Raw genomic sequence first — 140,570 nt, 5'->3', positions numbered from 1 at the left:
GGACCGGGCTCTGTCTGGAAACCACAGCTGGGTGTAATAAAACAGCGTGGGCAGCATCAGCAAAACCAGCGTTATCTTGCTTCATGCTTTGAAATGTGGAGGCTCTTGAAGTCCTTCTGTGCGCAGCACAGAAGAGCTCCAGGCTCACAGGCCAGAGGAGAAATACTTGTTGTCTTTAGCTGATGCTTACGGTTGAGGTTCGGGGTTTAATTTTTCTATAGGACGTGACTGTTACAAAATGCAGTAACGCAGCAAAAGGTAACTAGGTCTCCAAGCAACACGGGGAAGCCCTTTGAAATTAAACATCCGATTTGGCCAGAGGCTTGGCTGTAGGACTGAGGAGCCATGCGAGCAAGCTGGGGCTTTTGAGGAGAAGCTAATTTTTTCTAGTTATTATTATTTATTTATTGCAAATGGCTTCTTGTGTGGGGAATGACGGCACCCTGGCCCAGACATCCGAACCCCACAGCAATGACCGAGCATCCAGCGCGGGTGGGCAGAGCCCGGGGGCTGTGAGCGCTGGTGGCTGGACGGGGAAGCTGTGGGGCTGGGGGCAGACCTCGCTGCCTTTGGGCTTGGACGGGTGCTTTGATCCGCGTGCGGTCCCGCTGGGGACGCAGGCTTTTTTTCGGCTTTCCCCTTTGCAAATACTGACTCAGGCGTTGGGGTCGTCAGCGGGGCTGGCTAGGACTTCTCCTGGTAAAGCCAAAGCAATGGCCTAAAGTGGGTTGCAACAAGGTAGAAACCTTGTTCTTAACTAGATATAGGAAGAGCAGATGAAAAGGGGTGTGAAATTTGCTGCTCTCAGGGCCATTCCCTCTTCTCCCAAGGAATGTGCAAGACACCCTGGTGCAATCTCCCTGGCGTGGCACCGTCCCTGTGAAACAGCGGCGGGTCTGGCCCGGAGCCTGGGTGGGAAACTGCAGCGCTGCAGAAGCGAGCGGAGCTTTCACCTTCTCAGTGACTTTTCCTTTCACTTGGCCAGGAGCCTCCTGACTCTGCTGTGAATCAAAGGGCTGGTTTGGCACCCAGCTTACCCTTCGTCCCGGCTGGCGTCTCCTACCCAGGAGGTGGCCGTTTTCAGTAGCCGATAAGATCTCCTCTTGTGTCTGGAAGCTGGTGACAATTTATCAGCACGTGCCAAATGCTTTGGCTTGGGAGATGGCTGGGGGAAGCGTTGCTGTTTGCCCTACAAGAGGACACACGCTTCCCAGGGGAGCTGCAGGCAATGGTGGTCTCCAAAACATCACCCTCGTGCTCGAATGGTGTCTGGCATGCTTTGCTCTGCCGGCATCATCCCCAGCTCCTGCCGCTGCTCCCTTGCCACCTTGTCACCCTGGGCTGACGGTCCCCTTGCCTCCCCGTGCGCAGGTACCCCCTTCGAGAACACCCAGTGCCGCGCCTGCCCCCGCGGCTTCTTCTCTTCCTCCAACTCCAGCACCAAGCCGTGCCAGCCGCACCAGGACTGCGAGCAGCAGGGGAAGGTGACCAACGTGCAGGGCAACCAGTACCACGACACCCTCTGCACCTCCTGCGGACTGGTGAGAAGCAACGGCACGGAGGCATCAGGTGAGCGGCGGCTCTGCGGGCAGAGGAGGGGGATGCCGGGACCACAATGCTGCCAGGGCGAGAGCAAAGTTTCTGGCGACTTTTTTCTACTTCGATGCAAAATGAGGTGAAAGAGCTTGTAAAAGTAAGGCGTGATCCATAATTAATAGTAATTATGGATAAAATATAGACTGTCTGCCTTCTTCCCTCTCCAGGGTCGGTCCTGTAGGGCAAGGGCAGGGTGCAGGGCTTAAGCAACGGCCACAGCTCAGCCAGAGCCCGTGCAGGCTCCTGGCTCAGCGAGAACAAAGAGCTGGCAGTGAAATCCCGCCAGTTCTTACTAGGGACTGGGATAACTGGGGATGCTGCGACATAAGGACAGTTTTGGCAGCCGTTCGGCTGTAACAGGTAGCTCGCAGTGATAACCGATGGCTGGCGGTCATGTAAACAGAGGCGGTGTGAAGGGCTGAGCCAGCCAGCTCGGCTCCTGGCGTGCCTCCTGCGCTCGCTTCTGCCAGGCTTTCAGCCTCTTTTCCAGGAAGCTTTTATTGTGGCCGCAGCCTTCTCTCGTGCAGGTTGAATGGAGCAGAGTCCAAGGTTCACCGGAGCTGAGCGTAGGGGGGATTTTGACCTGTTAGGTGAAAAAGTAGAGACGTGGTGTCAGCTGTGTCACCGTGATAGCGCAAAGGTAGCGCCGAGCCTCGGTGGAGGCTGAAGGTTGGGCAGGAGCCGCCAGCGGGCACAGATCGTAGAATCGTGGAATACCAGGTTGGAAGGGACCTCAAGGATCATTTGGTCCAACCTTTCTTGGCAAAAGCACGGGGCAAAGGAGCAGGGGAGAGCGATGGGCTGGCTCCGGGGGTGCTTTGTGACATGCACCCCAACACGTCAGGGGATGAGAAAGGGACTGAAAACCATCTTAAGGGCCTGACGTCAGTTGAGGTGAGGCAGGTGGCTGTTTCGAACCACCCGCTCTACCCTGAGCATCCAGCCAAGATACACGGGAGACAAATTCAACGTGAGTGATCTGGGTGGCAGTGAACCTGCACCCTTGAAATTCCCCCCAAAAAATCAATCACAGAGCCATAGAACAGCCCAGGCTGGAAGGGACTTTGCAAGTTCACCTGGTCCAACCTTTCATGGGAAAGGGAACCTGGATGAGATTATCCAGCACCATGTCCTGAAAACCTCCAGCGATGGGAACTCCACCGCATCCCTAGGGAGGTTGTTCCAGTATTAAAAAAAAAAAAAAAAAAAGTCTTTCTTTCAAATAGATGAAGCTTGATAGAAGAGCTTCGATAAAAGCTTCTCCCCTGTGGTGACGGAGCAAGGAGGCTGTTCCCCCCAGCAGCGTGCGAGAGCAGCTCTTGCCTTCCCATCCTCTCCTGGCACCGCCAACGCGGGGCATTTCTCCTTACGAAGCCTGACTCACGCCACGAGCTCCTTGCCAGGAGCGTGATCCCGCCGGAGAGAGGAGATGGAGAGCTCTGTCATCAGCGGGCCGCGGTCCCGGGGAGGGGAGGGGCGGTCAGGTGAGAGCAGCGTCAGCAGCACGGGCGCTGCCGCTCGTTAGGCAACGGCACCCGCGGCCAGACCGGCCTTTCAGCTATTTATAGAGCGAGAGGAGGCCCGTGAGCAATGGGAGCCGAGGGGTATTTTTAACTCCGGTTCATCATGATTTCACTCGGGAGGCACGCGGGCACCTGCCTTCCTCCCTGCTGCAACGGCGATCGCCGGAGCAATTCAATATAAACCCCGAGTTTGCAGGAGAGGCAGAGTCCGGGCAAGCGAGCCCACCCCAGTATAACCAGTGAAACCGTTCCCAGTTTACAATGGCATAAAACTAGGCTAATCTCTCCTTGACTGAGTAATCGTTTGGCCTTGGTCTCTTGAAAATTCTTTGTGATTTCATTCTTTACGCTGGATGCACTCCAGTGATGCTGTAGCCAGCTGGGACCGGGCCTGTCCAAAAGCCCCGATCCGGGCTGTGCGTAGGGCTGGTCCTGCCCTGAGATGTAAAAATCTGCATGGGAAAATAGAAGCTTTCAGGAAAAATAACATGTGTAAATACTTACTGCAATTACTTCAGATTTTTCTGGAGTTTCCCTTTTCCACTGTTCCATGGCAAGGAGGAGCACAGAAAAGGTATATTTACTTTTTTCAAAATAACAGGAACATTTACATGTTGTTTTCTAACTGCCCCATACAGGACGGGCTGCTACTGGGCAATCCTGCCTGCGGCGCGGGCTGGACCCAACCTTCCAGGGCAGTTAGCTGGCAGAGATGGGCCTCGGCCAGTTAACGATGTCATATTCGGTGCTTTTCTCCTCCTTATTCCTTCTAACCTCATTTTTTTCCACTTGCAAAATGCTTATTCTGACCTGCTTGTTGCACCGCACACCCGCCGGCAGCACGAGCCGGCCGCCTCCCCTCTTCCCCCTCGACTTAGGCAAAAGGACGAGCCCGCTGCAAGCCAGATGCTGCCGCGTCCTCGGTGCAGGGACTCGCGCTCTGCCTGGGCACCTGCACGCGTGGGCAGAGCTGGGCAGGGGGTCCCCAGCTCGTGTCCGTGGATGGACGTGGTCATGTGAGCTAAAATACCCTCCGGGATCTGGAAGATGGGTTGTGAGAGGCAGGTTTCCTGGCAGGGCTCACTGGGCTGGGACCCCTGGTCCAAGCCACGGCTGGAAAGGACGATGCCGTAGAACGGTTTGGGTTGGAAGGGACCTTTCAAGGTCATGTAGTCCAACCCCCCTGCAATGAGCAGGGACATCTTCAGCTAGATCAGGTTGCTCACAGCCCCGTCCAACCTGACTTTGAATGTTTCCAGGGATGGGGCATCTCCCACCTCTCTGGGCAGATGTCCCACGGAGAGGCTTGGTGGGGCTGTGACCTGCTCTCCCGGTGTCCCGCGGTCACCTTCCCCCTCACCTCCAGGTTGTTTTCTCCCACCAGCTCTAGGAGACGACGACTGTGAGCAAGCCATGATAGACTTTGTGGTGTACCAGAACATCCCCGTCAGAAAGCTGAAGCGCCTGCAGCAAATCCTGGAGCGCTCGCCTAGGAAGCAGTCGCTGGAGACCAGGGCGGCCATCCAGGAGAAGTTCAGGGCTTTCCTCATCCACCTCAAAGAGGGGCACTACGAGGTCACCAAGGAGCTGCTGGACGCGCTGCGAGCTACCAAGCTGCACTCCATCGAGGAGAAGGTCCGCGAGCGCTTCCTCCTGTACTGAGAACACGAACACCTTTTTGGGTGGTTTTTGTTTTGATTTTTCTTCTGTGGCTTCGTTAATTTATTGATCTTTCCAAACCTAACTTGAAATGCAGCTTTAGAGATGAGCGATGGGTCAGTGACACTGCCCTGTGGCAGCTGCGGTGGGTCCCGCTCGGCGCGCGGCTGCAACGCTGCCTCCAGGATGGGACGCTGCGAGCAGCAGCAGCAGCAGCAGCAGCAGCAGCAGCAGCAGCCCCGCGCCCGCGGCCGGTGCAGCTCCTGGGAGCTCCCCGGGTGCTGGCCGCTGATTTTCCAGCACTCAGCAAGGGTCAATATTTTATCAGAAGAGAAACATGCAGCCAGGGTCATTTTTTCTGGGGAAGAACCCAGCTCCTCCTTTTTAGAAAACTGTCTGGCTTTGTTTTAAACTGTGTAGTTTTGGTTTTGTTGAGGGGTTTTTTAGTTATTTAATAGTATTTCCCACTGAGGATTCACTTGCATTTGTTTGTCATGCTTTGTTTTGAGAAAGGAGTTTACTGCTGAGACACACATTGGGTGTAGGATGCCCCTGAAGTACAGCCAGCTTTAAATTTATTTCTAAAATACCTGTTTTTATACCATGTGTGAGAGATGTTTTCTAAAGAAAGAAACAAAAGAACTTATTTTATTATACGATTCTCTGTCACCGGAGTCCTTTCCTAGTCTCATTTGGAGGAGAGAGGTGGCGTTGCGAGTCCCAGACCATCATCTTCTGACTCCGCTTACCCTTGCCCGCTTTTTGCACGCGCTTCACCCCATCAGCACACAACGTCAGCCATCCGCACGACACAACAGCCCACCGAAACCAGCCTCCGTGAGCCACGGCAAGGCTGCACGTGAGCGGGACGTAGCCTGTCTGTGTTGGGATTTGCCGCCGGTGCGGCCAAGGTGAAGCTCATGTCTCTTGGGTCAACCCAACCGTGTCACCCTGAGCCCCAGGTCTGTCCCCAGACCCGACCGGACGCTGTGGCGTGCGAAGAGGCGCTCAGTGAGCCAAGAGCCGTGCCTTGGGGCGCTTGTGCTGACTGCAGGCGGGGTTTTTTTACGCCTTGCAGATGTCACTTAGGGAAGTCAACAAGGGTGACCCGCTCAGGCATTTTCCAGCCTGTAGCAATGATGACACAGAGCCTACATCTTCTGCCTTGAATGAGTTTGATTTTTTTACAGCTCTTCTTTAGCTGAGTAGTTGCCAGGAATAGTTTGTGGTTCAAAAGAGGAATATTTTCCCCCAGCTAGAAGCTGTTAGAAGCACCCTGAAACATGTGCTATGTGGAAGTGCCCCCACACTTCCCCCGCGTGAGGAAGGCTGACATAACCGAGTGCAAGAGGGGATTTTAGCCTCCCCTTGCTGCCCACAGACACATCCCGGGCTCTTCCTGCTGCAATGACAGCACGGCAGGCTGGATGAGGGGGCTGATCCTGGGGCCAGTGCTTGCCTTTTCACGGCTCCTCGCGGCTCCGGAGCTCCGGAGTCCCTGGATGTCTGCTCACATCTGCCTGGCGCTGCAGACTTGCAGCTGGGGATCCCAGACTTGCAACTGGGGATCCCAGACTTGCAACCGGCTCAGCCTGGTTTTGGGCTCTGGGGATGAAGCGGTTCAGTGACCCTGACATTGCCCTGGGTCAGTTCAGCCAGGGACAAAGAGAAGCAAATGGCTGAAAAGCAGCAGAGGGGACCCCTCGCTCGCACCTCTGCATTGAGCTAGGACTAATCCTGGCAATCCCCTCGCAGCTTTGTCAAGCCTGGCCTTGCAGTCCTACAAAGGAGGCTGCACAAGGGACCGTAACTCCCCTTTCCAATGCGCAGTTATCACCACGTCTAATCTCTGCCCTGCTGAGCTGCTTTATTCCAGCGGGCTGCAGCTCAGTCCCCAAGCGTGACTTACTCCGAGTCCCTCGGCAGTAGCGAAGTGCCGATGGCATGGTCCAAGAGCAGCTAAGGGTGGGAGACGAGGAGGGTTTCCATCAGAGTACTGTGAGAAACAAAGTACTGCTGCAGCGCGGTGCTTTTCCCCGAGGCAGAGGGCAAGGCAGGACACCCCGCGCTGATGGGTCGAAGGCTGGAGCAGCCGGAGCCTCAGGTGCTGGCCACGGCTCCTCGAGGGATTCCCGTCCTGCTGCGCTGCAGTTAGCCCTGACTCAGCGCTAAGGATTCGGTGTGCTTGGTCTAAAGGAGAAGAGGAACGGAGGGTTGTTAGTGTAGGAACCGCCTCACGTTCTTTGTCCACGCCACCCTGGTTTCTTCAAATATGTATTTACCACGAGAGCTGGGGGGGCGAGGGAGGGAAAATGAGAATATTATTGGCAGGAAGCTGGTAATCGTTATCTTGGATGCAGGTTTAGTTGGGTGGTTTTCCCAGAGAAAGAGGTGCCTTTTCTGCGTATTTTTTTGTGATAGAAGACCTCAGTCCTGGGATGGAAGTGCCCGCGGGGCACTGTGGCTGAGCTCGGGGTCTTGGGACACCTCGTGTTGTCCTTGGAGCTTGTTGCCCTTCTCACCAGCAAGGCAAAATCTGGGCTGCGGGCTGGAGGCCTCCATCAGCTGCGCAGCGAGCCAGAAGGCAGCCAGCTCTGGTCCCCGGGCTCCCGGCGGAGCTGTGGCAGCTCACCGGCGGCTTCTCATGGCTGCGACGTGGCTGGGGGCTTCCATGGGAGTCCTGGTCCGACCAGGCACTAGCAGAAGTTAAAGCAGAGCGGCTGCGGTACAGCCGTGCTCAGTCCCGTGCTCGTCTCCCCATGTCAACACGCTGAGCGATGCCAGAGCCCAGCGGCTGATAAACACAGACCGGGCAGCGACCCCCCGCTCGCCCAGCACACGTCCTCCCAGCCGGGCTTGCCCTGGCCTGGAGAAGAACCCGGGAAACATCTTTCCTGCTGAATGCCAGCGCAGAGGAGGGGGGTTTGGGTGGGGTTTTTTTTTTTGGTTGTTGTTTTGGGGGTTTTATTTGACATCGTGAGTGCTCTGGCCCATCTAGACGTCAGTCTGCACAGATCCTTTGTCCCTTCAGACAGAGCAAACGCAGCACATGCTTGCTCCCACCCAGGGGTCTGCAAGAGTTTATGTCCCACCGCTGTGACTCTGAGGGCTCAAACGCCCCCGACGTGCAGGTGGTGCAGGAGCGAGGAGAGCCGCCCGGCTCCTTCCCGTCCTCCTGAGAAGCGTTGCCTTGCTGAGCCCCCCCGGCCCTCTCCGCACTGAGCGTGGGTCGACCGTGTCTGAACCCCCCCGCCCCGGGAGGGGAGCCGATGGGCGCCTGTCACCCGTGTGCCATGCCAGATTGCAGTGGGGGCCGCAGACCTCAGCTCGCCGCAGCAGGAGGGGATGGTTGAGCAACTGGGGATCGCCCAGCCTGTGTCAGGTGAGCTCTGCGCTGCCAGGCTCCCCCAGCCATCGGCCAGTGCAACCAGGACCGAGGGTCTGGGGAAGGCAAGTGATGCCCCGCGCCATCCGGCAGCTCCCCAGCTCGGCGCTACCGGCGTGACTTGCTCTTCCAGGTAGTCTCGTGAGCACCCACGGGTTGTTATCTTGCTCTGCCGAGATGGTTTTGACCTGGCGGCGGCTCGGTGTGCGTTTGGGTGTTGGTGTGTTACGAGCCAGCGCAGGCAGGTTGGAGCGTGCCTTTGGGAGCTTTCCAGGCAGGCGACGTTTTGGGCACCGGTGCCGTTTGCAGGCTGTTCGTCGGCGGTGCTAGACCTCTCCCCAGGTCTCCCTGCTGCCGCCCCGTAGTCCGCAGGTTCCCCCCGACCCGAGTCCCCTCATGCTGAGTTAGGCGGAATTTCTGCACAGCGAAGTTTCTCCTTGTGCGGGCTCGCAGACAATGTGACAGCAGGGGATCTTTCTGGTAAATATTGACCTTTGTGACAGCATCAAAGCACCCCAGCACGTGAGTCCTGCTTGGCTTCCAGGAAATGGGCTTTGCTGGAAAAGCCTGCATGAGCACCGTGCGGTGCCAAGCCCAGCTCTCCCCGCCAGCCTCCCCGGCTCTGCTCCCACCGCCTCGCACCCAGACCGCGGCAGGCGGTCACAGACCAACCTCGGATAGATCATCAGTTTAATTAGTTTAAAAGGTGAAATAAGAGGATAAAACCCCCTTTTGGTTTTCACTGAAGTTTCCAAAGCCTGGAGAGAGAAGAGGAAGAGTTGGCAGCGTGAGCTTCTTCCTGATAATTTAAATGACTCCTTTCCTTATAAGCTGTGGCTAAGGACGAGTACATGGTAAAATTTCAGTGTGGATGTATCTCTCTCCTGGGGATGACTCAGATGTTTAGTACACAGAAGATCATTTTCCCAAATGCTACGAGCACTACACAAAAAAACCCAAGCCCACGCTGTTCTCTGAGTCGGGCTTCCCTATCACCCTGCGCTGTTAAATACTTAAAACAGGGAGGAAAACACAAAACCACTAGTTTATTTAAACTGCTGAGGCACGGCCGCGTGTTACGTCGGTGCCGCGGGCTGACTCGGCCGCCTCTCGCTGCAGCCAGGTGTGGCAATGACTCCTCAAACCCACGAAACCGCCGCCGGCAGGAGCCGACTTGCTTGCCGCGAGAGCGGTTCGGACACGTTACACTTTAACGCAACGAGAATACCGCATGTGCTGGCCCAGCGCCGGAGGGTTTGAAACGGGGTTAGGTAAGTGATCAATGTTAATTTAAGGAGTCAGTGGGAGTTTTTCTAGTGAGGTCATACGTAGCTGGCTCACACCTCGGTGTTACAAGGGCGGAGAGCCAGGATTGCTAGAGGAAACCAAGGGGGGATTTTTCAGGGTATGCAGAGGGGATACGACCAGTGCAGACTCGTAATCCTGCTTGTCGAAACAGACTCCAGCCACCCTTGGCGCTGGGGTTGCAAGCTAGTCACAAGACAGGTCAATTCACTCTTCTGCCTGCAGATTTCCCCGTGTTTTTGTTTTGCTAGCGGCGGTTCTTCACCCCCCGCTCTCCCGTGTTGCTCAGCCGTTGACGCTGGGCTGAGCCCTCCAGACACTGTGGGAGAGGACTCGGGGAGTGCTAACATGCACTGAACTTGTTTGAATTCACCCATCACTCTTCCAAAGAGGCGCCGATTTTATCTTCTTTTGAAGCGTGCATCTTTTTTTCCTTCTGATTGTAGGGTTTTTTCTTTTGATTGTAATCCCCTGTGTTGCATGCCCAGGCTTTCCCTGCTAAGACTCGTCCCTCGCTGCTGCACGTGCTGTTTCTGCAGTGACCCGACAACGGGACCGAGCTCCTCCGGTGCCAGTGCTGCAGGTGGAGAGTGCCGGCCATGCCGGGGAAGGAGAGGTGAGACTGAGGAAGTCAATCGTGTCTAAGAGCAGGAGCAGGGAGATAGCTGAAGCACACAGGGCAAACCAGCCTGTGCTCAGCTCAGGGGTACCTGAACTGGGGTGCCAGAGAATGTGACCGGAGAGAGGACCCCTGACTCAGGCAGGGAAACGGGTGCCGTGATGCTCAGGACAAAGCCATTGCCACAGCCCCCACCTGGTATCGCAGCACTGGTGATGCTGCCGGGCTGGACCTCAACCTGCCGCGATGCAGCACCAGCTTTCGCTCACCCTGCTATTATTTTCCAGTCCTCCTTTGCCGCAGGAGGTCTTTGTACTCCTTCGTCTGTCTGAGCCTCCCATGGCTTTCAGGGGGTGAAGTCTCAAAACAAGCAGGACAAGCAGAAGTTGCATCCCTCTTTTTACAGAAAACAGTTACTGAGGTGCGCTGACCCGCTCCATGTCACCAGCGAGCGTGCTGGCTGCACCGCGGCGTTGAGCTTGGCCGCTCCGCCCGCGGCAGCTCTCCTCTCGCAGCACCACGGCCGGGCTCCGGTGCCACCAGCCTCGGCCATGCATGTGGGACCAGGGAGGGGTTTTTCTCCCACGGGGTCTCACCTCATTCCCCTGCCCTCGTTTCTTCCCCTCCTCAGTTTATAATTTCTGTTCCTTTCTGTGTTCAAGGAGCTTCCTGAGAGTGGGATGTCACAGCAGATGTGACCGGTTCCCAGCCTGGGCCGGTCGGACGCAGGGGAACCGAGAGGTCAGGACCAGGCAGCCCCGCGGCGGGTTGGTGTCGGTTCGGCACGTCAGGTAAGGAGCTGGACCGAGCGCTCTTTGGCTGAGCATGGCTCATAACCATGGGTGAAACTCTGCCTCCTAATCACTTGTCCTCAAATTTCTTTTAATGAAATGAGAATTTTTGCCTTGTGTCGACCAAAACCAGAATCCGACTGATAAATCCTTTTAATGAAAATGTGAAAACCTCAGTGAAAAACATTAATGAAAAGGAAACAGTTTGGTTGGTCAATATTATTCCTATTAAAGAAACTGAAACACTTTGGCAGCCTGATGACCCTACAAGTGTTGCCGAAGGGTCCCCGCTTCAGAGCCGCGCCTGGCCCCGGGGCGCAGTGCGGGCTGGGGGGTCGCTCCCCGCCACCCCTTCCCTCACTGCCCCGCTGCCTGCGTTGGTCCCCAAAGGGCCCCTCTTTCCCCCTCGTAAAATGCGATGAGCTTTCTAGGTTCCACGTTTCAAAGGTGTTCGGAGGTCTTTGCAGTAAAGCATGTTCCAAAAAAGCAAATTATTGCTGCCTGCCGCTGAGTAAGGCGAGGACAGGTGACAGTACCTTCCATCCACGAGCTCCCTAGGTAGATTCAGTTACTTGGGAGTATTTAGTACCCAGCAGACTTGTTCAGACAGTGCTGTAGCACCGAGGTAATAGTTAAAAAGGGAGCTAAAGAAATACTAGCATGAAATTGTCTTTTTTAACAAAACCTTGGATCCGGTTTCGTGTGGCAGTTACAGAGCCCAACACCGTAGTTTTCACTTATTTCCCGCGTTTGCTTCCAAGCAAGTGCTGGGAGGACAGTTGTCCTTTACAGAAAAGCTTGCTTTTGCCCTGAGAGGCTTAAAAGGTCACTTACAGGAATTCATCCGGCAAACGTGGTCGCATCTGAAGCCCTTTTCTTCTATTTGTTCAGCCATTGTTTGGCTACCCTGAATTTACTCCCAAGGTACTTAGCCTATAATACTCAGGTCTGGGCACTGCCTCCTCTTAGCCTGAATAAAAATAGAATATATTAGTAAACCTTCTGATGGCCTTTTGCTTACATCAGTTTTCTGGGAAATGTGGTCAGGAAGCTTGCAATGACTACAGCTATAATATCCTTACACAACACCCTCACTGTTTAGAACTGCAAGCACTTTATATATTATTATCTGGGTCAGCATGAAATAGGAGTCTTCCGAAAGCAACTGTTTGCTTACCCTTTAAAAACAATGGCATTTTCCATCTTACACAATGTTTAAGGAGAGGGCTAGAACAGCCTGCTGTGCCGAAATGACTAAGCAGTATTGGAATCAGAGACCTCGTGTTGCCATACACACGTGGGAGAGAATCAAGGCCCTGGTTGTTGCGTGTGCTGTCCCTTATCAGCGCTCCGCCGGGAAGAGCATCACGCATCCAACGCACGAGGTGCCGGCAGTGTCCCGGGCTCGGTTTGGGGCTTTTCCAGCTGCTCTGAACGCAGCAGAGCGCCAGCTGTGTCCTGACTTAGCTGTAACACAGGGGAGGGGAGCCGGGAGCCTTGGTCATTTTTCTATGGAAGTGCAGGGAACGACGCCTTCCCAGCTATTGCTATGAGGACATGAGCTCAGCGAGGCTGTGCGTTGGGCGGTTCTGGGTGCTGCTGCTGAGTCTTAGGCGTGTGGACATAAGGGCATTTTCGACTCTGAAGCGTAAGGGACCAGATAAAGGTTTGGGGAGTTCAGATCGGCTTCAGGGACACGCTCCGATGTGCTTGTTCAGCCTCAGTCAGACCATACAGATTCCCCGATGCTGGTTTCTATTTCTGTCTCTGTACTTCCTTCTGTGAACACTGGAGCTTGGTAGGTGATTTATTTGGACTTCTCTCGGTTTTCCCAGAAGCTAAAAGACAAGGACTCTTTAGTTGGGAAACTTGGAAGATGATAAGAATAGGAGGGTACGTTTCCCCACTTCGTGACACCGAACCTGAAAGAACAAACCAGCTCTGGCAAGATCAAAACCAAGTTCTTCTTTCACCCAGTTTCGTGTGTCGTGCACTGACATGACGTCATGCAGGAACAACCTAGCCCGTGATTCAGCACCTCTTGTTTACAGAGATCCCCTGCCCTTTGATACAACAGTTGTACTCGTGAGGCATTTACTAGGTCTTTCACAGCCTGTGGCGTAGACTATCCTGTGATCCTGCGTCTTCTCGTGGCATGGAGATGAGCTGTCAAAATTTCCACTTCACTGAGGATGTGGGTGCGGACTTGGGAGAGCTTAGTCCTTGCAGAGGACGGGGCTGCATGGGATCAGTTGCTTTTGATTCAGTAGTTGTCCTTTCCCCTTCCAGAGGTGGCCAGCTGCCTTTGCTCCCACTGCCTTCATCTCCAGGGCAAAGAGCGTCTGTTAAAAGCGCGGTGTTCAATATATGGGGGTATTATGCAGACTCGCAAATGTAAAAATAAGCTTTGTTTGTGTCAGAGGAGCAAAATCTTTCAACAGGGCAGGATAACCCTTGGTATCTCGCAGGTCATCTTGTTTCCCTGATGGTTGAAAAGCACATCTGAATGAGCAGTGGGCTTCGGTCACAAAACGGGGACACCCAGCAAAATCTCGGAGTGAAATACAGGGGCTGCCTGTGTATTCATTCGACGGTTACTGTTGAAAGGGGTAGGCAGTGAGGAGGTGCTATTTGCAATACCAGATCTGGGAAAAAAATTGCTAAAGGAAATCTACAGATGAGATTGTATCAGGTTATTTGACTTCTGAGAACTAGCAGAGGAGTTCCTGGCTCTGAATTGAACACGAGTAGGAACACAACAGAAACAACTCCGTAGGTTTCTGTTTCAGGAAAGCATTTAACAATACGCTTAATTTTACAATGAATTTAGTTTATCCCCAGAGGAGTGCTTATGGTATATACTGAATAGAGACATCTTAAGGCTGCACTGGATCAGAGGTTTAAATTAGTTCCTCCAAACGTTTAGCATGACATCCATTCAGCTGAAGGACGTACACTTGAAATGATGAAGCTTTTACTAAATAATGCTGTGCTTGGTGTACGCTGGCAGCTGCCTCCCCCGGCTGCGGGGCAACTCCCTAGCAGAGCAGCAGTGAGTACAACAGCCGTGTGTAGCTGCTTGCTTCAGCTTCACCTCCCAGGCACGGCTGGCAGCAGATGACTCTGTGCAAAGCAAGGGTTTAAGCAGGTGGGTTTAAGCACCGGAGTCCTCCGCGGTGTGCGCTTGCTCCCATCACGGCCACAATGGCAAGGAGCAGCTGGTAAGAGACGACTGGATGGAGGAAGCATAAGTAGTGCATTTGCAGATGGTAGAAAGACAGTACCATCTATGGACATGCACAAAAAAGAAGTTACTACTCATGAGTTAGTAGTGTTAGTAAAGATTACTACATACTCATCCAGCAAGGATTTTGTTTCAAGGAAAGAATGCTTCATCCTGTGAGTTCCTAAGCAAATATATCTACTGGCTCATCTTCACAACTACTTTTGATAGCGTGTGACAACATGAGAGTGGGAAAGGTGAGACTGCTGCAAAGACATCCTCAAAAAAGGATGTGGGGAACGTGGTATTCAACAGAGGACACTGCTAACAAAATCGGAATTGGGAAACTCGTTTGTCATCAGCTGCTTTAAGGAAACACAGTGCAACCGAGAAGGAAGGAGGAGATTCCTGCCTCCAGAAAGTGATTTTATGTGTTTAAAAATAAATGTCAGGCAGAATTCAACCACTGAGTAATTCACTGCAAATGTTCCTCCTCTTCTTGCTTCCTCTTGACGAGCACCTAGTTTATGGAGAGATTAGGTAATGTTTTCCCCAGTGACACTGCATACTGTGCTGTCCAAGTTTTCCACGCCAGTCCTCAGTCATTTTCCTACATGAGGTTCTGACTGCTTTTAGTACCACTTTCTTTCTTTCTTTCATCAGAAAATGGGATCAGCGCTCCCTTCCGAGGTAATGAGTGTCATGGATGAAGGCTTGTGATCAGATTTTAGTCGTGCAGACGGAGTCGTATGAGAGCAGGCACTACTGCTAGCTAGGACTGTATCCTTGTGAAGTGGTTCTGGATACAAAAAACCCTAAGCTTGCGTAGAGAAACTCATGGAAAGCCCCCAATAGCTGTCATGGAAGCTGGTTTTACCAGAGGAGCAGAAAAACAACTCTTGAAGAGATTTCAGAAGCACAAGGAACAAAACCAAAGGGCAATGCTGCAGGAAATGTCTGAGGTCCAGCAAACAAAATAATGTGTGTTAGACACCAGGAACGTTTCATGTGGGATTTCCAACTTGTATAAAATTCCAGTGTGAAAAAGCACCTGCTCTAGCTTCTCAGGCATCTTTTGTCCTGATGGGAGCTCGGCAGAGGGCAAAGGCCCTTCCCATCTCTCCACTGCCTCTTATCTCCCTGGAGATAGATAGATTCGAGCCAAATTTGAAGAGAAAACTGTGCCAAAAGGGATTTTTGAGAGGGCATCCAGCCTATAACCTGTCTCCGTGGCAGGGTCAATTCAGCCTGTTTTTCTTGATTGTCCAAATTGCTTTTGGGAAGCCCACAGACAAACACACACGTGGGAGTAATTTCTTTCAGTCTCTGAAAATGGTCCCAGGACTGAAGGCAGACTCAATCTGTGGAGCTTCTTTTGGTAAAAGCTGAGGAGCATAAGCAGGGCTGCAAGCAGAGGCAGAACCCACTTCCCTTTACGTGTGGACGCTGCTGTCTGTAGCTGCCAGTTACCAGCTACATTAATCAGATATTTTTAATTTAAAGGGATAATGGTCAAGACCAGTGACAGTACCACTCTGCCTTTCTTAGCAGATCCCTCTAGAGGTTCTCTCCTTGAACTAATACCACTTGCCAGCAGAGAAGTCCCAGGATACTGTTTCAAAAAATAATGAAATGCCTAAATCAATTCAGAAACCTTCAAGTACTTTAATCCAGGTTTTTAGCTGAGGACTGTTGTAACCTTACATTTTCCAAACCCACAATGGTACCTCATAGTTAGTTATTCATGAGCACACACTTCTGGAAATCATGACTAATCCAACAGTCTCATGCCCAGCTAAAACATCATCGCTGAGGAGAAGCAAACTTCCACACTTGCAGTGAAGTGCCCTTTCGCTTGAGATCCCTATCTGTAATGTGTAAAGACAGATCATTACCTTAAGTGAACTGATGGATATGCTGGATGTGTTGGTGTACAAATGATGTTATAGGATGTGTCAGCAGTATGGAAGTAGGATCATAAGAAGAGAATAAAAATAGCTCGATCAGGAATAGAACAACCCTACAGCACTGGAAAGGATATTAAGTTCATTACTACAGGTTGATTTCAGTTTAGCAGAGAGTAGAAAGGATGGCTGGGGGCATATATCCCATACCTGCCTTCTGCTTGCTGCTTCGCCTTGCTCTGAAACAGATGGTACCGGCCAGAGCCTTAAATAAGACGTTGGACTTAGCACGAAGCTGTGTCTGATTTGTCCTGGTATTTCCCCTGGTTCTATGGGACAGGATGTCATGGTGAGTGGGATAAGATCTGACATCAGCATCACTGAGCAGCAGACCATCAGGCCAAGGCTAACACGTCACTGTTGCCTGGCACTAGGATGGGACGGGATTAGGTACTACCAGCAGAAAGTGCTTTAACTCAGTTATTGTGTCTTCCCACAGTTCCAAATGAAGACAAAATTGCCACCACATGGATAGCACTGTGATTCATAGAGTACTCAAAAGCATTAGAAGTGGGTTCTCTGTTTTTTTTAAGGAATGCTCTTGCCTCCCGCTGCTAATGGCTAATAAATGTTTGTATAGCAGGGAAATTCCAGACGAGTGAAAGTTAATTTTCTGTCAATGTTCAAATAAGGCAAGTAGAATAACTACCACGATTATTAGACACTTAGCCTTATCTCAGAGTAAAGCATGCTAAAGATAAAAGTGATTACAAAGTGCGGATGATGAATCTGTTTCACCTTGGAAGATAAAGCACCTCTTCGGAGAAATAAATTGCTGTAAACAGGCATGGGCAAGACAGGTCCATCTCAAATGTATCAAAAATCTGAAAAACCGACTACCCAGAAATGTCCTTGCTTTGGTTGGAGGTCTTGCAGGGGAGTCACTTGCAATGCAAAAGCATCTTAAACCAAAGTCTGTGCTTCCTGTAAGGAATTAAATAAAGCACAAGTCTAAAACATGATAAGTTATTGATTAAATTACTGATCAAAATATAAAATAGTTATCAGCTACCAGCACATCATCTTAGACTACCCCAGTGGGATTTTTTTTTTTTAAGCAGAGCTCATGCATTGACTACCATCTCTTTTCAGAATGCTCTTCCATGTCAGTTGGGTCCTATTGCACTGGTCTGTACTGAGGCATCACTAGCAGAACAGACCTGCTTCTAGAGCCTGAAGCTGCAATAAAACCAACTGAAGGAGGAAGTCACCAGTGTCCTTGTGTAGCCATTTATGACCAGACAGAGCAGATGCAGCCAAAAGCCCCGGCTGACTTAGCAGCACTCCACTGGCATTGTGCTTCACGGAAAGTAACTGCACATGGTACGTGACCGGTGAGATCCAAGCCCAGGTTGTGCTTGCACAGCAAGGTTGTTATCTTGCGCTTGTCAGCTGATCAAGCTGAATTCCTTCATTGCAGTCAGGCTGCAGCATGGAGGACACACCACAGGAATTGAACAATGGGCTTGACTGTTTACCTGCTGGGGCTTCCCCAGCACTCAGGAAAATCTTTCTCTTTCAACAGTATCGGGTAAGGGCACTTACCTGTAATGGTGGAAAAACCTGACTGCGAAGCTCTTTCCTAAAACCAACTTCGGGAGCCACGCAGCTGCATCTGTGTGCCCTGCCAAGTAACTGCTGTTACTGCTCTAGAAGCTAACTCTGACAGATATCAAACTTTTCACTGCCAGTTTCAGAGAAATCCTCCCTGATTTTTTGTGGACATCAGAGCATGCTCATACTTACATATCACAGCTGATGCATCTTTCTGGGTGAGAGACTCTCTCACTCTTGAGAACTTGGAATTTTGAAGTCAAAACGTTGGATTTAATTTAAGACCTCCTACTGATATATGCCACAAAGCAGTCTTTGTGTCTAGAAACTTGTGAGAACAGCTATGGCCTCGAGCTCAAAACTGTTTTTTCCTCCCTGGTCTCCTAGGGAATAGGGAGCGGAAGAGATCTGAGATTATGTGGAAAGCTTGGAAAACCCCTGGTGTCCTATTAAACAGACATTTCAAGTTACTTGACTAAAGTGTTTTGTCTCTCAGCAAGGCACTTTTGTCCACCAGTCACTCTTTTACATCTTCAGTTTAATTGTTAGCACCAACTCTCGCAACTGAAACAAGAGCCAGGACCACAGAGATACCTTGAAAATACTCGGGCTTTCAGAGATGGCCACGTGAGAGAGATTTCCCTTATAATCAATGGCCACTGAGTACCCAATACTTTTGTACACGTGAAACTCAGCCCTACATCACATGCAGCACCTAGAGAAAGTGCCACTTCTTACAGCAGGTAAGTGACCTTCAAGGGATCCTCTACCTTCACAGAGTACGTAAGAAACCTGCGCGGGGTCACTAGGTCTAAAGGAGCCTAATGAAATCTCTGGTATCGGAGTGAGTTAGATCTACTGCAGTTTAATTCTTCTGGGATATGGTGTTGACATTGCCACCATTCAAATTCAAACTCAGGTACTGTGTTATAGCACCTGTTCAAACAACAGCAAGTAATTGAAAGGGATTTCATATCTTATCTGACAGTTTGCCTAGCCTTCTCCTATCGTAGCGTTACTGAGAAGTAAGAGTCTGCTTTCCAGTATGCAGTTATTTCCACTGACTTCATGTGCTTAATGACATAGTCCAGCTACCCTCACGCTTTGACCCAAATGTGAGGGAATGAATTATGTTCTCTTGTAAAAAAAAAAAAAAAAACCTGCAATGAGTTGCCTGCAGAAAATTTAGCAGAAAGTTCTTTGACAGATGCCAAACAACATATCTTTAAACAAATACTACTAACTTGCTTGAAGAGCAAGTCTAACTTGCAAATAGAGCTTGAATAATGTCCCCTTAGTTACGTGAGCAAACAGCACAGAATGGTCACCAGTGCCAGGAGTAATTGAACATGTGAAGAGCAACACCCACTGCCAAACCACTGTAAAACACATGTAAAAAGAGATACTCGGAGAAATGTTAGTGATACATCAGCAGAATTACTACCTGGGTAGGCTACATAAGAAGTGAGCACTATTTGACTTTGCGAGCTGCCTTTCTGTTCTTTCTCGTATTTCAAAAAACTGGAGGGCGAAGTACTATTATTTCCGAACATCAGTTGTTTCAGCAAGAGAAGTTCAAAGAAGTAGGAAGCTTTATTGCATACTGATTTCTCCCTGCCTAGAGGTTCAGCTTTCGGCCTAGAAAGATCACAGAGAGGGCCTCAATTCATTCCAGTTACAGAAGATACCAATTATTCTTACAATTAAAGAGAATGCACAACAGAAAGACTGGCAGTCAAAGCAACGCAGTGCTTCCGGAGTTCACGTCCTATTAATATCCATTTTAAACAGTGTAACGTTGTGCCGTTCCTGGCTTCCACATCTGCATTTACCACAAGTAGAAGTTACGAATCAACGTGCCGACTGAAAACTGAGTTATAATCAATGCTGCCTCTCCCCATTATACAAACAGCAGCATAACAGGGCCAGTAACACCACCTATAGTAACCATGGGGCTGGAGCAGCAAGGTATCTTGTCAGTTAGAAGGGACAGCCATTCCCCAGGCTCTCCCTCCCCTTTCATATTCACCTATGCAGTTCCTTCAGGAGTTCCTTCATGTCACTGGCCTCTAGCCTGTTAGACTAACAAATCAAGAACCACAAAGTAATACAGTAGAAAATTAAGTCCTTTGCATCTGCAACAATGTGTAGATTGCCACTCGGTCTATGGTCTCAGGCCAACAGCTTAATACTTAATGTAAGAGATTCCCGCCCCCCATCCAGTTGGAATCCTTTGCTCAAGTGTTTTAGACACAGAAAGAGAATGTTTGTCTCCAAACTTAGGAAAGAATCAGGTGTAATAGGAATCCAGTGGACCACCTTCTTTAAAGGGAACACAAAACTGTGGAAAGAGACTGTCCGGTCCTTGACTGGCTTGGAATTTCTTACGTGATGTCCTTCTTTCTTGGGGGCCGGTGAATATTCCTCACCACGCACTTCACCATCCATTCAATTCCCTCGTTCACTCCTTTGCTAAGGAAACAAGATAAGTAGACAAGATTTAAAAAAAAAAAAAAAAAAAGGCAAACCCAACAACAAACAACCAAGAACAAAAACATGGCTCATGTAGTCCCTAATGGAGCCCTTAGAAGAGCAAGTGAAGGGTTCTGCCCTGCAGTTATTTATTGGTATTACTATGTTAGTTTCTCATACATGCAAACAATGGGGATTTCTTTTAACTCGGTATGTAAACTCCATCCTTTATTTTTCTGGTTTCTGTACAAGTCTACATCCAATTTAGTTAGTCATCAACTCTGTGGAAACCTTGGGATGAACAAGCATCAAACCACCTGACAGCTGATTTGAGGTTATTTTGCTACAAGCCTCAGGCTAGTTGTATCAGATCTTCCAATCCTGGCTCCAACTTTCTGTAATCATTGGTGCTGGGGCTGCCAAGCAAGTCACCAGGCTCACTGGTCTGCACAGCTTCCCAGCCAGGACTTCCACAATTTGGTTTTTTTTTTAGTGTAAACTCAAACTGAAATTTTGAAAGGAAATTCCACACAGATCAAAACTAGAAGTGTTTGTACAAAACCCACAACAATTGAAAAGGTTGCATTTCATAAGATTATTATCTAATACTTCTCTTCCAGTCAGTGCTTAACCATTGTTCTCATTCTTGTGGTCACTCATCTGCTTAATGGCATTTGATTCTTAGCAATGCAGACAACAGAGATTTTTCTCATGGTTTAAGAAGCTTTTCCTATCCTTTGCAGTAGCTCGTATAATAACACAGATCTATTGCTAGATTAAAAAAAGAAGAAATCTCAAAGCTCTGGATTCCGTATAGCCAGTAATTCAGACAGGAGTATTTCTAACCATCTGGAACGGTACTTTTGACTTATGCCAAATAGCACTTTTCACCCAAAGAACTGAAAGCATAACCAAAGTATTGCAAGACTCAATGTGCAATAGTGATGCTAAGATATGAAGAATCTAGTGGGTTGGTCAAGGTCATGGCGTGCAGCCATGTGGCGTGCAGCTGTGTAGGCCTGAAGAAGGATCACAGTCTTCCAAATTTTGGTCTGTTCTAGTCATTGTATCTTAAACCACAGGTGTCCCCAGTGTAAGAACACCTGGGAGATTGTTACATTATCTACATAACAAAGCTCATCTGCACGCCAAAAAATATGAAAGCAAGAGCATAATTACTCCACCAACAATGGAACACCACTCATTTCTCTGGCAGTGTCATAAACAGCTATATTTTCAACTGACTTCTTACATAAAAGCCAGGAGCTGCAGCAAGCCAACAACTGCAGACTATTGTGTACAGAGAAGGGGTGATAAAGGATAAGAATTAACAGCTCCATATGCCTCCAAGTCCCGTTGCTCTCAGCCAGTAGTACATTTTCATCGTGTTTCATTGGCAGGATTTACAGATTAAGTTAGTGACCTGGTGCAAGTCCAAGGTTCACAAACAAGTATCTGTCACTGCTGGGAAGGAAGCACAGCTCCCTTTCAGGGGTTATTAAATCCTATAGTACTGCTCTGCTTGTGTGACACCCTGCAGCTGTTCAGTTAACCAAAACACCATCCATTCGCATACTTACCCAGTAAGAGCAGAGCAGGCTTGTGTCAGGCAGTCTCTCTTCCCAATTTTGTTAATGCAGTCACTAAATGCTGTCTTGATGTCAGGTATTGACAGACAAGTCTGCAAGGGAAACCAAAGAAGAGCTTGCCTTCTATGCTACAAGAGATGGTGACCTTCTTCCAAAATGAATCCTACCACATCCGCAGTTCTGCTTCAGTCAGTACGGCACGACGCTGTTGGGTTAAACCCCCTCACCCACTAACACAGCAAATTCACTTCTTTACATTCCAAAAAAAATGAACGTATTCTTTTTTCACCAAAGAGAATGGTATTTTCAGACAGTATGCACACACTGCCACACCTCCCTGATCCTCAAGACGAACACTTCCAAGCAAATAGAGCCATGAAAACAAGCACAACGTGCACACCCTCGGGATACTCCTTCCAGCCTGCCCCAATCATCACACACAAGTTTTGTCTACCAGAACACTACAAGAGCGCATCTATTTACAAAGCCTTTTGAAACGGTGTACCTGCCAGAATCCCAGACAAGTCAGTTCCTGTAGCTGACTCTTTGCCAATGGCCGGGATCATGTCTCCCTACATACACACTCCCAGAAAATGGCTTGGATGGGATTTTTTCTAAGTTCTCAGCACGTTCCTTGACTTTAAAGGCATGGCTGCCCTGGACTTGTTTGTTTGCGTTTTGCATGCAGGAGAAAATGCTGACAGCACTGAATGCAGCACATTTTCTGATGCCTGGTGTCACTTTGTTCTTGATCACCATCAGGTCTTGCACTTCTGTAAGGCTGCTAGGAGATTGCTGGGAAGTGCTTTTATAACACACAAATGGATAAACCCCCCAATAAACCAGTGGATTACTTTCCTGACATAAATCACAGTGTTACCACAAAAAATTTATTCTTAGAGTTACAAACACAACAAAAGCAAACCTGCCATACTGAAGTCTAGACTTGCATCTTCCTCCCTGAACACAGGAAGCAGGAACAAGAAAAATCACCAGCCTTTAAATCCTTTTCTGACCTCAGTGCTCATTTTTTCCTCAGAAGCCTTGGACAAGCCATTTAAGCACTTTAGCTGGTCAAGAGCCCAGCTTTCTTCCTCTCTCTGCAAAGACATTTTGGATGTTCAATGAGGCTCAAATACATGTTTTGGGCAAGTGTTTACTCAAATGCCACATCAGATCCTTGTGAGTCCTGAGGATCAGTTCAAGTGGATGTATACTTTGAAAGAACACACTACCTGCAAACAGGAATTCAGTCTTCTACAAGTGTGGGCCTTAACTTAGCAGAAAGATGGAACTTAATGATACCAACTATCCACTTTGCAAAATACTGGTTCTGGAGAAATTAAATACAGGAAACTACTGTGGGGATGACCATGTGACAAATAAGCAGCTTTCAGTGCTTATAAATAAGAAGGGTTCTTAAGAAATGGCTTGAGAGGAGTTTAGTGACAGCAGATTCACCCAGTGCCCTTGAATCCAGACGTGTGATTTTCCACTGTGAAGGGCCTAGAATCCATTAGTTGTGCAACTTTTGATGACTGTACTTTCTTATGACCTAAGTTGCATTTCAAACTTGCAGTTTCAATCAATGAGCTGGAAACTGTATCCAGAAATATTACTTACTTCATTTCACCAAAGCCCTAACAACTTACTTCAGGATTTCTGCCAAATGAAAAACCTGCAATTCATAACGATGAGCTGTCATCCATAGGATAAACAGGTAAATAAATTTAAAAAAAACCAAATACTAACTTGGACTGGACTTGGGAGTTGGAATTCTTACCAGTAGGTCTGGAAGATGGGCAAGAGATTACTACCAAACAATCATTCTCTACAAGTTTGTAAAAGATGCTACTTTAGTTTTGGTATGACATTCATTGGCAAATAAGAAAGGCAGGTCCAACTGCCTCTTGATTTAAGCCACAGATCTAGACAAGTCAATCAGCCAACAACTGGGAAGGAAGAAAGGCTGCATGTCAGTAATTTGAGCTATTTTTCAAGTCGTTACTTTTTTTCAGTAAATGAGACTTGGCAGCAGGAAGATTAAATCCCAAGGCAGCTGAAACTGAGCAAACGTTTCTTGAAATATACTTTAAGCTTATCACAGTTTAATATCACAGTATAATATTTTCTCCTTTTCTGAATGCTGATGTATGTTAAAATCTTTTTAAAATAAATCTGAGAGAAAGCGTTCAAGGTAGGAAATAACAGCGCAGAGCATAGTCACGCTGTCCTTTATCTCTACTTGCACAGGCCTGTGCAAAGCAATCAGGCAATGGACTTCCCAAAAACTGCCAGCAGACCAGTACACCTGCACATATCCAGCGGCACAGAGAATCCACCTCCTTCATCTTGTCCATCTGTGAGGCCTCTGAGAAGTCCACTTTTCCCGGTGCAGCTTACAACTGCTGTAGCCATTTTTTCCCCCAGCTTAATCCACTACAATCACTTCCCTTTCTCACCTTCTGGTATAATCGTGGCCTGCCCTAACTTCCACAAAGCTGTCCAGCCATTGCTCTCCATAGAAATCTGCATCAGAAAGAGTTGTGCTTCTGTGGAGACTTTGCACCATTTACATTGTTTATAGTAGGATGTCACTGCATCACAACACTACACCTGTTTTGAGAAAGTTCTTTTTCCCCTTGGGATGACGTACAGTAACGCAGCAGAGGGGATAACACCACTGAACTGTCAATTCAGAGAAGCCTTGTTTTAGTGTTCAAGGGGAAGCCACGAACTGGAATCTCATCTTACAGCAGAGGATGAGGCAGACTACCCATCACTTCAACTAGGAGCATCTGAGCTTCTCATGCTCAGGAGAAAATGTCAGCTGTGGCTTCCAAGTTCCCCTCTTTTGCACCTCCCTATCTACATTACAAAATATTTGTTTACAGATGTGTTTTGTTTCTCAACTGAAACCACATAAACCCAGAGCAAACTAGGGAAGCTAGATCTGTGATCCCATAAACAGTGTACCATTACAATAATAAAATCCACAGATGACCTTTCTGGAGTGATGTTATCTACCATACATTTCAGAGGAAACTCATGCAACTTGACGAATCATATTTCCATCTCAACTTTCCCAGAAGAATGCACAGTAAACTTATCTTTTCAGGAAGGCTCTTCAAGGCATAGTCTAGCCAGGACTGACCTGCCTGAACAACCAAATTCCTTTTACGAAGGGTTCAGAACAACATTACCCAAATTAAGACTCAGGAATGGTACCCCCAGACATATATCAAGCAGCAAGGCTCCATTTCTGGAGTCACCTGCAGAAAAGCACGAGTGGCTGTTTTAGGCAAAAAAAGGTTGCATTGTAGAGTCTTTATCCATTTGCCAAATCCACTGCAGGAACAACTATGCTGCTGCTTGGTCTCATATCAGGATAAAACCTGAAGTATAGGCTCTTCAGCCATCTCAAGAGGAATCAATCGGCATAATGGAACTAAAATAGAAACAACAGAAAGGTGGATAGCCTAAGTATTTAATAAAAAGTCTAACCAACCTGACCTATGTTCTGTGCTATCTTTTTTTACAAGCTTATTTTAAATTAAAATTTAAGCTTGTTTAAATTAAAACAAGCTTATTGAAATTAAAACCAATTTTACAGGGAAGCTGTGGTATTTCTTAAGTTGGAAGTTAGAATGGCCATCACGCAGAAGGCCTATTTTCTAACAGCTGTGCGGAAAATAGATAACACTACGAGTGTGCAAATACATGCTGCTACTCACCATGACTCCTCTCATTTTCCAAAGACACAAGGAGGCTTTTCAACATTCTGGAAATTTCAAATTAAATTTCCAGTTTATCTTAAGATGCGGAAGGCAAAACTTCCTCCCAAAGACATTATACAACACCCGATTATTTTCATATGCTATTTTTTCAGCTCAGTTTTTCCAGTATTTTCAATAGTGTTCCAAAATGAGCCATTCTATCCTCAAGTTTTAACGTTCATTGTACAGCTCAGAAATATATAGCTTTTATAAATCTTTAAACAGCTGCATTCACATCAAAATGGCAAATATAAGTTCTTATTTTGCAGCTTTTTCTGCAGTAAACAGCAGGTAAGCAAAACTGTGTAATATTTTCAAAAGTGGCATTCTGACTTGAAAGGGAGGCCACATGAATTATTATATATTAGACATTTAATTCCCCTACAAAGCAATAGTCCTTTAAAAAACAAAACAAATTCCCTCCCACAACACACATTTGACCCAATCTTTTCATTAATTACAAAAGGATCCAGTTTTGAAGCCCCTGCTAAACACAGAGCATTCTCCTGGTAAAAAAAAAAAAAAAAAAATCATATACAGTATTGTCACGATATTAGAACTGGTGTTTTGCAGTCTATGACTGTATTTTATCTCCTGATACGGCCAAACACCACTCATGCTTGGCAGTGCTGAGTGGATGCAATCTACCCTAGGGCAGTGGTGCCTATTATCAGCGGAATTCTTTTCTACAGCGGAATTTAGCATCAGGGCCGAAAAATTCTTAGTGTTTATGCAATTTCAGGCATTGAGTCAGAACTTTTGCTATCTTATTGTGAGGAATGTAAACTTTTTAAAAAAAAAAAAAAATCAACGTCAGACGTACCACTTCTGATATATTTCACCACAAGTCTTCTGCTGGCCTTTAAAGATGTAATCATCATGAATTATCTTTCATCCGCAAATCCAAGCAAGGTTAAGATACCACTTATCCTCCCTTATCATGATCCACATTAACGAGAGAGGGATGCCGGTGAGAATTCCCCACTACAACTATATGTCTGGAGATCCAGAGCAGAAAAACCTTTACCAGTGATAATCCTGTAATGTTCAATTTTCTTCCAGAGGTCTTCAATTCTGCTAGATTGGTGGAAGACAAACAGGCCTTCTAGTTTTCTAAACCTTGCTTAAGTGAACCTGAATAATTACTGAAAAATAAGCTACAGTCCCTTTAACGTTTTGTTAATAGCATTGATGTCTTTCTGCTCTGTGTCCATATCCAAGATCATACTCTAGAAGTAGACGTCTAAATATACAATTTAGGTATTTCTTAAAAATACGTATACCTCCAGCTGGTATAGTTTTGCTAATCTCTTGTCACAGTTCTACGACTGCGTAAAGGCACCAAATCTTTGGGCTGGTCTCGGACCCTCCAGAAGGGGCAAGGAGTCACTCATAGTTTTTATCCTGAGAGCCTGTTCCAAATACCTCTTTCTAGTCGTATAAAGAAGTTCGCTTGTTCAATTATTTTTCTTTAGTCTGGCTAGGGTGGCACAAGAGCTGGCGTTTGCTGTATGCCCATCACAAAATATGCATATAGAGCCATAAGGAAAATTGGAACAGCTTTCCAGGTCACTGCACATAGTTTATTTCTCAACAGCTAAAGGCAAGAGTGCAGACTGCTCCCTGCTGTAAAGCTGTAGCGTTGCATGGGAATATGGAAGTTAATATTCTGTTTTCCACAGTGAAAAGACAGTTAATTTCCCCACACACCAGTCACAGCAAAGGCAGGACCATAAATCAGGAGTTCTGTCTCAATCTCACACTGTCTTTTAAGTGGAACTACATTTCTTTTGTTGTGTCGTACACATGAAGCGTAACCAAATCCTCCTTTAAAGCCAAAGTGATTTCTATGGGAGTCTCAAGTATTTCCGACAAGTATACACACTGAGATAGGTGTAAAGTCCAGGGGAAGAAGCTGGGAAGTATTTGCGTACTTTGAAACAGATACTGATCACAGCTGCCAGGGCTGGTACTCCAAATTCTACTGAAAGTCTCTGGCTCCATCTAGAGATTAATCACTCGAACTGCAGTACTGGAATTCCAGGTACAATGCGTGAAGAGGAGGAGGAAAACATGGAAAATACCACGACCACTTTAGGCACTCTGTGTCCTTTTTTCCATGCCGGGAGAGATGAGGACTGCCCTGGATGCGTCACCTAAACAGTCACACTGTAGTACCCACTAACTTGTCAAATACAAAACAAGAGTTTTGCAGTTCTGCATGTGCTAGAAAGAATTCAAATTATACTATCAATAAAAAGCATTCCTTGCCATTCACTGCTGTCATCGATGGAATGCTCTAGGACAAACACAATGTTTCCTTGAACAGATCTTATCTGGTTATGGGAAAAGGATGATATTGCTTCACATACATTTGTTGTGCTGTTCCCAGGTAACAGTAGAGCAGCATAAACAAAATGCACTAAACATTTTTTTGCTGAATAAACAGGAAAAACCAGTATTAAGATACCAAGTCACGGTACAAGAAAGACCCACCATAGCTACGTAGTCTGTTCTGTTCACATAAAAAGTTCAAAACAGCTGAGATGGACGTGCCTGTAGTAAGCTCATTTATGCCACTGGAAAAGGATTGGAGGAGAAAGGAAAAAATTAAAACTAAATTCAAAGCAATTATTTCCAGCAGTGGGAAAGCGCCATAGGATCAGTCCAGGAATGTGAAACGAATTTAACATGAATGCAGAGCTCACCTGTCCAAGGCTTATTTGCTCACTTAAGAAGTAAATCTACAATAATATTACCTCTACATCCTGCTTGTTAGCTAACACCAGAATGGGAACCCCTTCCAGAGCTTCGCTGGTAATCATCTTCTCTATAAAGCACAGAAACAAAAACAGAGGTTTAGCCAGTTCTGGAAGACAAAGTTGCGCAAAAGCCTGACACAGACTATCTGGACACAGGGATGAAGCAAGAGGCTCCTTGCATTACGGTTTCATTTGATACAACCTTTCAGGTCTCTTTTCTTCACAGAATTTTTTTCCAGATCAAACTCCAAACTTTATTTTGATCAACAAGGATGTTACTGAGATTTAATGAGGTGATAAATATAGAATAAGGAATAAAAACTTCAAAATCATTAGCACGAGCACAAAAAGAGATTCAAGGTCATTATACGCAACAAAAGTGAGTCCTGTGTTACAGACAAGACAGACTTCAACAAAAACGTGCAAAAGCACTACAGATGTGTCATCAACAGGCCACGCAGCTTCCTTCAAGGACACAGGAACAGACATGATAGTAATGAGAGAACTGTGCCACAATACGTCACGAAATCACAGTATGGGTAAAATACAACATACTCACCAAAAGCTCTTTTAGATTCTGAGAGCCTCTCCTCATCAGTGGAGTCAATAACATAGATCACTCCATGAGACTCAGCATAATACTGAAAGGATAACACAGATATTAGTGTATCTATCTGCTGGGACCATTTGTTCCTCTTCCTGATTTTTTTTTTTTTTAATTTGGTAAAATTTTGATACACGTGGAAGAGATCAATCAGTTAGAGCCAGCTGTTTCCATAGTACGTGTCTAGAGAGAAGAATGCTGGCACACAGAATGCATTGCCTGTTCTGTTTGCAGGCCTACTGAATACAACAGGTGAAAAAGCTTATCTGTCCCCCCAAAAAGCTTATTTCTACTGGCACAACCCTCAGATATGGGCTGGTAATTGTTGTCTGTAAACAATAATGCAAATATTAAGCATTATCTTTGCTAATCTTGCACAGATAAAGTTGAGTCTCTGGAAGAGTGTTGATGCTAAATACTAGGGTTACCAATAAGCCTGTATGAGCAATAAATGATCATACTGCTTCAATTCTAAAAGAGACAAAAACATTTCTAAAAGAAAAAAAAATACATCTCCAACCTTGTCCCAAAGAGACTGTAGTTCCTCCTGTCCGCCAAGATCCCAGAACATTAGCCGAGTTTTCCCAACATCAATAGTACCAACTAGAGGGGAAGAAGAAAAGACAATCCAATGAAAACTAAAGGTGGTTTCTAAAGCACAAACACCTGCACGCCCCCCTAAGAAATCTGGGGTAGAACAGTCTTCTAGAGGAACAAATCACATGCAGTGGCTACTTTCAACAACAGAACGATACCGTCGCAAAGAGTGACCACTAATATCAGATAGAGTCGTGTCAGTGCAAATAATATCAGAATCAGGCCAACAAATGAACTCCAGTGAAGCTTAGTTTAACCTCTGAGCATAGCAGTGAAATGGGATGCTTGGTTTTTTTAAGACTTCAGGGTTTTTTCCTCATAAGCTAAGAAAGCCTATTTTATTCTCTTACAAAAAGCCACGGGGAGTTGGGAGATACAATCTCAACTTCCAGGAACTATTTTGCCCCTGTCAATTCTTAAAGATTTCAAACAAGAACCAGTTGTTGTCTAACTGTGCAGGAAAGCTGAAAAAAATCCACACGGATTTACTTACTGTTTAAGCCTACAGTGGTTGTGATTTTGGACAAACTCATCCCTTTGTAGTTCTTGTTAAATCGAGTTTTAGTTTGTTCAAGGAAGGTCTGAAAAGGAACAAGAAGAAGTATTTACTCTCAAGTATTTTGCTGGCTGGGATAATCCTAACCCAAACCCGCCTTTTCATTTCTGCAGAATCCTGCTCCAACAGATACAGCCCTACCTAACCTGGGAACAAACCACTCTTCTTGTTCCCTATTTTAGCAAGGAAAGAAGGGATCACAGGTGATTACGGGATTACCAAAGCCTCAGCTACATCCCTGAAAGCTTATGCTAAATTTAAGTAAGAGGGAAAAGTTGATTCTTTGGTGTGACATCACTAAAATAACGCACAATACAGCCGAAGAAAGATTGACCTTTCCGTTGGAAGTTTTATCTTTGGAGGATGTTTAGAATTGCGTGTGCCCTCCACGCAATTGGTAATAAACAGCACTTACTGTTTTACCAGCATTGTCCAAACCAAGGATCAAGACGCAGTACTCATCCCTCTGGAACATGTATTTATAGAGACCAGACAGCAGAGTATACATCCTGCTCCTGCAACAAGTACCAAGAAATCAGTAACAAACATTTCCAAAAGTCTCTCATTCCACAACACAAGTTTTTCCCAACACCAGATAAACAAATGACGTTATTCTTTTATCAGTAACTCTCATATTTAGGCAATCCCAGGACAAATCACAGATCCAAGAGAGATCATGCAAATAGCTCAAGATCAAATTTTCAAATGCATACAAGCAAGGGATTATCTTCCAAAGAGCTTAACCTCTATTTCTGCACGTAGTGCCCAGCATCCACTGCAAACTCAACCCTCATTTGAAAACTACCCTGTCTGCTTTGGGGCTTAAAGGAGAGCTAAAGAAGAGCTTGAACGTCTTTTGTGGTACATGTAAGACCCACAGAAAGTGAAGTCAACTTCATACAAATACACAAAATAGGTATTTCGAGCAAGAATGTACAGGCCAGTCCCCCCCTCCTTGTTTCTGATCCATATAACAGTATCACGGGATCTTTAATGGTTGAACTGAGTGCAGTGTATCTTAAAGGTGCATAAAACCCCCTACTTATCTTAATCTAAGCCTTATCCAGCAACAATCTTCTGTTATGGTATCCACCATACAAGTATTTTGTCATCTCACAATGCCATGAAGACAAGACAGGTAAGTTAACAAGCCAAAAGCACAAGACTAAGAATCAGACAAAGCGACACCAACACCTGCAGAAGCTCACGCTTTTTTTGATGTTGGATTTGCACAAACAAGGCAGAGAAGATTTGCTAAGATGCAGGAAGTATTGCTACCAAGCACTACAGCTGACTCACATAACATTGCAACCACTCTTCTGTTTAAATACAGACAAAGGGAACCTCAAGGCAAAGACTTTGAGAAGCAACTGTCTTTGAGCAAGCGTGCAGATAAATAATCACTTTGAAGTCAAACAACATTGCCTAAAGGGGAAAAAAAAAAAGTGTCCCGGACTAGAAGTAAGGGATTTCTCAGGCTGGGGCACTCAGCGTGAGGATAAGGCACCTCAGGGTGCAGGGGCTTTACCCCCCACAGCTCAGGTACCCGCCGAGCGAGCGGGGACCCTTCACCTCCAGCTGTGCAAGAGGCGCAGCCTCCCGTTCCCCGGGAAGGCATCGAGGCCGCGGGCTGAGGACAAGCTCCCCCCGGCCCGCTCCCCTTTCGGGCCAGCAAGTGATCCTAGGCGTACCCAACTACCGGGCCGCTCCCCCCAGATCCGGGAGATCCCCGCCTCCTTCCCCTGCCACAGCCTGACAGGGGAGAAGGGGGAAACCGACCCTCACCGACATTTCCTCCTCACGGCCCGGGGCCAGGTCCCGGGCAGGGCCGGCGGCGCCTCACAGGCCCACCCCACGCCCAGCCGTACCCTGCGGGCCCCCGCCGCGGCCCTTGCCGTCCCCCGAGCGCGGAAGGCGGAGGGCAGAGCCCGAAGCCCGCGGCCCCTCACCAGGTACCGGAGACACCTCCCGCCACACAGCTCCTCAACGCTCCCCATCAGCACCGGCCGCCGGCGCCATCCCTCGCGCGGCGCTCTGGGAAACGTAGTTCTCGCGCCGCTGCGGGGGCGGTGCCGGGAGGGCCGAGTGGACTACAACTCCCAGAATGCTTAGCGTCACAGACCTCGAGGAGACCCTCCGAGTGCGCAAGCGCAGTAGAGGGGGCAGCCTCCCTGCTGAGTGGCGTAACGCGTTGGCTAGAGAGGCCGGAAGTGGGGGTGCTGGGGGGGGCCGGAAGTTGGCGGGGTGTCATGGCGGCGGCACAGTAAGGGAAGGGGGAGCTGAGGGGTGAGTGGGGAGGCCGAGGCAGGGTCAGGTCGGGGAGTTGCTGCCAGCCCCGTGGCGGAGGGGTCGCGCCGCGAGCGCCCAGGCTGCGGGAGGAACGGTGCCGTGCGTGGGCCCGGTGGGCTCGAGCGGGCGCCGTGGCGGGGGAGGGCAGGGCCCGGCCTCGCCTCGGGACTGTCTCATCGCCTTTCGCCGCCTGTTTGCTGCAGGAGCATCGGCCCGGTTACTTCCGAGGGAGGAAGCGGGACGGCGAGGTAGATGGTAGCTTCGGCGGACAAGGGGTTGTTATCCAAAAAGTTGCTCGTTTTAAGTAAACTCTTCAAATATGTTCTGAGTTCTTGGAAAGGACGCAGTTAAACACCCCTCTGTTTTGCTGAGAATGGATGAAGAGAGTCTGGAAGCAGCCATTCAGACCTATAATGCCCAGCTGCAGCAAGTGGAGCTGGCTTTAGGGGCAGGCCTGGACCCATCGCAGCAGTCGGACTTGATTCAGTTGCAGGAAGATTTAAAGCAGCTGATAGAACTGACTGAATCCAGCCTGGTGTCTGTTAAAAAGAGCAAACTTCTGGCTACTTTAGACACGAATGCCTCCTCCTCCTCCTCCTCCCCAGTAGGTCTCCTGGAGCAGGACACCAACCCAGACGGTTCTGCCCAAGATGAGGAGTACGCTGCTTTTAAGGAAGCCATTGCTGAGCTTGGAACTGATGAGAAGCCTTCAGCTAATAACGATGAGATATCATCAAAGAGAGATGAAGAAACTGATGACAAAAATGAATCAAAGTACAGTGAAGAGGAGGAGGAGGAGTCTGAAAGAGAGGAGGAGGAGGAGGAGTTGAGTGGGATGAAGGTTAAAGCCCCCTACTACAGTTCTTGGGGGACTCTGGAGTACCATAATGCCATGATTGTGGGGACAGAGGACTTGGAAGACGGCAGTGCAGGAGTCAGAGTGCTGTATCTCTATCCAACTCACAAGTCTCTGAAGCCGTGCCCGTTCTTCTTGGATGACAAATGCAGATTTAAAGAGAACTGTCGGTAAAAAAGGGGTGGGAGAGGGCTTACGTCCTTCCTGTAGCTAACGGCCTTGTCGTTCAAAGGGATAAACCTCCTCTGAAAGTACCACATTTGGCTTTTTTACCCAATGAAATTTTACCTTTTTGTTTATGTTTTTGAAATGTGTTATGATAAGCAGTGGCATCAGTTTGGCTGTTTTCTTTAGCTAATGCAGAGGTGAAATGGAAAATGCCATGGGAAAGCTGCAGAGATTTTACATAATCAATCGAGTGGCTAAATTAATAACCGATTAAGTATTTTAAAATAAAACACCAAAACTTGTCTGTTGATAGTGCATACGTTCCAGTTGCACGGAGAGGTTGTAGAGTCTCCATCTTTGGAGATCTTCAGAACTTAACTAGATAATGACTTGAGCAACCTGATCAGTCTTTGAAGTTGGTTGTGCTTTGAACAGGAGGTTGGACTAGAGACCTGCGTGTTTGTGTGATCCTGTTTATCTCAAAGGACCTGTGAACTTTTTTACTGGATGTGTCACTGGCAAAGAGAGCTTAATTCTCTGGGGCGGGCTGCATTCTTTGTTACATGACATAAATAATATGTTTAAGATGAAAAATGAATAACTTGTGTAATTGAAATAATGCACGATAAAACTTCTGTAATTATCGGTGAAGATTATCACCGCTGACAACTCGTTCGCATTTCCTTTAAGGAGGGAAGGAATTTTTATTTAAAGCCTGCTCAAATGAGATAGAGATAATTCCTCTTCTGCCTTCCCTGGCAGGTTTTCGCATGGTCAGGTGGTCTCTGTGGAAGAGCTTCAGCCATTTCAGGAGCCCAATCTGAGCGCGCTGGAGGTGGGCTCAGCCTGCCTGGCGAAACACAGCGACGGAATATGGTACGCTGCAAAAATAACCGGTGAGTCGTGTTTGAGTGCTTTGCCAGGATTCTGGGTGGAAGATGCAGGCTGATGCTTAAGTGAATATAAAACTTGGCTATTTTGATTGACAATAGAAAAACGTTAACTATGTAGCTGCAGCCCTAAACTGAAAATCTTGACATAGCTGAGAAAACGGTCTGAATTTTGTCAGGCTTGGGAAGGGAATAGGCTAGGAAACAGGAGACTGTTAGACAAAAAGGAGACACAAAGAGCAGGAATGTGGAAAGGAAATGACTACGTGGTCATTAACTGCACCAAAAGGGAGGAGGCAGGTATTGCAGGATTTTGCATGCGTATTAGGTTAGAATTGCAATAATCTGCTCTTGTTTAAACAAAAGCCAGGGGAGCTGGCCCTCCCCATCAGCTGCTGATACAGGCTTCCCTGTGTCCTGGGAAGGGCGAGGGTTTAGTCTCGGTTTCCATCTTTCTTTGACCATTATTAGGTCAGAGGGGAGCAAGTCTAACTTCTCTTTAATTCCATTTCGCAGCAGCCCATCTTTCTTCATTTTTAGAAGTAAACTTTTAAGTATCAACACAGGCATTGTGGAAATAGCTTTTTGTTGCAGTGTGTGCTTCTCCCTCCCAGACAGAAATCTAAAGCGCAAAGAAAAACCAGAATTTTTTAAAACACCTGTTCCTTGGGCCTTCCCCCTCTCCCATGTCGTTCCGCTGGAGCTAACTCTGTTTTAGAGAGCCCTCTGCCAGTTGCGTATTGGAGACGTAAGTTGAACTCTTGTTCCTTGCTCTTCCTTCTGTAGACATCGACAGTGGTTACTACACTGTGAAGTTTGATTCCCTGCTCCTCAAGGAAGCTGTCGTGGAAGGAGATAGTGTCATTCCCCCACTGCGAAGCGAAGATGGTGCCGAATCTGCCGAGTCTGATGAAGACAGTGTTGATGATTCTGGTTATGCTAAAGGTAAGAGAGTGGGGATGGTGTGAGCAAAAGCGACTTGTGATCTAGGTCTGCCTTTCTCTGGGACCTACTGAATTACTCTCCTGGACCTTTCATTATCAGTGTCTCACCTCTGATGAAAGAGTAGCTAATCTCTTTGTATGTTGCTGAAAGAGAGAGAACGGCAATTAGCTATTATGTTACAATTGCAAACAAAAAATCTTTGTTTTATGCAAATTACTGGGCTAATGAAGGTTGGAGGTTTCCATGGGAACTTTTCCATGGGAACTTCAAACACGTGAAAGAAGAGGGTGTGACATTTTAGAGCTGAGTTCCAAGCTCTGGGTCTGTTTCTTATGTGGCTGGCTGAGTTGAGCCAATAAGTGAATCAGGAGACTTCCTCATCTCTCTAGGAGCTTCACGGAGCTCTGTGACACAAGAGTACGAGACCCCAGTGATTGTGTTTGGCCCTTCCAGTGCCTCGATGAGGTCGCAGGAACAGCCATGCCCTGTTTTCCTATTGAAAGCTGACACAGAGAGAGCCCAAGTGACTTCTTTGAGGTTACACAAACAGCACTGTCCCTGTGCTAGTGCCGCAGTTACATTGCAGGGACAAAGTTGTGTCCTAGAGCTCTTTAATTTAGCCTAATAGAGATTATTGGATCCTAATAACAGAAAATTAGCATAGTGGCCTAGAGGAGCCTCATACCAGAGACATGAGCTGGAGGCACAGAATACATCCTACATGCCACAGTGCCAAATTTTACTCTGATGGTATATGTCAGTCTGTATGAGCATCCTAGAAGGAAGGAAAGGAAGCATAAAAACTTCTGGATGATTCTGCCTGGAATTATGAGATGGTATGTGCATTAAATCAAGTGAGATCTCTCATTTAAGTGACTTGCTATGCAGCCTTCGTAAAAGGTGACAACTCAGTAGGAACCAAGTAAGGCTGGAGGAGCTGCTGAATGATTGTAGGGTGAGGGAAGTATATTGTACTGCCTCGTGAGGGGTTTTCATGCTGTGTGGATGCCCCAGATGAAGGTTTTGCATAGCAGCTTTGTTTCTGTCTTTCACTGATTCTTCTCTTCTGTGCCACAGTGATAGATTCAGGAGTTCCAGAGAATGGGGAATGGACTCCTGCGTGCAGTTCCTCTTTCGGTGGCTGGGAAGCCCATACTCGTGGTATCGGCTCCAAACTGCTTGTTCAGATGGGATATGAGTTTGGAAAAGGTAAGGGGAGAAGGCGGTCCTGGTGCTGTGAGAGCCTGACTGCCTCGATGGATCCTAAAGCTAGTTAAGAAAAACAAGATTTTGGATGAAGCTAAAACTTCTCTGTGCTGAAGGGCCTGTTAGATAAGGCTCAAGCTACGTGATGAATCACAGCTGTATTAGAAGGCGAGAAGGGATAACTTATTTAATCGAAGTACAGCCATACGTGTGCACCAGCCCCTGTATGGTAATAGCAAAAATTGGAGGCATTTGGAACCATGGTCAAGTTCATGATTAAAGCCGTGAGAACTGTTGTATGAGATGTTCAAAGGCTTTAGGTAGTAGGGAACTGATCTATGAAGCTTCTGATGTCTGTGTTAAAGCATCTCCTGGCTCTAGACACAGACTTCAAAGCCTGCTGAACTAGCTTCTCACTACACAAATTGTATTGAGCCTGGGGGCTTTAGGAGGGCAGTCTGCTACTTGCATTTGTCTCTAGTTCTCCCAGAGGAACCAAACCAGTTTTAAGAAGAACCTGGCTTGAGAAGCTGAGAGTGTGAGGCTGAACCAAGTTTCACAGAAACCGGCCTGACGGATAGCCTCAGGCTTTTTATCACGTATCTTCTGCTGTAGAAGGCTCCTGTCGTAGCATCCGCGTCCACCATGCTGTGGCCTTTGCTGCTCCCCTTGACTTGGATGGTAGTTACGGCTTCTTGTACCTCAAACCCCTGTTTGCTTGTTCTACGCCTGTGACTGTCAGCTTGTGGTGGGAGGTGACTGGAGAGGGGATGTCCTCGCTTGCGGTAATCGCTTGGTGTCTCTCCTCAGGGTTAGGGAAGAATTCTGAGGGCCGAGTGGAGCCGGTGCAGGCTGTGGTACTTCCTCGAGGGAAGTCCCTCGACCAGTGTGCTGAGGTGCTTCAGAAGAAGAAACAGGGGAAGCTGGACCCGGGCAAATCGAGGAAATGCCGAGCAAAGGGAAGCGGCTCTGGACGGTCCCCTGCAGGCAGCCATAAGCCTCCCGCAACGTGTTTGACTTTTTGAATGAGAAGCTGCGAGGGAAGAGCACCGGGGAGAAGGCTGGAGGGATGGCACTGCCAGAGAGGAACAGCAAAGAGATCTACCATGCTAGCAAGAGCACCAAGAAGGCCCTGAGTGTCCGCCTCTTCCAGACGATGGAGAAGATTGAACAAACACAGAAGGATATCAAAGGAATCCAGCAGGCCCTGGCACGCAACATCGGACGGTAGGAAAACGTTCTCTTTGGGACTGCAGGATGAACTGAGAATTCTTGCTGCTTCTGGGAAGGGGTGGGCTTGAAATGAGGTGTAGGAGGAAAAAGTGAAACATATCTGGATGAGACCTAAGGGGAAGTGGAGGGGAGAGACTTTAGTGTGTGCTTCAGACCAGCCTGGACACTGGCAGATGTGTCTGGGGTCTTTTGGCTGGAATTCAGGCTGTGACGAAGAGAGGAGCTCTCTGAGGAAAGGTACTGGAGTCCTTTCCTTCTCGTGCCCATCTCTGCAGCGTTGCTGTTGAGCGTCACAGGAGGACATTTTCTAGCCCAGGTTGTGCTGAGCATCAGGTTCGTCCTGGCTTTCAGCAGGTCACTTGCGCTAATCCCGCGGGAAAGGGCAAACCCTCCTGGGATGATGACGAGCCTTTGATCTTACCACGCAGGATGACATTGCTGTAATGCTTTTTGCTTTCAGGCACAGCGTTGCTACAGCTCAGCTGGAAGAGAAGCTGGCTAATGCGCACAAACAGCTGGGGCAGCTGCAGGCCCAGGAAGCCAGTCTGCAGCGGGAGCAGAAGAAAGCAGACACGCATAAGAAGATGACTGAGTTCTAGTCTCTGAGAAAGGCATTTGACTGCAGTGATTGTCCTTCTAGCCAGCTCCGGTGCTCGTGGCCTCAGAGCCTGGGTGAGCCATCCTGCTCCTCTGGGCCTCAGGCTGCCCAGCCTGAAAACTGGGCTGAAAAGCAGCAGTTTCTAAAACTAGATGCTTCTGAGCTCTGCTGGGAGGGGGAGCAGTACACATCCATCCAGCCCTGAAAGCGTTCAGTAAGCCTGAGCCTTGTGTAAGGACTAGCTACAAGAAATACGATTTTCTGCTCTCTTGCACACTTCTTTCCTCTGTTATCGCTGCGGTAGCACCTCCATCCAGAGTCTGTAGCTACTCGGAGGATAACGCTGCTGGCTACGAACCAGCTGAGGAGGGGCTTTGAAAGCCCCACATCCTGCCGTCAACTGTGGCTTGTGTTTGCAGCCAACTGACGAACACAAGTGGAGGCAGGGTCCCGAGCACATTCCGGTGAAGCAGAAAAGGCTTGTGCTGGGTGAAAACAACAAAGGCAAATTGCTTCAGCTGCTCTCTACCTTCTGGTTTTTGCTATGGGATTTATCTGAGAACTCAGTTTTTTGGGGAGCAGTTCCTCGTAGCCCTAGTGTAATGAATAGACAGAAAACCAGAAGCTTGGAGGTGGGCACTGGTGGCCTCAAGCATCAGATTTCATCTGTTTGACTGTAAGAGTATCCCTAGGACATGCTATAGCCTAACTCATTGACTTGGCATGGAAAGCTGCGTGGTTCCACAAGTAGATTGCCAAAGCTGGGGGAATAAGACAGCAGAGTAACGGATTCTCAAACCTCCTAGCTAGGAACAACTCCCCAGGGAACCTTGTGATTTTTGCCATCATTACTTGAGTTTTTCTGTTCTAAGTGGCTCGCTGAACACAGGTCCTTTTATTAAAAAAACCTCAGGACCCAGATCCAAGTCGGACTGGGCCCCGGATGAGCACAAAGATCAGGAGGTCTGTATGTGCCCAGCATGCAGCCCTGCCTGTGGGAGAGCTTCAGGCTGTGCTGGAAGCAGGCTGAGCAAGCGAAACGCCCTTCCCTGCAGCGTGGAGAGTCTTTGGGCAGGAAGGATGTCTTCTCCCCTAGGTTATATTCTACGTTTGCAGCAGCCTGTCCTTGCCCCGGAGGAGATGGTGGTTTCATCAGACTCTGCTTCTGGTGGGACTTGTGCATCGTCATTGCCTTTTTAAGAAAAATCTGTTTGCAATTTCATGCCAGTATCTTAAGGACACATTTTTTTCTTAATGTAAGAAATCGATTTCCTTTTATTCTGCGAGTCATTTTTCTAATGAAAGGTTTCGCTCCTTTAGTACCACCTTTTTTTGTCTGTTCTAAGAAAACTGATAAAGCTGTCAGCCTGGGCAGGGCTGCACCTATGGGTAGGGTCAGGCTGCCAAACTAACCAGAAAATCTAAGGCTGAAGGAGATACGATCAGAGTTGTTCAAGTCATGTGGGATTTAGCATTGCTGCAGACACACCTCAGAAAACACAGAGCAACAGCAAAAGTAAACAAGACGAACGTCTTCAGGAAACCTGTTAGAGTGACTCTGTCCTCTTGGAAAGGACTTGGATCCTGCTGTGATGGGCACCGTGTAGATGCGAAAGGTGGCGTGGGCTGCCTTGAGCACTTCGGCGTCCATCGGTTTCTAGCTAAATCGGCCGTACTGTCTTCATTGTTCTGGATTCGTGTTCTCCACGCGCTGGGCTTAACTCAAAGGTTTAACAATGGTTGCTCAGTGCCCTTCCCTCACAAATAACTGTTTGTTTCCCACACTCAAGTGTTGAGTGGTGACAAGGATTAACGCGCTCAGCTTAGCATGGGTGCTCGCTGAAGTGGCCCGTGACTGGTGAGCCGAGCCCAGCAGAGAAATTTCTTGGGTTTGTTTTGTGCTCTGACACTATTTAACATCATCGTCTCTTGAAGAATTGGGTGTATTAGCCCTGTGTCTCGGCTAAGTCATATTTTGACCTTTCCTTGGGATTTCCACAGCCTTACTTGTCAGACTCCTACTCGAGTGGCTGCTGCCTCCCACCCAAGACAGTTCACGCCCCTGGTGAATAAAGTTGGTTTTTTATTTTTTCCCCTCTGTCCTTGTAAGGCGTTGTTCATTTGCAAGGTAATGATGATCTGTGGCGACCCGTTCTTTCCTTATATTCCCCTGCGGATAGAGAGCTGGCACTAAAACCAGCTCGGTGGGAAGCGGAGCGCGGCAGAGGGTGCTCGTGTGTGCCGGGTGCCTGCAGAGCCCGTCTGCAGCGCTGCTCGCAGCCAAGGCGGGGAGAAACCCAGCCTACCATTGGGTGAAGCAACCACCTCTGCAGGCCAGGAAGCGAGCTGTGGTGTGTGCTGCATGGTATCTGCTCAGAGCTGTCTGCTCTAGAAGGAGCTAAAGAGGAGTGGGAGAGCTCAGATCAAGATGTTTGAGATGTTCGGGAACCCCTAATTAGGAATAACTCTGCGGGATAAGAGAAACGAAATTCTCCAGGTTGGCTGGCAAGGAAGAGAGCATGATCGGATTCCCGCTCTTCGCACTCACCGGCTTTTGAGTTTCTGCAAAGTAAGTGGTCATTGCTTTCTTGCCTGGCGAACTTGGGTGTCTGCAACTAAACCGGGGGTTGAAAAACACTTTAAAAAACCCTGATCTGTAGAGAAATTGCAGCGTCGTCGGAGATGCCGTTGCAGCTAGCTAGACTGGACAGGCAGGATTCCTACTGGTAACACCGCAGTGGGGAAGCATCAGCTGGGTGAAGCTTTCAGGCAGCTGCGAGGAGGGCTGCAAGCTTCGTGCTAACTTAATGCTTTGTCCTCTGGATGCATCTGGGCTTAAAAAGGGAAGAAAATGTGCTTGAGCTTGGCAACGCTGCTGGGGTCCCGTGGCTTGAATCTGGAGATCGAGTGGGAAGCAATTACTTTCGCGGGGAATGAATTGTTGAGTTCAGAGGTGCGGGGCATTGGTTTTTTTTTTTTTTTCAAGAGAAAAATTTCGGTTGTCTTGTGGGGAGGGGGACTGGAGTTTTTGCTTGCGTGCCCAACGGCTCTTGGGGAACTGCTGAGCTCTTGGCTGCCGGTGGGGAGGCTTGAGAGAGTGTGGCCGTTGAAACGCTGTCCTCTGTAAACCTGAAATAATGTAAAACTACTGAATTTGTGGCAGGAAAACCACTGTGGTAGGCAGGTGATTCTCGAGAAAACATGTATTTCCTTAATATGCCTATCCTGTATTTTGGAATCTGGCTTCCCGTAACTGCAGCACCGAGGTCTCTGCTGGTGTCCTGCTGCGGCTCAGCTCTGCAGAAAATCTAGCGGGTTCTTGACTTCTGCTTAGAAGTGCATTTGTCTGCCCAAGTGAGTGCGTTTCCAGCAATTGCGGATGGGTGGGAAGAAAGAAAAATGCTGAAATTATGTCGGCCTTGACCAAAGCCACATGGTGTGAGCAGGCGAGTCGCTTACCTTAAGGTTTTAAGACAATATTTTCACAAAAGCCACTCCAGCGTATGAGTAGCGATCAGGACTGTAATTAGTGCATCCAAGTCTTGTGACCTTTGGGTCTGGCTTTTAGAAATATAGTTGGTCCTTTCGAAATGAAACACCTCCAGAGGAGTTTGACCATGAAATCTCTCCCTCCCGCCACAGAAATGCGAGTGAAGTGGGTGAGATCTTGTGCCTGCTCCATGTTTGAAATAGTCTTAAAATTTACTAATTGCATCCCATGGTCTGGGGCAGGTTCAATGTTGTTGACTAACTTTTATGGGGCTTTCACTTTTCATCATTGAAAAGAAAGAAAAAAAAGATCTACTTCTGCTTCTTGGGACTTTTTTTTCTGTACAACTCCCCAGGGTACCCGAGCTGTGTTTGCTGCAGCCGTGTTCGCAATCACTGATGGAAATCAGCTTGTAATGTTTGTCCTGGTTTCTTGCAAATACGCTTTTAGTAGTTTCAGAGACTTTCTTCTCATCGCCCTGCACTGAACGCTGTGTGTGGTTTTATCTGGGTAGATGCATCAGAGGCCAGGCAAAATCTTCAGCAGCAGCAGCACTTAATTTTACAGTAAATTTAATCTTGTTTTCATGAAGCCCAGCTGAGAAACTTGCGCCTTTTGCAGGAGTCACAAAAAACTCGCACGACCTGGAGTAACAAACCAACTGCATTGATCGTGCCTGTGCTCAGGTATCACACAAGGGAGTTATTCCCTCCTCGGTGGGCCGTGGGTGTGCGTCGCACGTACGCAACGGCTGTGACTGCTCTCATCTTCAAAGCCATCTTGGCTTGTGGAGCCAGCGTGTTACGAAATGCCGTCTGCTGAGTCTCCTGCCCTGGAGAATAGCCCCGGGACTGGGAGATCGATAACTTTATTAGCAGGAAATTCAGGGGTACGTTTCAGAAGGTCTGTTTGAGGCTTTGCCTTGCAAACCTGCTCAGTCCTACCTGAGCAGCTTCAGTCAGGCACGGCGTTTTCCTCTCAAATTTGTAATTCTGGGAGAACCGACGTGTTGTCCCACGAAGTGGCTTCTCCCAGTGACTGTTGAGCCTGAAAGAGCACGCGCTCGGCATTTTTACAGGTCAGAAATCCAGGAGCAACCACCGACCTCCTGCACAACGGAAAGTAGGTCAGAAGAATTTCTCTGTATTAATTTCAATTTAGGAAGCCTCTCCCTTCATTCTCCAATCTGAAAAATTCAGGGACAGAAAATCCACCCGCTGTGGGATAAGCTGCCCCGTGTATGCCTGCCTTAGCGCGCTAAAAGCTCGCACTTCGATTCCTACATAACGCCAGCTCCCAGCCGTCGTACCTCGTTATAATTTTGTCTGCTAAACCTCAGAGCCTGCTCAGTTCTGCCCTGAACGCAGTCGCTTCTGCAGCCTGCGATCCTGTCGCTCTAATGAGCTAAACAAGTTCAGCGAGGACTGTCTAAAGCGACTGCCCGTGTTGCAGGTAATCCGTATAATTAATGTGTGCTCAGACAGAAAAGCAGTGTTGTCTAATTAAAACGTCGTTGGAGAGGGAACAGCCTTCCCTTCCCAGCTCTGATCTAAGCCAGTCTGTCCAGCCAGGTTACTCCTTAAAACCTCTCTGTCTCACTTTCCACGTTGAAATAATTGCTCTCCAGGGGTTAAGGCTTCAGCCAGGGAAGTTTGCAAAGGTGTGGGAAGTTCTCAGATAAAAGGGTGCTACAAGTGGGCAGAGACTTCCCGGTTAATGGGGTAGAGATGCACCGAAGATGCTGCCGGGTGACGCGGGGCGCAGGGGAGAGGGGAACGAGATCGGTCCCTCGATGGGCACAGACCTCCCCGCTCGCCGTGGGGCTGGGGCTGCTGTAGCACCCGAGATTCACGCGAGGCAGGGTGGCTTCTCACCGGAGCTCGTCTCATCTTTGTCATCCGGATTAAGACATGTAAGAGGGTGAGTAAGAGGCGCTCAGCGTGCCCCATGGGATCTCTGTGTCCCCAGTTGCACCAGTGGAAGCCGTCCTGCTGGGCTGTGCCAGCCCTGTCCCGCTTGGGGACTCTGCCGCTGGCCCCGTCTGGGTCAGTTACCGTGGCTTCTTCGAGCCATGCTTTACTCCGGTGCTGGGAACTGCCTCGGTCTCCCTTCAGACCAGGCACTTTCCGGATGCTGGCATGCACATCTCTAGTAGCAGGCCAGCCTTTTTGGGGAGCGGGGCGTGCAGAGAGCTGGGCTCGCACCGGGCTGGGAGCAGCAGCCGCCATCTTGACATCGGCGCAGGTGAAGTGGTGTCAGCTTTTGCTTTGGGCTTTGCAGCACGCCGACAGCTGAGCGGGGACAGGGACGATGGGATGGGGTGTCACCAAGAGCCCCCCTGGGAAAGGCGTGGGATCCTGACGGGCTGGGGATCGTCTGCTCTTTGTGTCGGGCTCCCCGGCACGTTCACGCCTCTGCGCCGCTTGCTCTGGCCTTGCCGCTGCCGTGGTTCGCAGGGGAGGACCTTTTTCCTCAAATAAGGCGCAGGGAAGAGGGCTGGGTTTGGGCAAGGCACGGCTTTTTCTTTAGGCAGAGGAAAGTGGTCGAAACGTCGGGCGTTTTCTGCTCTCGTGTCACAGCACAGAGCGGCTGCAGAACCGGGGTTGTGGTGGCAAAGGCGGCGTGGGGTCCGTGTATGCCGCGCTGCCTATGCCGAAGAGCCGGCTGGCTGGGCTGGTGCTTGGTTGTGATCCCACAGCTCCTGGCCCAAATGCAGATCATGGTGGGACGCTGCAGGGAGCGAGCAGAAACGTCGCGGTGGGGTTTGCAGGGCTGGGCTGGGCTCAGCTCCCCGGGAACTCGCCGTGCACGGTGCTGCAAATGGGGGGACACCGGTGACGCCGGCAGCACCGTCGCTCCCACCCAGGATTTTCTCCCTGGTGACTCTGCAGGTCCCATGGCATGGGTGGATGGGGCCAAATCCCACAGGGCTCAGAGGGGGAGAGGGTGAGACCCGCTGCGGAAGGAAGGTGTCCCGGTGCACGCTGCCGAGCCCAGGGTGTGAGGAGGGAGAGGCGGCTGTGAGGCTGAAGCTCACCCTGTTTCCAGGAAGCTGAGTCATCTCTTTGCCTGCCCTGGCTGGGCCACCCCACGGCCTGCGCTGGGGAGCCGTGCCACCCCTCTCCCGCAGCCCAGAGCGGTGTCCCGGTGTCCCCAGAAAGCACACCGGCACTTTTGGGGTGTCTCCAGACAATTTTCAGGGCCCCTGGGCATCTCCTTTGCAACATCTCGGTGGCAACTTGGGAGCTTGAATCCTGTTGGGTTTGTTAGTTGTGGGTTTTTTTAAAAGGAACCAAAATCTGAAGTTTTTCCAGAGGGTTGCAGAGCACCCGCTTTGGGGTGTCTGCACCAGGCTGGCAGAGCAGCGGAGGCGTCACGGTGACCCCGGGGAGGGCAGTGGCCGGCCAGAAAATGGGGGCCCTGGTGCACGTTCCCCTCCAGAGCATCTGGAGAGACCCCCTGCCCGAGGGGCTGCACTGCGGGGGCCCCGGCGAGCCCTGGGGGCCGCGGAGCACCATCTCGTGCCGTGGTGAGCCCAGCGGTGCCCGGCTGCACCCCGACTTGTGTTTTCTCTCCCCAGAGCTTGGCCCTGCAGCGGTGTCGGAAGCGGCTCCCCCATGGCTGCAGCCGGTGGCGAGGGGCTGGTGCGGACCCCGCTCCTGCCGGCCGGCGCTGCCCTGGCCCTGCTCGGCGTCCTGGTCTACCTTGGCGCCCTGTGCGCTGCCTGCAGACGGTACGCGCTGCCTGCGGCCCCTCTGCTTTCTGGGGACGGGGCTGGGGGCCCCTCGGTGGCACGTGGTGGCTGCACGTGGAGACCCGGCGTGTGCCTGTCCTGAGCTGGGATCGCTGGGATCTGCTGCTCTGCTCACTCCGAACCCCCAGCTGCAGCCCCAGTGCAAGTCTGCCTGGCCTGATCCTGCACCCCTGTGCCTCGTTGCCCCCCGCCGTGTCCCCTGCGCCCAAAGGCCTTGCAGGAGCAGCCTGGAGAGGGCTGAGCTGCGAGCGGGATGGGTGATGCCAGGGGTAATGCCAAGGGTGATGCCAGCGGTGCCCGGCACAGCTCAGTGGGGTGCAGGATGCAATCGAGACCTCCCCCACCAGCACGGACCCTGCTGCAGGGCTGGTGAAGGAGCAGGGTTGGGGGGTGCCGCTGCTCCAACAAGGGGTACATGGTGATGCCCATCGTGGCCAGGTCGGGGTCCCGGGGCACCCGCTCCTCGCCCCCGGCTTGGCCGCCCGCCTTGGGCTCAGCCTCGCTTCTCCCCGCAGCAAGGGCAGGAAGAAGAAGGTCCCTCCGGACGGGGTGAAGCTGGTGGACGAGGTAAGCGTGTGCTGGCGGGGGGGACAGGATCAGCCCCGGGGGAGCTCTGGGCCCCTCAGCTCCCAGCCACGAGCCTGACGTGCGTTCCTCCCCGTTGCAGTCCCTGCTCAGACAGACGCAGCTACGGTCGCTCAGCAAGTCCGACACGAAGCTGCACGAGCTGTACCGGGTGAAGGCCAGGGATGACAGTGAGTGGCCATCGAGCCGGGGGAGCCGATGGGGATCGGTGGCCCTTGGCGGGTGCCCGCAGTCCCCACACCGCCCGGCGAGCGCATTGCGGCATGCACACGCGGTGCCATGGTGCCCACGCGGTGCCGGCACAGGGGTTGGCGCTTGCTGCATCCCCGGCGTCCCCCCATCTCCTCTCCTCTCCCCGCAGCCCAGCGGCCGGCCAGCCTGGATTTCCCCTGCCCCGCCGCCCACCTCGCCGGTGCCGACTCCCTGCAGAGCTCCGGCGTCAGCGTCCTTCTACACCGTGAGCTGCCCCAGATCCCCGTCCCCAAGCCCCCGGCCACCTCCCCGGCCCCCGACCAGACCTACTCCAACCTGCTCTTCACCCCGCTGCGGAAGCCGGTGCCGGACACCGTCTACGAGTGCCTGGCGGTGGGGGGGGAGGATGCCCCGGTGCCCCCCGCGCCTGCCGGCACCCAGGGACCCCCCCTGCGTGCTGGGCACGGGGCGGCTGATTACGCCTGTGTCCGCAAAGTGAAGACGACGGTGCCCGCGGAGGTGCAGGATGGGGCCGTGGCAGGGCCTCCGGCAGCCCCGCGGTGCTGGGACGGTGCGGGCGATGCCCCCCAGCCAAAGGTAAGGCTCTGGGTGGGGGGCAGCAGGGATGGGGCATGGGGCTGGTGTGGCACTCGCTGGATGGGGCACGTGGCGGGCCATGTAATGCCCTGCCTCCCTGTAACGCCTGTGTCCAGAGCAGGGTGTAAACTGGGCTACTGTATTTCCAGCAGAGCTTTTGGGGGGGGGGCAGGATGAAGCCAAGACCCGTGGTGATGCCCACGGTGCTGCTCTCTGTGCCCTGCAAAAGGCTCCCTGGGTTGTGCAAAAAGTGGGATCCCCAATGAGTAATGCACTGCTGGGATCCTGCCGGGGGCTGTGGGAAGCCGGGGCGGGGGGGGGGCACGGGCGTGGGGAATACCCCACGGTGGGCAGGGATTGCCCCCGAACCCCCACCTTCCTTTTGCAGCTGGAAGAGATGTACTCGACGGTGTGCAAAGCCACCAAGAAGAAAACCCAGGTCCCCGCATCGTCCCCAAGGGCTGCGAGGGAGGCGGGTGCTGGGTGGCCGCCCCCCCGCCGGGAGGAGGGTGCCCCAGCTGGGTGCTGGTCCCCGGCAGCCCAAGGCCCCCCGGACCCCTGCTATGAGTCCATCAGCGACAGAGCTTGGACTGCTCAGGGCCGCAGCCCCGACCCAGACTACGAGGCTGTGGACGTTAACTGGAAGAAGGCGGCGAAACGGGACAAGCCGGGGAAGCCCTGTGCCCCTGAGAACCTGTACGAAAGCGTCGGCGACATTTGGGCAGCAGAGTCCCGGCGAGCTTCCGCCAGGATGGCGGCCAACGGGCTGGAGGTGTACATCACCAACCTATAGCATCCCCTTGGGAGCGGGGTCCTCGCTGCAGGGTGGTCCCACCCCGGCCGGACACTGTCGGGGTGGGGGTTCCCCCGGGGAGTGGCTTTCCAGGGGGTTGAGCCCCCCCGGGGCCGGGCACACACGAGCCCCGGTGCCCGTTGGGCGGCTGCATCCCTGCAAGTGCTTTCTGTATATGTTATGTTACTTTTCTTTAAGCATCCATCCCAACCCACCTGGTGCCAGCAGGTTGACGTTGGGATGCTCCGAGATGGGCAGTTTACGGGTGCTGGGTGCCATGTGGGAGCCCAGTGAGACAGGGCTGGTGCTGCCACCAAGATGGGAACCGCGCTGGGACCGGTTGTGTTTTGGGGTGGGTGGTGGCAGGGCTGTGGGCCAGCCCTGTGGCCCTGGGCTGCAGGATCAGGCCCCTTATCAGCGGGATTATGCCATGAGCGAGGGTCTCCGTCCTCATCCCTCTGCCTGGGGGAGAGCAGGGCCCTGTCCAGCCCCCCCGGGAAGCCCCGAGCAGCTTCGCTCCCATCACCAAATGTCGCCGAGGCCAGTTATGGGGACCAGCATGGCAGCTCCGGCTGTGCCCAGGGGCCAGCCACGCGCCTCTGTACAAGGCAGCACGGGCCGCGGGCTCTGCTCCGGGATGGCTGCCTGTCCCTCATCACCTACTCCCACCTTCCGGATGCGTGCAAGGGTGCCTCCGTCAGCAGCTGTCTCCCAAACACCATTAAAAGGCCGAGAGGGATTTATCCTGTTCAGGAAAGCACACTTTTAAACTGGATCTAAAGCCCTGATTCTGGTGGCTGGTGCTGGTGCTGCAGCAACACGGTGGTGCCGGTGCTGGGAGAGCAGCTTCGGGTGCAGCGTAACCATGAGCGTGTGCCCCCGTCCTGCACGGATGGTTTTACACTGCTGAGATGGGGGTGTGCAGCCACCAAGAGCTGCTGAAACGGGGTGGGCCATCCCGCAGCAGGGACTTGCCATGGCTGTGCCTAAAACCGCAGCTCAGGGGCTCTGTGTGGGGTCAGGGTTGGAGCTGGGGAGCATGTGCATAGTGCTTGCTGCCCGCTTGCCTCCTTGTCGCTCCGCGGGTGCTGCAGCCTCAGCGGGTGCCAAAAATGCTCGGGAGAGCTGGATGCGCACCCAGAGCCCTCGGACCCCAGGGCTCAAACTTTCCTCCTCTCCTCCCCGTGGGAAGTTTGGCATCCCTGCCCCAAGGGACGCCCAGTGTTCCCCAGGCGATGCAGTGATGGTGGCCCCGGTCCCACTGCCGCCTCCCCGGCTGTAGCCCAGGCACCTTACAGCCGGCCGGCCGGGGGTTGCCCAACCTCGCGGCACGGTGGCCTGGTGCTCGTTGGAGCCGGCCGGGACCTGCGGCAGCACGAGCCGCCGTGCCATACGGCAGGCAGGCAGGCAGGCAGGAAGCCGCACGCCTTCCTTCGGCAGCTTTGCCCCTACATCGTAGCAGGCGAAGAGATTAAAAACGAAAACAAGGTGCTCAGCAAAACCCGCTGCAGGCTGAAGACGTTAAAGCTGGGAGGCAGCTCAGGCGCTCGTGCCACTTCGTCAGCCCCGCGCTCGATGCCAAACCACAGCCGCTCGAGATAGAGGAGTCAGCCCCGGCAGCTGCTCCCATCCCCCTGCGAGATAAGGGCCCCGATAGAAAACGGTGTGGGGCGGCTGGCGCCGACGCTGCCGCGCTCTTCCTGCTGCCAGCCGCACCGCACCGCACCGGCACGTGGGCTCCCTCCACGCTGCCCCCGGCCGCATCCTTCCCCTGCTCCCTTTCTCCATCATCCCATCCCGCAGCTCTCCAGGGCTGGCTCCCTCCTGCACCACCCAAATCCCCTGGGAGCTGCGTTTGGGCTGCACCGGTCCTGCACAGGAGCATCGTGTCCTTGCAGGACCAGAACTGCTTCGCTCCCGGGGCAAGATGGGCCCTGCGCTGCCCACGGGATCGGGACGCTGCTGGCACTGCCCACGGGCTCAGGACGTGGGTACCACTGTGCTGATTCCCCGGGGAAAGGCAGGCTCGGCACAGCACTGGGCTGCACCCAGGACAGTGAAAGCTTCTGCTCTCGCTGAGCTGGGGGCGGCCAAAGCATCTGCCCCAAATCTGCCCCAACAGCAGCAGAAAAAGCCCCGGGTGCAGGGCTGCCTGCCTGCTCGTAATTCCCGTGCTGCCTGCGGGGCTCGGCAGAGCCGGACTCACATTTGAACACAAGAACAACTGCCCGGTCCTCAGGGCGATGGAAAACGTGCCCGGAGCCCCGGCTGGAGGCTCAAAAACTGGGTGGCAAATGAAGGATCCATTCCGAAACATCGCTTGGAGTCTCGTGGTCTGGCCGGGAAGGTCGGGGTCAGTGTCAGAGCGAGGGGAGCGGGTAGGGCTGGGAGCACCCCTCCTCGTCCCCGGGGACAGCCGGGTGCGGGGGCCCTGTGGGCTGCAGGCTCCCTGCTCCTCCCCGCCGGCTGGGAGCCCACTCGGGGCCGGGCTGCCCGTCACGCTGCGAGGGGACGGTGCTGCACTCTGTAGGGTGTTGCACGGTGCTGCGTGATGTGTTGCACCGTGCTGCATGAGGTATTGCACGCTGCATGGTGCTGCGCGGTGCTGCACACTATAAGGATCCGCACCCTGTGCGGCTCTGCACCCCATGCAGCTCCACACCCTATATGGCTCAGTGGCCCGTATGGCTCTGTACGCTGTATGGCCGCACGCAGCATATGGCTCTGCACCCAAACCAGCTCCACACCTATACAGCTCCACACACCACGTGGTTCCAGACGCCGTACAGTCCCATACCCCGTGCAGCTTCACACCCCATACGGCCCTGAACCCCCTGCAGCTCTGTACCCCACTAGCAGGCAGCCAGGCAGCTCAGGAGAGACAGGCAGCACGGGCAAGGCCCCAGCTCCCTCCACAACACAACCTGGGAGAGGGGCATCACAGCCCAGCCCGGAGCTGGCCCCGGCCCCGGCGAGGGCATCCGGGTACCACGGGGGCACCTCCCAGGGATGCCAGCGCCGGGATGGCACCCTGCAGAGCCACCCTGCCCAGGAAAGGGGTCGCGGGCTGGCGGCACCGGAGCCCTTGTGCAACGGGCAGGCGATGCTCGCGGGAGTTGCACAACACCGAAGCTGCTGGAGCCGCCAGCTCAGCGCTTCGGCCGGCGTTAACGATTAAACCGGAGCGGGGGGCGGCCGGCGGAGCCACCACCCGGGTCCCGCTGCGGCAGAGCCCGGGCTGGTTATCATAACTCCGGGGGGAGGAGAGGTGTCGTGCCTGCCGCCAGTGCCGCGGGGCTCGGTCATTAACTCCTCCGGGGTCACGCTAACGAGGGCTGCGGGGCCAGAGCCCACCGGGGCCAGGACAGAGCTGCGGGATGGGGACGAAGGCTGCTCCAGCCGCGCTCCTCCTCCTGTGCTCCCCACCGTGGCCCTGCCAGCTGCCGGGGATGCTCCCGGTCCCTGGATCCCGGCAGCCCTGGCATAGCCGGGGCAGGTTTAGGGCCCCATGGGTGCCCCAGTTCCTGGGGGGTCGCTGCCCTTCGCCCGGCTGCTCCCCACCTTTCTGCAGCGTGCAAGGGGACTCTGCGGGTGGCCGTGCCGGGGTGACACCCGGTCTCTTGGCCGAGCACGTGGGGGCTTTCCCAGTTTGCTGGGATTTTTTTCATGCTTACGAAAGCTCCTGGCCTCGGGCACGGAGAGGGGCGGAGGTGACACCTCCAGCCACCCCCGAGGGCAGGGGACAACGGGTGGCCGAGCGCCCCGGGACTCCTGCCCCTTCGCCATGCTGGGGACATCGCCCCCCCCCCGGGCAGGGGATCCCCGGGATGCCAGCCCCAGCACCCCTGTGGCCCCCGAGCCACGGGAATCACCCGCGTTGGCCAGGCCAGGGCTGCTGGGGGGGACGGACGGGGGGACGGGGAGAGGGAGGAGGGACAGGCCGGGGGGACAGGCGGGGGCCACCAGCCGGGACAGCCGCACGGACTCTGTCCTGGCCTTCAGGCTGCGGGTTGCTAAACCAAACAGCAGCAGGGCCTGGGTGGCTCCGCACCGGCGCCCGGCGCTCGCGGCACCGCAGGTTTCGGGGCAGGCGAGGAGCAGAGCGTGGGTGGGCGCCAGCCCGGGCTCCCCGAGCACCTCATGCACCCCACGTACCCCATGCACCCTATGCACCCAAGGCACCCTATGCACCCCAGTACCCCATGCACCCCATGCACCCAAGGCACCCCATGCACACGGGTACCCCATGCACCCGGGTACCCCATGCGCCCTGGGCACCCCATGCGCCCTGGGCACCCCACACCCAGCCCTGCCATTCTGGGTGGCTTTTGGCAGCATTTCCCCGTGGCGGGCAGGACTGACCCAACCAGTGCGGGGTTGGGGACCCCTTTCCTGCTGGGAACCACTCTCCCACCCCCAAAATCCAGACACTCCCCCCCAGCAGAAAGACACTGTAACTTTTGGGGGAGCCCTATAGCTGATGAGGGAGCCCTGTAACTTTAAGGGGAGCCCTATAACTTCCAGTGGGTCTAAAACTTCGGGGGGAACTTTGGGGGGACCCCTGTAAGTTTTGGGGAGTATAACTTTGTGGGGAGCCCTGCAACTTTTGGAGAACCCCTGTAACTTATCGGAAGCCCTATAATTTGGAGGGGCCATAACTTTTGGGGGAACCCCCCAAGTTGCGAGTTTCGACCCTGTAACTTTGAAGGAGCCGTAGGAGTTTGGCGGGGTCCTCCAAGCTGGCGGAAGCCCCACACTTTGGGGGAGAACCCTTAATTCCGCCCTATGATAATAAAATCAGAACTTTTGGGGGACACCCACCAACTTTCAGGGAGCCCCCTGACTTCGGCGGGAGGGGGGGGAGGCGACTTTACGGGGGCCGACTCACTGTCGGAGTCCCAAAACTAACGGGGGGGGACCCGGAACGCCGGTTTAAGGGGCGGTGGGTGAGGGGGGGGGTGGTTTTTGGGGGGGCCCCACGGGCAGCGCGCGGGGCGGCGGGAGGGCGGGGCGCGCGAAGATGGCCGCTGCCGGCGGGGGCGTGTCGCGGCGGGGGCGTGTCTCGGCGGGGGCGTGTCGCGGCGCGTAAAGTGGCAGCGCGGCGGAACCAATCGAAAGCGGCGAAAGCGGCGGCCGCGTTCCAACCCGGGCGCGCTGACCAATGGCGGGGGCCGTGGGGGGCGTGGCCTGGCCGGCGCCGACACCGGGCCGCGCGCGGCGGAGCGCGCTCCCCCGCCGGGCCCGGCCGCGGCCGCCGCCGCCGCCGCCGCTTCCCGCATGGAGCCCCCGCGCCCGCCCACGGTGCTGCTGGCCGCCGCCCGCCGCCGCCGCCGCGATTCTCCGCCGCCTCTTCCTCCCGGGTCCGGCAGCGGCGGCGGCGGCGGCGGCGGCGGCGGCACCGCCCGAAGGTACCGGGGGCGGTGGCGGCGGCGGCGACCGGGGGGGGGGAGGGAGCCGGGGGAGGGGGGGGGGGGCGGTGACAGCTGACAGCGGCCCGCCCGAAACTTTCCCCGCCGCTAAAATGGCGCCGCTCGGGGACAAACTTCGGGCGGGTGGGGGGGGGGGGGGACGGGACGGCGGCGGGGCGCGGAGCGGGGGGGACGGGACACCCCCCCCCACCCCCCCCCCCCGGTGGGATCTGCTGGGGGCTGGCGCTTCTCCCCCGGGGAATCATCTCCCGGGGCCCGGTAAATCCCAGGGGAGGGGGATCCCGGGTGGATCCCAACCCCGGGGGATCCAGCTTAGGATCTGCCCGGAGAGGGATCCATCCCCGCCTCGCTGGTGGGGCAGAGCTGGGGAGATCCTGGCTGGATCCCCGGTGCAAAGCCGGCTCGGTTTTCGGCCAAGCTGGGGGGCGGATCCTGCTGGATCCCGGGGTGGGGATCCACTCACTGGGCTCTCCTTCCGTGGTCCCAGCTCGGCAAGGGCCTGGGGGATCTCTCCGCAGCAGGGGATCTGCTCCGTGCTGGCACTGGCAGACACTCCTCCCTTGGAGCAGCCCGCCCGGCTCCCTGAAGCACTCGGGTGATCCCTGTTGGATCCCAGCCCCGGGGGAATCCACTCAGGATCTGCCTGGAGAGGGATCCGCTCAGCCGACCCGCGGGCGCTGCTGTCTCAGGGCAGCCCTGCCTGCTCCCTGCTCGGCAGAGCTGCCGGGGGGATTCCTGCTGGATCCCGGCGCTGCCCCAGAGGATCTGCTTGGGATCTGCCTGGAAAGGGATCTACTGAGTGCTGGTGCATGGGCAGGCAGCACTGCTGTCCCAGAGCAGCCCAGTCTGCTTCTGCAGAGCTTAGGGGGATCCCTGCGGGATCCCAGCCCGACTCAGGGGGACCTGCTTGTGATCTGCCCGGAGAGGGATCTCTTAGAGCACTCCCCGTCTGCTCCCTGCTCTGCAGCGCTCCAGGGGGATCCCTGCTGGATCCCAGCCCTTTGGGATCTCCCAGGAATCTGCCCCGGAGGGATCCGCTTGGTGCTGACAGTCGGCCGATGGGCACGGCTGTCTTGAAGCAGCCCTGAGGAGCGCGCCGAGTCGGCTCCGTCCTTTGCAAGGCTCGGGGGAGATCCCTGCTGGATCTGAGCCCTGGGTGATCTGCCCAGGCGCGGCTTGCGGAGGGATCCACCTGATGACCGAGCTTCGCCAGCGAGTGCTGCTGAGCTGGGTCAGTCCCGCGGGAAGGGCTGCTCCCGCTTCTCGGGGGATCCCCGCGGGGCCCCGGCCCCAGGGAGATCACCTGGGATCCTCCTGGAGCGGGATCCACTCTGTACCGGCGCTCAGTCAGTGGGTGCTGCTGTCTCCGATTGGCCTGGCAGGGCCAGGCCTGCTCCCTGGTCCGCAGAGCTCTGTGTGGGGATCCCCGCTGGATCCCGGGTGATCTGCTCAGAGAGAGATCTGCTGGGTGCTGTCACCTGGCATGTGGGTGCTGCCACCTTGGAGCCGCCCTGCAGGAGTGTGTCAGGTCTGCTCCTGGCTCTGCGGAGATCTGTGCTGGATCCCCACTGCAGCCCTGGGGATCCGCCTGGGGAGGGATCCACTGGCTGCCAGTGCTTAGCCAGCGGGTGACAGCGCTGGGAGCAGCCTCGCAGGAGGATGCTGGCTGCTCTCGCCTCTGCAGAGCACCAGGGGGATCCCTGCTGGATCCCAGCCACGACCTGGTGGGATCCACTCGGGATCGACCCCAGAGGCACCCACCGAGTGGCTGGCAGGGTCCTGCCGCAGCCCTGCCTGGAGGTGCCGCACCGGCTCCCCTGGGCCGCCTCTCCTCCCCGCCGATGTCGGGGAGATCCCTGCGGGATCCGGTGCTCAGGGGATCCCCCGCTGACGACCTCCATCTCTCCCGCAGGCTCCTCTCCCCTGCGGCGGCCGGGGGTTGCCGGTGGTAGCCGAGGGCTGGCTGCCACGCCTGGGGGAGCCGCTGCCGCGCCGGGAGCCGGCCAGCCGGGAAGCAGTGCTGCGGGTGCTGGACGCCGGGCTGGAGCGATGCCTGGCGTTACATTCGGCATACATCCCCGTGCCCCGGCACAGGTAGGACCACGACGGCGGCGGGATGGGCAACGGTGACAGCCACCACCCTGCCGAAACCTCCTGCCGGCACCGGCTTCACCACGGGAAGCTGGGATTTTTTTTTTTTCCGCCGGCTGCAAGAGGAGGACTTTGGCCACTCGTCCGCAGCGCCGGGGTCTCTGGCTGTGACCGGCCGTCCCGTGTACGGCAGCACCGAGGGCTCTGCCCGGCCGTGGCCCCACTGGGTGATGAAGCAAGGTGCCATATATGAGCCCTCGAGCGGTTGCGGTGCGGCTTTGCCTCGCCGGCGCTGAGCACCGCAACCGCTCGAGGGCTCGGAGAGCATCGCCGCTCTCCAGCGCCGTATTTATCCGGCACAGAGAGGTTTGCAAAATGGCTTCTGTTGCTCCTGACCTCTCGCTTTTATTTTTTTTATAATTTAATTTTTTTTATAGTTTGGTTTTTTTTTTTTTACTTCAGGAAGTTGTTTGGCCCCAGCTGAGCAAACCCCGTGTTTCTCGGCACTCGCGGCAGGATGCAGGTGCCGGTGCCCTCCGGCGCGGCATTGCCTGCGGACGCCTAGGGTTCCCCCCCCCGGCGTGGTAAACAGCGGCGTTTTGGCTGGCTGCCTGTACTGCTGCCTGTGCCGCTGCCTGCACCGCTGCCCGGCGGGATTTCCAGTCCGGCTGCTGGGATGATGCCCGGGTCAGCTCGGCATCTCAGGGTGCTGCAGGGGATGGGGCCAGTACGGTGCCACCCTGCGCCACCCGTGTCCCGTCCCCCCACCACAAGCCACTCCTGGGGTGGGTGCAGACCCGACCACCGTGGGTAGGGGGTCCCGGTGCCTCGGTGGGTGACGGAGAGGGATGAGGGGTCCCAGGGGGCCTCGTCCGTCCTCACCGCAGCCCCCCGCTTCGCTCTCGCTGGCAGAAAGCTCTCAGGCAAGGCGGGCATCGACGAGGTGATGGCAGCCACGGTGCTCACCAGCCTCTCCACCAGCCCGCTGGTGCTCGGTCACCCACCAGCCACCCCCGCCCCAGGTAAGAGCATGCCCCTGTCGTCCCCCCCCATCCCTGGACACGTGTCCCATGGCAGGACCTGACCTTCCTCCTCCTCCTCCTCCTCCTCACCAGAGCCCGGCGGTGAGGTCTGGAAAGAGGCACCCGCCATGTCCTCCAGCTGCAGCAGCAGCAGCAACACCAGCGGGGACTGGAGCTGGGACCCCCCCAGCGACCGCTCCACCCCCTCCACCCCGTCGCCCCCGCTCTCCAGCCACGTCCCCAGCACCTTCCTGCCCGCCCCGCTGCCGGACGAGGGCCCCGACGAGCCCGACGGCACCCACTTCGTCTTCGGAGAGCCCATCCCGCGGAAGAGGAAGGTGGGATCAAGTTGGGGATGAGGTCGGGGTTGGGGATGGGGATGGTGAGGACAGGGATGAAGAGGAGGATGAGGTTAGGGATGGGGATGAGGTTGAGGATGTGGATGCTGATGGGGATGAGGTTGGGCGTGACAATGAGGATGATTTTGGGGATGAGGATAACATTGGGGATGACAGTGGGGTTGGAGATGAGGTTGGGAATGGGGATGACGATGGAGATGGGGATGGGAATGACGATGGGGGCGGGGACGGGGCTGCCGGCCTGACACCTCTCGCCTGCAGAACTCCACCAAGGTGATGTTCAAGTGCTTGTGGAAGAGCTGCGGCAAAGTCCTCAGCAGCTCCTCAGGGATGCAGAAGCACATCCGAACCGTGCACCTTGGGTAAGCGCGTGGAGTCCCCCCCGGACACCCCAGACCCCCCCCGGTGCCCCCTGCGGGGTCCTGCCATGGGAGGAGAGCGCCGCCCCAGCCGGACCCTGCTCTCCCCGCAGCCGGAAAGCCGACCTCGAGCAGAGCGACGGCGAGGAGGACTTCTACTACACGGAGCTGGACGTGGACGTGGACTCGCTGACGGACGGGCTCTCCAGCCTGACGCCCGTCTCGCCCACCTCCTCGGTGCCGCCCGCCTTCCCCGGCCCCGAGGCGCAGGGTCCGGCGCCGCCGACGCTGCCGAGCCCCGACCTGGCGCTGGCCTCCCCCCGCAGCCCCCCGGCCCCCCCCGGCCTCTGCCATATCCACACCGACCACGCGTACCAGGTGAGGGGAGGGGACAGGGATGGAGGGGCTGCTGCCGTTGTTCCCCCCCCATCACCGTCACCCTTCAGGCACCCCCCCAGCCGCTCGGTGCCGGCGTTGCAGCCGAGCTCTGACGTGGGGCCGTGTCCTCTCTCTCTCGGCAGGGCTGCCCGGCCCCACCGCGGCCACCGGTGCCCCCCACCGCACCCGCCCCGCCGCCGCCCAAGCCACCCGCCATCCCCAGGTAAGCCATCCCCATCCGTGCTCCCCCTGCCCCGTCCCCTCATGTCCGTGTCCCCCCGCCCCTGTCCCCCCATGACGTGTCCCCTCTGCCCGCAGGAGGCCGCGGGGGGAGGCCAAGAAGTGCCGCAAGGTGTACGGCATGGAGAACCGGGAGATGTGGTGCACGGCGTGCCGCTGGAAGAAGGCCTGCCAGCGCTTCCTCGACTGACGCCAGTGCCACCGGTGCCGCCGCCGCCGCGGCGCTCCCTCCTTCTTGCACATTTTGCACTCGAGGTGCCTTTGCGCCCCCCCTTTACCCCCACCCACCCCTACCACCCCCCCTGCCGCCCCGGGGCCCCCCCGGACTCAGGGAACGGCCCCCCCGAAAGCTTTATGCACACAGCCCCCCCCACCCCCGCCACGGAGCTTGTCCCCCTCCTTTTTTTCCCTTTGAAAATAAGCTAAATCTGTCACCCCCCCCCTCCACTTGCCGGCACCGCGGCGGGGGCTGGCGGGGGGGGGGGGCGGCCGGCTGCTCCCAGCCCCCTCCCCGTACCGGGTTGGGGACCCCCCCCCCAGGGCCGGGGGCTGCCCGTCGCTCAAATAAGCTGTGCCTGCGGCCGGCGGGGGTTCAGAAAAGGGGGTGTCTGTTCCTACCCCCCGCCTGCTCCCGGGGGGACCCCCAGTGCCCAGGGCAGAGGTGGGCGCCTGCCCACCCCCCCCCACCCCCCCCCCCTTACCTCCCCAGGGGGTTTTTACTCTTTGTATGTCGTTTCTCTCTATTTTTCGTATTGGGGGAGCAGCCGCTCCCGCCGGGGCGATGCTCCGGGAAGTGCCTGCAGGAACGCTCCCATTTGCACTAAGCCAAACTGCACAAGAGATTTCTTTTTTTTTTTCCGCCCCCCCCCCCCTCCCCTTTTCCCCCCCCCACCCCCCACCCTTCGTGTGTTTTTATTTTTTAAATAAAATATATGAAAATTCATATTTTTAAATACTCCCTCCCAGGGCACGAGAGCGCACTGGCTGCGGCACCGTGGCAGCGCGATGCCTCCAGCCCCGGGGGGTTTTAAGGGGCTTTATTCCCTTCAAAGCCCTTTCCCCCCCCACCCCAAACCCCTTTTTTGCCCCCAAACCCTTTTTTTCCCCCCTTGTCCCATCACTCACCTGCCCGGGCAGCGGCTCAGGACTGGGTTTGGCCGGGCCACGCCACCCCCCTCCTCTCCCTGCACCCCTCCCCATGCAAGGATGGGTGGGAGGGGGACAGGGGTGGGTGCGTGGCGCTGCCACCCTGCCTGGCCTCGCACCCGGGGCTGTGCCAGGGCAGGTCCCCTCCCTTACAGGAGGGTTCCCTTCGCATCAGGGACCCCCTTCCCCTTGCAGGGTCCCCCCCCTCCCCTCTCACAGGGGGTCAGACCGCTTCGGCCCCATGGGCTGGGACGGTGCTGTGCCACGCTGGGCCCCCGCTCGTCCCCGACGCGGCGCCGACGGGGATTTGATGTGTCAGATCCAGAAGAAAAAAAAAAAAGAAATAAATATTTGGATTCTTTCTTTTTTTTTTTTTTTTTCTTGTTTTTAAATGATTATTGTTCTTTACTTACTTTTAAGACAGGCTCTGCACTGCAGAGGGGGCAGCCCCAGAGCCGGTGCTGTCACCCCCCCCTCCCCGCATCCGCAGCCCCAGGGACGGCATCACCCCGTGCATCCTCCTGGGGGCTGTGCAAAAGGGATTATTTTAATTTCGAATAAAGCCCCCAAAATAAGGAAATTACCACCAACACTTACACACGGGGGTTGGCAGGGGGGGGGAGATGAGCCACAGGCGCCTGCTGGGGATGGGCATGGGAAAGGGAAAGGCAAAGGCAGCATCGCCCCGGCGAGCCGGGCTCCCCACGGCGGGGGGGGCGAGGGGGGATTTTGGGGAGCAGGGACCCCACAGCGGCCCCATCTCAGCGCCCAGGAGTGCGGGGGGGTGCACGGCCCTGCAGCATCGCAGTGCTGCAGCTGGGTGGTGCCCACGGCCCCCGGACGGCACCGTCATCACCCCATCCCTGCGTGTACGACGAGGAGAAAAAAAACATGATAATATTTAAAAAAAAAAAAAAAAACAAAACCCAACAAGACAAAATTTTAGCAGCAATTTCCCAATTTATTGAAACTGATTGATTTTTGCAAGTATGTCTACGCTAAATCCCATCACAAAGTAATTATAATCAAGAGGCACGCCTCTGGCATGCCCAGGCAGACGAGAAACCAGGAGATCAACTAGAAAATAAGGTCATATTTACCTGAACTACATTTACAGAAAATCAGTACAACACAGCCATGTTCTCCCACTGACTTCTGGTTACTAAAATCTCCTCAAACCTCCCCAAAATATTAAACACATCTTCAATACAAACACAGGTTTATAATAATTAATATAAAGTCAGTATAATATAGAATATTCCCAGCAAAAAAAATAATCAACAATCTTCAAACACTGTCCTTTTTTGTTTTGTTTAGCTTTATTTTTGTAGACAGGTTTAAAGCACGTTGAAAAATAAATATATATGAAAGCATACACACAGCACTCTTACTATGCGGAACTAAAAAAAAAAAGGCAGAAATTCAACACACAATATAGAATCTAAAAAATAAAAAGAACCATTAAGTATGGCTTTCTTAGGAGTTGCACATGTCACAGAATGAGCTCAAATAAGATTATCTTTCATAATATTGCAAAAAATTCCAGTTTTTGCATTATTTTCATGGAGTTTCTTTCCTAAGGGCGATGTGCAAAACGGGAAGCATGGAGGCGGGGGGTGCCCGGGGCGGGGGGGGCTCAGCCCCGGCGGGAATCGGGGTTCCCTCGGGGCCACGAACCCAGCCCCCATCCAAGTCATCGATCCCAAAAACGCACGCACCGAACCCCAAAGCAACGCGGCTTTCACTTTGGAAAAGCGGAGTAGTTAAAGGCATGAGTCGAGAGGAGAAATAAAACGGGACCTAATGCTCGAGCGGGTTTCCTTTCGTACGAAAAATATTCCTTTTGTAGTCCAAAACACTGATTTTTGATTTTAAAAAAAAGGAAAAGGAAAAGGAGAGTCACTTTGCAAAGCTTCATTGGACACGTCCCCCTCTCGCCTCCCCACAAAGTCACTCTGTAGCTGTGAGGCTTTAGGGGTGACGTTAAAAACATACAAAACTGGGTAATTTATGATTTTTAAATAAGATTTTTGGAAATAACAGGTTGACAAGGCGGCCACGCAAGAACCTCATTTGTCCTCATGGCTTACGATACTCTCCAAATGCAATCCCAGACCAAGGCCCACCTCGTGCGCGACTCGGTGTGTTCCCCGGGGACTTTTTCTGGAGGGCGAGGGCAGGACGATGCTGTTTGCACCCTGTTCTGCGCGAGACGGTCGCAAAGCACGGCTTGAAATGCTCTTTGTACTCCTGGCACACTTTCATATTTAAAAAAAAAGAAAAAAAAAAAGAGGATAATAAAGAAATTCAGGGAGGGACATTTACAAGTATGTACGAATACTTAAAAAAAAAAATTTAGTCCCAAGTTATTGAGACCAAGTGTATCAACTTTTTTACCTATAAGGGAGTTATTTTTTTGAAACTCAATCTGTATATATATATACACGCACATATATATATTTAGAAAAAATTAAAAAAAGGGAACCTCAGTGAAGTATACAAAGCCCTGAAGGGAAATACAAAGACGAGATGCTAGAGGTTACTCGAGCTAGTGTCGGACAGCACAGGCAGAATTATTGGGTTTTTCTTTAAATCTCAAAGAGCAGAAGAAGTTTGCATAGGCAGTAGATCCGAGAGGAGCCCGAAGGGTCCGGTCGCGCGGAGCAACTGATGATGTTTTTATAAAGTTTCACCATTAAAAAAAAAGCCCAAATTCCTTTTTTGAACTCAAGCCTCGCGAAGCGCCCGCCGGAGCACGGAAGTTGAAAGACTAATTCCTGCATTTCCAAATCTGCACACCTCCATCAAAACAAAGCACTTAAAATATACATCAGGTGTTAGAATGATTTTATTTGGTATATATAGTGTATGTTAGTAATATAGAAGCATGTGCTAGATTATAATGGTAACATCGTAGAAGTTAGCTTTTACGTGGATTTTCCGTTTTTCTCTCCTTTTTTTGATTTATTTTTTGCATCCTCGGCTCAAAGAGCTTCCAAGTGGCACTACTAGGAAACACTTCTGAAAGCCCCCTGGCTTACTGCCCACCCTTTTAAAAAAAAAAAAAAAGGAAAGAAAAGGAAAAAAAAAAAATATAAAACATTTCCAAAGGAATTGCAAAGTAAAGCTAAGCACCCCGTAACTCCGATTGCAAAAATTGAGTCACCCAAGGGCGAGGGCAGGGAGGAGCGAGGAAGAGGAGGACTCGGACCAACATCTCCTGCTCCTCCTCGGAAGGTACGACAGCGGATGCACACATCGGCATCGGAGGAGACGGGCGAGACGGAATGTCACAGAAACCGAGGGCTTTTGAACGGTTTGGGTTTTAAAATTTTTTTAAATAGATTTTTACATATAAAAAGCAAAGCTACAGATATCTTTTAAGTACTGTATGTATTTGTCTACATGTAACAGGTGAGGCTGCAAGTTCAGGACCTCAGACCCCCCCGACCCCCCCTCCATATTTACAGGATAAATGACAATAAATACAGAGCCCGCACTCCGAGAGGCAAAAGCCAGGGTAACGAAACAGCGACCTCGCTCTGGGACCCCCCCGCAATGGACAAAAACTATACAAAGGTCCAATCGTAAAATACTGGGTTTGTTCACGTCTCTTTAAATACGGTAGGAGGGCTTTACAAGAAGCTAAAACGCAAAATTAGATTTTTACAGTTCAAATAAAAATGTTTCTGCGTGACCCTACCGCTCTGTTCTTTACGTACGTAAAGAGGAGGGTTATCCGTTCTCACCGGCTAAAAGCAACAAGCCCCACTTGACTTTTCCATCCTACGGATCAGCAGCAGAGACGGTGCTCGCGTCTAACACGTCTAATCCTCGCCTAACACGGGATTTTAGGAAAGACTCATGTTTCCAAATCACTGACGTGCGCTAGAAGCGATAGACCAGGAGCCTGGGAGCTGCTGGAGGCTCCCAGGGAAGGCGATCGTCAGCGTGAACCGGGACGATGCACGCAGAGAGGTGGCGGCAGTGAACTTTTGCAAGGAACCGAGGAGCAGAGAAAGGAATCGAACGCCATAAACCCAGGATGCGACTTAAATCAGGGAATGAATAAAGAACCGGCTACCACAGGGGCCAGGATCAAGGCTCCCACCGCGCCCCACCAAATCCTGGCACCAAGTGGCTTAAATCAAGATTGTTTGCTTTACTGGGGTTTATTGTACAATATACTTTTCTTTTCCTTTGCTGGGTGGAACCACGCTTTTCATTAAGGACCACCGGACCTGCAAGAACGCTCTCCACCCTGCAGGGATCGCCTGTCCCACCACGGGAGGAAAATAGCACCTTGAGTCATTTGGCTTTCTGGTAACGGGTTGTCTTTTGTGGCAAGTTTCCAGATACCACCGTCACAGACATCGTATAAAATTGCTCCACGGCAAGGAAAGAGTGAGGTCTTCAGCTTTTTTTTTTTTTATTATTATTTAAAAAAAGCACCAGAAGCAAAGAGGTGAAGGGTAAAACAAGCTGCTTCAGGAACAAGACACTTCCAACGCACGTTGTTGCTGTTGTCATGTAGGTGTAGCTGGAAGAAGGCAACAGTGGCCGATATGAACAAGGAGAATCCAACTACCTGGAGCAGCCCCACAGAGCCTGTTAGGAGACGCTGGGAGAGAAACCTGGTTCTTATTCAAAAAAAAAAAAAAAAAAAAAAAAAAGGTTTATTTGAAAATGTACATGGAACCAGTGCAGCTAAAGCCGAAGGTTTTCGTCATGAATTAAGCAGGCGTTACGCCTACCAGTGATGAACGAAAATTTTTGGATTGGCAAGGAAGAACAACGTACCCAGGTGAAATCCTGGCCCCACCGAAGCCTACAGGATGGGAGCAGCAAGATTTCCGCCCAGTTGGGATCTCCTCACCTTGGCTTCTCACGTTTCCCAGCTCATCCTGCACTTTGCTAAACGCCTCATTTTTGCTACGGTTTGCATATATTTACGAAAAAGGCAGTTGAGCAAAGGGCGAGAAGTGAAGATATTTGCGGAGAAGAATGACAGGTAGAGAATTACCTGTGTCCTTTATAGCAAAAGGTGCTTCTGGAAGCACCAACACGCATTTCAGCGACCGCGGATAACCAAGGCTGGAAGACGGGATGTGGGTAAGACGCCAGTAGGTCCAAGAAACGTCATAATCTGTCTTTGATGGTGATTCTTTTGGAAGCTAAGAATCTAAGAAAAGAATTCGTAAGGCTGTAACCTGACTTGCCTTTTGATCTATTTGGCTCCATAAAAAATAGTAAAAACTCTCTTTAAATAACTTTGCAAAAGGCCTGTATCATCAAGGGAAGCCCTCCAACACATACATCGATTTGCTTTCACAACGTTAGCTTGTCATTCCATTGCTGCTGGGATTTTAGCACACAGACAAGGTGTTAAAAAAAAAAAAAACGAACCCAAAACAACCAAAAACCAACCACCACCAAAAAAAACCTGCTTCGGACACAAAAATTTCCCCGGTGTTCGGTTCAGGGTGGGAAGGGTACGAGGACACATGCTTCACCCAGCCTCCCCATCGCGCAGCGCTCACGCTTGCAGAAACTCTACCTCACTCGCATGCAAGCCGGCCGGCGGGGCCGGCGGGGCGGCCGCGGTCGGGGTTGTTCATGAAGGGAGAAGGGGGAAGGCGAAGTCAGTCGTGTCGCTGGAAGCGACATTGCTAAGACAGTATCTGAGTGGAACAGAGAAGGACTTGTTTAGAAAACACAAGAGTTATTTTGCACACATGGACGACAACAAGGCTACTTAGTTTTTCCAACATACTCCTTCCTCCCCCACCCTCCCTCCCCCTACAAACAACAGAGCGAAACAAACTCCCCCCCCCCCCCCGAATCCCTAAGAAATCCAGGTAAAATCCTTGTCGTTCTCCCCAGAGTTGTCCTGCTCCTGCGGAGAGTCGACATCTTTGTCATCATCTAAAATCACATCATCTTGTGACATTCCCACGTCATCCTTCCACTTGATGTCGTCGTCGTCTCCCATCTCCTCGTCTCCTTCCACTTTGATGTCATCTGGGTCTTCCATGTACTGGCCTTCCCCAGGGTAGCACTCGTCCGGAGACCCTTCTCCTCCGTTGTGGTCCAGGTGACCAGCTATGCCTCGACCAGAGCAATCGGCGCAAACTCCGTGGCGGCGAGAGCCGTGCTTAATCCCCACGCTGGCTGCAGACATGAACACTCGGTTGCACACTTTGCAGACGTATTTTTTATCTTTGCTGTGGACCTGGAAAAGGAGAATGACCAGAAAAGTTAATGCCAACGGAGACGGATCGAGAGCTGCAGGGAAGGACACGCTCCCCTGTCCTTCTGCAAAGGCAAAACCACTGCAGCCCATGACCGCAACCTGAGATCGTCACGGGCTTTCATCGTGAACTCAAACCCACCATGATTAATTCAACCCTGTAATGGTGTCATACAAAAAACCCTTTTGAGACTGCCCTTTGATCATCAAACTAGTAGTTTTCAGAGGAACTTTTATCACTTCATTTTTTCCCCCCCTCTTTCTGTTTGTCTGGGGTGCAGTAGTTGCATTACACCACCACCACGAGGAAAATCTTAAAAAGGAGAAAAACCCCACCACCCCCAAGCACCAATTCTCTGCAGACCAGAGCAGAACAACCCACGATCAAACCGCTGTTAATGTCACATTAATTTAGCGGTTTCCCTCCTGATCCCACTGCTGCCAAGAACCAAAGAGTAGGAGCACTGTGAATGCATCCTGTATCTCTAAAAAAGCGCAGCCGAATGCACTTCTAACCTTATTTCTCACTACTTTGGTGGCTGAAAAATGGTTTGTCACAAATGTTTCTGTTCTATAAATCATGCTGCATTTTATGTCCGAGAATAACAGGCATACGGAGCTATCATACTTCCAGGATAAGCGGTAAGTGGGAAAACGCTCTGCAGGATACCAGAAATCACTTCAAGATTCAAACTCCACTACACCATGAGCAAAATTACATTCTTCGAGAAGCACAAAAGCACCTAATCAAAGGTGAAATCTGTCGCTGGCTACTTTTGCCATGTGTGGAAGGCAAGGAGCTTGCTCAACATGTTCACCTGCTCCTCTCCCAAAGGGAACGGCCAACCAGCGCAGCGAGAACTCCTGAATTCCACCACGAGGAGCCTCATCAGGTACTTTCATTTATATATATATAAAGAAAAAAATATAAAATACATATATATATTCATTTTATTTATATATAGAATAGTTCAGTTGGAAGGGACCTACAACAATCATCTAGTCCAACTGCCTGACTACTTCAGGGCTGACCAATATATATTATACATATATATTTTTTCTTTTTTATATATATATATTCTTTACTTTTTTATATATTAATGCACAGCAGGACAGCCCAGGAGCTCGCCTTGGCCAGTGCCCTGTCGCTGGCACTGATCAGCAGGAGACACTTTGGGAAGCGGCATAGCAGCAGAGAAGGATCCACCCTGTACTACACTGTTCAGTGGCCAGTGATTTGGGGTCGTCCCGAGCAAGCCGTTTCGCGCAGACCATCAGCTATCAGAGCCTCTGGGCACGTATCGCCGGTGCCTAATCCTTTTCTGAACTCATTTATTCTTTTCATGCTCACAACAGGGCCTGTAGGAAAGGTTTTGCTGGTTAAACACGCCTTGCGTGGAAAAGTCCTTCCTTTTATTTTAAATCAGTTGCCTGGCGAGGCCAGTTCCCCGCTCCTACCCCAGCACGGGATCACCTGCTCTCGCAACCGCATTCCCCATAACCCTGCACTCGTTGCTCATCCGGAATACCCAGCTGAGCTAAAGGTATTTGGGAAGAGGACAAATTGACCCATCTTACCCCCTCAGCCCTCACTACCACAGGACACTCGTTCAGGCTTTGTATTGCACCGGTCCCGACCGCGTTCAAAGCCTGCGAGCTCTTCTGATGTGCTCCGGGTTCAGGTTTCCCTTGCTCTGAGCTAGTCCTCGCGGTGTATTCTTCAACTGCATCAAGCAAAGTCATTGTATTTTTTTTTTTTTAAACTACACGTAAGCTTTTTTTAAAAGCAGTTGGACAGGGCTGGTCAGAGTCATCTAACGGGATCTATAGGTATCACTCATTTTTAATCTGTTAGAAGAATGATTTTCAGGCATCAAAAGCTGAATAGGATTACAGAAGGTGGTTAAGGGTGCAGAATAAGGGCTAAAAGAGCCATACAAAAAAAGAAGTAAAATGGGTACTAAAACGATGAGTAATTGAAATATCTGTTAAAAAACTGATCACCTCTCTCCCTCTTTTCCAACACTGACAGTTTAGTCAGCATATTCGAAATGAACCATATTACTGGATGGAGCTGAGCAGAAATTAATCCTATTTCCCTTATAGCCAAATCAGGAAGTATTAAACAAAGAAACGGCGTTTGGCCCTCAGTATCTGAAAATGCCATTAGAAAGACCATATTCTAACTGACTAAATACCGTTATTTCAAGGGAGAGAGGGGAAAAATGTTGTGCTGACAACATCCTAAATTTCTGAAAAAGTTTAAAAAAAAAAAAAGGGGGGAAAGTTCTCAGAAATAAAATGACGGAGGCAACCAGCTGGCACGACAAGGTGTTCCCCGCTGCAGAACTAGTAACAGAGCTTGAAATCTGTGCACTTGCAGCAGGACTAAGCTCACTGCTTGGATCTGCCTCCCGAACACCAGAACCTCAACAACACCCCACGGCAATAACGAAGGGACATCTCGGGGAGCAGGCAGTCCCCCGAGCAGATGGCTGGGCACTCATCCGAACGGGCACACACGCATGGAAGGAAGCGGTAGTAGATGGTGGGGTTTTGAACGCCATAGCAACTCGTCACGTAAGCCCCTCGATCGTCCCCGGTGCAAGGGGCCGCGGCTAACCGCCCGCCCGGTGCAGGTACCACCGCCTGGCAAGCTGTGCCGCACCGAAACACCGGCGTCTGCTGCAAGCACAGAACTGGCTTCTAACTGACCGGGCAGCAGCTCTTCCCAGGAAAAGGCACACGCTTTTGCAACAGCAGCAGGGAGGGAGCAAACTGCGTAGGTGGTGTAATGCCTGCAATAATAACCAAGTTCACTATGGATTTAAAATAAATAAATAATAATAACATTTTTAAAAAGCTACTGCAAGGAGATAGCAGCTCAGTACGCAACAAAACCACTCTTTCCCATCTAAATTTTGCCTGCCAGTTTTAAGCAGCTTGCAGTCACTTGCGATGGTGCGACTGTCCTGGTTTCAGCTAGGACAGAGTTAATTTTCTTCCTAGTAGCTGGTATAGTGCTGTGTTTTGGATTTAGTAGGAAAATAATGTCGATAACACACTGATCTTTTTAGTTGTTGCTAAGTAGCGTTTATACGAAGTCAAGGATTTTTCAGCTTCTCATGGCCAGCCAGCAAGAAGGCTGGAGGGGCACAAGACGCTGGGAGGGGACACAGCCAGGACAGCTGACCCAAACTGGCCAAAGGGATATTCCATACCATAGGACGTCATGCCCAGTATATAAACTGGGGGAGCTGGCTGGGAGGGGCGGATCACGGCTCAGGAACTAACTGGGCATCAGTCAACGAGTGGTGAGCAATTGCATTGTACACCACTTGCTTTGTATAGTTTAATTCTTTTAGTATTACTATTGTCATATTATTATTATCATTATCATTGTTTTTCATTCCTTTCTGTCCTATTAAACTGTCTTTATCTCAGCCCACGAGGGTTTTTTTTCCTGATTCTCTCCCCCATCCCAGGGGTGGGGGGGCAGTGAGCTAGCGGCTGTGTGGTGCTTAGTTGCCAGCTGGGGTTAACCACGACAGCGACAGACCAGGTAAGAAAGTTCAGTATATATACAGTCTCATATGGGAAACAAGTCACTTCAAACTAGAATCAAGAAACTTTTGGTAAAGTTTTTTCTAAGCTGAAAATCTTGAGGGTATTAGAGGGGTAGCGCTTCCTTCTGGACACAGCCTGTTCACTGCAACGGGGCGGAAACCTCGGTTTACACTCTGCCACCACACAGAAGTATCACTTGAGATGCAAAGATTTTAGAAAGAAAATCTTGTTTTTACTTTAATATTCCAATTCAAAGAAAACAAGCGTTTCTATTCAATTTAAACTTTATATAAAGACTATAAAAATATGCATTTTAATCTGAGTTAAACAAACTAAAATAGTCCCTTCCGTCTTTGGTTATCAGTTGAGGAACTGAGAGAAACAAGGTTTTTGGTGTGTTAAACCTACTTCCTTTTCCTACACGTTATTTTTATAACACGTATGTTTAGTTGATGCACACCAGCATTCATCTTTACAGATTTACCTGAGAGTTGACAATTAAGCCCCAAAACGTCATACGCACCGGAAATAAGATGACAAGACAAGCAAAGCGTCTGAATCCAGCAGCTAATCTTGCCACGAGCACTTCAGACAGCCTGCGCTACCGCTTTTGTAAATGAAGATCACGGTGTCATTTGCGTATAAGAAAATACCCCTTTTCGTAGCTTCATTCCAAAAGAAACTTCAGATAAATAATGGAACTGGATTTTTGCTGGGGCCTTATAACAGTACCAAAAAAAACCCCAAATCCCTGTCCTTTTTTCTTTAGTTCATCCATTCCAAGATCACCTTGGAGTCATTTATGGCTCTTTGGAAATGAAAACAAATCAGTATTGTCAGGGTTGCACTTTTTTCAGGAACTGGCACTAAAAATTTGTAATCCAGCTGGTATTTTCTAAACTAGCTTCATTCCTGCCATAAAAGAAGTCAGAGAGAGATTCAGACAGACATATATCCTCTCCTGTATGTGCTCACAAATAACTGATTCCATCTCCCTGTGCGTATAACAGAACTTGAACTTCAGACTCAACAGAACCAAGTCACTCACCTAGAATGATTCCAGCAGCGAAAGACTGAGAACTAAAATTAATTTGCAGATCACCTCAGTTTCACTCCTGGAGGGTACAGGGCATTTTCCTGCCTTCCCCACAGTATGTCAAGATATGCTGATTCTCAGTAGCATACAAATTTACAGAGCAAGAAAAAGAATCGCAAGTTGTGTTACACTTGAACCAAGCTGCGTTACTGCTATTCAACTGCCTTTGAAGGAAGGTATGCAAGGGGACGCATGCGCTTGCAGGACTGGGATGAGGGAATTAAAAGTTCTTTGTGGCTTTTTGAGAATTACAACCAGGAAAACATTAATTACTCTAAGCACACCTCCTCTAGTAAGATAGTCTTTACATTCAAAATTTAATAGATAATATAAATATGATATATATAGATAATATGAATATGGAAAAAGTTATTTATTTAAATGACCTCAACAAATCAATTCTTAGTCACTGAAACTGTCAACACTCCTGTGATTAATATCTCACTGTATTAGAACCTCACAGCTATCATCCCAGGTATTTGAAAAAAAAAAAATGCAAGTTTTCTCCACGAGCTTAAGAGGGGCACCAGAACTTGCTGGTGTGCGTTACTGAAATAATTACGTAGAAACTATTTGCTCTTCCACAATCTCACCTCTATACCAAGCTTTGAGAAACCACTTTAAGATGGCAAATTAATTCTCCCCTGAAAAAAAGCAAAGTTTGGCTTAAAATTTTGTTTCTGAAGAAGTTGTAAAAAGCCAGACAATGGCACCAGCCAGCCTCCTCGTCGGTTTTGCGCAGTCGCCTTTAGTAAGGCGTAACATTATTTTTGATAACTAAGCCTTGCCAGACCAGAGTAGCTTTGCCTTGAATTCTTCTTGCTGAGCGACTTATTTTAAAGCTTTCCACAACCGAGTCATTCAACCTATTGAAGGGAAAAAAAAAAATAAAAATTCCTTTTCCATCCTGAAGACAGCATTAGCTATTCTACCTCCCGGCCCGAACGCCCAGGCTCTCGCCGGCAGTCAGGGTTGCATGGGAAGGAGAAGGCTGTGCTGGCGAGCGAGGCTGGGTTTGCGAGGCTGGCTCAGCCCCTCGGCGCGGGCAGTGCCGACTGCTTCGAGCTGCAACTCAGGAACCCTCCGGCTGAGCTAGGAGGGCAGCTGGAGGTTAGCTCTGGATGAACAGGCAGCAATACCTGGGGCCTTTGAAAGGTGGGGGGGTAAAAAAAAAAGATACTGGAGAAGTCTTCAGAAGAGCCCCAGAGGGGAAAACAAAATACAGACCTAAACCAGATGAAGCTCCTGTTATCTTTAACCTGAACAAACGGGCTCTGTTTCCACCCAACGCCCGCGCCAGCTGCCTGGCAGGGGCACTCTTACCAAGGTGTGCCGCTTCATGTGCTCCCGGCGGGTGAACTTCTTCCCGCAGATCTCACAGGGATAGGGTCTTTCTCCCGTGTGGGATCGCATGTGTCTCTTCAGGATGCACTGATGCATGGCTGAAAAACTGCAGTACGGGCACTTGAATTTCTTCCTGATGACTGTGAACTCGTTGACTGTAAGAGAGCAAGCAAAACACGCAGATTACTTTCAGAATGTCTCAAAATGGTCAGTCTTCTCATTTACTATTTGACTATTAAATTAGTTCACTGTGAAATCACACTCTCACCTCTTAACCATCTACAATTTTTTTTAATCCTTATACTGTATTATTGCACTTATATTATTAAAGCTAAGAACTTAAAGTACCTTCATCAGAGCAGCTTTTGAACAAGCCAATACACAAACATTTAGCAACAGTCTGTAACACGCATTGCCTAATGCTTGCTAAAAGGCAAATAAAGAGGGCTGACAGTCTGCTGTAATTCTGATTTATTATAATGAATTATCCTGAATATCAAGATCTAAACTTTTAACACTATTATTTGTGGAAGTAGCAGCTAGCCGTGAACAGAAGACCACAAACTAACACCCTGACAGTGCCATGCGCTTTAGTTTTATTTATGGGGTGATGCAAGAACATCATCACACGCTCCAGGAGTATTTCAGTGAAGGTGCAGAGACTAAGGATTACCCAGAACAAACAGGACAGTTACAGCAAACACGCTCTACATCATCCAACTCTCACCTAGTATTACCATTGCGACATGGATACAGAAATATAAGGATGCATAACGTTGAATTACAGCATGACCCTTGCAAGCCTCTTTACAAGACAACTGTATACAGCCCTTGATTGACTTCTTTTCTGTCCTTCCCAATCGTATTCTGCCGGACTAGAAAAGGGATAAATTCTTTGAAGCCATTCTGACACCGTTGATCCTTTTCTTCTTGTCATCTCCTTAGAAGCGCACTGAAAGCGGACCCAGGGGACGCGTACAGTATTGACAGCCCAAGGGTCTAATTTGCCAGAAGAATGCACATGGCAGCTGCGTTGGAATTTCCTCCTCCAAACAAAGTGGAAGTGCAATATGCAAAGTACAGCAGGTGAAAACAGAGTATTTGCTGCTCCCTGAGGACATCCACCCACTATAAGTTTGGAAGCGACTGTCCACGTGGATGTGATTTTAAATCTCCACCTTCTAATAATTCTATTGCTTTCCATTAGTATGTTAATTTTCCCCCACTATTCTCCTAATTATTGTTATTTCTCAAAGCAATATACTGTTTACATAACAACGAGGGAAAAAAAGAAAGCAAGTTCTAGTTAATCACCTTAAGTACGCTATCGTGTATGTAAATGGCTCTTGGTAAATGAAAACAGTCTATGTAGGAGAGCTAAGGGAATAAGGGAAATACCAGACCTACTATATGGCTTCTAACATATTGAGTACTTTGCAATATTTTTAGATGCTTATTGAAATGTTATCTCCTACAAATGCCCTACTAGCTGAATGTACAGCGCATGCCCTCAATATACCACAGAAAATGCCCTGGGAGTTACACCGTACACTGAAAAACAGCTACTTAAAAATGGCCTTTTTTAAGAAAGTCAGTAGGCCCACATACTCAGTGTCGTTTAATGCCCAATTTGCGGGCTTTCCCCCCCCCCTTCTGTTTTTATAATTTACTTTGTCTTGTATTTGCAATACAGATAAAACTGTGAAAAGTAACTACGTTTGTCACTCACGTAAAAGTGCAAACTACATGACGCTATTAAGAGACATCTTTAAATAAGGTAACACCACCCTTCACAATCAGAACAAACATTTCAACACAAGCTCATCTTAGAAAAAGTATTCTACGAAGTTTTTTATTGTTCTAATGCAGACTAAAAGCATGGCTCAAGATCTTAAAAGCTGCCGTGATGTGAATTTTGTCTTAGCATTTGTTTTGACTACTTGGAATTAAACATATCCTCCACACAGGTAACTTTGTGGAAAAAATACTTCCTTTGATTAGCAGTTTGAATTGGATCTAATATTCTTATATTTTTTTCTTGTGCTCCTAACTTGCTGCTTTGGGCTGCTCGGCAACTGCGGTGATCCATCCTACAGGTGCTTTTTTTTCGGTGGCTTGGTGGGGCTTTTTCAGCACATTTGTAAAGCTGTCAAGAGAATTTTCTAGCCCAAGGGGAGGAAAAAAAAAAAAAAAAAAATCAAACAAAAAACCAAACAAGAGCCTACTCACCTGAGCCATGGCTGCAATACTGATGACAGGGAAAGTGAACGCTAAAGAATATTTTATTCACCCGTCAGTAAGGATTACTCACTGCGATCAGGCAGAATTTTGAAGGGCTGGCTTCAAGTGACTATGCACTTGCACTGCTTTGGGAACCTCCCAGAGGAGATACTTTAACATGGCCTGATGCCCAGAGCCTTGTGCAAGCTCTGGCTGATAACCTAACAACCCAGCCCTTCTCCTACCCCATACCTTTCTTCTGATTTACAAGATTTTTTATTTTTTTTTTTAAACAACTGGAATAGGAAAACTCTTTCTCCATTACAGGAAAAGTATTTTTTGCTTTATCTTCTCCTTTGGATTTGACACCCCCTTGTCTATACAATCAGAGGCAAGGAGCCCACTTTCTTCTAGAGCAAGTATCAATTTTTTGATACAAAGCTATTTATGATAAATACGTTTCCGGTCTGATCTTGTAACTGCTCGATTATTAGTGATAGGCCACACAAACACTTATATTCCCCAGGATCACTATAAACCTATTACTACGGAGTCTAGACAAGGTAAGCAAGCTATAAGCTGATCAAGGGAAGTCAAGAGGGGACATGTAACCCTCCTTCCTCCAGTCCAAGGCCATGTCCAGCACTACTCAACACCACAAACATGCCACGTGTATAGACCACATCTAGCAGGACAAGCTGCTCAGCAAGTCAGGTTTAACCACCTCACTCTGGAAAAAAAAATGACACTGAGATCCTGACAGCAACCAGAGCCCAAGATTACGAAGCAAAAGTGCTTTAGAGAAGCGAATACCACAAAATCCCTTATTTCCTACATCGCCAGACTGTACCTGATCCTGTCATTTCCTAAATGACCAGATGCCTCCTCTCATTTACGGTCCGTACCTGTCCCTTCACTTTATGGCTGAGCTGCTGTAGAAGCTGAAAAGGCAACTCCAAACGTTAGGTGCACAACCCGCACCACTGGCACGCTACTTTCACACACAAACAGCCACGTGTTTCCAACACATCTATGTATTTCCAACAACATATTCGTAACACTTTCCGATTTCAAGATCCCTCATGTTTACTTTTGCCTGCATTCAGCTTCAATCGCTCGAGAATAACGTTTTCAGCTTCTAGTATGCTTATATTTAAAAATAGTCACAGAACACTTTTTGCAGCTATAGTTTTATTGAAAACTATTTTTTCACCAAATAGCCATATATTTAGTTCTTGTATCTACAAAAGTAAACACCTGGAAAACAGCAGCATTGTTAGAAAAATAACTGTATTGCAGAGTTAACATTTTCACAGTACTGTTAAATATATGCACCCACAAGTACATATATTTAATGAACAACATACCAACTTTGGTATGAGCATAATCTTTTGTCTAAATGACAATATTTTATAGAGCTTACTTATAGCAGCATTAAGGTCTTAAAAAATAATCTTTAACAAGATCATCACGACCATTAACAGCAGTGCCACAGATAACTAGCTACTGGACACAACTATAGGAAGAATAGCACCAGGAAATGGAGAATGTAATACAAACAGTGCCACAGTAAAAATCTATGTACTTAACTTCACTAAAATATTTACAGAAGATGTGCATTTTTAAAACCAACACAATAATGCTTGGAAAAAAAGCCTTTGGTATTGTCATGTCAAGTAACTTAACTTACTTCACTGAGGCTGTTAAATGCAATAGGCTCCTACATCCCTGACTTGAGAAAATGAAAAGCACTAGTGATACACTGCCTGATAGAGCTACTTTGTATTAACCCTGTAAACCGATATGTAGGTAATAATCACTGAAATACTATGCTCACTTGGTTGTTACAAAGAATTAAAAAACTTTAAGAGAATTCTTGCTCACTTAATTCTCATTATATGTAAGGTTATAAATAGCAAGGTGCAATTTAACTGTCAAACTTACACTTCCCATCATCTTCCCATGCCATTTTCTAACACAAAAATCCTGCTTTTAAAAAGCTTTCTACACGAACTCTGTAAGCCTCTGCTATGTTATAAGATAGAACCCTATGGTTCTAACATTTTAAAAAGCCTACTCCTGATCCGGAAGGGAAACACTGGAAATTCTCAGTGCTGAAGTCAGGAAGCACTCTGATGTACAGGCCAAGTAAAATACTACCTAAACCTCTCCTAGAGACAATGAGTTGACCTGCCTATAGAAAAAGAGTTCCATGTTGAATTAAATTCTCAAATATGAGAAAAACGACCAAACATGAAACGTCATTAACTATTATCACGTGAACGAAGCCTTTTAAAATTTGCTGAAATTTTACTTTTGCTGGCATCTTACTTTTCCAAATTCAGACAAATCCTACCGTGCCGCTCCTAAATTTTCAGGTAAGACTCATTTTGGTCACAACTTTCTGTTCTGGCTCAGCTTTCTCCTTCCTCACTTGCTGGTTATTTGAGAGCAAAATAAATTACGAGGCAATTAAACTGACATCTCTAACAAGGGAAGCGGACAGACTATAAACTATACACATTCACAGATGGCTGTGATCCACAATGCCAAAGATGTCAATGGGAACAAGAGCGAAAAAAAAAAGAATGTGACTTTGCAAAAAAATGAAATTTAAAACAAAATGATTGAAGTATGGTGTATTACACTGATTATGTAGGAACATATTCTCAACTCTGACCGTACCCCGCCCAAACTAAGAGTAAGAACTAAGCCAAGCAAGGGAACTCTGACTTCCCAACCCTCGGAAACCCAGCCCTGACGCGGCACGGAGCAGTCTCCCCAAAGCTCCGACTCACAGCAGCAATGGGCAGAGCAGCGCTGCACCAGAATATACCTGTTCCCTCTCTACAAGAGCAAGGGCAGCAGGAACTGGATGATCGCTCTCATCTAGCTTTCCACAGGCAACAGCTTTGCAAGAAACTCTCCACCGGAGACCTCCAGGCTGCTCAAGGCCGCTTTGTGCACGACCAAATATTTCTCGTTTTTGTCTCCCTGAGATGCACCAATATTATGAGAAAGAACTTTTCTGAAGAACTCTAAAGATCATTTGTAGAAGTTGCTTTCGTCTCCTCAGCTGTCTCTCGCGCACATTAAGGAAAGCAACCCTACAGCACTAAAGCTCAAGCTGCTGACAAGCTGTGTTGTACACAGAGCAGCTGGGAAGCACTGCACTTCATTATGCTACTTTCGTTTCACAGTTACTATAATCTGTTTTTGCATGTAAATATATAGCAAAAGACACAGCAATATTTAATCTTTAAAAAAAAAAATGAATTTCATGTAATAAAACAGGAATTACAGTACGACTTCTACCCTCCAGTAACAACCATTGCTGATTTTGTACGTGCACCCTAAGTTACAATTAGATCTTCTATGTAAAGCCTCCTCTCCTCAGTTTCAACAACATACATTCAGTCTGGCTAACTTAATTACATTATATAAAACAAACGAGTCAGAAAAATTTACAGAATTCCTGAAAACCACAGCCATACTCCAGTATATTTTTAAAAAAGTCCTAAAAGTACTCGAACATAATATCAATATACAAGCCTTGCGACAACTTTCAAGCCCAAATAATATACCCTGTTGCACGTATGAACGAGCAGCATGTTTTTCTCCTTGAAATGACATAGAAAACCAGACTTTATAAACAGTTTACAGGGCTGAGCAACCCAGTGCTTCACAGCTCCTAATCTCAAGCTGAAAAACCCTGAAATGCCCGAATTGTCTAATGGACAGAGCACTAGACCAGAACTCAGAAGACTGAATTCTATTATTAATTCTATTGCTAACACGCTCAACAAGCTGAGGTATGTTATTTTCCCAGGGAATACAAGGAAAACATCACCATTTCTTTTATAAAGCACTTTGAGATCTACTGATAAAAAAAAAGTTTAAGGTAGTATAAGCACACAGTACAATCACACCAGTCAGATAGCCAAAGTGCCCATTATATGGACTGACAAAAGTTATCTTTGCACAAAAATTGCACCGTGGCTGCAGTTACGCAGGATCTGGAACCATCGCATTATCAACCTGATCAGCTTTGGGGAGTTACTCTATTGTATGACACCTGTGGTACGTTTATTTGCAGCACGAGAACAATGGAACTTTTCCTAGTTTAAAAGAAGCGTCTCACATACACAACAGTAGCTACGCATCCTCAGGATCCTCGTTTTGTCCTACACTGTCCAAAAGCTCAAACCCGCCCAGCTGGGCAGAGCCCAGGTAACACGCTTTCACGTGGCTAGTGAGGTTCTTCTGTGTACCGAAGCCCTTGCCACAGAAGAGACAGACAAAAGTACGCTCGTTCGAGTGCACAGACATAAGATGCCGGTTTAAGTCTGTCTTGTCTCGAAACAGCTTGGCACAGTTAGGACACTGCATCTTCTTACAGTTGAAGTGGATGGTCTTTTCATGCCGATCCATGTTTGATTTCAGAGTGAAGCTCGCGGGGCATCTGGAGCACTGGAAGCGGGCGAGCTGGCCAGGAGGCATGCTGTCAGCAAGGCCAGGCCGGGAGCAGTCAACCAAGTCGAACGGGAGAAGCATGGAGAAAGCATGCTCGTGGATGTGCTCCTTCAGCTCCTCAGCACACGGGAAAACCCTCCTGCAGAAACCACAGGTCAGCCTCTTGGCTAGGGCTGAATCCAGGAACAGGCCATCAGTGGTTATGTCCATGACTTCAGATCTCGAGAAACTCGTATCTAAAATAGAAATACACATGCACACGTACAAATCAGTGTCTTCTGGTATAAGATAACGATAGTTTAAAAAAAATATTTTTCTCTCTACTTACCTGAATCAGAGTTATCAAGCTGCCAAAGTGCTAAAAATCCATCATAAGTGGCCTGCAAATGAAAAGCATACTTAAGTAAAGGCACACATTCACAAGAACACATCTTTGTAGTTAGTGCTCAGACTCCCGTCTTATCATTGCCTTCACCCCTTCTTTAAGGGAGGCTCATCATTTGACTTGGCAACCCTATTTGCCTTTACAAAGCTTTCACTGTCAAAGCAGCTAAGTTAACTGGGCCATAGTTTGCAAGATTTAGTGTTTTGAAGACAGTAATCAACATGCCTATTTAGGTCCTGGGTAACTACTCAGTTTCCAGTCTTGCTAAGCATCTGTAGCTCCCACTCAGGCCAACGGGAAACGCTGGACAGAAAATTTCTAGCAGATACAACAGAACTGGAAAATTTTCCCTTAGCCCTACATAGCTAGTTTTTCTTTCCACATAGAAAAGCCCATAGAAAACAAACACCTTCTGCGTAGTTCCCTTTATGCAATGCTCTCTGGCATTGCTGATCCAAATTATAAATAAAAGCTGATTTCCCCCCCCCCCCAGAAACCATTTGCAATATGCCAGCGTGCGGCAGATGGCAGCCCTCTATGAGGCAGAGACATGATGCAGGTCTGCTGGAGACCGGGCAAGCGGCTACCGGCCGTTCTGACCAGCTCACTTTGCTCTAAGGTGATGGCAAAGGAAAATCTGTATTTCCACCCATCTGTTTAATGGAACTAAAGTATCGTTTAAAAATATTAAGAATAAGAAATGTCACAGAAAGCTATGGATTTTATGTCAAACTCCTGACTCCTGTAATACAGCAAGCCAGCCTGCTCCTTCTATTTGAATTTAGACAGTTACAAGAAACCCAAATGCAAAACACCAGAAGTGGGCAGTGGATAGCTGGGGTCTCAGCTATCTTTATGCCATTATTACATTCTTGTATGCAATGTTTTGCAAACAAAGGAATTTACAATAAAAAGGGCATGTATACTTTAAAAAAAAAGTGTTTTGAACGCAAGTTCTGTTGAGGTAAGGCAGAAAGGCTAAAATTAGGACCGCACCAGCCCTGACCTCAACAAACTTCTAGTTTTAAAATAACCTGGATTTTAACCAAAAAAAAAAAACCCAACCAAAAAAAAAAAAAACCAACCAAAAACACCAAAAAACAAAAAAAAAAAAAGCTAACAGATCAAAGTATAAGGTATTACGGTCTTTCAAAGTACTCCTAACTGGGGAGAATTTGATTAAACAGATACCTTTGCATTTAAATTTCTTTGCATTTTCCCCCACGATCTTACCTGGGTTGAGGAAGGCACCTCTCCTTTTATCATGGTTTCTGGTGACATTTCACCAGAAGAGCAGATCTCAGGGGGGCTCTGAGTGGCAAGGTGTGATGAAGGCAGCGGGGGAGATGGTGCTTCCACTTTGCCATCACATTCGCCCCTTGAACGATTCAAGTTGGTGCCAGGCCCTGGGGAACACAGGAAACGAATCTCACCCACGTGAACTAGCACCAGCCGGTGGTTTTAAAAAAGGCCTTGCAAAGGCAGCGCACCAGCACTCGCAGCTTATCTTCTGTCAGTGGGAGGGAATGCAGCAGGACAGTGATGCCAGGCTTTTTTTGTTTTTTTTTAAAACCAGCCTCCCCACCCAAAATGCCTCGTCTGTGTGTGATGTATGTAGTGGAGTTATATCGCATGGCACGGTCACTAAAGAGTCCATCGGGAGAAAGAAGCACAGTGCAGCACAAATATCCAGAGCAATCACGTTTCTGAAGGACACCTCTTGGAGAAGCACCATTTCAAACACATACATTTCAATCTTTAAGTAACGTACACACAAACTTTATTCTACTACTAACTTTCTTCAAAATTTATGTCAAAGCTTCAGATCTCAAGATTTGACCATGGTGTTTTATTTAATACAGTGCTGTCAGTCCTTGATCTCAAAGTGCTTTACAAAAGATGGGAAAAAGTATTCCTTTCATTCTATAGTTAGCAAGCATGAAAGTTCAAATATTTGTACAAAGCTATTCAATTATACCTGACAGTTGTTACATTCTAAAAATCTACCATAGTTAAAAAGGAAAACATTATTTGTCCGGCCAAAGCAGAATCATACCCTCTTGCCTACGCTGTAGCAACAGCCAAATGGTAAACAATATTCCAGAAACTGCACTGATAATCAATGACAAATCTACATACAAATAAAGACTGTGTAATCAAGATCGGCGTACATTAAAAGTTGTTAAACGAACTTTAACAAACACCTTGACTGAATATTGGAATGACATATTGAGCAGGTCATTATTTTTGAAAAGCAAGCAGGCGAAATCAGAAGCAAATATGGCATAAAAGTAAACAAATTCATATTTAAAGCACTCTATGCCTTAAAGGCTTTTTTATTTCTAACACAAAAGAGTCTGACTGAAACCTTTATGGATATAAAAAACACACGCTTTAATGCAGCTACAAATAACAAGTCAAAGTTTATACTATGTCCAAATACAATACACTGTGATCTGGGTCACAACAAAGCATCGGAGTGAAACCACACAAAGGTTTCTAAATGCGAACAATCCCGAAGCTAACTTTTTATCAGCTATCAAAGGAAATTCTGCTCTTGTGCCACAAGCTGGATGTTTGATTTACCTTCCTCCGCTTTGATCGCAGATTGAAATCTTTCACAACTTAGTTACTCTATTCAAGTGTGATAACAATACTTCAAGTTTTCATTCTGGTGGTGCTCATCTATTGCTGTTATAAATTAAAGGCAGGACAACAAAATGCAAAAACCCCGTAAACTCAAGATAGGAAAAAATGGGGGAAAAAGTGAATTCATCAGTATTTCCTGTTAGAAACTGTTACCAGGAATCCAGCTCTCCAGGTCCATAGCAGAATTCCTGCCTAAACGTCCACATGTTCTTTTTTTTCCCCTGAGCAACCCAAACCGATTCAAACTGCCCTGTTTACCTTGAAGCTACACACTGTGGCCACGGACAACTTGGAGGCATCTCCGGGTTGCACTTCCTTAAACAAACTGTACTTCAGCATACAGTAAGGATAAGCCAGTGGGGTCTGGCTTTATTAATTCTTTATTAGCACCCCCACAGAGTTACACCGGTTCCTAAGACACTATGCACTTCTTAAAGCAAAAGTTAAGGCTAATGAACGAGCAATGAAATAGAGTAAGGAGAAACAATAAACTCAATCATCCAACATGAGCCACAAAGCTGTACAACACAACAGAGTACAAAGATGATTTTTAAAACAATAATTAATATTTATTTGATTTCAACAACTGCAAGAAGAGAAACCCACATAAGTGACCCATACTTTGTACACAAGAACGCAAACAGCACCTGAATTTACATTTTGTCCCATTCTGACTAGTACTGTGAGAAACCTTTTTCCCTCTTAGATTTGTGTTGAAATGAATTTTTATGAAAAGTATTTTAACTTCTAACTCAGAAATCAAAAGCGCTTTCCTTCAGTCAGCTTTGCGTACAGAAGATGACACACTGGTTTAGCGGTATTTATATGAATATAGCTCTGACAGCTGGACAGTCAACTATTGTGGAAAAGAGAAAGGCAACGGTTATTATATCTCGTTTAAAATTGCATCCATTCACCCCTAAATCTTTGTTTACCATGTACAAAAATTCCACGCCAAACTGAATACCTTTAACTCCCTCTTGGCAAAGTTGACCACTGTATAAAATGTATTCCTTTAACATCCAGTGCAAGTATAAATTATTGGCTCCAATGAACCACTAACTAAAAATAACGTATTAGCTGGTTTGCCCAAAAGAAAAGGGCTCTGTGTACCATGTAATCACTTGGACAGAAAGCTTCATAGGAATTGCTTCTATAAACAGTTTCAGTTGCAACAGGGTAAACAGGAAAAGCCAAACTTAGACATACAAAAAAGTATGCAATGTACTATTCTGAAAATGTGGAAGAGTTGCCCTTTAAGGGAGTCAGTCACCCCAAAATCTGAAAGTTTTCCGACTTTCTTTTTAAAATGAGAAAACACAGTGTAAACTAACCAACTCATTTTCTAATGAATATTAAAATTCTCATTCTTTTCATTATACTTGGCAAAACCAGCTAAAAAATTTCAACTAAAGCCTTTGAGACTTTTGTAGATGTGGTGTAACCGTACGGAACAATGCTACCAAAGTTCAGTATCGTAAGTGAAATAAGACACACATTATTAAACCAGGGACCGCAGTAGAACAGCACTGCTGAAGTTGGAAATCAGCAAAGAATAACCTGCTTTTACAGACAAATCATGCAAACATGTAAAGATGAGGAAAACCGAACCTCTTATAACATCTTATCTGAAAGACATCCCCAACAACAAACTATGCAGGTTCAATAACTAATGGTTCCCAAGACGACCTCAGTGTTACCCATAACTCACACGTGCTTTTTTTCTGCAAAACCTGCATGTTCTTTAAGTTTCTGACAAGCATATGAACAACGTCAATCTTGATGATACACCATGAACGTCATTAATTGTTAGAGCCCTTCAGCTTCAGGTTATCTGGCAACTGTGTTACCCAAATGGCAAGATATTTAAATTTTCCCTTCTGATTTTAAATTAGTTTGAACCGGTTAACTTTAGAAATGCTGTACTTATGTTTGATTACATCATAGTGATACAACACGCCCCACACATCCCTGGCTTCATGCTCCATCAGCAGAATGTTAAGTAATTTCACACCTCATACGATCATTACAATATACAATGAATTAGGAAAAAAGAACACGAAGTAAAATGAAAACCTTGCGGTATCCTCTATTAACTTTTATAACAGTATGAACTATGCGGGAGAAAAAATGAAAACTTGTAAGGTATGCAGTAACTTGGAGAGCAACATCCCCTTTAGAAACGGCTCATCAGAATTTTAAACATGTATAATATACTCTTCAGATCTGTCCCCCTCCATTAAGTTTTTTCCTCCAGAAGAGAAAAATAAACGTGAACACTGCTCCTTGAGTCAGTTACTGTAGTGCTTCATAAGAGAATACAAAGACAATCCAGTGATAGCAGTTAAGATTAAAAACACACTTCACATTTTTTAAACTCAAGAGAGATTGATCACTTAAAATTCTTGAAATTAGTGCATTTCATTTTCAAATCAGACAGATGAAAACTGTGCTGGTTTTGGTTTTTAAAAAGAAAAAAAAAAATCTTTTTCACTGTGCTCCTGCCTACTCCCCCTGCCTTTTTTTTTTTTTTTTTTTTTTTAAATATAACCCAGGACTTAAAATGACTCAACATCCTCAAATTGTCTTTGAAGAAAAATGTGAAAAACACCTACAAAGCTAGCACCAACCTAGACTGTGCTTTTAGATCTCCAGAATCTTCTTACCACTTGCTTTACTGTCATTTTATACACTGAAAATTCTCATTAAACTTGATGTCCTATTGTATTCAGTAACGACCACTTAAAAGCAAGCAAGTCTTATATCAGAACATCTTTTTCAAGTGATTAAAATAAATCGATACCTGTGAATCTGAATAAGATGAAAGAAAAATATGTCCCTTAACTCCCTGCTTCTGTAAAAATCCTCTTACCAGGCCACAGCCACATCCACCTGCTGGTGTGAGAGCTACAGACCAAGCGAGCAGTCTTCTTTTTGTCTTATGCAATTCACTTTGCTTCCATAAAGAGGAGATAATTGAAGCTTAGCTGAATGAAATTCAAGTAATAGTGAGAGGACTGGAAAACAGGGACCTCAAATACAGGCTGGAAGGATCTCCTGAGACATGGCACCCCTCAATGCGCTATCATTTACCCCCATTTCTAAATGTATCAAGCTTTATTTTAAACCCAGTTGGTCTTCTGCCTACGCCATCATGTCTGTTCCCGAACTCCGCTTCTCAGCTGATTGGGCAATCTCTAATTTCTAGCCCAAATTTATGACCGCCTTATACTCATTTGTCTTTACACCAAGTGGCCCTTCAGCTTTTAAGTAAAATCTAAAATCCTCCAACCAAGAGAAGGATGATGGATAGAGGGCAGCCCCGTCATTATTCCAGTTTATCATGACAGAAGATGAAACTGCTGATTTCACCTGCCACGAGTCACGGATCCGAACACGCGGTGCATAAATCACCCTCGCGGCCGTGCATCGATCTACGCTCCCACCCGTCCCGGTGCCAGCTGAGGGCACTCTTCTCACTGCACGCGAGCCCTGTGATTGAACTGCTGCACAAGATCTTTGCTATTTCATTGCAACGAAGGGATTTGCAAGCCTAGTTTGAACCATCTAAATCTGATTTAATTGGAGATCATTCAGTAAGCAAACTACTGTGGAAGAAAGAAGAACACTGCATTAGTAATTCCCCCCAAACATTTAAGCTGCAGAATAAAGGTACAAAAATTTTATTTTTTCTCTCTAAACTTAGAAAGATTTTTTTAAAAATAATTCTACTGTTCAGACATGAGAAGCGAAAAGGGATACTAAGACTGACATTACGTTGTACAGTTATTTCCCTTTATCATACAACTCAAGTGACCATTAAAAGTTATCTATCTTTTGCCACTGAGGAAACTATAGGTATCTTAAGTGAACTTTTCAATCTATTTAATTGGTCAATTTTCTCAGTATAGGTTAAAATAAACCTTTTCTGCTGAAAACTAACATGTAGTACTCAGAAAGCCACTGCTTGCTCTATTTTATGTCACAAATGATATCCCCATCTTCTGAGAGTACTATTAAAATACAGCATTAATAATTTTTCTTCCTTTGTGCACCAGAGAATCAAACTGTTTTACAATTGCAATGAAGAAAATACAACAGTATGCTGAAAAATAAGCTGTCCACACATAACGGTACACATCAGCTGTCTCCAACAGATCACCAGTAGAAAAACATTCATTTCCATGTGCAAGTATAACAAAACAATCAATAGCTGCTCATTACTTAGAGATCTAAAAGTAAACAGCAAGAAGTAAAGATCACGCGATCTACAAAATCACAACTGTTTCTACAGACACAGGAGCAACAGCCAAGCCTTTCAGCATTATTCAATTTTGGATTCAAAACCTTTGGAGCTACTTCTTTTACCATACAGACTCAAATACTTTGTATTTTGCAAACAAGTAAAACAAAAATTTGAGGACAAGCGCTACATACATATGCACTAAATACCTTCTTCCACAGCTTCAGCAGTTAACATTAAAGTTGGATCAATACCAGACACAGGTTTCCAAATTTTATGGAAAGTGGGATTAAGCAGGACTTAAAACTGGATGTAAACATATCAGGAGTAATAAACGAGACAGTGACCTGTATTTTCTTCTCACTAAAGATTTCACTTAAAGTGTTAGTAAACAAAAAAATATAAAAACACAAACTTACGAGAGAGAGAATGCGTGCCTTTGGGTAAGTACTCAAACAGCAGAGAACTATCCTCTCCCAGCATGTCGGCTTTCAGAGACAGCAAACTGTTCTTACTCATGAGAGCCGCGCGCAGGTTGGCGACGGTGGCAGCCTGGAGCGCATCCTCCTTCTCCGGAGTCAGGGGCTGAGAGATGTAGCTGGCTTCCCCACCGATGAGGGCTTCATCGACGTTTGCGTAGGGGTCCGATCGCTCCACTCTGCTGTCAGAGCTGCTGGGCTCTGTTACTGTCACATCAGCACCTGCATGACGAAAGACGCCGTCAGAGCCGCAAACAAATTCCCGAGATGCGGCACACCGACCACGCGTGCCTGTCTAACCATGGGTCCAAATAACCAAGAACCAGGAACTTATCACCACCTATTCTGACCTTATTGTCACTTTTCATGTGAGAGTGTTGTTTCTCACCCCACCTCCCCCCCACTTCCAAAAGTCTGAAGATTAACTCGGCCGTTCAGAGGTTCGATAGAAAGCGCACCCACCCACCCCACAGCTGGGGGTTTCTGTTCTTCCAGCCTGTGCCCATCTGCGCCCTTCACTTCTGCCCCATCAGCGGGTCTTAACTTCAGTACCACGCACTACGAAGGCAGGGCAGAGGGAGAGAGATGTGTACAACCTCCCCCACAACCAGTAACTGGATAAAACATTATTTATTTGTTTATTTTAAACTAAGATTTCAGGACAGTCTGCTAGTACTGAAATTACATTCAAATGCTTAAGTTCTGGTTTTTCCATAATTCTACTCTGGTAGTCCAAATTTTCATTCTTTCATTTCTTCCCCATGATGAAGGTTTTGAAAAGTCCAGCAATAAACAGCCTGTAATAGTGGACTGCCAATTAGTATAAATCCCTTGGGGTCACTTATCTGAAAAATACACAGTCACCAGTGGTTCCCAGCATGTATCACAGGGTTGGTTTTATACAGAAGCGATACAGTTAAAAACAAAGACACAGATTAGCCACTTCACAACAGGTAACTACAAAGAAGCTGTATAAAAATGTAGCGGACTATTAACAAAAACATAAACTAGTGAACCCAAACAAAAATGAAAAAGCTATGATAAGGTTAATTCTTCCTTGTGGAAACACCGTTTATTTTTATATTTTTGGTTAAAGATTCTCTCTTGTTTGAACTTTGACTCTCTTATAGTCTTAAATAATATATGTATTTTTATGTAAAGGAAAGTGACTCTTATACTCCTCTCTATTCTTCACACAAAACAAAAAAGTTATCTACAAAAAGGACTGTTACCCCATTTATAAAGTGCGTAAAACAAACTGCAATTACCTACTCCAGAATGTGCAGCAGCAGAACTCAGCTGACATGCTCAAAAGCCAGTTGAGTACCTGGCAAACAGGGCTAAAGCTTCCCAACAAACGGATGCCTTTGTAGCATTTGTACTATCAAAATGTAGAGGGAAAAAAATCCAAATCCAAAGAGAAGGCATTGCTAATCAGTGATCAGATGGAAAAAGAAGCTGTTTTGCAGATCCTGAACATTTTATTGCCTCCGAGTTCAAAATACCTTTAAATCTACTTAATGCAAGAGGCAGCTATTACAGTTCAAAGTAGTGGTATGACATGTACAAAACTAACACTTGGCTGCTTTCACAAATTCATCTTGCACTTCTCAGGGCAAGGAATTCAGGTGTTGTCCATATACACCACAACAATAAACTTATCCCCGTACGAAGGTTTCACAACAGCAGAGCTCACGAGAAGGGAAGAGGAAGAGTGTGGCACACTAGCACTCGGCTGCAGCATTCAACAACTTCAAACCAAGGCAAGACATCAATCTGCATAGCCTTATTAAAAAATGCTCATGAGGACACTGGTATAGTGCCTACCTCCTGTAACCTGGAAAACGGCTGAAGGAAGACCATTATTTTTATCTCCCTTTTACAAGCGGTAACTGCCAGAGAAAGACGCGGTGACTTGCTCGAGGTGTCCAGCCCACGGAGCCAGGATCAGTCAGTGAATGTCCCAGTCCCAGCCCAGGGCACGTCAGACTCCTTAACACGTTCAGACTCACTTTACTAAGCTGTACCGTACTGCCAGTACCTCCTACTGTTAAGTTTTTCTACTTCCTTTAAAAAACACAAGAGCCTCAAAGCAAACAATAAGGAAAAAACAATCATTAGCAGAGCACTCCTACACCCCAGAGATGTAAGAAATACCCAAGGCTGGGGGCTACAAACACAGCAGCAGCAGTTACGTGAACTATCAGAGATGCTCGCTCTTTAAATCAAACCATTTTCCCTCCTCCATCTGTGTTTTGCTTGTATAATCTCATATGATCAGTTTTATTAAATCTTAGCCAAGCAAAAGAATTCAATTGCTTTGAATTTTTTCATATTTTGTCATCCCTCTGTTACTGAGTGAGTGCTTAACAGGTATATGCATTTTCCCAGATGACAATGAAGTTTGTTTTAAAAACAAACATTTCCGCATAAAGGGAAATTACACGAGTTTAAAAAACAGCAGCTGCTACAAAAGGTGGCGAAGAAAGTAAATTCTAGCCCATTAAACTGGTAATGTAACAGACAGCTTTATCAAATCAAAGCCGTTATAATACTGCTATTCCTCTGCTCCTCACCGCCTACACAGCAAATTTCAGCAAATAACTTGAGCCAGAAAGGGTGTTTGTCAACAAAACGGTGTTGCCAAATAACCGGGCAGGCAGTAAATCACCTTGCGTTTTCTCCCGTCCTTTTTCATAGCCAATTACAGATGCTGATTGACAGTTGCCAGAATCTGTCGCTGCCTGCTGCACATAAACACTAATTGCTAAAACACACGCAGATTAATTGTAACCACAACAAGACAGTAAATGTTCCTCAAAAGCCAAGATTAGAGACAGACAGTGAAATAGAGGCTTTAGAGCTTCCAGTATTTATAGCTGATGTAACCTAATCAAATACACATTAAGGCAAAATAAATATCCACTTAGTCACATAAGTACTAAAATACTCTCAGTACACCAAAACCCCAAAATGCATGAAGTTCCTCTTCACGGCGCCTCTAAAACCACTTCTCTCTTTTCTCTAGAATACAGCTTCTTTTAACAAGATTTAGCCAAAGAATTATATGAATCAAAAGTATCCGTCACTTCCCAGTAATCTAAACTGTTTACTACAGTGCTTCAACAGTACGTAAACCAAGCTTTAGTAAATGAGCTTCTGTTTTGCAATTATTCAAGGCAGCGGGTCACGTGGCAGCCCCACCACTCCATCCAACTCCTCCACATCTCATTTTTCACACCGCTGAGACAGTCCCTGCAACTGCACGGATTCCAGGCACCGCTCGCAGGAAATCCCGATCGGGGCAGCAAGCTAAACCTAGGATTAATGCTGCGCTAAAAAACTGAGCTCATTAGTCTCTTTAGCAAATAATTATTTTGCAGTTATTCTATTACACCAGCCTACTTTCCAAAACACAGAAGCTTTAGAAAAGCTTTATTAGTTTGTTGACTTGGATGAATATTTTTTTTTAATTTTTTTTATTTTCAAATAAAACACAGGGCCTATTTTTTACAATTTTGGCAACAGTATTTCCATGCATCTCTGAAACTCTGAAAACGACACTGAACTGGTAAAGTTCTTATCTACACACGAAAGCCTAATGTAAAAGGAATATAGGAAGCCCGATTACGAGCACCTTCTCACAGAGATCACACGTCCCAGCTGAGCATGGCACAACAAAACGCACTTCATTCCCAACCACGCTGACCAGGCGGGCTTTAACAGATCCATAAGCAGGAATAACGCTCACGCCAGTACAACATGAGCAGTACAGCACCCCGAACGCACACAGGGTGGCTGCTGTGCAGACATTTACACTGGGGCAAAACAAAACTGAACTGTATGCTTGCTCTGCAAGGGAAGTACAAACGAGTTTCCTGTGGCTGCTTTGCTACACTAGGCAAAGCCCAAACCCAGATCAGAAATCCCATTTATCAGCAGGCATGCCACTACTACCATAAAAAAAAAAAAAGAAAAAAATTACCTGAAAATCACATAAACTGAGCTCCTGTCAGTTTATACCAAAACCCAGGTATGAGAAAACCAAGTTGTACTAGTCAAAAAAATCAAGAAGTACTACAGACATCTGCCAGCCCCTTGGGAAGGGCTATGGCAGAAATCAAGGTGATGCAACTTACAAAAGTATCTGAATGAAATGTTAATGTGACAAATTGTTTACCAAGATCTAGGAGAAAATTGTCAGTAAAAAGCATTAAATCTAGGCAAACAACTGAAAAAATAGACATGCCACTGCAGAAAGACCAAGGAAAAGCTGCTCAATTTAAAGACTCATTTGAATACAATTAATTAATGGCTTTATTTAATACACAGATTTTTTTGGTATTTCTTCTCCCTGCTTCACTCATTTTTCCTCATTACAGCTTAAACTCAGCTGTTACCAAACTACCTCCTCAGTGTCTGCTTCTCTCGCACCACTTATTCCTTGTTTGTATTGTGCTTTTACCTTCTCAGTAAACCCCCAGTGGTGTTTTCTGTTGTTTCCCAGACTCCCAAACCTATTATGCTCTTTCATAGTTTGTTTTTTTTTTTTTAATCATTTTCCCCTCTTTCAACTTTCATTCCCGCTCTCTCATGTACATGGTTGACTATCTTCTAGAAATCTGTAGCTAGAGGACTAAACCCATGAGAAGAGAGAAAGGCGTGAATAAAAGCCATACAAGATTACATCTGCTGCTGGAAAATTCAAAGCAGAAACAAGCTCTTCCCCAAGAACTAACGGCAACATTTTGCCAGGTCGCTATTCCTCAATATTGCTCTTTTCATTACGGTCTCAAGGTAAGAGGAGATCCAAGAAGTCTGTCATCTTCTCTTCAAAGTCCCTTTCTGTTTGGCAGAAATACAAAGCAGAAATACAATGCTTCTCCCTTGGTCTTCCGAGTTTCCAGGATGAAGAGGTTGCATGACACGCATCGTCAAGCGACTGCCTACCAAATCAAAGCAACCCAACCGCCAGCGAGGTGGGGGAAGTCAGACAGCAAATACGGCAGTCCTTGAAAGGAGCGCAACAGTATTTAGCTTATCATTTGCAGCCAAAGCTTTAAGCCAGTAAGTTCTCTCTATCACCCTGGCAAATTTCAGGAAGCTTTTAGGAGCCCTTCCAACCTCTCCTCAACTGCCCTCGAATTTAGCGCTTTTTCACACAGCACAAGCCATTGCTCCAAGCACACCTTTTTTGAACGGCAGGTTATCGCTGCTCAACACCTGGACTAAACTCATCGGATCTTCACAAGTCTCCACAACCTCCAAAGACAACAGCAATTCAAGCCACCTCCTATCACAGAAAGCGTCCTTACCCTTTCCGCATAGCTCACCCGATCGCACAGCTGCAGTACCCGTTTCGGCAGAACTTAAGCCTGTAGGTGCTTCAGGAGAACAAACGCCATCGTCCTGCTGGTTTCACCAGCATCCTTTTAACCCGACATCAGTGACACCGTCAACTAAACCCAGCCCAAGTCTCTGGCTGCCTGCATTTTGTGGACACTTGCCAAAGCTAGGGGTGACAGCAAGGTCCCACACCTATCTGGAGCTAATTAAAGAAACACTGGATAATCTTATATCCTGCTCTGATTTATAAAGCACACTTGACAGTCATAAACAGTAGAACCCCCAGCTAAGTCCACCAAATACTTTCCCTCCCATAGGCAAACATGAAGCAGGGCTGGCAAGTCATACTGCTTATTTTCTTTTTAACACTTGTAAGAACAAAGCACATAAAAACCCACAGCAAAATTTATAGGGGGAGAGAATATTCTCTCTTTACATAAGTTAGGGTGGAAAGGTGTCGTGGTTTAACCCCAGCCAGCAACTAAGCACCACGCAGCCGCTCCCCCCTCCCAGTGGGATGGGGAGGAGGATTGAGAAAACAAAGTAAAACTCCTGGGCTGAGATAAGAACGGTTTAATAACTGAAGTAAAATAAAATATAATACTAACAATAATAAAAATATAATAATAATTGTAATGAAAAGGAATATTAAAAAAAAAAAGAGATAAATAAAACTCAAGAAAAGAAGTGATGCACAATGCAATTGCTCACCACCCGCTGACTGATGCCCCAGCAGCGATCTGCCCCTCCCGGCCAGCTTCCCCCAGTTTATATACTGGGCATGACGTTCCATGGTATGGAATATCCCTTGGGCTCGTTCAGGTCAGCTGCCCTGGCCATGCTCCCTCCCAGCTTCTTGTACACCTGCTTGCTGGCAGAGCATGGGAAACTGAAAAATCCTTGACTTAGGATAAGCGCTACTGAGCAACAACTAAAACATCAGTGTGCTATCAACATTATTCTCACACTAAATCCAAAACACAGCACTGTACCAACTACTAAGAAGAAAATTAACTCTATCCCAGCCGAAACCAGGACAAAAGGTGAGGGAGGGAAAGACAAACTTTCAGGTACGTGAGTCCTGCTGTCAGCAACAGAAAGGCAAGCATTAAGGAAAGTAAAGTTTGAAAACGACAGCAAATGAAGTTACATCTTAAGGGTCTCAGCAACAGATGACAAGTGAGTAGCTGTCCTGACTTGTGACAGCATTACTGCTGCATTAACTGGCTCCATTTTTAAGAATCATAGAATAAATTAGATTAAAAGTAGCCCTGAAGTCACTTCCAGAGTTAGATCCAGTTGCTCAGGGCCTTGTACAGGCAAGTTCTGAATATCTGAATATGGCCCTTCCTCCATCATTTGACCACTCCGTCAAGGATTTCCTCCGTTTACCCCAGGAGAATTTCCCCTCCTGTAACTCGTGTCCATTAGCTCTCATCCTTTCTCCATACACATCTGAGAAGGGTCTGGCTCTGGACAATCCTTCCGCCCCCCTTCTCTTCTTCAATGTTAAACCAAGCTGTCTCAGCCTCTCCTTGTACACAACATCTTGATGGCCTCGGCTGGGCTTGCTCAAGCTTGTCAAAGTCTTTCTTGTCCTGGAGATCCCCAAACTGGATCTTGTACTCCAAATGTGGTCTCACTTCCCTTAACGTGCTAGGTATGCTCTTCGTCAGGCAACAGAGCACGCAGCCAGCCTTCGCTGCTGCAAGGGCACGCAGACCCCTCTTCAGCTTGTTACTCACCAGAACACATTTTCTGCAAAGCTGCTTTCTCACTCCTTGGCTGCCAACCCATACTGCTGCATGGGGTTATTCTGTCCCACACACAGGACGAATTCCACATTTGTCTTTGTGGAATTCATGCTGTGTCTGGCACCGCTGCCTTCCAGCGGATCATTCCTCCCAGCCTGGTGTCATCCAAAAACTTGCTGAGGGTTCACTCCATCCCACCACCCAAGCTGTTAATGAACACAGTCAACAGCATCGGCCCTGGAAGCTACCTGTGATGGATGCAGGCATCGTGCTTTCTGGGGTAGTTGTTTAGGATCTCCTGCACACAGCTGGATAATTTTTAGTGTGGTGGCAAACGTAGGGGGTTTTTTTGTTTACAACATGACAAGCAGAAAGGGCAGAGAGGGTCAAGGGAAGAGGTCCCAACATCAGCAACTCCTCCCACCCCAAATGCTCATTCCTGCATCCTCCCCTGCTACTCCCTCAGTTGTACCAAGACTACATGTATAGTTGTGAGGTGAACTTGAGACAGGAACTAATATGTTAAAAATAAACGGGTTTATTAAAAAAAGTTATTTTTAAACCCAGATCAGTTCCCCAATCCGGTTCACTACATGGTTGCACAGACATTTTCACCGGAACAACTGCAGGAGAGCGTGGGGGTGCAATTAAGTACCAAGGGAAAGTGGGAGCCACTTAAACTCAGCTTTTCTTTCAAGGACACCGCCAAATTATAACCTGAGCCGAACTCTTCTGCAAAAAACTTAGGTGAAATCAAAGACTTAATTTTCTGAGGTTCTTCCACCTATTTGTGTCAAGTATCTATACATATCTGCCTGACAGTAGATTTCATCTAGAATTTCAGGGCTGATGTTTCTTGTATAAGTTTAGGAAGATTTGGCTTGATCTCCTTCGTGCAAAAGACATAATTAATTTTTAAACTCACAGAAAAAAAAAAAGCTTTCATTTCCTAGTGTTTTTTCTTGGGAATTAAAAAAAGAAAAAAGAGGAGCACCCAGGCTGGTAGAAAAATGACAATCTTTTACCAGCTGCTAAAAATATCCTTGAAGCTTGTATTTCAGATACTCCCTCCTTTCTAACAGAAATCCTTGAAAAGTGTTTCACAACTTACTATTTGTTAAGCAAAACCCAGCATTCTCACATACTGTAATACGTACATAAAGAAGTGATGCCATGAGCTATATTGGTTTTGATTAGCACTATTTTACAAACATAATAGTATACATGTGGATATAATAAATGTGCACAGCATTCAAAGCAAGCTCCAATTTCGTAAGTCAGGAAACTATCAGGCAAACATAGATATTTAACCACAACATACATGATCATTAAAAACTGCCTTTACGTTAAAGACTGTAAGATCTCTTAAGTGAATCCTTATGGAACGAAAAACGTGGTCTCCTTCAGGCTGCACTTTCCCACCCTCCTTCTTCCAGGTTTGAGTCCTACTACAACTTCTCAATCGTGATTCAAAGCAGGGTGACCTGGGACACTGTCCTGCACTGTCAGGATCTGAGTTGCTGAGCAACACCATCCTGCATAAAACTGCAAATTTCCAATGCTGTTACTATTTCTGGAGGGCTCAGGGGGAGTTCAGGCCAATTGAAAGGCAGCATTCATCATATAGGCTTGAATATAATTTTCAAGCCTACAGCCATAGGATGTTCACCATGTATGTTTTAGCAACAGAAACATTCTCCTCAATACCTCTAGAACAGTATTTCTAAAATAAAACAGGCTTGTTCTACGCAAATACAACCTGGTTTTATATTGATATTTCTGCAGTGATATTCTAAAAGCACAACTATATCTCCACCTTTGTTTTCCTCAAAACAATAATCAGTGTACAAATATCAACTGGAAAATTCCCTCCACTCCTCCAGGTATCTGAAAAAAAAAAAGATTAATTTTTATCTCTTTCCTGTCATATTTGTTTTTCTAACATTGAATCAAATTCTGCAGATATTTTTCTGTGGTCTGTGTCAGCAAAACGAGCTCCTGGCCCCAAACCCAGCTGCTTGCTGCTGCTCTCCCACCGCCTGTTAGTGACCTCAACTCAACTGTTTGTAGGGCTACAGAGTAAACCTGGTCAACAAACTGATCTTCCCCAAAACAAGATACAACAAAACACCCCAATCCAAAGAGAGAGAAATGCTTAAATTGGATGAGTTAATTGTTTTTGAAACTATTCTAAAATGGAATAATAAAGCGGTCCTCGCAGGAGGAGGAATGACTGGGCAGTGCAGAAATACCTTAAGCCACACTCTTGTTTCCCCAAAAGATGCAGAGAATTGTACAGTAACTTCAAACTATCACTTTAAAAATACTAAGGTTGACTGTAAGCTTAACGTCTTTTTCTGAGTCTCATAACTCACACAGTAAAAGGACTGATACTATTCTCTGCTGCTCCTCAGTACAGAGACAGTCTCTTGCTGCACATCTGCACATGAATAGACACAAACATGAAGGGACAGAAATACAACATTCAAGTATCACATTAAATATGAACACTAGTACTCATGATATGACAGGATGCCGAGTTATAACCTTTGAAAATCCTCAGAACAAATATTTACCTTTTGAAACAAGTGCCTGTAAGAAATGTAAAAAAAAAAAAAAAAATTTCTGAGACCAATACAGCAAAGTTAGTTTTTGGTTTTGATTCTTAGACACTGCATCTAAGGAATGAATTCCTACTATGTTTTAATGCAAAAGCAGCACTTCAAATAGGAAAGTGAAAGTCCTGAACAGTGATGATTGCAAAGTAGGATTAGAATTTTTTTATGTTAAAATTATAAAACCTTCTTGATTTCTCACTTGTAATTTCAGTAAAGAAACAAAAAAGGGTAAAAAAATTTTTTTTTGAAAGGTTGAGATCTCTGTAAAGATAAGCCTAGTATAACCTTGGCACAAGGGAAAAATAAAATAGTGAGAAGGGCACTCAACAGAGGGGAAGTGCCTCTGATCTCTGGAGTTAAAGCAGATGAACAGAATCAGGGCTGCTACCGTAGGGAGGAGGAGGAGGAGGAGGAGGAGGAGGAGGAGGGCGGCTTTGGAGCCTGGGGAAAATGGAATGCAGGGTGGGGAAAGGAAACAGACACTGAGCTTTGAGCTAAAGCTGGTTTAGGGTGGAACCATTTTAAAGCCAGGGTGTAGCCAGGGAATAAGTGTCTGGGTTTAAAGCAATGATTTTAGTTTCCAAACTTGAAAATAACCTGACCTAACCCTTTAATAACAGCAACTCAAAAGACTTATTCCTGCAAAGATTGCATCCTAATAATTTTGTTAGCCTGTAACTGTGGTGATACGGGGACCCTGAATTATTCACTGAGCACTTTATGCAATGTTTCTGCAAAATTCAGCATACAGACACAGAGGTCGGGGGGGGGGTTGGGGTTGGTTTTGTTTGGTTTTGCATTTTGCTGCAACTAGCAGCCACCTCCACACAGTAAACTGGATACTTCATGCGCATGAAGAGAGTACCAAAGACAGTCTAGAAACCTGGGCAGCTCCGTAAGCCAGAGGAATGCAGAACATGGGCTAAGCTGATTTCGGTGCTAAGAAAGAATTCTGGGGGTGGCATTAGAGCACAAATGTGTAACCCCTCCAGGTCTGGCTGCGAAAGAAAGCCTGGCATTGCCGACTACCAATGCTTCAGGCGTCAAAATATCTCCCCAATAAAAACATCATTAAAATCCCCTCAATCATAGCAAAGAAGATTCTAATGCCTTGCACCGTAACTACAACTTCATGAAAAGCAGGTGGAAAAACACAGGAATTAACTTAATTTTCCAAGTGGCAGGCAATTTGTAATTTACTATTACCTGCCCTCAAAAATACTCCAACACCTTTCCAATAAGCTGAACGTTTTGATCCAAAACATCTATCCTCCTTAAAAAGTGATCCTTCCAAAATTGAGCATAAAGGAATGATCCAAATAATGAACTAACAGTAGGAAACTATTAAAATTTGAGCCCGTGTTGTTTTAGGACATCAGATACTAATCTGACAACTGAAATTTTAACCAGCCTAGTTTTCATTCATGGCTGTAACAAATACTGCAACACGTGCCTTAAGTTTTTACATTGCAAGCAGAACTCAGACCATGGCAGATGGACTGGAGACTCCATCTCTTCAAAGCAAAATCCATTTAAAGGAAGAGTAAATGACTGTATTCTGTCCCAGTGATTTTTCCAGCTACCATGCTACGCAGATCATTTCAACACTGTACGTTTTCAATCTACCTACTAAGACTTCCCTCAGCATCTCCTTCAATACATTTGTTTTAGTCCCATAAAAACCTACAATTTACCAATATATCTTTATTGTAGGTAAGATGAATAGAGAAGATCAACTATGTGATACCGCGTCTCACAAAAAATAGGCTTTTTGTACACTTTTTGAGGAGCAGGGAAAGAAGTTTTGGATAGGCCAGAGTAGACAGATCAAAGTGCCACTAATGGGAGACAGGCAAGGTGGAACAGCACGTGGCAGCACTATTATTTACCGTGCAGCTGCATTTCAAGCTGGAGCAAAAGGTTTTTAATATTGGGCTGCAGAAGTTAAAAAGAAGAGTGAAGAATGACTGGACAGGAAAGAGTTAGTCTCAGTAAGGTTTATCCATCTCTAACGGGAATAGCTGGGTACAAAAGCCTAAAAATCAATTCATTCATTGTACCTTAACGCTCAACAGGTATTCCCGGTACAGACACGTTCTGGTTTAACCTTGCTCCCTCATCTTTTCAGTCTGTCTCAGATACCACCTTTACTACACCAAATTCAGGCTCTTTGTTCTCAGAACTTGTTCTCAGTTCTCTTTTTCTATTATCCCTCTTCCTGCTCCTTATTCTCTTCTCTCCTATACCACGCTGCCTCTCCTTCCCTTTCTCTGTCTCCATTCTGTGTTGGCATAATCCTTCACACCAAATAGCCTGCGTTGCCAATTGCAAAGCCCCATTCTTTCTGAGCTCATTCACACTGCATTTTCTTTATTTCTTCATTAATATTAACCTTCAGTGCTAGCCTGCAGATCATCTTTTTTCTTCTCTTTTAAACGCCAGCTCTTCAGGACAGGTAAATTGATTATTTATAAAGCATCATGTAAAGCCAGAAGTATTATACAGGTTTTGCAGAACAAAAATCTTAGAGTTCCTTAAACACCTGAATCCTGAATACAAACACCACGCTCATTTTTTTCCTCTTCTCATTATGCAAGACCCCTATTCCACCACTTGGACTAATATGCTTGCCAAATATCACAACAGCAACAATGGAATTTTCACTGTTTTTTAAAAAATAATTATAATTAAAAAAAAAAAGAAGGAAAGATTTGAAGATTTGCATTGAAAAGGTGAAAGAGTTACAGGAAGCCTGGTAGCTTGCTGAGAAAAAGACTTTTTTTCAAGAATAAAATCATCCTATAATAAGACAATCTACACATTCACCTACTTGCACTCAGACAGGTCCAGAGACCTCACCTGCACAAAATTAGTTGGAGAGTTCATCTAGACCGAGCTCTTTCTTGCCTCCCTCTGAAGCCTTCTGAAATGTAAGCTCACTATATGATCCAACTGTTAAGCATCTGTGCTTGCCAACAACTCCTGTAATCATAATTTGCTCCCTAGAAACCAAGACAGAAAAAGGGATAGGAAAAGGCTTACGACACCAGCTGTCTCCAGTCTTCACGGAGAGCCAGTAGCACAACTCCCTGCAGCAGGCACTGAAATCAGATTGTGTCATTGGAAAATGATGAACTTGAATGTCTCCTCACCACGAGGGAGGAAATTTGTGCATAATTAAAGATTTTGATGGGAAAATATTAAAGGAACTTGGAACTCTGCGAAGTCAGGATATCGTAAGTCCTGTTCATCCTTCCCATGAAGGTCACTACTATGGGCTTACTGAAGTCCTGAAGCTCTTCTTACAGAATACAACAATTTCACTACATGTAACCAAAGTAAAGCAAAAAGTTCCCAAACTGTAGTGTCTTTAAAAATGACTGTTCTGTTTTGAAAATAATTAGCTTCATTTCACAGTCAATTGGCACACAAAAATTCACTTGCAGCTTTAGGGTGCAAACACTCAGAAGATGTGTGGGAGTATTTCCTTAGAAATAAATTCCTGAATCATAACTACTATGCTTGAAGTAACACATTAATAAAACCATCAATAAATTCTTCAAAAGACACCCTCCAAGTGACAGAGTTTTCCATTATATGAAGAGGCAAAACCAGCAACGTTTTGCTAGCTAAACAGCCCTTCTAGTGAAGGTAACTGCCCTCTTCGGCGAGAACCTTTTAAATAAACACCACCCGATCCTGTAGTCCATGCACTCAGGACGTGTAATCCTGTAAAAACTTTATCCAGCAATGTTAAAGGAACAGCAACCTAAGGAAAATGAAGATGCTCACAGCACACTACTACTGCTCAATTTTGTAAGCATCTTTGATATTAAGACTAACAAATAGCAATCAAGAAAAAAGGTTAAAATAAAAGGCAGACCTGTTATTTTGGCAAGTCTGTGGAGGAAATTCTTCTTGGCTCAGTTATGAAGAAAGTTATTATTTATAAAAGCCCATCCTTCAGTTTACTTTGGAGAATTGCTGTTCCAAGTTAATGCGGCTTGGTGAGGAAAACATATATACAAATGTTTCATACAAGGAATGACAGACTGACATCCTGAACAACCCAAACAGGATGAGAAAGAAAAAACCTAATGTGTTTTATGCTAAACAGAGAATCCAAATTAATAAATTGAAACTAGCGTGAAAAGATGGTCCTCATCAAGCTTTGTGCTTGACTGACACTACCCTGTAGAAACTGAGAGCTTAATCACATTCTCAATCTAGCATCTCAACTTAGTTTGCGTTCTTTTGCAAATCCTATTTGATCATTCTTTCTTGGAGGAAGAAGATATACTCTTTATGGCAGATACTAAGAATCTCTTGCTTCAGTTGCTATTTCCATGATGTTAGATTACCATTAATAAGATTACTCCAGACACTCCTTTTTATTTTAATCCGTAGTGTGATCAAAGTCAAAGACTCTCAGCAGCACCCCACCAGCATCTGGAAAAGAATCAACTGATTTGGAAAGAATTTTCTTATCCTTTCAATTAAAAAAGAAATCTGTGTCTTTTTGAGGCCCCATTGATTCATATTTAAGTACAGTCTACTTATGTATTTGGGACACTTTAGTACACCCTGCCTGTACTGATAACAACATGTTTCCCACTGAAAAAAGCACCACTACCAAGTATAAAGGAGCTGTTAGTTGTTTCAAAAGCCAAGTTTCAGTGACTGCAATGTGCTTCTTGGTAACATAACATAAATTAAGTAATCCTGTATAATACAGGAGTAGGAGAGTATTTTTAATCTGTGAAGTATACTCCCCCAAATAATCACTGAATTAAAAGGGTGATGCAATGGTCACTTGCAAGATTCACCTTCCAAAATGTTGCTTGCATGCTGCTGAAACGCAGTGCTGCTTGCAAGCAAGACCAAATGAATATCTTGCAAAATTTCAGGAGGAAGACACTAACACCGAACTTTTAAGATGGACTCTCCTAAATCAGCTTTTGCATTGCCAGAAGGTCTGGGTTAGTCCTCCAGTATAGAGGCATCTGCAAATGGTACCCAAATTATCCCACAATGAGGGCTTTCAGACTGAACAAGCAGCATCTTAAAGTAACTGAATAGATCAGAAAAGTGAATAAGCCTCAAAGAACAAAGAGTTCTACATAACTTTTTTCCTCTTAGCTACTTACGAAAGAACATTCAACACCCATTTCCTCAGCAAACGAGTACCTTTTCATCTTACCTATGAACAATACAGATAGGGACACTTCTAAATAAATGAGGTAAAAAAAGAGCGCTAGACTATGAAGTCTGTTTTAAAGAATGAAGCCTGACACTACTAAATCAAAGACAACTTCAAGCTGAAATTTAAACACATCCCAAATACTCATTACACAGTGCAGACACTTGCCATTATCCATTTTCACACAAGAGAATCAAATTTTCTTCACGCGTAGGAGCTAAGTTTGCAACACCCCTAGACTACTTCTGAATTCTAGCAGGAGAGGGAAGAACCTGGGGTACCAATAACCAACCTAAGCAGAACCCTGTAGCTTGGCAACTTGGGAGATGGAGCAGTTCGCAAGAGGGTTGCTTCCACCTGCTGGAGATGGGAAATATTAATGTGAGACCAAAAGACCCTACTGCTTGGAGCGACCCAGACAGTGATGGTTTGGGGGAGCAGGGATGCTTTCACTTCACAGTGAAAGAGAAGCAGCCTCACCTGAGCGACCAACTCTGATTTCACCCAAACCACACATCTACACACACAAGCACACGAGAGGCTTGCTTGCTGACAAGATGTCCAAACGTTAACTGAAACTGAACACGCACAGATCTCAAATCCTTTGAAATCATACCAAAAAATCCTCCAAAAGACAAGAAAATTTGACCTAAAATACATGCAGGGCTCCTCCTGCTTAGGGGAAGCACACATAGACACTCCTTGCCGTTAAGTCCATACGCACCCATCCCAGAATTTCAGGCCCCACAGCGCAGAAAAACGTCCCTTTTCAGCTGGGCAGAAAGCAGAACTTCATCTCTGCTCGCCTGTCCAGATGGCCAACGTGGGGAAACCAAGAGCAGCTCGGTGTCCAAACATCCCCCTTGCTCAGCATGGTTACTTCTACTTTGCACACATTGCTCTCAGGGCAGCAGCCAGACCAGCTGGCCACTGCCAACATACGCAGCCCCTGTGCCTGCTCAGTTCTGGCATTCCTCTCGTTTTGGACAGTGACAAGTGTTGCTATTCAGTTTTTTTTCCTTTACCAGCACTAGCGGAATATTGAAACTACTCCCCCAATCACCACCATTCAGCTTCCTCTTTCCCATCCTTAGAAACACCTCTTTTATTGGAAACCGCACTTAAGACAAGATTTGGAACAAATAATTTGATTGTGCTCGCTGATGCACTGTCTCAGCACTGTGCCGAGTCCAGACCCGAAGCCATCTTCCTCTCATCTGCAAACAGTTGTAAAGAAAAAGGTTGCTTCTATTTAATTCCTTAACAATTAGGAATTAAATAATCTAAACTTCATTCATCTTCCAGTAACACAATCTCATATTTTGCACTGTTTTCAGTACTTTAAAAGACATTCAATCTATAACCAATTTGCTAAGACGATCAGAGTTGCAGTTCTGTTTCTGCAGTCACTCCAACATGTGCGGTTTACTTCATATACCTGTCCAAACCCCACAGACAGTCAAGTGATTGAGTTGTTTTTATGGGATGCCGTGAAAGTGAAAAATATTTGCGTGTGAATAGCATACCAGGCAATCCATGCTGAATCTTCGTTCAAAACAATCCTAAAATACATGCATTATAAAAACAGGATTTGTTATAAATCACTGTTATCTTAAGTTATCTCGCATTTTTCTTCTAACTGACGCTGTTTAGATTTTATCATCAGCCAATTAGAATAATTACATGCAAGCTTGCTGCAGCAGATAACTGTAAAACATAATAAATCTTAAGACATTTGTAGAGTTACTCGTTCAATGAAAACCGCATTTAAACTTCAGTATGTAAGCAACTTAAACATCCTTTTTCAGCCCATAAAGACTCTTCAGTACTATTTATATTGCTTTCTTCATCTGCATTTGGCAACATAAGGGTATATAATCTCACACACCCTTCTCCTGGCTGACTTGGATTCTGGTATGCAATGAAACACAGGCTAACTGACAGCACAGACCAAGTTCTTCAAATCAGCTTGAGGGAGTTTAATACCATACTCCCTTAAAGTCCTTAGGAAAAAACCACCCAAACTCCTGTATCAGTAGGATTCCTGGATCTATTAATTGCCAGTGATTAATGAATCAAACAGGACAGTTATCTTGAGACAGAAAATTAACTACTGAAGATTCAAAAGAAGTCAAGAAAACATTTTTCTCCCTGGCTGCTTTTAAAGTGTATAGCCACTCATCTCAGAATACAAGTAGTCACATATCAAAATACATTTTAAGCCTTAGTAGTACCTCAAAACAACACGTTATTCTTAAGAGTTACCAAACACCTACCTTGCCATTACCAGCAACAAGCTATGGTGGTTTTCTTGCACATGAGAAAGTGACACCTGAGTATCAGGAAGTACTGAAGACAGTAACGTTAAGACTAAATTACACCTGTGTGTGGTGTAATTACATCATCAATATACTACGCAAGGAAAATTCTTCAACCTTAACATCAGTTTGCATACCTGCTAAAATAAATTCCAACCTTTTCTCTCATTAATTCCAACAATTATGATGGTGTTTTGGGGGTGATTTAGGCTGTTCTATGTCCAAGGCCAAAACAAAACTACAGACTTCTTTCAGAGGAGAACCAGCCTGTGATGCTGTGACACTGAGGTTCCTGACTGAACCGTACAGTGCTTGGTTCTTTTGAACTGCTGGCAACACAGGTTTCTACATTTTGCAGTTTCTGGCAAGCTAATATATTTCAGACACTGGTAAGATCATACCATGAACAGATCTAATTAACTCAACATTTTTAATTTCAGCAACGGAAATCAGAAGAATGACTTACTTGGGTCTCGACTGCTGTACGGCCATCCTGAGGCAGGTAAAAAAGATGGCATTGGAGAACTTGCCCTGCTGTCGTCCTCCACTTGCTGCGTGATATGCCGCACAGTTTCTTTATTTTTTCTGTTCTTCCTGCGCCCAGTGGGTTGCCAGCCATCCCCTACTCCCTGTTCTGAGAATGCATTCTGTATTGCACTATCCTTGGCAGAATGTAGTTCACTCCCTCCATAATGTGACGGTGAAACCTGTTCCTCTTTGATACGTAAAGACCCATAGCCCATGTCACTAGACCAGAGAGACTGGGATGAAATGTCTTCGTGGCTGTCCGTTTTTGGTTCTTGATCCTCTTTTCCATAACTACTCCCTCCTTCATGGCAGCTGGCAATAGCTGAATCTCCAGACGAGTTTGCTGGACTTGTTCGCCGAGCTAACCAGGGAGATATACTCCTGCCAGCCACCACTGCTGAAATCAAAGCATCCGTACTACTGCTGGAAGGGGCTCCAAGTTCATAATCGACGAGGTCATCCGAGGCATCAGACTTTATGCTTATGTCGAGAGCTGCTTTTATGAAATTGTGACAGGCTTGTACAATATCTGTCATTTGCAGATAGCTAGCAGCTGACATCACCTCAATGACGTTTCTGCTGGTCAGCGCTAGGTGTGCGGAATACATGAAGTCAATGATTGCTTTAAAGCCTTGTGCAGTTACAATGTCTAAATGGGTGACTGTGGCCTGGTCGGAGGTTTTCTGTACCTGGCAGTACAGCGTTTTGAAGTAGCGACTACTCCCAAGCAGAACGTTTTTGTGAGCCTTAAATATCTTCCCCTCCACTATAATGCAAACATCACAGAGGATGCCATGTTGTCTCTGCTCGTTGAGCTCACGCAGCAGATGACGGTAGTGGGAAGCAATCTCCATATCTTCCTTTCGGTTATTCATTTGGAAATCTTTGTGTTTCCTCTTCCACAAGTCCTGTATGGGGAAGGAAATGACAGTATTACAAAATCCAGTACAAGCTTACAGACATGTTTTTCAAAGACTGAGACAAACCCCAAGTTGTACCAAGTTAAGTAACAGGTTCATCTTGAAAGAATGCCACAAAATACAACTACTGCCTAGAAAGACTGCACATTCATTACACGATGCAGCTTATCTTTACCAGACTTCAAATAACTTACATTAAAAGGGACTAGATTTGAAGCTCAATCCTCCAGTGGCTCATAACATCCCAGAGAAACATTTCTTTAAATTACTAAAGAGTTGTAAGAAAACCTGTCTTAAGTTACTTGGGTAAAACAGCTGTCAGTTTTTACTGTTTGGGTTCCAAACAGTAAAGTTTGGTTTTGAAAGTAGTACTACACTTGAAACCATGCTGATGGAGACAAACTATTGAAGAGCGCTCTGTAACACAATTTCCTCAAGGGAACAAGCATTAAGTGTAGCACACTGAATAGCTGAAATCCTCAAACAGCAAAAGCCAATTGAAACCAGCTATTTCCTTTGCTATATTGCCGTTGAGGGGCTATAAATACTGTTTTCAAGTCAGAAGAGCAATAGGCAAATCCAAGACCACAGATCACAAAATTTTAAGTCCCCACCCAAACTAAACTAACAACAGATCAGAACTATGAAATTAATGTTATCTGAAGCTCAACTACTTATAAGCACCAAGATTTTTAACTTTGCAATAAAACATGTTATTTCCTTGGCTTTACATCTCCAAGTTTACCCCACAACCACCCAAAGATATGGGTAGAGAAATTCTAATAATCACCTAAACATTCATGTTTAGAAAGCATGCTTATGACCAAAATAACAAAGTATCCATCAAGCTGAGAAGAATTCACAGGACTTCTGATCACCTTTCATAAAATTTGACAGTATAATCCAAAAAAAGGCTGGTTAGTGCCAGCAGCATGGCAGACACCCATATCTTGTAAGTTATGCTCCAAATTATCCTCCTCTTACACCCCAAAACAGAAAAAAAGGTCTTAAATGTGGATGTTGACAGTAATCAGTGGCGCTAATATTTTCAGATTGAATTTTATCCCACCTGCAAAGTACAAATACGAGAGAAGTACTACATCAAAGTGGACAAGCACATACATACATTTTTTGCAGCATTCAGTAAATCGTTCCTACCACGCAGCTTAATCTGTTGTCCATTCAGCATCATCAGAAACTCCCTGCCCTTCGTCTCCCAAGGTGACACTTCACTGGTATCAGGCGTATCAACACATTCTGTCTCTCAAGTGAGATGACTTCAAGTTCACAACACTCAAGGTGTTACAGACGGACGCTGGCAGCACCAGAACAGACCGATGAAGTACCCTCCGCGACACCATACCTCAGCAGTTACTACCTTTGCAACTCCATACTCGCCTTTGCTGCCACAGCTTTGCAAATTCCTTAGCATCAATTCCTGCCGTTTTATCTAGCTTCTATCATTTATTTGGAAATTACTATCAAGATTTATATACCGTGTAACAGTGGTTTAATGGTCCAACTGATTAAGAGCGCCGAGCTGCCAGACAACGCGAAGGATATCTACTCCTTTCTCTCAAAAACTTAAATTGGTTCCAATATAAGAAGTTCCAACTGTAAAATTGACATGTGGGTCTGCATGTCACCGTACAACTGTAAAATTGGTATCTGCTGACAAGACCAAGTTCCGAATGTAATTATGGGCAGGTGCACACATCAGAAGCCTGGATTTAGGCTACTGGTGGTTGCTGATAAAACCAAAATCACTGTAGTTCTGAGGTCTTACGGTCTTGAAGCATCCATGGTTAAATATAAGCACTGTCAGGAAGGAGGCTGATGTGAGCTTGAAGCAACTTTCTAACATACATCGAGTTCAAACACAAATTCAGTCCCATCTGTTCAAATCAGCTCCCAGCAGTGGGCAGTCCTAGGACAGCCATGATTAAGAAAGTTTCCTGACACATGCAAGTGGGTTTCCTGTACTGTGGAATACAGATCCATAAGACCTCTGCCCCCTTCCCCTAGTCTGCGCTATTATTATCATCTACAGGAGCAAAATAGCTACAGTTTAGCCAACACCATTGGCTAGAAAACAACCTCTCAGCCCACAGAACATACGTGACACAGGACCTTTCTTCTAGAGAGCCACCTGACGATTCAAAAGTTCAAGTTATGCAAGATTGCCTGCACAAGCTCCTCCAGTCCCGCAAGAATGGAGCTGTCTCTTCAGCAGTGTTAGAAATGCTAATTTGCAAGACCAGCTGGTCCCTGCTCATTGAGAAGCGTTTGCTTCCCTCAAGAGAGGAAGGACCATCTTCCTGCAACACAAACAGGCTGAACCGGTGTTCATCTATTTCAAATCCATACAGCTTTTCTACAGAATTAAGCACAGAACGCACAGAGAAGCTAATCTTTTTTTTATTTGAACTGGAAGAGGTCAATAATAGTGTAGCTCTACACTATCTGAATGACACTACCTATTTACCATTGAAATCTGCCTGGAGACCTCAAATCAAATTCTCACACAGAAGCCATCTCCATCTCAAATAAATGAAATATATTAAAAAAAAAAAAAAAGTCAAACCAAGAGTCAGGGAGTAAGGAAAAAAAAAGATAAATTGATTTTTCAGGTGTTTGGCCTGAAAAGGTTGTGATGGAACCAGCCAGCTCTCTAACCCAGGCTCTGAAGGTGGCTGCCACCGCTTCCCAACGTCTTCATATTTGAGAGAACCACCTCTTAAGGCAGAATGACAGTTCAGTTTTGTCTTTATTCCAGAAACCACTACTGCATCTACTTTTAGGAGTTGAAGAGTCAGCTTAGTCCCCTCAGGAAATATGAATTGCCACACAGGATAAAGTGAGTTGTCCATCACCAATCCTGTCTTAAACAGCTGCCATAGCCACATGATTCAGAGGAAGATGCAAGAAAACCTCACAGCATACAATTACGAAGCGATCAGAAGCTTTCAGATATGGCATTTCCTTTTTCTGTTCCTTCATGAGTATCAAAATCCATATTCCAAGGCATCAGCTCCCTGGAATCGGGGGGGGGGGGGGGAATCTCCTGCAAGGATAGGGTTTTTTTCCTCAATTTAATACAGATTAGCATCAGGAGTATTTGTCAATGTCTTCACCTGCTTTTGTGCATTTATGCAACAGCTTTTCTTCTTGAATATTTTTCACCTGGAAATTACACCGATTCCTCGAGATTTTATTTCTTTACTATTTCATATATTTATTCAGCTTAGTTCAGTGGGTTGGGTTCCCCCTCACTGTTGATAACAGTCTATTTTAGATACACCTTGTCCTTTGTTTAAGCTGCCTACGGCAGAAACCCAGATTAAAATATTTGTCTCTTGCTACCTTTGGTTTAGACTGCACCAGTTTGAGGCTCAGGCATTGACTAATCTGGTGCTTCTTACAGATGAAGCACTTGCTAGCCTCTTTAGGAAATAGCTTTTCTCTGACTTTATTTCCTACCAAGGGATTTTTACTAAACACACACACACACACAAAAAAAAAAAAAAAATCTATGCAAGATTCCTTACTGGCCTCCCTCCCACCCACCAAGCTCTTGACAGAAGACACCCTCCAGGCAAGCCATGGATGAACAAAAGCGTGTCATTACAGTAAGGATCATACAGTCCTTGTATCTTACTTGCCCACATTTCCAAGGATGCTGGGGACAAGAGCAGGGGGCGTGTACGTACCTTTTGGACAAGAAAGCAAAAATACCTGACATTCTAAAATACGATGAATATAAGAAAACAAGTAAAAATAATGACAATATACATTCCTCTACACAAAGGGAAGACAACTTGTCCTCGTTCCAAAGTACTTTAAGTATAAAGAGATAGAGAGATGAATGGGAAGACGCCCATCAAAGAGCAGCATCCTTTCCACTGACAGGTGGGCACATTATAGCACTTTCAAGTATGCAAGCAATGATGTGGATGCTCCTGTGTTCAGTCTAACCAATAAAATTTAACATCTTCTAAACCAACAATTATTATTGTAGATGCCTTGATCCTCCTCTGTCTAAAGGGCTGCTACCTTACACACATCGTTCCACATTCAACATTTGTCACAGCATTGTACCTTTTAAATGAGAGGTCTTTGGGGGAGAAAATTAAATATGCCTCAAATTCAGAGGAATTCATTAGTTTTCTGTCTACCCGTGTCAAACCAGAACATCCGTTTAATGTCAAGGATCACTAGGGAATTAATCCAAGTTAAATTTAAGGCAATTTGCTAGTAGTTAAAAATTCAGGAAGCTTCAAAACCCTGTGCTCTTGTGTTCCAATTTTACATGCTGCTTTGTGGCTTGTTGTTGGGTTTTTTTTTTTTCCCCTTTTCCTGGTAACGATATTTATCTCCTCTTAAAAGATGTTGTGGAAAGATTTCTTCAGAAAAGCAGTACCCTTCAAAGTTGTAGCAGAAGCATGGTAAAGATGGAATAAACTGTGGAGATTTTTTAGAAACAGACCTCAAAGATCAATGATGTATTTTTTTGTTGTATCTCAGGTCTTTTTAGTACACTGAAGGATTTCAAAGTTGAGCACCTACTAAAATCCTTTAGGCCTGGGCCTGCGATGACAGCACATGGCCACAACACAGCTTTCCAAGAAGCCAATGAACCATGAAAGCTCACCTGCAGATTTTCCACAAAAAAATTGTAGCAGATCAGGCTTTCTTCATAAGTCAATCTGCAGACAGTACAGTAATTCAAGTCTATTACTTTTCCAAAAATAACTAAAAAAAATTGTCCCTAAACAAATACCACTTGCATATAACAGCAAAAAGAACAAAATATAAGCAGATTTAATAATCATTTTCATGCAAACTTCTGTGAAGATACAGGCCAGCTCTTTATTTTTCATGTTATCAAAAATGGTCTTAAAGTAAGCATTAATAATTTATATAATCTTTAACCCTAGCTAGAATGAACCTAGTTCTACAAATACAGCATCTATGAAAACTGTTTATTTTGCACTATCACTACAGTTATTTGAACATGAAAATATCACCTGATGACATAATAAGAGCCTAAATAAACACAAACTTCACCTACTGTTGGAAAGGTTTTAAAAAGAGTAACCAGTAATACTTACAAAGCCAACCTCTCAGCATACGTACCCATAATAAGTCTCCTGACCAAAATCTTACCACCAGTAAAATTAAGGGGTACAAATTTGTTGCATCTAAAACTCCGTGCATTATTTGAATTTTGACAAAAAGCCACAGACAAGAAATGGAGTACACACATGAAAGCCTCTACAGTACAGTCCCCTGGGAAATAGTGGGGACAAAAATAAACTCCCTTCACTCAGAAGGAAAACGGGGGGGGGAGGACTAGAGGGGGTTTTGGGGGTTTTCGTTGTTGGTAGGGTTTTTTGGTTACTTTTTGCTCTCTCAGAATATAAGCGAACCAAAAATTTAAACTACATGACATTTAGTCTGTTACAATTGTCTAAACATGTTTCTACACTTAATACTAAGGACACAAGTTCTAGAGTACCAAAATATTCACTAGTTCACTCCTCCACCAGCCACTCTATGCTCCCTAGAGAAAACATGCCAACTGGAATTTAACCAAAAATGTGTTGTTTCCTCCCCCTTCTCCCTTCAGAGAAAAGTAAAAACAGATTAAGGAAGAACTCAAATTCACTCCAATGGTTTATTATACAAAAAACCAAACAACACACCCCACTTCTCTGCTTCCCCTGTGTCCTGTCCATGTCTCCACTCCCAAGACATTCCAACATTTTTTAAATTCCTCTGCAAAGGAGCTCTGTAAGGTGAGATTGCGCTTGAAACGCCTCCTTGCACAACAAGACACAGTGTATACCCGAGTTTCACTTTTATCCAATTAAAGGCAACAGAAATGCATAGGATTCCTCCTATCCATGTGCCCTGTGCTGAAAAGAACAGAGAACAAAAAAACACCAACGTAACCCTAGCAACTGAAAAGGACGGTACCTATACTTATTCTCCTAAATGAGAGAAAAAGCAGAAGACTCAGGATATTAATGGATGATAACTCCCTGCAAAGACACTGCTCATGGGATTTACAAGTACAAATCTCCGTAAGTACAGTGTTTTGTCGTGTGTTTGAGGAAGAAGAGCACACAATTCTAGAAGAGTTTTAATTTCTTGATACTAGATACCCCAAAATTATATTCGTATGTTCAGCTTTGTTCAAAGCAGATACAAGTAACAGCTTATAAAAATGAACAGTTGCCAAAAAAGACACTCTTCTACCCTATTCTGATTCACGAAACCGATCGTTCGTTAAGTTGGTCATTCCAACCACAACTTTGAATTCAAAGAGAAACAGGCAGATGTTTGTAAACAGACCAAACCAGACCCTTGGGCCAAAGAGGTTACTCACAACTCACGGTTTCATGAAAACAACAGTGTACCACTTTTCCCTTATGACTGGGGATGAGAATGTTTAATTACAGCCCAACAGTGCATGTTCTTTCTTAGGAGTTAGGAGTCACAGGAAGAAAATAAAAGTTTCGTCATTCAGTTTGAGAAATACTACAGAATTACAGAAAAGGCAAGAATTTGGGAGGCAAATGATTTTCAGTGAACTTAAAAGAAAAATACTAGTTATATTTTTATTATCAAATTTGAGAGGCCCACTCAATTCTCAACGACTGTAGGGCAAAAAAACCCCGAAGCCCCTACCAATATTTAATTAACATCTGCCTGATGAGGAGTCACTAAAATTTCTCCAATTTCAAGCCAATACTACCCCATCATCGACAGCATTAAAACAGCATCTCCATTTAGCATCTCTGTAGCAGTTACAATCCAGAAAGTCCACGAGTAAAGTTCAAACAGCAGGAGCAGGGCAAGCATTACACCTTCAGCAGCTGTAACACACCGGCAAAGAAATCACTCGCTCGAACCACTAGTTCTCAGGGCAGGGAGAGAGACTTCAACTCCCCGTTGGTCCAGGTTAGATTTAGTCAGGAAATACAATGCATTTAAGACTACATCGTCAGTTTACAATTGCTTCTACCATGAAAATACATAGACCCAAATGCAATTAGGAATTAAGGGAAGGCCAATTTCAGCAAAAAGTATAAAGACGTGCAAAACACTACACGCTTCTAGTCATTCATCATATCGTTAAAGCTTTGTTTCCACAATCCAAACACGAACCACAAGCAAAATCTAACTCCAATAAGCAGAACATAAAATAACAGGGAGCTATCATTAAACGTTTCACTCTCTACTCCAAAACTTTAAACCAGAGACTTGGCTTTGGCCTTTGACCTATCAAACCATCTATCTGAAGTTATGGGGCCAGCTATAGTGTGCAGAAGCTGGACACCACAAAAGTGCAACCAAGAGACAGGATTTCTGAAGGTATCTTAGAAAAAGCCATTTATTAACCTTCATTAGCTCTGACAGTGCATGAAGAATTTCAAGAGAAAACCAGGTCTGAAAATGAAAGCTAAGGGAAAACTGTTAGACTCCACATTTTGGAAGGAGGGCAATTAGAAATTCAGAAACTGTAAAGTTAAAAATGGGGGGGGGGGGGGGGGGGGGGGGAAGACCAGAGATGCACATTTTGCTATAGTGTTTTTCAAGAAAGAAGCAGTGAAGACATTTTTACTGATTTTGTTAGAGAAAGTATGCAAACTTTAATATTAAAAAAAAATAAAAATAAAATCCAAGACAATTACTTCTTACCAGTAACAAACTGGGTTCCAGGTCTAGCGTTTCTCCTACAACAGCTGAGGACATCAACAGCCCTAGGGCAGCACAGGTAGTGCACTGTTCTGTGACCTTCCGATAGCACTGGTGTGAACTCTTGCAGGGGAAAGACAAAACTATCACAAAAAACAAAACCAGAAGAAGTTATTAGCATTAAACTACAAGATTACTGAACAACAGTGATACATTTTGAAGTGCTTTCCCTCCAAACTCAGTTATAACACCCCTATTTATGACCTAATGAACCCCCCAAAACGTTAACTCACTACGTATCAATACATTGCAGGTAATTAAAGCCTGGTTTTTGCAATAATACAAGCAAGAGTTACTTCTTAAAAGTATGGGAAACAAAATTCTAAAATTAGATACTAAAACTTCAAACAGATCCTTGAAACAACAGGGTTTCCTGTTTGGTGGCTTTTCAAAACATTCTCACTTTAATGACTTTTTAAAGAGACATTTGTGGCCCGAAGGGCACTAATTCACCTTATCTGACCTATCAAATACTGAGGTTAAAAAAAGCTACCAATACAACTCCTGAAAAAAAATCAAGTTTGCAATGGAATATTCAAGAGAATTTCCTCTTGAAATGTTTAATTGCCAGTTTCTACTGGCTGATGCCATTCGAGGTTAAGAGACTAAACAATCCCAAGATTTTGAAAATTCTGTGTAAAATATAGATACTTAGGTAAGGCACATTCACAGATGGACTTCTCGGACAAAACATTAATGTTTATGATTACAAGGTATAAAGAATAGGAATAGTTCATCTACACATAGGTTTTCTGTCTGTGAGGACGCATCTGCTATAACTATCACCTTGTACACCTGCTTTTCTTACACAAAAGAGACTTTATTTTCTTCAGAATAGCATATTCACTACACTTGCAACATCGAACTCCAACTAAAACTTCTGACTATACTTTACTCCAAACTTTATACTGTTTATATACTGTTAGCCATTATAGCAAAGTATTTGCCATGTATTTCTGATCTCCGCATTTCAGACATCTTCAATATACACATTAGCTCTCTTAATGAAAATAAGCTATAAATCAATACTGTTGATTTCAAGACTGACCTTCTGTAGTAACAGATTGTGAAAGAAAACATCAGAAGATACAAATTAAGAAAGCTTTTCCAACACTAACTAATGTCATTATAAATGGTGAAATAACATATCTAATAAACAAATGAAATAATAAGGAAAATCCAAGCATTCTTATGGCAACAAGCAGAACTGTGAAAACCTTGAAAACAAATATGACCCAACTGAAGCAAATACCACTGACTTTGTTCTCAATTTCTATTTCAGACTGCCAAGTCTTGCCTTTCTCTAATTCTGATTGCTTCTCCATAGCAATTGTTTTGGCTAGCTCTTTTTAGTCCTGTTATTTAGACAGTTAAAAAAATAAAGTGGGGGAGTGAGGGAGCCAGACCAACACAGACACATGGGAAATTACTTTGTTAGAAAAGTGTAAAAGTAATACGTATTTTCACTTAGACTTAGGACTGCTACTGTTAAGACTCATTTACACCTCTGTCCCAGCGTCACAAAATGAGCCAGAATAGTCTGGTAAGAATGGTAAAGCCGAGACCTACGCTATTTTGCACAGCTCTTCATTTTTCCTTCCTGCTTTGAGCTCTGCACCTGTTTTCCTCTTCTAATCAAAGAGATGAGAACCAAGTGACCATGATTAACGGAGGCAGCCCTACCACAAGGTAGGAGCAGAAGAATAGCCAGAGGTATTTCTTCAACTTTTGCAGTTGGGTAAGATTTCTAAACAAGCCTTTGTTACCAATGTTAAGTCAAATTTTATAGAGAACTGTAAGCCCTCAGAACAATGTTATATCCAGCTACTCTTTCTTTTTCCCTTACCACATTACAAAAATATCTTTAAATGCCGAGAACTTACCAATATTTGAAAATGTTTCCTGTTAGCAAAAATAAACGTCACAATGTTGCACAGCTGGATAGTGCATGATTTAATGAATAGAGGAGAATGGTCTCTGATAACAAGCTCCAAAAGGTTCATCAGATGTCCTGTATTTGGGCATGGAAAGAACAGGAGGCAAAAATTAAAATCTAAACTTCAACTTAATACAAAAACCTTCAGTGTCACATAATTACAAGCAACAGTTAAAATAACTGCATATTTACAACACTGTTTGCCATTTTGAACAAGAAATATTCTGATATATAGGAAATACATTCTGATATATGCCGACATACAGGAAAAATTCTTTAGCCCTTGTGTTGAGTTAAAGAAAGAGTTTAACATACAAATTTTAAGACTATTAACAACTTCTGACTATGCTTCCAGACAGAAGTGCTTTGAAGAAGTCACTGTAAAAAAACAGTACTTTACATGAGGATTTCAAACAATTTTAAGAATATTGTTTGTTCTAGCAAATATCAAAGTTTCAGTTAATGTTTCTGCGGCACCTGCCATCCACACACTTTAAATGGGGTTAGTATTAATCTAACCTTATAGTTACAGTGATTCCCCTCCAAACCAAAATATTTGCCTGAGGTTACATAAAAATTATGTGCCCACATTATACAAAAGTAAGATATTTGAGTTCTATTCCCACCCAACTCGACTGAGTCACAGCCTACAAAAGCCAGTGTCATCCTCAAGTTAAAGAGCAGTGTGCACAACGGTATGAAGTAAAGCAGTTTGCTCCTCTTACAAGGATTTAAAAATGTTGAAGAAAGAAAACCCACAAAAGGTACAGAAAAAGATGCAAATACCTAACAGAAGGTAAAAGTCTTATTTTCCATGCCTGTAAAAGCTATGCAGCCCGAAATAGAGTATTCCAACTGGTCAACTTGCTAATACAACAGGATGCACCTTTCCTTACAGGGCACTAGGTGCGTATTTCTAGTTCAAAATGCTTACTCGCAGTAACATTTCCACTGCACTTTGCATTTCCTCTGCGTCTCACTTATTTCCCCACAGCTTCCAACTCTGTCCACGCGCTTGTCTCTTTATCCTCTCTCTCCATCATGGAGAGCACCATCACGGTACAGAAACAGTTGTTCGTATCATTCCCCTATTTTTGATCTCTGTTCTCTCTTTCTCTCATCTGGTTGCACCAAGAGAAGAACAGATCCAACCCCACCCATTGCCACAGACCTTGCAGAACGCAGTAAGAACACAGAAGAGCTAGCCAGCACTTAAATAACAAGGACCTTGCACGGTACCAGGCTTGAGAAGTTTGGCGATATCAAAAAAGGTAAGAATTTAGCTACAGCTATATCTGCTACACTAGCAGTGAAGATTAAAAAACACCCTGAAAAAATCCAAATGCCCGTGGCTACTATGACACTTACCTGTCCAAGTGCCATTAACTCCTACAAGATCTTAAGCTTCCACTTAAAAGAAAAAAAAAAAAAAAAAAAAAAAAAAAAGAGCTGCAAAAGTAATCTAACCAAAAAGACTTTGCCCTTGTGCATTTATTGGACAAAAAACAACATAAAAAGCACCTTAAAAAAAAAGAGGATTGAAGAACTGCAAGCATATCACACTGGGAATTGCCCTGAAGAATGGTTCCCCCAAAACTTTCTCATTGGTTTTTGGCTTTTTAACTAGGGGATCTTTGCTAAAGTTCCCAAACTCAGTACGTAAAAAGGGAGGGAGCCAAAGGAGGAAGAATCATGAGGTAATTTTTAAAGGGAAGTATAGCAGTGGGAGGAACTGAGGGAAAGAGCACCTAAGAGACAGAAAAGACACATAAGGAGTCAGGAATAATCTAAGAGTAAAAAAATCAACCAGTGCAAAACTAAAGATAACATATGAGTTGCTCTGTGAACAATCTAATTTCATTTGTGCAATGCACGGTACAAGCACTTAGTGCCTTGGGTAAGTATCCCTTTTCAGTATAAATCTCATAATCCAGATTTGATCAACTATTATTAAAAAAAGAAAAAAAAGAAGTGGACTGAAACCAAGAAGGATACAGTGGTAATAAGAAGGAAGTCAATAAGCTAGTTTTATATTTAGCCACCGCCTCATTCTCCAATACTATAGTGGCAGGACTTTTAGGCGTACTGCATCCTGACTACTTCGTTTATCAGTACTTAAATTAGTTGGTTTCGGGTTTGGGTATTTTAAGCACCTAATGGCTAATACAGACCATCGATTCTTCTGTTTCGGAGCATGATTTGAGTACTAGTCAGAAAGGTATTTCCTCCAATGGTATATTAGTGCAAAGGGTGCAAATTTTGTTTAACCCTTTCCTCAAAGAGAGTGAGCTAACCGCCTGAAGCATCAACTCTCTCTGCAGAGTTCTTCTTCACAAGGTAACAAATACCAGGAAGCAAATTCGCTTGGATGGAATAAGCAGTTTGTTCAAAACATGATGAGGAAATAATTAGGAAAGATAACTAGGTATTTAAGTATACAAAGGTATAAACATATTCCTTAGTATGTAAAACCCTACTCACTTTTCTAAGTAGGGTTCTTAAGCAGCTAAGTTCCTGGCACACACTCTGACATTCTTGTTACTAAGTTTATTCTAACTCATACACAAGCTAGTAGCTGTGTTTGTCGAATATTTCTGATGCCTCGTTGCCTCCCTCCATTACAGGAGACCCCAACTCAGTTTTACTGTAAAGCAAACACTAGGCAACTTCCAACATTTGCAGAACGTTTTTCTTCCCAAGTGCATTCACAAGCCAAGTGAGTAACAGGACAGAAGGGATCACCACTGTATGGGTTGGAATAAAAGCGAGCCACATCCCCAAAAAGCAAGGCAAAACGATGAGTTTCAGCTCTAACTCGGCATCTACCTGTTACATTTCAGCAAAGCTACTGCTCCTCTCTGCAGCTGCGCTACCAGTTCCAATGCACACATACATCCTTACCTACGCGCAACAAAACACCGCAAAGTGGAACACATTTCCATCTAATTAGAATTACTGTCAAGGATCTCATCCTGCCTGCGAAGCACTCGGAAGCTATTCAAAACCAACATTTCAACAGCAGTCTGATGTTTCTTAAATATATGGGTATGAAAGTTAAAGCAACTGTTCAGAAAATAACTGCACCACAGCTATCTTGGTAAGGGACAGAAAACCCCACCCACGAGCCTCTGAACTCCACCATATCTCGTAGGAAATTCAGTGAGGACTTCACACTAGTTTGCATTTATGAAGAATAAGCGTTTTTAGCACAACTACGATTTTTCATCAGTGTAATAGAAAATGTTTTGGAAAAGCTGAGTAAGCCCCAGCACCCCTGTTTCACAGAAGAGGAGACTGATAAAAAAAGCAGTTACGACACCAGCACGTTCAATCAACAGCTATAGGATGGGAACTGAATCCCAAGCAGCTATCCCTCCAAACTGGACATCCTTGTGCATCCAAATACACCAAGGCAGCATGAACCAGAAAACTATTCAACTGCTTAGGGAAGTTGAGATTCTTTCCTCTTGCATCTCGAGTGAAAGAAGTCCCGCAACAAGCGATACACGCTTTTATTTCTCATCCTGCCTAAAGGACTACAGATCTAGAGGGAATTGAGAAAACCAACTACTGAAGGTTGTATTTAAGGGGGCTGTAACACAAACATATCGCCTAGTGAAACAAAACGTCCTCAAGAAGGAACAAAGTAAAGTTTTGAAGCAACAGATTTTAACACTGGAGTCCTGACTGTCATTGTACTTGACCAAAATATCATAAAAACGCTCAGGGAGATCCTTAGGTAAGGAGTAGGATCGCAGTACTTCACGCAGACCAAATACCTCCCTCTCTCTCACAGCCGGGGTAGGTCCTTGTACGCTCGCCTAACATGACCCCTGCTATCTACAGACAACCCCACAGCATGCTTGCTTTCACTATTAATACGTTAAGTTTCAAATATCACACACATAAAACACAGGTAAGCTACGCACTTAAAAAATATTCAAGCCAGTCGTAAGCCAGAAGCAAAATACAAACACGGTATTAATCTTTTTCTGCAAAGTGTCAGAATTTTCTAGGGTAATGCTCACAGCCAGTAATGGACACGAACCGCTGGCTCCTGGGAATTATAACGGACATGTGGGATAACCATTACAACTGCAGGTAGCTCTTCAAAGACTTAAACTAAGCCCTCTCTTTGCCCTTTTGTTTGCCCATTAAACTAAGCACACAGGAGCAAGGAAAACCCCTGTGAATGCTTTTTACCAATTTAGGGGGAGTCTAGAGAGCGTTACAGAGTGCTCTGGAGCAGCCAGTAAAACCGGCAAGAACATGAAGGGAAAAATGTCCTGGGAAAGGTTGAGCTGTTTATGAAATAATTCCGCTCTGAAAGCAAGCAACAGCAGTTTGGATTGGGTGTTAGCCTGCTGCTGCACTGCTGGGAGGACAGGAAACTTTGCTTAGAAACTTCAAAACCACGTATCTAAAAAAAAATCCACACAAGTGGATAGCAAAGACAAAAAGAATATGCTCAACCTCACAGCAACACAACACGTTACCAAAGGAAAAGCAGGCGTATTAACAGCAAATAACAGATCTTTCCAACATGAGGCATTTTTCCTTTCAACAGAGGACTGCTGGGGGGGGGGGGCTGCTAAACTGGTTTTCCTCTAAGCACTTCCAGTTATTAAAAAAAAAAATAAAAAAAAATCCTCTTGCGAAGAACGTATCCACGGTTGTACAACTGTCCCAGAAAACAAAGACCACAGGGAGAAAGTGGCCCATTTTCTTCAGCCTCCAAGAACCTCGTGTACAGGTCATGTTTTCAAAGGCTCAATCCTACACACTCTAGAATGAAGCAGCATTTAAAGTATATGAATAAACATCTAAGGTTAGTATTATCAGAATACCCCATTTTTTGGTACCACACTAAAATTGACTCAATTACACCAAAGCTAACATACAGTCTATGAAAACAACTGTGAGAGAAGTTTAGCTGTGAGTGAGTTTCCCCCTCCTGGACAGGCTGCATCAAAAATAAAAGACTAGTTTTCTGTTTCAGTTACAGTTATCCCACTAGCGTACCAAACCATGTAATATTTTTCAGGAACATATGTTTGGGAGCTCCCCTACATACTGTTTTGTAGCTGTCCCTCCAGCCCGTGGGCTGGCTCCTCTACCCGTTTCTTGTCAGTTCCCAAAAAACACCTTAAAGCGATAATTCCTCACCACATGTTGAAAATATTGTGACTAATAATACACTCCACCCATTTTTTCCATCACTAAGGATTTCAAAATATAAAACTTGACAGTGAGAGAAGCTAGACGGAATTTAGAAGGGGAAAGTCAAATTTTATTTCCAATTAAAAGATGCTATAAAAACATAAAATGTTCAAGCAAGGCATTGATAAAAGTGGAAGAGCTATCCAGTCACAGCAAGCTTCTTCCTCAAAATTATGTTTTTCTCACTCTTCTTGGATAATGTAGCTTTTCCTTTTAATCCCCATAGGAAAACAAAATTAAAAAAGAAAAAAATACTCCCTCTCCTTTTGGAGAAAATACATTTAATGCATTAGTAGCAGGGCTGCTCTATGTGCACAGAGAATCCACACTTGTAATAAATACTTGATCGAGTTCAAGAACTGAGACCTAGATCTATATTACAGTGACTAAATGCTAAAAATGATACCAGTGATGCAATTAAAATACATGCAAGAACTTTGGTACAGGTGTCTACAATACTACTGTTTGCTAAACACATCTCCTAATTAGCATGGCTTTAAACAATGCTGATAATAATCCGGTCCTGTAAGGCTTGCCAAATGAATCAGTGAGATTGCAAAATAAAAAGCATGAGGAATTCATTAAAGAGCTCTTAAACTCTCCTTTGTTTATCTTTCCCGTCAGGTGTAAAAATAAATAAATATCGGTTTCTATCTCCGGATTTCATCCGAACGCTCAGCTTCACAATAACGCGCCGGTGAACAACCTCCTCAGGAGGTACCAACATTTTTTTTTCCTCTGTTTCAAAAGAGAAATCCTCCCACTATTACAGACCTGAAAATCTGCTCCATTCTCTATTTGTCATCTGGGATTGAGTTATCAGACACTACTTGTATTACTTTGGGAACTGACATGTCTATTTACAGAGACACAAAGGCAATCCAGCAGCATAACCCCTTCTTTTACCAACACCTTTCACAGCACCTCTCCTTCTCCCCTCGCCCAAATTTTACAAACACTTTCTTCTGGGGAGGGGGGAGGACACCTCACTAGTTTCCCAGCATGACAGAAAACATTTCCAGCCACTTTTGCACTTGTTACAGCCTTATGAAAAATCACCTATATCCCCCCAAAGGAACAGCATTATTTTTTCAAGGGTTTTTTTTGTTTGTTGGGTTGTTTTTTTTTTTTTAAAAAAGAGGGTCACTTCCCCCATTTCAGCCTGCAATTAAAATGGAGGCAAGGCCAGGCGATCTATGTCTGGCTTTAGGGGGAGACAATAACCCAAAACAGGCCTGGCTTTAAAAAAAAAAAAAAAAAAAAAAAAAAAAAAAAAAGGAGAGGGAGAAAGAGAAAGAGAGACAGGCAGAAAGAGAGAAATACAACATGCTTCACCAGTATTATTACCTCATCCCTTTTTCCAAGCAGTTTTGAACCACACTCCTGACAAACTCTTGGTCCAACTTGCACGGATGCTGCTTTTTAGGGGGCGGAAAGGGTTTTAATGCTGGAGCCGGGATTGAGGCTGGCTATTCGCAAGTGGAGCTGCTGTTAAAATGCCCCCTTGTCTCTTCTCCTCTCCCTTGAGCTGGGTGTTGACGCAGCAGAAATTACCAGCTGGAAAATTCCCCTTTTGGAGGTTACGGGGGGGGGGGGGGGGGGGGGCGGGCGGAGGAGCGAGGGGAGGGGAGGGCCGGGGGAGGGGGGTTAAACCCTGCCACTTACCAAGTTAAGCCATCCACCCACACCAAATAAGACATCGCGTCCCAAAGAAGGCACCGTGCCCCCTCCGCGGGCAGGGAGCGATCGGCCCCCGCTCCCCCCGCGCCGGGCGGCGGGCTCTGCCCGAGGCGGAGGAGGGTGCCGGGGTGGGGACGGGGTGATAATAACGATGATAATAAATGAGGCGGGGGGAGGGGGGGCTCCCCGCCGCCCACCGGAGCACTGCCCGCCTCGCCTCGCCTCAGGGCGGCCGCGGGGATGGGGGCGGCCCGCCGCTGCCGCCTCAGGGGGCGGGCGGCCATGGCGACCCCCCGCTCGCCTCAGGGGGCGGGGGGCGGCGCGCTTACCTGGGCCCCATGGAGGAGAGCGGGGTCTCGGAGCGGCCGGAGCTCTGGCTCCGTCGGTCACTCCGTGCCTCTCCTCCCGGGTGGGGAGGGGAAGGGGAAGGGGGAGGAGGGCGGAGGAGGGGGGGGAGAAGCCGGCGGAGGGGGGGGGGGGGGGGGGGGGGGGGGGGGGGGGGGGGGGGGGGGAAGGAGGGGGGGGCGCCCGAGCGCGCTCCCGCCGCTCCCTCGGGCGCGCGGGGCGCGAGCCCGCGGCGGGCGGGGGGGCGGCGCCGCGCGGCGCGTGCCGGCGCTTCCCCCGCCCCCTCTCCCCCGCCGGCGGCCGATGATTGGGCGGCGGTGGGCACGGGCCTCCGTAAGCACCGCCCCTTTTCCCCGCCCCCTTCCCCCCCACACCCCCCGCTAACCCCCCCGCCCCTTGCGCCGGGGGAGCGGGGGCGCCGCCGGCGGCTCTGCCACTGCCGGACACCGGAAGTGAGGGAGGGCGGGGGCGCGCGCCCGGGCTCGCCTGCGCGGGGCACGACGGGACGGCGCGGTGACAGGGCTGAGGTGGAGGGCGGGCGGGCGAGCGGCTGCTCCCCCCGCTCCGGTCCCGCTCCGGACCGGCCGCCGCCCGGGGCCCGTCTGGGGCACCTCGGCACCTCGGTCGCCTCCTGCCTTCCCTTGCCGTGGCGGCAGGTGCGCCTAGGCCCGAGGAGGGAGCGTGCCGTTGCGACCGGTGTCTCCCCTCGTCGGGATGCATCCCCTCAGGCCCACCGCGGCCTCCCCGGGAGCCACACCCGGGCCAAGGCGAGGAGCAGCCGGGATGAAGGACGGGGGTTGTGCTTGTGCTTGTGCTCCCGGCGGGGCTGGGCCGCTGCCCAGGCCGTGCTGCAGCCTCCTCAGCACCTTGCGGGGGGGGGGGGGGGGGAGAATCACTTTTCCGCTCTCTTAAGAAATAAGCTGTATTTCACACAACCCCGTGGAAAAAAAAAAGTAAAAGATCTGCAGCCCTGCAGACTTCAGAGCCCCCTGACTTGACTGGGCAGCAGGGCGCTGGCCCGGCTTAATGGCTGGAGAGCATGGTTGGATGTCCGGAGAACGAGGTTCTGCCACTGCGAAACGGAGATCGTAGTTACTTGTCAGCCGTCAGATCCGGGGATGAAAAACCTCTTGTTGCAACAAAAGGCAGGATTTTCCCCTTTTGACTGTCGCACTGAAGGACCTGACAGAAACTGCCCTATATTTCAAAGGAGAGAGCTTAACAGGACAGGATAGGTCTGGAGCGTGGAGGAACTCAACGCTGATGGTACGATAGCTGTGGCGAGCAAGGGAATCGTTCTTGAAATCTGTGCGGTTGCTGGATTGTGAAAGCAGGAGCTGGTCCAGCAGATAAAATGTTTGCAAACTGTTCGGCAACATTTGCATACCGTGATTGTGCCCAAAATTCGGGAAATAGACGTACGAGTAACTAGGGTTGGCCATTTGTTTGCATAGTTAACGGGCTTAGGTGTGTAATCACAGTAATTGCCCGGGTAATTGTGTGCCTAAGGTTTAAAAATTTCCTCCGTGGTTTCCTTTCCCTCGTCCTATATATTTTCTTCATCTCTGGCTTTCAAGTAGGCAGACCTACCGTTGAAACCTTGGAGTTGACTTTTATGCCTACTCTTTATTCAAATCCATTTCTACAAGGTGCTTTTAATCTGGAGGACGTCCCCTCACAAAAAGTGTATTTTCCACGTTTTAAACTGTAATTTAAATAAACAGATGTTCCGTCATGTGTTTTCCTCCCCCCCATTTCCTCCTACGTACCCTAAATACCTTTAATTTTGAAAAGCCTATGAACAAACCTGATTAATGAAAATGAAATGTCTTTTAACTCCAGCATGTTTTTAATTACCCCTTTATTTTATATTGCAGCAGAGTCCAAGCAGCACCTTCCTAGAAAGAGTTCCATTAAAATGCAAATGAAGACTTTGCAGAAGTTGTCTGTTAATGCAACGAAGGACACAATTTCTTAGACTCGAGCAACGCAAAACTGTCGCCAGGCGGGCTTTCCCGCTGCCACCTGCTCTTCCTGCCTGTGCCATCCCCTGCGTTCCCCTCGTCGTACGCGCGTTTTCCAGGCTCTGTCACCTGTGGGTGAAGAGCACCGCAACTAAACAGCCAAAATCCCTTTGCCACCTTAAATGCTCAAGCCGGTTTTCACGTGAAGCTATCCCCCCTGCGCCTGCAGGTGTTAAATCCTTCTGTGCTTTTAAGTCTTTCTGGTTTTTTTAGGCTCCACGCTGAAATGCGAAGGTTAGAGGGGCCGACTGAAAACGGAGCTGTAGCTTTATGCAAATATATCTGTTTTGCATAAAATCTATATTGTACCTGGTTGCAGCTATAAGCTCTGCTGCCTTTCCTCGCGCCTCCGTATTTGAGAGCGAGCTCCCCCCCCGTTATCCCAAAGCTCCTCAGGTTCAGCACGTACGTTCCCTTCCTCTCCTCCTACCCAGGGTTTCTTCCTCAGGTCTTTGTTGGAAGAAAGTATTTATTTATGTAGTATTTATTTGTGTGTCAGGCTGGGCTGACTCCCCCAGAGCAGCAGCAGCTGCAGCCTGGGCACTGCCCTGGGGAACGCTCTCGGAGAGGGGGAGGGCGGCGGCAAGCTGAGTTTCCCAAAGCCGATCCGCACAAAGGATTTCAGGAGACTTGGAAAGGTTTAATATTCTTTTGCCAATCACGCCCACCCCCCTCCTTTAATTAGAAGTTTGTATTTGAGGTAAATACGGCAACTGCTCAGCCCGTCCTTAGAAGAGAGGTGGTTTCTCCTCGTAAAGAAGGAAAGAACGTGCGTGGAAAAAAAAGAAAAGAATAGGAAAAAAGATGAGCTGGAGGAAAAATCAGGGTAGTTCGTGTGGTTTTTGGTGTGCAAAGCGCCATAAAAAAAGGTGCACAAAGGAGAGGTTAAGAGTGTAATGATGCACCTCTTCAGAGCAATGTCAGGGATTAAAGACCGCCCGTTTCCAGCCCGAGTCGACGTCCTTTGCACGCCACCATATCACAGATTTCATCAAGGCAGAGACCGCCGGAGGTGAGGACTTTAATCGCACCGCTGATAGTTTTTAGCCACTGGGAAAACAGGTAAAAGTCATATTCCTGTAGCACGAGAGCGCTTGGAATCGCCCCGGCGCGTTCCCTTTGCTTTCTTTACGAAGAGCACGCGAGCGCTCCAACGCAGCCCCAGCCACCGGCACCGCCAAGCTGAAGCCACGTGCCAGCGCTTGGTGGCCGGTCATCGTCGCTGGCTGCGCAAACTAAGCGCACGCGGAGTTTGCACGCACGTCGTTGGATTCTGCCGCCTGCTCGGCGTCCCTCCACCTCTGTGATCGCTCCCTAGACAATCTCAGAGACCTTATCGGTGCTAAATCGGCCAGCCCTTGCGTGCACCATCCTCCCGCTGTCCCCTGTGCCGGGGGAAGGTGGGACCGGACCAGGGAACAGCGAGAGAGGAAAGCTGCCTGGGTTGTTGCGTTCGTACCGCGTCCCATTTGCAAAATCATCAGTAATGCTGAAGCATTCTCATTGCAGCTCCTCTCCTCCGCTCTGCTCTGCCTTATACTTATCTCAGTTGTCGGAGATTGTGCATTTGATAAAATGATTTCTTGTGTGTCCTTGTGATGTGGTCAGTTTGGAAGCACGTTGAGAAAAGCCAAATGGCCTAATTGCTCTGGCTTTTTCCCCTAGAAAAGTTTTGTGCTCTGAAATACAGGTGCAAAAAAAAATCCTGAGCAATCTCTGATCTGTAGGCTCTGCTCGCAGCGATCCCCATTTTGTTGCCACGTTCTGTACACGGTAGACATGGTTCTCCATCACCAAAGCCTGTTCTTCCCTAACGACAGCAGGAAGAAAGCCGTTTTGCAGGGCTCTCCTCCTAGCCCTCACGGATCCCTGAAAATCCTGGGACCATCAACTTTGTCAACCACATTGCGAGCGGCTTGCTGATGTCGGAGGAAAGGGTTAAAGGACCCACATTCCTGGCCCTATTGCTCCGATCAAAGGTCAGGCGGTTCTCTAGGTGAAGGAAGGGAGGGAGGTGGCGTGCAGCCCTGACCAGGTCACTTGAGGAGTAAACCACATCTGAGGCGAGCTAATGAAGCAGTATTTGTCTCTCTCACAGGCACATACTCCCGGTCTGTGCCGGGCAAGTTAGAATTCCTTCTCTAGTGGGAGTGAAGATGTCGATTGTATTTTTTCCATGATGTGTATTGAGGCATTTGCTAGGTTGTGGGAGTAAACACTTGGGGGAATTCTCCATGAGCTAGCGAGGGCAAGTCACAAGCCTACTAAATATGGTGAATGAAGATTACAAAAAAACCCTGGAGAATAAAACTCCCTCTTTCCACCCCATCTCCCCACCACCACCACCCCCCCGCATATTTTTTCTCATTATCGTGCACTGCTGTTTCGCTGCTTGCCGGGTAAATCCATTGCCATTCGTGTGACTAAACACATTGCGCTGCTTTAGTTTTTATTTTCTGTACTGAAGGGCAGCGCTGGGGTGGTCCTTCACGTCTTCACCACGAACCGAGACGCACCGCGCCGTCCTGCTAGAGAAAGCAGAGACACCAAATATTCACCGGGGGGGAACAGCAGGAAATGCTCTCAGGTCTGTAAATACTTGAGGGGGTGAGAGATGATGTTCATGTACAAAATATTTGACCAGCCGCATCCCACTGACCTCCTTTGGTGCTGCTCTTGAAAGGGATTGGCCGGAGTCAGAAACAGTTGATCTTTAATGCTCCAAAAATACATTCCCTTTCAAAGCCTCTCAAGTGGAGAAGCATCCAGGCTGCCAAATTCGGTCCCCACTCCCAACTCCTCGGGGCCTGGCTGAGTTCAGCTCCGGGGTGTTCGTTTAGGTTCACCCAAGGCTGTAGATGATGGTAAGGATGAAAGGTGCCGGGGCCGTGGCACGGGCGGGTGCAGGAGTGCGTGCAGGGGGGGACAGCAGCAAGCTCTGTCCCCAGACCTTCTCCTAGCTGCTCCCTCCCCACCGTCCCCGGCTTGCTGCCCCCGGTTCTGTCTCGTCTCTCGCCTGCTCTCCTCCCTGGGTTGGGCCAGCAGCAGCCAAACTCTGGTTCTGCAGGCCCCGTTGGGAGCCTAGAGCCAGCCTGGGGCCACTTCGATTCCCACCCAGAAGCCGCTGATCGTTTCGGTGCTGGTCCAAGCTCAAGCAGATGACTGTGCTAGGCCGACATCGCCCTCCTCCTGCAATAAAGGATCTCTGCTTTCCTTTTTCTGAGCTTGGACTCTTCTCGGGGTTGCTTTCTGCTGTATTTTACACCGTAGTGCTCTGGTACTTCATCCCTTTAACAGGTTTCCTCCTTTCCCAGGTATGGATGCGGAGCAGCTCACCGCTCTGCGTTTCGGGCGGTACCCTTTCACCAGATCTTCTCCTTTTGCAGCTCTTCGCTGATGTTCGCCTCTGTACATCTGGGAAGAGCCAGTGCCGGCGCCGTGCTTTCTCCTGAGACCGACAGCACAGCGTTGGCACGTTTAGCATAAATTTTGATCCTTCCTCCTCCAGTATCACCGTCCTTCACGCCTGCAGCCTTTCCTGGCCGTTACCCAGGGGCTCACACCACCCCTTTAGAAACGGGCAAACCCATTTCTCTTTTCAGTGGACACAAATGGGGACATTCCTATAGTGCCGGCATCCTTCAAAGGCTGATGTGGCTCTCAGTTAAGCTCAAGCCTTTTTGCTACGGCACCTCAAACTCCTCAGCGTTTAAGAGAGATTTAGCTGAAATATGTCCCTCTGCAGCGATTTTGTGTTCTTCAGAACCCAAAGAAATTGCAGGGCTGCACGCGAGTCCTTTGTTTCGTGCAATCTGTATAAATAGTGCGTGTAATGGAGCTACGCTTGAAAAAGGCAGAAGCAACAGTGAAAATATATATAACTACTGAAGTCTGGGAAGTGTGGTTTGGGGTTTAGTCAGGCAATTGGTAGTTCGCCTACCGATTCAGGCCACATTCGAGGTTTAGCTAGGTTAAATACGATAAGTCAAGTTTTGCTCTCGTTTATGCGGAGCTGGGGCTGACACTCCAGCGGGCACAGACTGGCCTTTTCTGGGTGAATTAACCCCACCTCCCTTCTCCCCTTGGCTCAGGGGGGATGGAGAGCTCATCTTCGTTTTGCTCCTGCTCTGATGCTTCCTTTTGGATTTACCTCCGGTGTCCTGAATTTGCTCAGACAGCCCAAATTTTGGAGCCCCCGGCGGGGCGGTGCCTGGAGCTGAGCTGCGGTGGGGGTAGCGGCAGATCTCTGCGATTGCTTCCCGTTCTAAAATAATAGCAAGAAAAATTAGGAGGACCCTGGCGAAACATTCACAAAATGCTCTTAAGTGAATAAGCATTTTGCACGATGTTTGAATTTACATTAAATTGCTTGTCATGAGGAGCGACGAGCCTGTCAATAAATTAGTTTCTATTAGAAGCTATTCAAAGGCAGTTAACAGCATTCAGCATCACCAAGCCGTTCTGTGAGCAGCAGTGCTGATGACACCTGGTTCCTACAGACCTGGGAGCTCTCGGGGTCACGCCGGTGGCCGTGCGTCGCGGTGGGCAGCATCTTCCTGCCGCGATGCCCACGGCCACCCTCTCCTCCCACCTTTCCCAATGGGAAAGTGGCTCATTGAAGTGCAAAAAAAATTCTTGCTGGGGTGAATGGCACACGTATAGGTGGTGGGTGTCCACCGTGGGCACTTCACGGTGGTCTCCACTCTCTCCTCCTGAGTTTCTCCCTGCTCACCCCGGCTTTTCCCCTCTGCCCAGAGCAGCCTGGCTGGCTGACGCGTCCTGTAGCCAAAATCCCGGTGCTGCCTGGCCCCGGGGAGAGCTCGGCCGCTGTTCCCAGCCCTCGGCTCCCACAGGATTTCCTATCTGGGCAGAGCCAGGGTCGGCAGGGAGGGGTCCCGCCGGACGCCCCGCAGCCCCCAGCCCTCGCCCTGCCGCAGGAAGCGCTGCCGGGTGCGCGGGGTGGGGTGGGGAAAGGAGGGGAGAGAAGGAAAATGGGGAGTCACGGGGGGAGCCGCCAGATAAGGCTGGGGTGGAAACGCCGGGCGGATGCAGCTCCGGGCCGGGGCTCAGACCTGCGCCCCGGTCACTTCCCTCGTGCTGCCCGGCCGGAGCCGTTACAGGAGCCCAGGGATGAAATTACAGCCAGGGAGATCCAGCACCTGAGCAGGGGCCGGGCTGGCTCCGGCAGCACATGGCAAACAGGCGGCAGAAAATCCCTCCCGGAGCCAGCCGCCCTTGGGAAGATGTTTCCTCTTCTCCTGGCTCTCTCGGACAGCGGGCAGGCAGGACAGGGCACCGGCAGAGCCCAGCATCGCCCCGGGGCTGTGGCTGGGGGGATATCGGTCCAGAGAGGTGCGGGGGTCCAGGGGAGGCAGGGCTCCATGTCCCCCAGGGCCTGACTCTGTTACCAAGGCACCAGCAGTGATGAATCCAGCCTCCCCTCTGCTCGCCTTCATCCCTCGTGTGTGCTTAGCCCCATGCAGGAGCCCTCTCACCCAGCCATCGCATCTCACCCGATTTCAACCATCGGATGGGAAAACAGTCACTGGATGAGCCCTGAAGCCCGTCCCGGCCGGAGCTGTGCCGGCAGGGCCAGAACCTGCACCCAGCTACGGAGATGCTCCCAAGCAGAGGCAGAAACATTCTCTTTCCCCCTGGATTTAGTAGTTCCAAACCCCTCCAAAAATGTCTGTGCTCTCTTCTCAGCTCTTTCCTAAACCCATCCCACTCGCTTTTGTTACTCCTCTGGGAGTTTGTTCCCTGTAATGCATTATCTGCTCCCCGCATTGCCACACCGACCCCGAGCTTCAATTCCTGCCCTCGGCTGCTGGACCCGGCACCGTTTGAGCAGCCCCGTAGTGCCTCCCCTCTGCACGCCTCGGTCAGATCCCGCTCCATCCTCGCTTTTCCCGGAGAAGGCAGCACCGGAGCTGCCGAGCTGCCGGTGTAACCTCCCCCGGCGCCTGCAGCCACATCCTTGCACCGTGCTCCTTCGTCTCCGGCCTCCGAGGGTTTTTTTTGGGGTGAGGGGAGCGGAGCTGCCCCGGCAGATGTGGGCTCCCGGCCCCCGCAGGGTCATGCCAACCCCCCAGCTAGGGTGGGAACACCCCGGCCCGGAGCCCCCCCGGGCATCCCATGGGCATGGGCAGGGCTGAGACCTGCGGGGAGCTGGGGAGGTCCTGCCGCTGCCGGACCGGGACCCTCGGGGGGTGCAAGCAAACCCCAAACCTGCTCTGTTTTCCCTGCCCAGGCTTGGGTTAGCGAGCAGCAGATGCTGCGCGTTTTTGATTTAATCTGCAGGGAAATCTTCACACCTTCCTTTGCTCTTTTCCTTGCCAGCCCCTCCGCCTGCCAGCACGTCACCTTCGCGGGGGCAGCTGCCCATCTGGTGGCAGTTGCAGGTTTTTTTAAACATTTTCCTCCCTCCCTCTTCCTCCTCCACCTGTGCAGCCCCCTCTGCTCCTCCTCTGCTCACCCTCCTGGGTACCTTCGCTTTCCCTGTGCATATTGCTGGTGCAGCACGGATACAGCTCAGTGGGACAAGGGAGGATGGAGAGATGCTGTGCCAGTGCCAGCTGGGATTTGACTCCCCCAACCTCCAGCAAGGGCAGTTACACCAGGAGAGCAGCTCCCAGCCTCGCACACGCGCGAGCAAACCCTGCTTCTCCGCCCAGGGCTGGAGGTGTCTCTCCTAAGGACAGGGTTAAGGCAGCAGACATGTTGCCTCCTCTTTCTGCGAGGGGTTAGAAGGGGTATAGCCTGCATCCGTGCAGATGCGAGCTTGTTTATTCTTACCAGATAGTTTGATGGCTTTATCTGATCACAGGTTTTCCTGAGGAAGGAAGGGTGAGTCTGAGTCACTTGAAAATGGGGGCCCTTCATCTCTGGGTATGACTGGCGGGGCCATGGATATTAGCAGAGCCCCGGGGCGAGATGTGCTCCCGGCGCTGGTGGCTCTCCAGCTTTTGCTCCGCCGTGCTGGGTGGGCATTGCCACGGTCATTGACAGATGCGACTCCAACGTGAGCACCGGCGGGTGGGTGGGGGATGCTGCGGTGTGGGTGTCGGAGGAAGCACCCAGGACCCGATGCCACCCAGGGAAGAGCGAGATCATTTACTGCGTCCGTACTGTGCAAGGAAGGGAGCTGCTGACATGATGCCCCTGGTGCAGAAAACACCATCACAAGCAAATTGAAAGCAAGAGATAAAATCTAGCAGCAATTGATAAATTCAACAGAGAGACAAGTTCATGCCCTCCTAGAAGAAAACCCAGATAATTAAACTCCCTTCTTCTGCTAATGCCTTCGGTGAGGGGCTGGAGGAACCAGCTGATGTGAGCTCATCTGCTCCTGGAATGCCGGGGGGGGCAGAGGGGTGCTGGGGGGCACCGGCACCCGGCTCACTTGGAGATGGGGAAGGGCAGCGGGTGGAAACAGCTCCGGCTCCTTGAAACCAGGGAGCTGGGCTGGGGGCTGCAGCGAGCTGCGGCCATCCTCTGCTCCCCGACCCCACCCGCACACCAGCATCCTTCCCGGCTGCCTCTGTGTCTCAGAAAACAAATTAATTTCCCATAAAGTGCCCTCAAAGCACTCGCACTCTGCATTTTGTGGAAACCGGGGGCTTGTGAACTTTTCTGAGCCCAGCCAGGCTCCAGAGAGGGGAGCGGAGCAGGCGACACCGAGCTGCTGAATGCACACAGAGCTGGGCCCCTGGGGTCCAGAATTAATAGGACAGAGCAGGGGCTGTTCCCTGCATGTTTTATTTATGGGAATCAGGCCAGTGAAGTTCCCTCAGCTCACCGAAATAGTCACATCGCCTCTGCTTTGCGCTGCCCACGGCCGCGACCTTGATAAATGGGTCAGTGCCCGGCCCCCCGCCGCACGCCCGGGAGGATGCTCGCCCCACGGGGGCTGGCCGGACTCCCTCCCCGCCACCCCCAAAACTCGGCCTTGACATGCCCAAGCTCCTCTCATGAACACCGGTGCTCCTGCCACGGGCAGCCTGCCTCCGCTGCCTGCAGCTGCCAGCTCTGCCCGCAGCAGGAGCGACCTGTGAGAAAGGACCCACGGGAACTCCGCCGAAAATCCCCCAAACAGCGAGCGAGCGCCGGGCACCCCCCTGCTCCCCGCTTCTGAGAACGGCACACGCCAAGAGCCATAACCCCAGCACTGAGGTGACTTTTGCCCCTCGTACCAAACCGAAGCCCTGGGGCACCGGCTGTCAGCGAGGCTGAAGACCCCAAAACAGGAACCAAAAGTGGAGCTCTGCTTGGTTGCTTTCTTTTTTTTTTTTTTAACCTGCATTTTTTAGCCATTTCCTGATGCCAGATCGCAGGCACGGCCTTGCCACGCTCACCGCCGCGATGGCATCTCTGCCGGTCCCACTCGGCAGCCCCCGGGGCCACCAAACCATCCCCGTGGCGGTACCCAGAGGGGAGGGATGCTGATCCGAGGGTCAGATCCTGCCGGGGGAAATCCCAGCATGCTCCCCTGATTTATCCAGAGGAATTGCGGGTTTGCATCCCGGGAGCAGGGCGGCAGGAGGGGTGCTTCGCTGGGCAGCACCTTTGGGTGCTTTCGGCACAAAGGCGAGCAGCGCCGGCGCCGCGCCGCAGGAACGGGCAGGGGGAACTGGAGAGGAAGCGGCAGCCGAGCGGCACCCATCCCCTCCCCGCTTGCACCCCGGCTCTGCGCGGAGCCCTGCTGCAGGCAGCTCAGCACCCTGCTCACGGCTGGGGGCCTCATCCTGACCCCCTGCCTCCGCCGCTCTCCTCCTGATCTCAGACCCACTGGGGAAAACGTAGAGTAAAGGCACGGAGCCCAGTGGAAATGCATTAGACTTGCACCAGCACCGCTCAGGTCAGGGTACGGCCGGGCTGGATGGCTGCCGTTAGCCGGGGCTGGGGAGGCCCTGACTGCCCGTAGGGGCTGCAGCGGCCGCCTCGTTTCCTCCACCCCAGAGCATCAATAAGGTAGAAAATGGTATAAAACACACGATGCTTTTTGGGCAGGCGAGGACAGGCTTCACACCGCACGTGCAGCACCTCCCTGCTCCCACACCATCCCGGATTTAACCGGGAGAGATCCGAGGCTCGGCCCAAGCGCGGAGATCGCTCCGGTCAATCTGTGCGATTGCCAAAAGCATGTTATTGGTGTCTGTGTTTGGTAATTACGGAGTGAGGTGGCTTTCCCAGGGCTGCCGGTGAGTCAGTGGCAGAGCTGGGAGCAGCACGGTTCCTCTCCCCACCCTCCAGCCCCGGCACAGCATCTCCCTCCCCACTTCCTTCCCTCGCCGATAATTAGCCGGGTTTATTCTCCTGCAGCCTTCAGCTTTGCGGCTCCTGGTGATTTCTCCCGGCACAGCATTTTCCCGGTTGGGTGCTGGGAGGGAGACGTGAGACCTGCGCCCACGCCAGCTCCCACTGCGGGAAATGACCACGGGCGGCCCTGGGAGCGGGGAACCGGGGAGGCGCTTCCCGAAAATCCCATGGCCGGGAGCGGTCCGGGCCAAGGGGCAGTGGTGCCCTTTGCCAGCACAGGAAATCCTCCCTGGGGCTCCCGAAGCCCAGGGGGTCCGTGGAGCATCTCAGCGGCTCGGACTCTGCCCTCCCCAGGTTCGTCAGCCCGGGGCAGCGATAGCGGGTGCAGGCAGGGAGTCCCACGCCACACCATCCTGCTCCAGTGGGGACCAGCAGCTGGGAGAGGCTGCACACCCGCCCGACGTTTGCTTGCTCTGAAACAAGGGCAGCTCCCAGCTCGGCTGGTCCCCGGGGAGGGTGCACGGGGACGGAGCCGTGTGGAGCCCGTCAAGGACCTTCGCGTGGCTGCCGTCAGCCGAGGCCGACAAAAGGCTCCGGCCGCCCTTCCTGCGGCTCCCGGCGGAGGGGCCGCTTCCAAACCCACGGCCCCACCCTGACCCCGACCTCCGCAGCTCCGGGTCCTTCACGGCTCGGGGTCCCGTGCAGCCCCAGCACCCCCAGGGCTTGGCTTGCCGGGGTGGCTGAGGCTGGGGCAGGGTGGTGGGATGCCATCGGGCCACTTTGGGCTCCCAGGCGCTGGTGGGGTCTGCTCTGCCCCGTGCTCTCCTGCAGCCTGGATCCACACCTGGACTCATCCCGCTGTGTGCACGGTGCTCCGGGATGGGCAGAGCCCCTCGGCATCCCGTCCCACCCAGGAGACACATGGACGTGACCTTGGCCCTGCCACCTCCCCAAAGATCCCTCCCCGCAGCCCTGTGCCCTCGGTAGGATGAGGACGCCGAAGCCCTGCCGCAGCCCCTCTCCATCCCCTCCAGACCTCCGCCGCCTTCATCCCCAAAACCTCTCCAACGTGGCACATCCAGGGCCAGGCACTGCTGCTGCCTGGGCCCAGGGACACGCAGAGGGTTTGTCCCCAGCCCCATCCATCCCTCCCTCTGCTTTGCTGGTGCCAAATTTCCTTGAAAGACAATCAGCAAAGTGCCCTGTCAAATCAAGGGCTGCCAGGGCCAGAAAGGTCTCAGGGAGAGGGGGGCAAACCACACGGCCGAGCGTTTATGTTCTCAGCCCCTGCACCCACCAGTCCAGGCAGGGTGGGATGGCCAGGGCAGAGCTCGGCACCAGTTGGGGACAGGAGGGGTTTCCACCTCGTCCCTCCGCAGCCTCGCTCCCCCCAGCTCCCTTTGGGTCCGACTCCATCTCGGTTTCACCGCGCAGGTGGAATATCCCCGTTTGGCATCATCTCCTACGGATGCCCAGCGTGCGGTACACGGCACGAGGCTGTTTACCCTTTCCTAAGGAAAAGAAGCATCTGAAGTCTTAAAAAAAAAGGCTAAGAATAAATTAATTCAATTAATAAAAGGAGCCCTGTTAGAGTATGGAAATTATTTACTGAAAGGGGGAATTTGCCAAGTATAATAAACCTGGAGCAATTTTCTCTCATCTTCACTTCATGGTGGACGGTGTAATTAGCCGTTTGTTATTTCCAGCGATGACATTTTTGTTTGTTGGTAGCCGGGCAGGACTCAGATCACTTCCCCTGGGCCCTGACGTGGGGTTTTGCCATATAACAGCTTCTTCATCACAAGGAGAGGTTTGCTGTCCTGCAAGCTGCATGTGAGGGGGTTTGCTCTTGGAAGGGTACAGACCTGGAAGCATTGCAGAGATGTGTGTCTACACAGAAGGGATTTCTCTTCTCTGCTCCAAGCCGGGGTTACATCCTTCCCCGCCGCCTCTCCAAGGACTCGAGATGCTTTACGCGGAGGTACGTGTCCTCTGGCAGTGTCTCAGGGGCTGGGCAGTGAAATCAATAACAAAAATGATGCTCAGCTCCTATACGGAGCTTTACATCTTCAAAGCCCTTTAATGGCATAAACTCATTAACGGGGAGGAATCAAATTCCTAGTCACACAGGTCCCAAGGATGCAGATCTTGGGGGCGATGGACCGGAACGTATTGTAATAAGAAATAGCTGCTGTCGGTGGCCCTGCGTGCAGGAGGGCCCCGAGGAGCCGGCGAGAGCAGATGGAGAAGGGAGGGCTGCAATGGAAACGGTGCCCAGGGCGGGCTGGCAGCATCCTGGCAGCAGAGCCGCTTCCCCTCCTTGCGGCAGCCGGTGGGCCAGGGTCGGGGAGCCGGGCTCCTGTGCACCCCACGGCCCCCCTGGGTCTCCCAACGCAGCGGAGAAGAGTCCGGCATCATCTCCTCCACAGCTCTGCTTCCCTTTGGGAGCATCCCGCCCCTGCCGAGCCCCTCGGTGCCATCCCCACTGGAGCATCCCGGTCTGCTCCAGCCCCGGCTGCCCACCCTGGAAGATTTGTTTAACACAAGCAAGAGCGAATGGAAAATTGAGGATGTTCAACCTGGATCGACTGCGCGGCCCAGGGATGGGGTGGGCAGGGGGCTGCGAGCAGAGGGGGGAAAGGTGGGGAGGTGAGGGGAGGGCTGCAGCCCTCCATCCACGCTGCATTGCTCAGCGCTGCCGTACCCGGCCCCGGGCATGGCGTGGGACGGGGGGAAGGTGCCGGGCTGACCCCCGGGTATTTATTACAACCTGCTATTTCTGAGGTGTTGGGCAGCCTGGGCAGGCTCACAGCTCGGCCAGGTCTCCTCCACAGCACGTCCCAGCGCTGCAGCGTGGGCAGCACCCACGGGTCTCTTGCCCTGTCCCCCACCTCCCCCAGGGTGGGACCCCCCGGGATCTCTGGCACCCCCGGCACTGCCCGCTCGGCCCATCCCACCTGGACAAGGGATGCTTGGGGATGGACTTCAGCCAGGGTGTCCCCCCCGGGACTCGGGCGCGCTCCCACCCATGGCCTTGGCCTCGTGCCCACGGTTGGGTGGGGAACCACAGCTCCTATTTCTGGTTTTCTCCCTGGGAGGTGCTCCAGGAGGGAGGACAGGAACACCCTGACCTGGTCCCCGAGGTCCCCGAGGTCCCATCTCTGGGATGGGTCGAACACACTCGTGCACAGGGGACGGCTGTGCTGGGAATGGGGAGGGGAGAGATGTCCTGCGCCTCTCCCCTTCCCCATCCCTCCTCCCTGCGGTCGGTACCCTCCCTGTCCCCGTCCAGGTCCCCAGCTCGAGCCGCCGCTGCCCCCACCGAGCCCCCGCAGCAGTGAGGCCCCGGGAGGCTACTCGGCGTGCGGGGGCACGGAGGGATGCGGGGGCACGGAGGGATGCTGGGGGCACGGAGGGATGCGGAGGCCGTGCTCATCTGGGGTTACCTTGGAAACGGCGCCCGAGCCACACATCCCTGTCACCACCGAGGGACCGAGCCACGGCGGTGGCGAGGCCGAACCCTGTTCACAGGGTCGGGGTGACAGCAGGGGTGTCAGGAAGCGTGTCCCCCCATCCCGCTCGATGGCTGGTGCCGGGCAAGGGGGGAGAAATGGCTGCAAAGGGGGCTGCGTCCTGCCCCCCGGCAGGGGGGCACAGCCCAGCCCCGGGGGGGGAGAAGAGCCCCCGCAAGAGCGGCCGGCAGCTCTCCCCGGCAGCCGGATCCCTCCCTGCAGGACAGGCGCTCCCCACAAAGATGGAGCTTTAAATAAATAACGAGCTGCCGACATCTCCCGGCTCTGCTGGCAGCGCCACGCTGGGAGCTCTCCCTGGCAGCCCCCACGCTCCGAAACGTGCTGGGAATGGGGACAGCGGCTGCTGGGAGCTTGGCCCGGGGTGGGGGAGCCGGGGAAAGGGGCTGGGGGGGTCCTGGGGGTCGGTGGGTCCCCGGCAGGGTCAGCACTGGCTGATGGCGTCTGCCAACCCTCTCCTCAAAGCCTCCTGTGATGGAGCATCACAACCTCGCATTGAAAATGTGATTTAAATGCTGAAGGTTGGCCAGGGGAGAAGCCCTCCATGCCTGCCCGAGGGTGCTGGGATGGATGCAGGGATGCGGGCAGGGCGTGGGGATGCAGGCAGGGCGCAGGCAGGGCAGGGGGATGTGACCCATCCATTTTTCCCTGATGGAAGGTGCTTCGTTGCAAACCGGTTTGCACGGTGGAGCGCTCCAGGAGCCAATGCGGGCTGGGGGAGGCAGGCAGGGGTGCAGGCAGCCAGATCCTGCAGGCAGGGTTCAGGTAGAGGCCAGGCAACCCAAGCGAGCGGCGTAGGCAGGGAGGAGAGGGACCGGTCAGCGAGCCAAGGAGCCTGAAAGGGCAGCGCAGGCTTCAATTAGCCAAGGAGCGATGCAGGATCCTGCCTTAAATAGAGCCTTCGCACCTGGCCGGCAAGCAGGCAGGGAACCGTGCCCGCGGGCAGCACGGCCTGGCACCCCACAGCTGCCTGCACCCGGCACCCGGCATCGCTCACCCGGCCATGGTCAGGGTGTCGAGGGAAGGCTGGGGATGCGGGCGGGCAGGGGGCTGGCGTAGCCGGGTTGGGGGGCTGCAGGAGGGGGAGCGGGGCCAGATTCTGCTCCGAAAGCAGCTGAGAGGAAGGAAGAAGCAGCTAAAATAAGCAGGTGGGTGGACAGGGAGGAAATAATAGTGAGACTGATAACGAACGGGCTGGGGAAGGGGAAAAGAACTAAAATGTCCCCAGGAAATAGGAACCGGCCCCTGGGAAGCAGAGGGAGGTCGCGGGGGGCAGCGGCACAGAGAGGGCATCCCGAGGGAGGAGGGATCGGGGGGAACCGGGGGTCCTGTGCTCCTGGGGCGGGGGTGCGGGCAGGGGAAGGGCAGGATGCTCTGCCCAGCAGCGTGGGAAATGCTGTCTTGGAGGGGGGTCAGCCCCGGCCCCCCCCTCCCCCCCCAGCTTTAGGCAGGGGGACAGCGGGAGGTGGGTGCGGGTACCGTGAGCATCCTCAGAGGGTGGGTGGGAGCCCATGGGTGAGCCCCCCCAGGAGTGAAATGCTGGGAAGAGGCGGGGAGCACAGAGCTCCGGGTGGTTTATGTGCAGGCAGCTGCCGGCTCCACTCCGGGAATGGCCTTGCTCGGTGGTGGCGGGGGGGGGACAGGGACCGAAACCAACTGCCCAGCACTGAAGGAGCAATTTGGGCTGGACCCAAGGGAGACGGGGCAGGGGGTGTCGGGATGCGAAATGCTCCCTCAGGCAGGGCCCTTCCCTGCCCTCCCCTGCCTGCCGGCTGCCAGCACAACGGGGGTCTCCAGCAGCATCCCACCTCCCCTCTGTATAACGAAGGTGGGGGGGGACGGGTGCCAGGCAGGGGACGTGGGGCTGGGGTCAGGGTAAACCCAGGTGCTTGTGCAGAGGGGTCAGGGTGCTGGGGTGCAGGGCGGGGGGGCCGGAGCCTTGCCATGGGGAGCAGGAGGAGGCAGCTTGGCCGGAGCGCAGGATGCGCAGGGCCGGCTGTCGCTGCTGCCCTGGGAGTTTCCACATTAACCGCACACTTTTTGCATCTGAGCATTTTCCCCTCGCCAGGGCCGCCGCTGCCGGGGGTTATTTCCTGCCCTTTGCGCTCTCCCCCCACCGCCCCGGCCTGCCCGAGCCCGGCTGCTTCCTCTCGTCCGCCCCGGGGGCTTTCCATGCTGCCAGAAAATAAATCTCATGCTATTTTTAACAGAGGGGAAAACGCCAAGGTCTCCTCCAGCCTGGGCTGCCGCGGCGCTGAGTGCGGACGGGCACCCCCGGAGAGATGAAGGAGGGAGAGGAATGTGCAGGGAAGGATGTGGGCAGGCAGGGCAGGCAGGGCAGTGTGAGCCCCACTTTCATCTCCCTGCCTTCAGGCAGGATTTTTGGGAAGGCAGAGAGGAGGGTGCTAGGAGGGGAGCACTGGCTGGGTGCTGGGGGACCCTCTTCCCCGCCATCACGGCCCTTTGCAGCAGACAGCAGCCCCCGCCACGGTCCCCCAGCCCAGCACCCTTTATTAATGTCACCCATCGCCTCCCCCCCGTGCAGGCAGGCAGGCAGGGAGGAGGCGATGCGGGTGGGTCCCCCCACGTCTGCTCCCACCACCCCAGCTGGGAGAGGATGGGGTGACCGGGAGGTAACACCCATGACCCTCCTGGAACGGCGTGGGGGGGTACGGGACCCATGCAGGGGGGTGGCCACGGTACCCACCCTGCACCAGGGCAGCACCAGCACCCTGAGGGAGCTGGGGACATCAGAGGGTCCCCTGGGGTCAGGGCTGGGACAGTTGCTGTTTTTAACCCCTGTAAGTGCCTTAGGGAGGCTGCGAGCGGGATCAGCTGGCTAATGCCCGGCCGGGGCAGAGGGGGGCTGGGGAGCGGATGGACCTGATGATAACCGGGGGGCACGGGGAGGCCCCCCCCCCCACCTCGCCGCTCCCCCAGGGCGGCCGTCCCAGCTCGAGACTGGGACGCCGCCATCCCCTGCCAGCCGTCCCCACTCTCGCCCCATGAGCGTCTTTCTGGCTGTAGCAACATAAGCCAGGCGACTTCCACTTTCCTGTGACTCCAGGAGCTGGGGATTTATTCTTTGTATTGCTCCTGCTAAAATCTTTTCGCCTGCGGGACCCCCGCCTGCCCCTGCGCTCCCCAGCCCTCCCATCTGAGTGGGAGGAGGTCCCCGCTCTCCTTCTCCCACCGGGAGATGTTTTGCAAAGCCCACGGCCAGCGGAAATGCGGGAAGAAAAGCAGGGAGAGAAAGAGGAGCTGTTTCCAAGCGCCGGGTGGGAGGAGAGCAGAAAACAGGAGGTGGAGGTGAAAATGTCAAACCCAGCTCCCGCTCCCTCTCCCGGGGCTGGCTGTGCCGGGGACACGGCGCTGCCGGTGGCTTTTGGTTCTCGCCCCTCGTCACCGAGACCACCTTTGCCTCCGGTCCCCAACGTGGCAGTGATGCCGGCGGCTGCCTCCCTGCCAGCGCCGGCAGCTTCGGCTCAGCACACACCATGGCGTGGCCATCGCTACCGGCACCCAGGGCTCAGCCCGTGCCGGAGCTTTCTGGGAAAACCTGAGCTCCGCGTTCCCAGCCCGGGTGCCGCCGGCCGCCTTTGATGCCTCTTTCCTGCGGCACGGGGAGGAGCAGCACGGTGCGGCCGGGGCAGGCGGCGGGAAGGGCTGTTCGACGCCCGTCAGTGCTCTGCGCCAAGAGGAAGGGGGACATGTCACGCCAGTGTTCCCCCCGGTCCCGTGGGCATCCCCGGGGTGGCTGGCAGATGCCCCAAGGGTTGAAGCCCTATGCGGTTCCCGGCCAGGGGCTGCCCGGGGGTCTCCTGCCCGAGCAAGGGGAAGGGGGAATCGTTTTGCTCCAGTTCAGCCCGAGCGCTCGGGGTCAAGCAGCCCTGCCTGAGCTCCTGGGAGAGGGACGGGAGTTCGCAGGGTGCAACGCAGGGCAGAAACCCCCGGGGCTGGCCGGGACAGGGCGGGGGGGCCCGGCCGTGTCCCGGCATCACCCCAGGCTGGGGGTTTCCAGCACCGGGAGCGGGGCAGCCCCTGTGCTGTGGGACACCCACAAAGCTCCAGGCTGGGCTTCACCTGCGCCTGCCCCCGGCCGGGCCTGATCCTGCCCACGGGGAAAACCCTGCTCTGTGCCCTGGGACAGCCCAGAGCATCCCTGGGGACTTGCCCCGGGAAGGGGGATAACCGGGGTTTGGGGACCATCCCCACCATGGGGCTTACTGGGATCACCCGGAGTGGGCCTGATCCTGCAGCAGGGACCTGATCCTGCAGGAGGGACGGTGCCGAGGGGCTCTGCCCGGGGCCAGATGGCTCCGAGGAGCCCTAAGCTCCCCATAATGCCCCTAATTGTCCCACAGCACGGGAGCGGGCGGCCCGGCCCAGCTGGTGCCTGCATCCCCCCGCAGCGATGGCTTTGGGACCTCTGGCTATTTTTAATCCCAGGAAGCTATTTTTAAGGAGAGAGGCTATTTTCCCTGCCCGCGGCTAATCCTGTCTTGCTTTTCAACCTTACCCAGCTATTTGCCGGGGCTGGGCGATGGGCAGCTCCCTGCCCGGGGCAGTCTGCATCCAGAAGGATTTGGGGCAGGAGGAATTGGGTGGGAAGTGCCGGCCGGGATGGCGTGGTCCTGCACCCTCTGTCCTGCTCTCCCGGTCCCCGCGTGGAGCCGGGGCTGCTGGACGCCTGGCCTGGCACTGGGCAATGGCACCACGGTGCCACGGAGGGGAACGCGCCCCATTTGGGGACACAAACCGACGGTCCCCCCCAGCCCACCCCGCGGGAGCTGGGAAGGCCATCAAAGGATAGGGATGCCAGAGGTGA

At 48.9% G+C, this 140,570-nt stretch overlaps 6 protein-coding genes and 1 long non-coding RNA gene across 10 annotated transcripts in view; 4 read left to right on the top strand and 3 right to left on the bottom strand.

Moving 5' to 3' along the window:
• The window catches only part of TNFRSF6B (TNF receptor superfamily member 6b), a 7,999-nt gene extending 2,565 nt beyond the window's left edge, over window positions 1–5,434 (top strand). For both annotated transcript variants that reach the window (XM_050907342.1, XM_050907341.1), the window contains 2 exons: window positions 1,372–1,569; window positions 4,504–5,434. In XM_050907342.1, coding sequence (XP_050763299.1) covers window positions 1,372–1,569; window positions 4,504–4,781 — 476 coding nt within the window. In that variant the 3' untranslated portion in view covers window positions 4,782–5,434. The remainder of the gene's footprint in view (window positions 1–1,371; window positions 1,570–4,503) is intronic.
• Window positions 5,435–19,203: 13,769 nt separating this feature from the next.
• ARFRP1 (ADP ribosylation factor related protein 1) lies at window positions 19,204–31,947 on the bottom strand. Of its 2 annotated transcripts, none has more exons than XM_050907286.1 (8): window positions 31,925–31,947; window positions 30,391–30,490; window positions 29,913–30,000; window positions 29,343–29,425; window positions 28,778–28,859; window positions 28,216–28,286; window positions 21,672–21,772; window positions 19,204–20,091 (listed from the first exon to the last, which is right to left on the bottom strand). In XM_050907286.1, exons 2-8 carry the CDS (start codon window positions 30,481–30,483, stop codon window positions 20,004–20,006), a joined length of 606 nt encoding a protein of 201 aa, XP_050763243.1. In that variant the 5' UTR covers window positions 30,484–30,490; window positions 31,925–31,947; the 3' UTR covers window positions 19,204–20,003. The 2 variants fall into 2 exon arrangements, 1 of the variants encoding a protein (XP_050763243.1); XR_007767415.1 differs by lacking the exon at window positions 19,204–20,091 and adding an exon at window positions 27,953–28,035 and having other exon boundaries at window positions 21,707–21,772.
• A 459-nt stretch (window positions 31,948–32,406) lies between these two features.
• ZGPAT (zinc finger CCCH-type and G-patch domain containing) lies at window positions 32,407–40,258 on the top strand. The gene is given in 7 exon segments (XM_050907520.1): window positions 32,407–33,290; window positions 34,051–34,184; window positions 34,965–35,123; window positions 36,201–36,332; window positions 37,140–37,324; window positions 37,327–37,556; window positions 38,023–40,258. Coding segments are annotated over 7 exon segments (1,632 nt in total). The 5' UTR covers window positions 32,407–32,637; the 3' UTR covers window positions 38,162–40,258.
• Window positions 40,259–45,267: 5,009 nt separating this feature from the next.
• Window positions 45,268–47,571, top strand: LIME1 (Lck interacting transmembrane adaptor 1). The gene is made up of 5 exons (XM_050907631.1): window positions 45,268–45,383; window positions 45,920–45,971; window positions 46,072–46,159; window positions 46,351–46,778; window positions 47,167–47,571. The coding sequence occupies exons 1-5, from the start codon at window positions 45,268–45,270 to the stop codon at window positions 47,569–47,571; spliced, it is 1,089 nt and encodes a 362-aa protein (XP_050763588.1).
• A 250-nt stretch (window positions 47,572–47,821) lies between these two features.
• On the top strand, window positions 47,822–57,794 carry SLC2A4RG (SLC2A4 regulator). Its single transcript, XM_050907607.1, has 9 exons — window positions 47,822–47,861; window positions 52,558–52,979; window positions 54,913–55,094; window positions 56,004–56,113; window positions 56,207–56,451; window positions 56,734–56,834; window positions 56,945–57,209; window positions 57,353–57,432; window positions 57,528–57,794. The coding sequence occupies exons 1-9, from the start codon at window positions 47,822–47,824 to the stop codon at window positions 57,637–57,639; spliced, it is 1,557 nt and encodes a 518-aa protein (XP_050763564.1). The 3' UTR covers window positions 57,640–57,794.
• Window positions 57,795–62,070: 4,276 nt separating this feature from the next.
• LOC127023414 (uncharacterized) lies at window positions 62,071–64,216 on the bottom strand. Its single transcript, XR_007767438.1, has 3 exons — window positions 64,153–64,216; window positions 63,619–63,777; window positions 62,071–63,235 (listed from the first exon to the last, which is right to left on the bottom strand). It is a non-coding gene; the product is annotated as an uncharacterized LOC127023414 (long non-coding RNA).
• A 224-nt stretch (window positions 64,217–64,440) lies between these two features.
• ZBTB46 (zinc finger and BTB domain containing 46) lies at window positions 64,441–120,652 on the bottom strand. 2 transcript variants are annotated; one of them, XM_050907085.1, is made up of 11 exons: window positions 120,571–120,652; window positions 120,253–120,433; window positions 113,633–113,760; window positions 111,693–111,832; window positions 103,004–103,973; window positions 85,242–85,523; window positions 79,164–79,336; window positions 77,874–77,925; window positions 77,470–77,781; window positions 70,832–71,007; window positions 64,441–64,827 (listed from the first exon to the last, which is right to left on the bottom strand). In XM_050907085.1, exons 4-11 carry the CDS (start codon window positions 111,744–111,746, stop codon window positions 64,441–64,443), a joined length of 2,406 nt encoding a protein of 801 aa, XP_050763042.1. In that variant the 5' UTR covers window positions 111,747–111,832; window positions 113,633–113,760; window positions 120,253–120,433; window positions 120,571–120,652. The 2 variants fall into 2 exon arrangements, with proteins under 2 accessions (XP_050763042.1, XP_050763043.1); XM_050907086.1 differs by lacking the exons at window positions 77,470–77,781; window positions 77,874–77,925; window positions 79,164–79,336.
• Between the last annotated feature and the right edge of the window lie 19,918 nt (window positions 120,653–140,570).

Source organism: Gymnogyps californianus, chromosome 17 (genome assembly GCF_018139145.2).
Source record: "Gymnogyps californianus isolate 813 chromosome 17, ASM1813914v2, whole genome shotgun sequence".
Taxonomy (NCBI): Eukaryota; Metazoa; Chordata; class Aves; order Accipitriformes; family Cathartidae; genus Gymnogyps; species Gymnogyps californianus.
The sequence above is the reverse complement of the archived record's forward strand: the minus strand, read 5'-3'. Positions and strand labels throughout refer to the sequence as shown.

Coding starts and splice junctions, on each gene's coding strand:
- ARFRP1 (XM_050907286.1), bottom strand. CDS start 30,483: ATGTATACTCTGCTGTCTGGTCTCTATAAATACATGTTCCAGAGGGAT. Junction 30,001..30,390: donor TGGACAATGCTGGTAAAACA/GTAAGTGCTGTT, acceptor GTTCCTTTTCAG/ACCTTCCTTGAACAAACTAA. Junction 21,773..28,215: donor CTAACAAGCAGGATGTAGAG/GTAATATTATTG, acceptor TTTCCCTTGCAG/ACTTGTCTGTCAATACCTGA.
- ZBTB46 (XM_050907085.1), bottom strand. CDS start 111,746: ATGTCCTCAGCTGTTGTAGGAGAAACGCTAGACCTGGAACCCAGTTTG. Junction 77,926..79,163: donor AGGTGCCTTCCTCAACCCAG/GTAAGATCGTGG, acceptor TTTCATTTGCAG/GCCACTTATGATGGATTTTT. Junction 71,008..77,469: donor AAAGACCATCCACTTCAACT/GTAAGAAGATGC, acceptor GCTCTCTTACAG/TCAACGAGTTCACAGTCATC.
- SLC2A4RG (XM_050907607.1), top strand. CDS start 47,822: ATGGGCAGTTTACGGGTGCTGGGTGCCATGTGGGAGCCCA. Junction 52,980..54,912: donor GGCGGCGGCACCGCCCGAAG/GTACCGGGGGCG, acceptor TCTCTCCCGCAG/GCTCCTCTCCCCTGCGGCGG. Junction 57,210..57,352: donor ACACCGACCACGCGTACCAG/GTGAGGGGAGGG, acceptor CTCTCTCGGCAG/GGCTGCCCGGCCCCACCGCG.
- LIME1 (XM_050907631.1), top strand. CDS start 45,268: ATGGCTGCAGCCGGTGGCGAGGGGCTGGTGCGGACCCCGCTCCTGCCG. Junction 45,384..45,919: donor CTGTGCGCTGCCTGCAGACG/GTACGCGCTGCC, acceptor TTCTCCCCGCAG/CAAGGGCAGGAAGAAGAAGG. Junction 46,160..46,350: donor GGTGAAGGCCAGGGATGACA/GTGAGTGGCCAT, acceptor CTCTCCCCGCAG/CCCAGCGGCCGGCCAGCCTG.